The sequence below is a fragment of the Leuciscus leuciscus genome (assembly GCF_965113295.1).
Source record: "Leuciscus leuciscus genome assembly, chromosome: 18".
In the NCBI taxonomy this organism is placed as follows: Eukaryota; Metazoa; Chordata; class Actinopteri; order Cypriniformes; family Leuciscidae; genus Leuciscus; species Leuciscus leuciscus.
Window position 1 is genome coordinate 9,334,881 of NC_138742.1, and position 120,859 is coordinate 9,455,739.

At 37.8% G+C, this 120,859-nt stretch overlaps 5 protein-coding genes and 1 long non-coding RNA gene across 12 annotated transcripts; 3 read left to right on the forward strand and 3 right to left on the reverse strand.

Moving 5' to 3' along the window:
* Nucleotides 1-6,106: 6,106 nt before the first annotated feature.
* On the reverse strand, nucleotides 6,107-12,987 carry copz1 (COPI coat complex subunit zeta 1). 2 transcript variants are annotated; one of them, XM_082146290.1, is made up of 9 exons: nucleotides 12,884-12,987; nucleotides 12,457-12,525; nucleotides 11,210-11,291; nucleotides 11,036-11,127; nucleotides 10,900-10,955; nucleotides 10,717-10,794; nucleotides 8,654-8,705; nucleotides 8,379-8,417; nucleotides 6,107-6,614 (listed from the first exon to the last, which is right to left on the reverse strand). In XM_082146290.1, exons 1-9 carry the CDS (start codon nucleotides 12,899-12,901, stop codon nucleotides 6,567-6,569), a joined length of 534 nt encoding a protein of 177 aa, XP_082002416.1. In that variant the 5' UTR covers nucleotides 12,902-12,987; the 3' UTR covers nucleotides 6,107-6,566. The 2 variants fall into 2 exon arrangements, with proteins under 2 accessions (XP_082002416.1, XP_082002415.1); XM_082146289.1 differs by having other exon boundaries at nucleotides 8,379-8,477.
* Nucleotides 12,988-23,880: 10,893 nt separating this feature from the next.
* Nucleotides 23,881-29,225, forward strand: nfe2 (nuclear factor, erythroid 2). Of its 3 annotated transcripts, none has more exons than XM_082146232.1 (4): nucleotides 23,881-24,070; nucleotides 25,808-25,886; nucleotides 26,600-26,765; nucleotides 27,307-29,225. In XM_082146232.1, exons 3-4 carry the CDS (start codon nucleotides 26,667-26,669, stop codon nucleotides 28,510-28,512), a joined length of 1,305 nt encoding a protein of 434 aa, XP_082002358.1. In that variant the 5' UTR covers nucleotides 23,881-24,070; nucleotides 25,808-25,886; nucleotides 26,600-26,666; the 3' UTR covers nucleotides 28,513-29,225. The 3 variants fall into 3 exon arrangements, with proteins under 3 accessions (XP_082002358.1, XP_082002357.1, XP_082002359.1); XM_082146231.1 differs by having other exon boundaries at nucleotides 26,628-26,765; XM_082146233.1 differs by lacking the exons at nucleotides 23,881-24,070; nucleotides 25,808-25,886; nucleotides 26,600-26,765 and adding an exon at nucleotides 26,772-27,230.
* On the reverse strand, nucleotides 28,827-33,203 carry hnrnpa1b (heterogeneous nuclear ribonucleoprotein A1b). 4 transcript variants are annotated; one of them, XR_014199988.1, is made up of 12 exons: nucleotides 33,076-33,203; nucleotides 32,435-32,554; nucleotides 32,153-32,299; nucleotides 31,866-32,076; nucleotides 31,686-31,778; nucleotides 31,468-31,608; nucleotides 31,299-31,370; nucleotides 30,614-30,793; nucleotides 30,354-30,527; nucleotides 30,187-30,258; nucleotides 29,049-29,118; nucleotides 28,827-28,968 (listed from the first exon to the last, which is right to left on the reverse strand). XR_014199988.1 is itself a non-coding variant. In XM_082146244.1 (11 exons), the coding sequence occupies exons 1-10, from the start codon at nucleotides 33,085-33,087 to the stop codon at nucleotides 30,197-30,199; spliced, it is 1,212 nt and encodes a 403-aa protein (XP_082002370.1). In that variant the 5' UTR covers nucleotides 33,088-33,203; the 3' UTR covers nucleotides 28,827-29,118; nucleotides 30,187-30,196. The 4 variants fall into 4 exon arrangements, 3 of the variants coding, with proteins under 3 accessions (XP_082002370.1, XP_082002371.1, XP_082002369.1); XM_082146244.1 differs by having other exon boundaries at nucleotides 28,827-29,118; XM_082146245.1 differs by lacking the exons at nucleotides 28,827-28,968; nucleotides 29,049-29,118 and adding an exon at nucleotides 29,699-29,997 and having other exon boundaries at nucleotides 30,617-30,793.
* A 438-nt stretch (nucleotides 33,204-33,641) lies between these two features.
* cbx5 (chromobox homolog 5 (HP1 alpha homolog, Drosophila)) lies at nucleotides 33,642-41,549 on the forward strand. The gene is made up of 6 exons (XM_082146288.1): nucleotides 33,642-33,782; nucleotides 34,875-34,947; nucleotides 35,529-35,742; nucleotides 36,737-36,968; nucleotides 37,216-37,316; nucleotides 39,897-41,549. The coding sequence occupies exons 3-6, from the start codon at nucleotides 35,603-35,605 to the stop codon at nucleotides 40,036-40,038; spliced, it is 615 nt and encodes a 204-aa protein (XP_082002414.1). The 5' UTR covers nucleotides 33,642-33,782; nucleotides 34,875-34,947; nucleotides 35,529-35,602; the 3' UTR covers nucleotides 40,039-41,549.
* Nucleotides 41,550-55,549: 14,000 nt separating this feature from the next.
* On the forward strand, nucleotides 55,550-95,721 carry LOC309481396. Its single transcript, XR_014199996.1, has 3 exons — nucleotides 55,550-55,631; nucleotides 59,239-59,340; nucleotides 94,073-95,721. It is a non-coding gene; the product is annotated as an uncharacterized lncRNA (long non-coding RNA).
* Nucleotides 95,722-96,184: 463 nt separating this feature from the next.
* Nucleotides 96,185-105,377, reverse strand: hoxc1a (homeobox C1a). The gene is made up of 2 exons (XM_082146260.1): nucleotides 104,778-105,377; nucleotides 96,185-99,876 (listed from the first exon to the last, which is right to left on the reverse strand). The coding sequence occupies exons 1-2, from the start codon at nucleotides 105,346-105,348 to the stop codon at nucleotides 99,530-99,532; spliced, it is 918 nt and encodes a 305-aa protein (XP_082002386.1). The 5' UTR covers nucleotides 105,349-105,377; the 3' UTR covers nucleotides 96,185-99,529.
* Between the last annotated feature and the right edge of the window lie 15,482 nt (nucleotides 105,378-120,859).

A 120,859-nucleotide genomic window follows, 5' to 3' on the forward strand; every position in this document is an offset into this window, starting at 1 on the left:
CTAGCTGGGTTAATGTGATGAATGCTTAGTTCTTTAAATTAACAATATACTTTTGTCTTATTAACTTTTTTTACATAAATTTTTTTTATAAATGCCACTTGGTTTAATATTCTGTTATGCAATGCAATGCATTTTTAAGTGTGGCTTAGGTGTTCAAGTTTTTGCTAGTAGATGCTGGTAAATAAACAAAAATAATGCTTCTGCGCTGACAGCCAATGAAACGTATAGCTGTCCATTCTGATTATTTTTTCCGAAGGCAACATATAAATAGAGTGCAACACTCGTGAAGTGAAAGCTCGATTCATTTTCTCCATAGGGAAATTGATTTTTAACGATAGCTTGTAAACCTTTAAAGACAGACCTATTGTGATCTACAAGGTTGTTAAACAATGGTATTTGCTCCTGCTGAAGCTGTCAGCCAGCATTATTTCAACTTATTTTTTAAATAGTCGTGTTTAACAACCGAATTTGTTGTGAAAAACTACATTACCATGATAGTGTACAGAAATTTCCACCAATCAGAGAGTCAAAAAAACAAGCAAAGCGTGCCAAAAGAGCTGCTCCCATGTGTCTCTGCAAATGACGTAATTAAGTCAGCCTCTCAAAATACTTAAATATTTGTGTGTGTATATATATATTTTTTAAGTTTATTGCAAAATATGCATATATATATATATATATATATAAATATGCATATTTTGCAATAAACTAAATAATAATATATAGGCTATATAATCAGCATTTTTAATGAGTAGTAGGCCTATTATATTTCTCCATTGTTCTTAACTCGATTATGTCAGCTACCCCATAGCCAATTCGTAGAGTGAGTACGAGGTGGCTAATTCATACGATCTCATTCACACGAATTCGTACAATTTGTCTAAACCCCAGTGACGGTTAGGTTTAGGGGCGGGGTCAGGGGTAGGTCATTTGTAAAAATTCATACAAATTGTGCAACTCGTAAAATATGTACGATTTAGCAAACATCGTACGAATTCGCCACTCGTAAAATGCGTACGAATTGCCGTGAGATCGGGTTGTTTATGCTGTTAGCAATGCTTCATTGTAGCCTACGCCTTTGTATTTTTGACCGATTTTCAAATACTTTTTTGCTTCAAAACAAAGTTTGTAATGTTATGATTCACCTCGGTCATGGCTTTAACAAATACCTTTTTAAATCCCTAATGGAGAAATTAATGGGAAAAAAAAATACTTCCGGAATCAACGTCGCCGAAAAAGGGTTCGGGTTGCACAAACAGTTCGGAAAACTTTCATTTTCTGCAGATGATGGCGACATAACGTTGAAAACCCCTTGCAAGGGTTAATTTACTACCCATTCACCGTCTCAACCAGTGTAGTGCGACTCCCGAATGAATGAATCTTATGTGCCGATTCTTTTCAATTAATCAGAAACATACAGCACGACTAATGTAGTCTGATTGCCAATCGATTGACTCTTTTGTGTCGGTTCTTTTAGTGAATCAAAACATACCGTGCAACCAGTGTAGTCCGATTCCCAAATGAATGATTCTTATGAGCCGTTTGTTTTGTTGAATCAGAAACATATACAGCGCTACCACTGTAGTGAAATTACAGAACGAATGACTCTTATGAGCCGGATATTTTTTTGTGAACCATGAGACCTAAATCAGTGTGTGGTCACTGACTATAGTTTTTCATATGATGTATGGTTAAAGATACACATTGTTTTTTTCCAATAGGCCTAGAATTATGTTAACACATTGTTTGTCACTTATGTGATCTATGAAAAGACTGAAAAAAAAAGTAAGAAATTATTTGTAAACACACCTTTTGCAAGAATTGTTTTAAATATATTCATTATTGAACTTATCTGCTAAATGGAATTGCAGTTGCCATTGAAATGCATGCATGCTAACAGATAACTTTGGAGACTTTCTTCAGCTTAAACAAACAGAGCAGTGTTTTTATAGCACCACAGAGTTGCAGCGTTTCCACTTTCCAGGAGAATCAATGGCTTACTTATAGTTGTCTCGGCATAATTACCTCAAAATAATGGTAGAGTCATCATTAATCACCCCATCAAGATCGGTCAGAAATCTTGGAGTAACGTTTGATGACCAGCTGACCTTCACAGATCACATTTCAAAGACAGCTCGATCATGCAGGTTTGCACTGCACAACATCAGGAAGATCAGGCCTTTCCTAACTGAGCATGCAACACAACTTATCGTCCAGGCCCTGGTCATCTCTAGGCTTGACTACTGCAATGCCCTTCTGGCTGGACTTCCAGCATGTGCAACTAAACCCCTACAGATGATCCAGAATGCTGCAGCTCGTCTTGTCTTCAACGAGCCCAAGAGGGCCCACGTCACTCCTCTGTTCATCTCTCTGCACTGGCTACCTCTAGCTGCTCGCATCAAGTTCAAGGCACTGACGCTTGCTTACAGAACTATCACAGGCTCAGCTCCCTCCTACTTTCACTCACTCCTACGAGTCTACATCCCTACCAGACACCTACGATCGGTCAACGAGCGACGTCTCGTGGTTCCATCACAGAAAGCCACAAAATCACTTTCCAGAACATTCTCATTCACAGTTCCATGCTGGTGGAACGCTCTCCCCACCCTCATCCGGAATGCAGAATCCCTGACAACATTCAAAAAACAGCTGAAAACCAATCTCTTCCGCGAGCACTTAACCTTATAGAAAAAAAATAAATAAATAAAAAAATAATCCTTTCCCTTTGAAACATCACTTATCAGGCTTATGCTACTCTGAATAATACCTGAACTTCGTATTTTGAGCACTTCCTGCGTTGTTGTTGCTTTTGCCTCTTTATGATGACTCGCTGAACTTAGTCCTAATTTGTAAGTCGCTTTGGATAAGGGCGTCTGCTAAATGACTAAATGTAAATGTAATGTAAATGTAAAATGGCACACTTTACCTTTAAAGTTAGATTACTATTAACACAAAGACCATTGTACATATCCTTTCAGGTGTTACCCGCTGACTCTTGATTACCCTTTCCCCATTTTCCTTTATTGCAGATGATAATATCTAAAAAAAAAAAAAAAAAACTTGTTCCACAGCACTTTGCTTTATTCAATGGGAGCATGTTGTACACTTCATAACACACAGATGAGCGAGACGTCTTGAGCTTTTATCTGTGACTCTTACCCATCCACTAATGAATCATAATGAATGACCTCATAATGAAAGAGCTACTTAGCTCAATTGGTCAAATAAATTTCGAGCTGAAGGCTCTCATGCTTTGGAGATAAGACGCCACCGCTCGCGCGCCTCTCTGAAACAGGGTTAGGGAACTCCCTCTGGGAGGGTGGAGCGCTCAGGGGCCAACGTCATGTTTCATTCCTCAAAACAGCCCGCTTTAGGATATCAGCCGAGACAAAGGAAACTTTCCCAGCTACTTTCATATGGATGCCAAAGCTTCATTAGAGAGGAATAGAAGGTTGTGGAGGTGTGCTGAACCAGTGCCAAGAAAGTTCTCCATCTGAAGCTGTGTGTTACAGACCCAAACTGGCCTAAACAAGCCCTGTCCTAAACCTGTCTCTCATTACAACTCCATATCCCACATGGCGGTGAACTTTTGTAACCTTCAGTCAAAGCTGCTGAAGATCGTGTTCCCATTCCAGCTTCTGCAGTACAAATCAGGAGAATGGATGCTAGTCAGGATGGAAGCCATATTTAATTTTTCATGAATGAAAAGTAGGGTGTGAGGAATATAAAAACATTCAAATACGACTTTCCCCCCAAAAAACGAAAAAAAATCCTGATGGAAAAAGTGTTCTTTTTAAAAACCTTATAAAATAAAGTTAAGATGTGTTGCTTAAAGGTACATTTATGCTTTTTTTTTTTTTTTATCTTATGATACCATTTCTATCGCAAACCTCATTTGAATTTGTTGGTGGAAAAATAAATTGGGTGTGTAATAAAGAAGTTTAAAGTAGGGTTATTATTTTTTACTAAAATTAAAACCATTTTCACTATTTCACTATATAAAATAAACATTAACTGAATTTAAATAAAATATAACAATTTTAACATTTTATTTCAGCTACTACCCAAATAATTGTCTGATTTTCGCTTAATTTAAGTTGAAGTACTAATTGACCTACAACTAAATAAACTAAAATTAAAAACTAAAACTTAATAAAAACTAACTAGACATTAAAAAACTTAAAACTAATAAAAATGACAAATAGGCTACAACAAAACCACAGAAACTTTCATGAAAATGAAAATATATTACAATAATAAGTATATCAATGATACTAAAATAACACCGGTTTAAATAACTAAAGTCATTCGTTACTAATGTCTTTTTTTTTTTTCAACTTATGATTCCATTTCTACAGGGAAACAGGCATTGAAGTCATAAAATATTTATGTAGTTATATTAAATTTGCTCTGTATGGTTTGGTGGTTGATGGAAAGAATAAAAATGGCGTCTGATAAAGCAGAAAGAAGTCTAAAAATGTGCTTGGTTATGTCTAAAGCTCTCTTTAATTTGCTGTAGATCGTTAGACGAGCCATTATGTTGCTGAATACAGTAACTGGTACAAAATAACAATATGCTTTCTAAGTCATTAACTGACTGGGCGGCTCCCTTCGGTTTCAGACACAGCCATGGGCTCTTTTCATGTACCCTGATAAAATCTTAGTGAACTCTTTCAAAGCATTGGTCACAGTGACCCCTGATATTGCAGATGTCTGGTCTCCGCCCCCAGTGCGATAACGGTGTCCTAGGTATGATTCTGAGGCATGTATGTGATATACTACTATTTTTACAACCATTTCTCCAGGGGGAACCTTTCATTTGCATTAAAATGAGAGACGGGAGGAATCCACCAGAGAAAAAGCAGGCATGCAAAGCTGTCAAACCTCCTCGCAACATTTTGTCTCACACACACACTCACACCGGTTGTGTTTTTTTTCATGACTTTCCATTAAAAAAGTCCATATATATTACATATATCCCATTCCCTTACACTAACCAAACCTAGCCATCTCAGAAAACTTAAAAATTTTTACATTCTCAAAACACATCACTTATGTATAGTGTGATTTATAAGACGTTTTCCTCATGCGGAACAAAAGATGTCCCCACAAGGTCAAGGATTATGGATAATGTCATCTTCGTGGGGACATTTTGTGTTAGTGGGGACATTATGGTTTACCTGAACCACACACACACACACTAAGCCATGGATGTTTAGCGACAACCAGTTTTTATTCCCGAATATTTAGTGGAATAAACACTTTCCTCATGCAGTGTAAGAGGGCTTGTGGCCAAAACAGCTTTTCTGGGTTTTTAAATAACAGCCTGTTTTAGGACCTCTTAAAAACGTGCCATTTGCTGCACATAATTTACAACCAATTCAAAATTGACCATAAATTTTGAGGGGGAAAACATTTTTGATGTATTGTATTGTGGATGTATTAAAAACACTTGTAATTTTACATGCATGATGTAGTGCCTAGCAAGCATAAAGGGGCAACAAAAACAAAGTTAAAACGGTGTAGTAAATGTTAAGTGCAGTTCAACCTCAGGATTGTGTCTCATTTACAACCAGGAGAGGGCGCTATTGCATTGACTTTGAGTCATTGATAAGAGTAGCGAGGGAAACAGGCACTTCAATTGGAATTTATACAGTAATATCCATCTATCTATCTATCTATCTATCTATCTATCTATCTATCTATCTATCTATCTATCTATCTATCTATCTATCTATCTATCTATCTATCTATCTATCTATCTATCAAGAGGTCTAAATTATGAGTGTAATAAATGTTGTAGCATCTCTAATGTTCTCAAAGTCATAACAGTTCCTATTTTTTTATTTTTTTATAAATCTGTTTAGTAACTCAAATGCTATTTTAAACATTTCTGTTTTGTTGCTGGGGAGGTAACATGTTTACTAGCTCACCAAGAGTCCCTAATCCTATGTATGAGCAGTAGTAATAGTGATGATTGACTTAAAACTCACAAAACAGTAAACAAAATGACCTCAAAATATTGGCAAAAAAAAAAAAAAAGTCACAACCCGGCCCTGCAAACCCAATAGTGCCCAAAAAGAGGAGAAAACACACCACAGCAGAATGAGGGTGAAACGGTTTGTTTACTTCAATCTAAACAAGGGTCAGAGGGAAGAACAGAGAACAAGATCAACCACTGGAATGTACATGAATCGTAATGAAAATCTCACAGTACAACAGTGATATCATTCACAAAACCAGCCATATATTCAAGCGCTTACTGGAATGGGATGAAAAAAACAAAAAAACAAAAACACGCCCCGGTACTTTTCCCTAAAAAGAAAGTCCCGCCAGGACAATATTCCAGCTTTTTCCTCTTGCCATGACAGTCTTTAGAAATGTCATGTTCTCGGTCTTATATTTGAGATAGAGAGAGAAACACTAGAAGTCGGTTTCAGTGGATGTGCACTTTAAAAGTCAAGAAAATACTTGAGGAAAAGGGCAGATAGGACAGTAGTGATGAAAAGTGGTTTGAGTCTCATTCATTCCCCTCATCTCAGTTCAGGAACGGGACCAAAAGCGTCCTATCGGAGTAGAGACCATTTGATCTGTTCCTTAGCTGACTGTAGCACCTAGAAATAAAAAATAAATAATCCAATAAAGTTAGAACCTTCATTTAAAATATAATGTAAAACATTAGTATTATATTACTTAAACAACAAAAATTTTTTTTTATATTAATATATAAATTAATATAATTTTTTTATATTAATATATAAATTAATATAATTTTTTATATATATATATTTTATATATATAGATATATTTTATTCTCCAAAATGTATTAAATATACTATATATTAAAAAATATATAAAATTTATTATGTATTAATATAATATAATAATTTTATTCCACAATCAATCTGATAATATGAGGGTTACCGAGATAAAGTGAGACGTTTTTTAGATGTCAATCTTTAAATGGAAGAAATATTACTTGGTTATCCTTTAAATCCACTTATAATGGTTGTTATAATTAATCTGAGGCGTCATTAGGAGCTTTAAGAATATGTGAAAGTGGCTTCTGCCAATTTATTATAACCTGAAGTTTTAAATTAGGCAATGCAAAATAATTAGTCACATATAATTAGAATGAATTACCATCTTCAGAATCATTTATTTGAAATATTTTGTGTTCCTCTTCAGTAAATCCAATCACTCAGTGAGGACGGATAGACCAAACCACTCCCAAAAAACCTCACTTGTCTCCAAAGCTACAAAAGGTAATTGAATTTTAACGTGTTTGTGTTCTTGACTTATTAACGCCATCATTTTTCTTAAAAGACACACATCCATCAGGGCGCTGCTTTATGGTTTTCAATACTTAAGAGGCAAAATATTAGCACCTCCTCCTTAAGATACAGTGAGGTCCAAAAAGCCTGAAACTATGAGTGAAATTACTATATTTTTCTAATATACCCCAATTTTTTCAAAATCCTAAAACCTGTGTTTGGGGTCCAAAGGTTTAGGGTCGTAAGAACTTGCTAACCAAGGCTACATTTATTTGATTAAAAATACTAAAACAGTAATATTGTGAAATATATTCAAATAGAAAACGGTTATATTGCAATAATATATTAACATGTAATTAATTCCTGTGATTCAAAGCTGAATTACTTCAGAAATCATTCTAATATGCTCTAATATGATACATTTTTGTAGGATTTTTAGACAAATATAAAGTTTTTAAATCTTTTGTAATATTCAAAATAGCTTAACAGCCACTTTTGATCAATTTAAAGCATCCTCGCTGAATAAAAGCATTAATTTCATTCTTTCTTTCTTTCTTTAAAAAACTAAATCTTACTGATCCCAAACTTTTGAAGAATAGCGTCTCTAAAATGAAAAAAAACTGCCGAAGTGAAAAAGCAAAACTTTTACATGTAAAGGTGCGAACGTTGAGGGGAACCTTATAATCGAGTAATGCAGGCGCAGCAAAACATCCAGGAATTAATTCATCATCTTAATTTGCACAAGACGAGGCAAAGCATAACCGTATAGCAGGGAAGACGAGGAGACAGCCATTAATCACGGACACCAAAGGGATACCGTCAGCCTGTCTCAGCGCCTCTTAAACGAGAACATTAATCAGTCCACACTCACGATTACGCCAGCCGCGGGGAGCCATCGCTGGCAGACAGCCGCCAATAATTAGCCATCATGTTTACATGCGCCAGACACACGCGAGTGAAAAGTTCTTAATGTGGGAGCTGTGAAACCAGACCACCACAGACTCGTTTTCCAAATGAATCACGGATCAATTCGCAGAGCCGCTATTAAACATGAGCGGTGATCGCGACAGGTGTCGCTGAAGGAAGCGCGTGGACTTCTCTCACCTGAGTGACTGTCTGTTCTGTCAGAGGCACGTCATCGCCCTGGAACGAGATGAGAGAGGGAGATGCTGATGACTTTAGGACTGCTGGCTTGCTTGCTTCCTGTCTCGTACATGCAAGATTATTGGAAATCAAACTTAATAGCTGCCTAGCAAGTACCATAATGCTCATCAGTGGCGTCAGAGCACGAGAGATGAAGCAGAGGCAACAAATACTAATCAGATTAACATTCACATCAGTGTAATGGAAGTCAATAGAGGAGAACAAGAAGTAGTTACCCTCAAAGCAACACGGTGAACCACCTGCTGTGGGTCGCTCTCCAGGATCACACTGCAAAACAGACAATTAATCAGCGCTGCCACCGAAACAATGAGAATTTTAGGCTCAATTACGATTGTTTTCAAAAATGCATGCTTCCTTTTTTTTGGTCCTCCTTTATAGAGAAAATAGAGAAAACAGGAAAGGATGTGGACAGGATCAGGAAACAACGCTCGCCAGAATCAATCTTATGTCGGCCGCACGAGCACTAGTGGTCGCAGTGGAGTTTTCAGTGGCCGATGTCTAGACCCAGAAGGAATCTATAGACTTTTTCTGCAATGATTTTTTGGGTTTTGGTTTTATTCTATCTGTTTTATTAGTTTATGCATTCCCTGGGAAACGAACCTAAAATCTGGGCATTGCACCATTGTTTGAGCTACAGGATTGACATTTATTCATAATAAAAAGTGTTAAACAGAGCTGAAAGAGTATGACATGGTAGCTGAAAGCATAATTTAATCAAAACAGCCAGAATATCCAATAAATTCATATAAGGAGCGACTGATTTATACTATAGTATTTTATGAATGATTTGCATGTCTGCAATTCTTTAGCCGTTGATTCTGCGTGGGCCTGCTGTTTCCTAATTATTTTTTTTAAATACAGTATAAATATAATTATATAAATATGAATGACACAAATTGATTGGTTAGAATACTTAAAATATGAATTGTAATAAATTACAATAACATTTCTGTAGGTCAGAATGCACATACTGCTTTGGATAAGAGCATCTGACAAATATATGAAGGTAATTATAATGTACACTATAGGTTTGGGTTCAAGAAGATTTTTTTGGAAGAACTTAATACTTTTATTCTGATGCATCAAATTGATCAAAAGTAAAGACATTTATATTGTCAGAGAAGATTTCTATTTCACATAAATTGCTGTTCTTTTCAACTTTATACTCGTCAAATAATCGCTCAATTGAGGACGATACATTTTTTTTTATCAGATAAGAGGACGTGCGCATAAACTATGATGGAAACTCGTTTACTGAATAAATCCCTCGATGCGCAACAAAAGAACTCACGTGACTTTGCCTCAACAGTGGATGTGATTGGATAACTGGACTAACCAGTGGACCGACTTCATCACACTGCATCTCAAATTTTGGTTTGATTATTCTGAAATGCCTGAGCCAAATTGATTTGGTTTAATTCCCTCCCAGAAGCATCTCACATGATTGCGTTCCCAACACCAGGCATCAGAACGCAAGATAACATGACATCGTTTATGGCGTTTTGTCTGAGAGACACAAGTCACAAGTCAAGATATATGATGTAGGACAGAAGAGCCACAGTGGCTTTTTTACGATTGCAGCAACTTCAATTTTTATCACAGATATTTTGCGCCAATTTCCCAGAAAGTGGCGATTTTTTTCGCTTGAACACATGGGTTGAAAACGGTGCTTTATTTGCAGACGTTTTATGCAATATTCCTATTTTGTACACAAGTTAAATTCAAATAAATTCACAACTCTGGATGTGACCATACTAGTATTTCTCTCTAGCATTTTGAGCGCTGTCGAAAGGATTCTTAAACACTTCTGATTGGCCACTGCGCTCACGCACTCAAAATGCTAGAGGGAAATGCTGGTATAGTCACATTTTTTAAATTTCACAACACTAATGGAAACATAGCTATTGATCAGAAGAAATGATTCCTGAGTAACAAATCAGCATATTGGACTAATTTTCTGAAGGATCATGTGACACTGAAGACTGGAGTAATGATGCTGAATATTCAGCTTTGCCATTACAGGAATAAATTACATTTTAAAATAAATAAATTTAAATTGTAATTCACAGTATTACTGGTTTTACTGTATTTTTTGTGAAATAAATGCAGAATTGGTGAGACGCATTTCAGAAACATTCAAAAATCTTACCAAACCCAAACCTTTGAACGATAGTGTACGTACAGCAATATCTCTATGAAACTAAATTGTTTGCTTCTGTTTTTCTCTTTTTTTTTCTTTAAATGTAATACAAGTTTGAATACATTCATAATGGCTTACCCTCCATCAACAATCTCATCAACGGCCAGGAACAGACCCTCCATATTTTCAAGCAGGGCTCGCTTTTCCACATTTTTCCTAAAAAAAAAAAGAGGAAGAAAACAATCAAAGTCAAACTTTTTTGGGGGAGGGTTTCTGACAGAGACCATATAACTCATAATGAAAAAGTCTTTCCCACAGTACCTCAACATTTGGCTCAAGGAATCAAAGAGACAATTCAACACTGACATAAGCATCAGCTGTGTGAAGAAAGACAATGACTCTTATGAGATTCACACGGTTATGATAAGACAATACTGGATGAAATATAAAGCATTACCTCATTTTCATGGGAGCTGCCGATTACGTAGAAATACAGATCAATATTGCTCTTGTACACAACCGTTAGACCCTCCAGCAATGCTATTTCACCTGTGTGGAAGAGAGGAAGAATGACTCCAAGATATGACTTTATGTTGGCGAACACAAGATTTACAGTAACATAATCACTTACTGTCTGTCCTGTGTGTCTTGTTGAAGATGTTCTTCTCAAAGGCTTTCTGCTCTTTCACTGTGGGGTACGTGTCATCATAATACTGAAACAAACACAACCACTCAGTCGCAAACTAATATATGAAGCTTATAATACAGACAGAGCACTTCTATATTACTGAATTAAGTGTTAATAAACACTCTTTCATACACCTTACGCAAACAAAAAGCTTATGTTTCTAAAGGGTGTGAGTTTGAAAATGACAGACTGTTATATGGTTTTGAATAACATGAGGGTGAGTAAATGATGACAGAATCCTAAAACTGTGTTTACTTTCAGGTTTAACCCTATAAAGCCTGCTATTTGATGAATTTCAAAGGCCTCCAAATTATCAACATGATCACAACTTTGCTGAAAACCTGTTGCACACAATCTTCTACGTGGCGTCTGACTGATAGTTCATACTTTTTAGCAAGTGGAAGGCCTTTTAGTGTAATCTTAAAAATGTCCCTCTTCAGGTGTTTTTTTCAGTAAATGTAAGAATTTTAATATCGCTATTAATATTTCAAAATGAACACTTACTGGACTGAAGCAACTTAGGTTTGCTTGATTATCCATACATCATTTTCACATGTCAGGCTTTACAGGGTTAAAGGGATAGTTCACCCAAATTCTGTCATTAATTACTCACCCTCATGTCGTTCCAAACTTCATCTTCGGAACACAAATGAATATATATTTTTGATTAAATCTGAGAGCTTTCTGTCCCTCCATTGACAGCTATGCAACTGACATCATAAAGAGATCGTAAAACTAATCGAATTTCTGCGTAACACACGAGAATAAACCAAATTGGTTCTCGCACGTCAAGCGAACATGCTAAAGTTTCCGATGTGTGCGCTGATGAATTTATATGTGAAAGCCTGTTCATCATATAAAGCATTCGTGTCTCTACAAAAAAAAAATTTACTAAACCGCTCAATTCATATGGATTAGTTTTACCATCTCTTTATGAACTTTTTGAAGTGTCAGAGTGGTAGTTGCGTAGACTGTCAATGGAGGGACAGAAAGCTCTCAGATTTCATTAGAAATATCTTCATTTGTGTTTCCGAAGATGAACGAAAGTCTTACGGTTTGGAATGACATGAGGGCGAGTAATTAATGACAGAATTTTCATTTGTGAGTGAACTATCCCTTTAAATAAAACGTCACTGTATATCAACTCAAATCTGATCCTGATCCTGATGTTCATCATCTGATGATCTCACCTTAGCATAAAGTCTCTCTCCGTCATTGTCCATGATCAGAACAGCTTTTACAGTGTAGAGAGAGGGCTCCTGTCACAGCACAGACACAAACATGACAGATGACCAATGAATTACAGTCAAATTAATCAGTTGATCAGGGCAAAGGTTGAACAGACGTAAAACTGTAGCTCAGATGCCCATCAGCAACTGCTGAGGTTATAAAGTCAATATTATAATGTAATATTTCAGTATAATTTTTAACATTTTAATATAATAAGTATCCTATACACGCTGTTGCTACACTCGTATGATTGATTAGTGATTTATTGTTTAGCGGAAGTAGCGGAAGGGCTAATTGAACAGGCAATAGAGCAGATTTAACTGCCAGCGGATGATTACACTTATATTGCTATATATATATTGGGATATAGAGATAAAATCTTATTACCAGTATTAGCGTATCCATCTTGTACTGTGCAGAAGGCGCTCACTCTAGCTCCGTGTATTGAATTCCTGCGTATGTGTACTTCCGCTTACGACATGAGGTAAAAGGGCAAAACTAAGCGGAAGTACTTTGCAACGTCATTGAAAATATTGCGGGACATAAATAAATAAGAGTGTTTTAAATCGGCCTACCGAAAGCAGTTATTATTATATTATTATCTTTGTTATTATTATTATTAGAATAAAACAATAAAAAACATTAATATACACTTAATATTACTTACTAAAAACACTTAACATTAATATAACATTAACAATGACGTGAACATTACAATACAATCTATTCTACACACTACAATACACAGTCTAGAAGCACACAAATTGTAAGAATCCAGCTGTGTAAAATGTGTGTGTCAATAGCCTGTTTGGCTACTTGTGAGAGCCAAATGTTGGAAAATGTCCTCACAAATTCCATGACATTTTCTTTTTAATATTATATTTATATAATATTATATAAGCCTATATTTTATTCACTTTACACCAGTGAACTAATGCAAACAGGGCTTTAAGAGAGAAACTGGAGAGTAGCCTAAGGGATATTCTACTAGAAACGTACATTATCTGTCCTTGAATTGTTACAGTGAATAAAAAGTATTTCATCCAAAAAATTATAAAACAGGCTGATGGCTGATTTCTGTGAGTTGTTCTGTAAAGGACTGTCATTCATTAGGTTCTCAGATATTTTTTTCTTTATTAAAAACCCTTTTGAAAATTACAAATCCTGTCCTCAGCCAAATTGGAGCTACAGCTTTCATAGTTTTGTTATGCTAAAAACTGTTATTTAGAAAGAAAAAAGAAAAGAAAAAAAGTTTAAGCTGTTATCATTCACATAAATTGGTCAAAAACATGAAATTATATATAAATTCTACAATAAATACTATTTTACAACTGTCCCCATGTTTTCGGTCAGTCCTGTCATGTTTACATAAAACTACATAAAATGTGTGAAATACGCCTTTAAGGGTATGACTCAGAGGAAGTGACATCATTTGACCCAGGTGAAGCTGACATTGATCAAGGCTGAATTCTGTCATTGAATTGTTTGATTTTAAGCTTGTTTTTGTATGTTTTGTTTTTTGTGTGTGGAAGACGAGCTAAAGGGTCAAGCCCTGTCACGGTAAAACATCCCAGAAAATAATGAAAATGTTTTAAATCCAAAACATGTCTAAAAAGGTTACTGAAATTCCTTGCTTGCATGTTAACAGTTTTTTTGTTAAATGCTATGCTATGTGTGACAGGGCCTGACAGTCCTGTGACACGGCCTTACAAATGAAAGGCATTGTTCTTTTTAAAAAAAAACTTTATTGCATATAATATGCATTTACGCATGCCATAGTAAAATTTTTTTTGAATAAATAGATAACACTGTAAATATATTCTAATGAATTAGGTCCTTATTAGGTCAATATACGCTATATTGCCAAAAGTTTTGGGATGACAAAGTTTAAAGATGACTTTAATGACATCCCATTCTTAATCCGTCGGGATTTAATATGGAGTTGGCCCATCCTTTGCAGCTATAACAGCTCCAACTCTTCTGGGAAGGCTTTCCACAAGGTTTAGGAGTGTGTTTATGGGAATTTTTGACCATTCCTCTTGAAGCGCATTTGTGAGGTCAGGCACTGATGTTAGGTGAGAAGGCCTGGCTCATAGTCTCCGCTCTAATTCATCCCAAAGGTGTTCTATGGGGATGAGGTCAGGACTCTGTGCAGGCCAGTCAAGTTCCTCCACACCAAACTCGCTCATCCATGTCTTTATGGACCTTGCTTTGTGCCCTGGTGCGCAGTCATGCTGGAACAGGAACATTCCCAAACTGTTCCCACAAAGTTGGGAGCATGAAATTATCCAAAATGTCTTGGTATTCTGAAGCATTAGGAGTCCTTTCACTGGAACTAAGGGGCCAAGCCCAACCCCTGAAAAACAACCCCACACCACAATCCCCCCTCCACCAAACTTTACACTTTACACAATGCAGTCAGGCAAGTACCGTTCTCCTGGCAGCCGCCAAACCCAGACTCGTCCACCGGATTGCCAGACAGAGAAGTGTGATTCGTCACTCCAGAGAATACGTCTCCACTGCTCTATAGAGTCCAGTATCGCCGTGCTTTACACCACTGCATCTGACGCTTTGCATTGCACTTGGTGATGTAAGGCTTGGATGCAGCTGCTCGGCCAAGGAAACCCATTCCATGAAGCTCTATGCACTGTTCTTGAGCTAATCTGAAGGCCACACAGAGTTTGGAGGTCTGAAGCTGTTGACTCTGTAGAAAGTTGGCGACTTCTGCGCACTGTTGCCTCAGCATGCGCTGACCCGTTCTATGATTTTACAGACCACTTCATGGCTGAGTTGCTGTTGTTCCCAATTGCTCCACTTTGTTATAATACCACTAACAGTTGATCGCGGCATATTTAGTGGTGAGGACATTTCACGAATGGACTTATTGCACAGGTGGCAGCCTATCACGGTACCACGCTTGAATACACTGAGCTCCTGAGAGCGACCCATTCTTTCACAAATGTTTGTAGAAGCAGTCTGGAGGCCTAGTGCTTGATTTTATACAACTGTGGCCATAGAAGTGATCAGAACACCTCAATTCAATGATTTGGAGGGGTGTCCCAATACTTTTGGCAATATAGTGTATGTCCTTGGCTGAACTTTACCATAGTCTAATATTACATTAACATTAAAATTGCAATATTATTTTAAAATAGGAATGCTTATAAAAACTTAAATAAAAAACACAAAACATAACTTTTTCTGCATCAAAATCAATAAAGTCAGTCCGGTCACGCCACGTTCAGTCCTGTCACACAGGAAATGATGACATAAAAGTGTACTATTTGAGGAAATACTGATGAATTAATCTCTTTAACTGTGTAGATGAAGGTGGAGGTATATATCCACTACTATGTTTTTGTAAAAATCTCCTACGTAAAGGTAGTTATTTTACAACTATATGAGTGCGATTGAGATGAGATACGATTCTGTGATTTTGTGTAGCCTACTACAGTTGACCGAAAAGTTGCTAAAATTTCTTATGAGAATTACAAAACCAAGTTAGATACAATCAGGGACATGTGACCAATAAGAAAATGCTATTTGTATCAAAGAAATTCATTAGAAAACCATTCTAACAAATACAAATTTGTCTGTGACAGGGCCTCACATTTTAGGGGTGAAATACGTATAAAAAATTATTTTATTCAATGGCATGATATGTGTTTCTCATGGTTTAACATGTCCTCCTATGACTCAACGTTCAGATTTAAGAATAAGATATTTTTTAAGTGGAAATGTACGTTTCTGGTAGAATGTCCCCTAAATGTACTAGCCTAATTGAAAAAAACAAAGTAAAGAAACTATTCTCCTACAATGCACAATATTTAGGCCTAGCTTATGTCTATTTACAGTTTTTCTCGATTGTTTACACACATTTTCTGGTACTTGAGACACAATGACCACAACATGTAACTCATTCACCAACCACCTGAACCAATTCTGCTAAACTACAAGCACAATTCCTGCTTTACACTCAAATTGCAGTTCTAAAACACACTTTTTTCAAAACACTACACACAATTCTCTGCTTTTGGCACAATTTTCATGCAGAAAATCTCTTGTTTTCACAAGGAACACACTGCCATTCAAATATGCACACTGACTCATCACATGGGCAAACGCCCGTCACACAGTTTTACAATTAGCAATCAGAGCTTTAGCATAAAAGGGCAATAGGTTAGCTCTTCAATGGTGCAATGGATGCCAACATTGGATTTTAATTTTTTTTACTGTAACTGTATACAGTAAATTCTTCTGTTGTTTTGTATGTAGACCACTGTATGTACAACTTTGTGTTGGTTGGGATGTACAAATTGTGGGAATGTACAAATGTACATTGTTTTTGTGGGAAAAATAAAATATATTTGTTACCATGTATTTGTGTGTTCTGAGTATAAAAACAATATTCTCAAATATTTTACATCACACTTATGTATGTACTGTCTGTAGTAAGTGTAACACTGAACAAAAAAAGGCCTAAGTCATTATGATAAATGGAGAAGAAGTGTTTTCCATTCATCATAGTGTTTTACACTGAGCACATCAGTGTTCAACTATAAATGTCTATTCATTTGATGGTTTGTGTGTGTCATTTGAAAACAAAATACCATTTTGAGAAGAAATAACATTGTTTTGAATGTAAAGTTTCATTTTGCAGGAGAATTGAGGGGTTTTGCCCATTGTGTGTGTGTTTTTGGATTTGTGTGTAGAGTTCTGAGAATATGAGGCATGCTTTCAGAAAATGTGTGTAAACAATCGAGAAAAACTGTAATACCTTTACTATTGAAGCAATATTGATGTTGATAGTTTAGCCTGTGTGTCTGACCACACAGTCTGGTGAACCATGACAGTTTTTTATTTATTAAACAACGGCAGGTTTGGGTTAAAAACATAGTTAAATAGGACTAGCCAACTATATACTGTGTGTGCGTGCGCGTGCGTGCGTGCGTGCGTGTGTGTGTGTGTGTGTGTGTGTGTGTGTGTGTGCGCGTGCGTGCGTGTGTGTGTGTGTGTGTGTGTGTGTGTGTGTGTGTGTGTGTGTGTGCGTGCTTGCGTGTGTGTGTGTGTGTGTGTGTGTGTGTGTGTGTGTGTGTGTGTGTGTGTGTGTGTATGTTGTAGTATTACAGGGTAGAGAAGACCCATGCTAACAGGGAATGTTCTCAGAACTTTAGCTAACATTATATCAAGGTTCTCTCAAAGTTCTGAACAAACATTCTTCCAGTATTGTCAGTAGAATGTTAATTCAAAGTTATCTGGTCTTTAATAACGTTCTCAAAACGTTGGCATAAAAACGTTATTTATACATTGTTCATGGAGAGTTTTTTTTTTTCTGAAATGTTTTAGTTGGACGTTCATCTAACGTTTTTTTTACTTGTTTTAGAATGTTCAGAGAACATTCAAAAGTAACATTCCCATTATGTTTGAAGAATGATTAAAAACGGAATGTTTCCTTAATGTTCACATATGCTTTTAAAAAAACAGGACATTTTGAACAGCCAGAAATAATGTGTTCATAACTTAATGGGAACGTTAGCAAAAAGTTCTTGGCTGGGAACCAATCATGATCCCGGAAAACTCTTAAACAATCACAGCAACCTATGGAACTCATTTTAGCCATGCATGTTTTTCCTGTATAATCAATTTTAGATCCAACATTTTGTCTGAAATGAAAGTTTTACCAACTGAATTTACCAGCTGAACTAACTAATTAATAGCTACTAATAAGGCCTGTTCACTTGAAATTTAATCTAACTGATAAAAAGGTATAGGTGTCGAGAAAAAAACTAATGGTAGGCCTACAAATTAAAGTAAAATTCCCATTTACAAACTTTTCATACTTCATTATGTATGTGTCCCATTACTCATGTGTGTGTTTAAGGATAATACAACCTCAAAAAATATTTTTATTTCAGAATTTCAAAACAAACATTGCTCCTATTTACATAGTGTTATACAGAATATTACTAAAGGTGATTCACAGTCTACCTGGGTATAATGACTTCATCATGCTTCCAGCAATGGGAAAAAAGCCGAGCTGTAGTTCTAACTGTAAACCTCTGGCTCTCGGGACCAGACGCTTAGTCAAAGATAATGAGTGATTCGGATCTTGATTCTGAACTGATTGGGTTTGGAATCTGTTTGCTCTCCGTGAATGACACACACTGGCCTCAATGACACAAGTCCTCCTCAAAATTGCATATGCTTCCAGCCTGTCCGGAGATAATTTAAGAGATCCTCCTACAACTGGGGATCATAATTACATTGGTCACTTTTTCTGGGAAGCACCACTGTGAAAACGAATCCGTACAGGGGTTTTCCCTGCGCGGCTCACGGCTCTTTACTACAGCGACTACACTGACATCAGAGGTCACTTGTTTTGTTCTTAGACTTAGAAAACGGTTTAATCTAGAGATTTGTGGTGGGATAACCTGCAAGTAAAACTCACCATACTATTCCGAGGATTTTGGCTACATTTCATTTTGCCTCTAAAACGAGTGTTGAAGCACAATGTACAAAAATTAGTTTCTATTCTGAATAAAGATGCTCTTTATGTGCTTGTTCAGTAAGGTGGCTCACCAGCGAGTTTCGCAATGAAACACTGGGTTTTCACAACTTTACCACGAAGAACATTTCGAAATTACCCTATTTTATATCAGAGAGGATACAGTATGTGTTTCCTTGGTGTCAATTATTTTTTTTAGGTATGGTTATGTCACCCAGATATGAGAATCATAGCTTCACGGTGCTGTTCATAGATCAAGAATTATTTTTTCAGTTTTTATCCATATATATTATATTATTTATATATTATTTGCCATGTTCATTATATACAGCCATTTAAAAGTTTGGTGTCAGTTTTATTATTTATTTATTTATTGATAGAAATGAATACTTTTATTCAGAAAGGGTGCATTAAATTGATCCAAAGTGACAGTAAAGACAAGTGCTGTTCTTTGTTCTTTATTCACCAAAGAAAAAAAAAATGATTATGGTTTCCACAAAATAAAAGTTAAATTAAGCAATGTTTTCAACATTGATAATAATACAAAATGTTTATTGAGCAGCAAATCATTAGAATGATTAATGAAGGATCATGTGACACTGAAGAGTAATGATGCTGACAATTCAGCTTTGCATCATAATATATTTTAAATGGTAATATTTTGCAATATTACTGACTTTTTAATATATATATATATATATAATAAATGATGCATTTTTGATCATAGCTCAACGGTGCTGTTCCCAGAACAATAATTTTTATTTTCTATATTCAGCGTAGCATTCGTGTCTTTGTTTTGTGGTGGATTCATATATACTAACATTTGAAAATTTGGGGTCAATAGGATTTAAAAAAAAAACATATTAATACTTATTTCAGCAAATATAGGTGTGTTTATAGTAAATCTCTGTGTGTTTATAGTTGCAGCCATTTAGAGCTTGTTGTACTTGTTGCAATTCATTTTGTCTTCATAAGGCCTACAATGTTCGGCAGTAGATTATTATGGAATAATTTCTGAATCATCACTTAAGTCTTATGAGTGTCCCCATCTAGTCAAATGTACAGTAGAAATATTTGCAATAGAGATGATCTTCTTAGAATCCTATTTGTCACCAAACAATCGTTACACCTGACGGACTGCGAATGAGGAACCTGCGCCCACAATCTCATTGCGCATAGTAACTGTGTCTCAATAGTGCTTGAGATAAAACCCCTCAGATAATCGGACGTCTTTCACAATAAGATCTTTATCTGTGCGGTCACGGTATAGTATGTGTCCGCTCATCTTTTCCACACCGTATCAGATGGACATCATCATCATCATCATCATCATCACACTGGCCTGTGATGAGTGTCTGACATGAAGGTGGCTCTGTATCCCACCGGCTCCCAGTGTGGGCTTGGGTGTGGTGAGAGTTGTGGTTGCAGAAGGAGAGGAGACCAGGGGGAAAGGGGATGTTGGGTGGCGGAAGCTCTGCTGAGCGCTGATAAAGGCTTGTCTAGGTGCTCATGCTAACTGTTGTGGTTTCTGGCATGAGACGGGGGTAGAGGGGAGCTGCGCACACGATCGTTGTATTCTTTAATTCACCCGGCCAGCGCAATTGCACAATACAGCATGGGGTTCAAAAATGCATCTTGTTATCCAGTGAAAGCAGGAGTTCACATGGTGCATGTCCTAATTTTGGTGTGCATAAGTGACCTATAGTGTGGATTCTTAAATATTTCTGCAGGTGACATTATAGTCTTAAATATTTCAAAATCCTAAAACATTTCTGCTTATTCTCAGGTTTAAATGATAAAATCCCTCATTTAATGTAGTAACACATGTTTTGAACCTGACTATTTGCAGGCATGCATATGGATCTGTGTTTGGTAAACAGATTGATATATATTGAGTTGAGTTGAATTAAAACATATACTTTATTTGAGGTTGAAAGGGAATGCTATTTATTTAGAGCTGTTAGAGTATATATATTGTGCATCGGATGAAATTACGTTACTCTTGATTACTCATACACATATTTTCCACTTTTCCCAGCAGCAGGGTGAATTTTCCCAATGGACCACAAACCAAAGACACGAATGCTCTCATCATAAGTAGCTCGGGAGAATTTTCCTTGTAATTGAAAACGTGTTCTCATGTTTACTTGTGGCTACTGACAATCTGATAGTAATGTTATATTTTTTTGGACAGGAAAAATTAGTTGTTACAAGTATAAATACTTTTTAAAAGTTTGGGGTCGGTGAGATTTTTAATGTTTTTGAAAGAAGTCTCTTATGATCACCATAACTCTAATTATTTGATTAAAAATACAGTAAAAACTGTAATATTGTGAAATATTATTACAAATAAAAATACCTGTTTTCTATGTTAATATATTTTAAAATGTAATTTAATTCTTTATATTTAAAATATATAATTGTAACATTATGAATGTCTTTACTGTCACTTATGATCAACTTAATGTCCTTGCTAAAATAAAAGTTGAATTTATTTCTTTAAAAAATTTAATCTTACTGAACCCAAACTTTTGCACAGTAGTTCAAATTTAATAGATATACTAAATATTATTATATTACATAAAAAAATATAAAGGGTGAAAAAAGGAAATTATATATATATATATATATATATATATATATATATATACACTTATATATATTATATTATATATATATTTATATTATATATTATAATTTATTTATATTTACTTGTATAGAATATCTTATATTTTTACTTGTATAGAATATCTTTCTAAACCATTCAGTTTTCGTCTTTCTTTTTTTCGTCTTTCTTTTTTCTTTTTTAAGTAAAAAAATAAATATTCTGAAACTTTAAAACAAAACAAAAAAATCCTATGAGTTTCCTCTTACCTATGGGAAGCAGGAAGAATAGAAATAGTTGGATGGGTCAGGATGGTGTCATGGGGCTGTTTCACTTCCTGTGGTCAAACCAAAGAGGGTCAAGAGCATCACGAGGCCACAACCTAACAGAGGGTCAAATGAATACCAAAAATACAATAAAACACATTAAAATGTACAACGAACAGCAAGAATAAATAGATGAAAAGGACAACAAGGTCACACAGCAGTGAGATATAGAACTGTGCGAGCCACTCGATGACCTGAACTGTGTGTGGAGAGAGTCAGAACGGCTGTTTAGGTTGGAACACGCCAAATCCCAAACCACTGTGGTGGATGTAATAGCAGGCTGTTTTCATGTGTGTGTTTGTAGGTGGTGGAGTCGGGTGGGTGGGTGGGTGCTAGGAATCAAGGCTTGGGAAGTCCCGTCTCTCTGGTTCCTGGCAGGCGCCCACCTCTTTGGACGATGTCAGCCACCTACGTCCATCATTATGGTGCATTTACATACAAACATATTAACGCGTGGGAATGAAAACACCGCATTGTAAAAGACGAGCTTGAACAAGTATCATGAAACCACGGGCACAACGCTGTAACAAGCCTTGATAAAAAGTTTTTAGTCATAGCTTTCTATTTCGTAGTACTCAACCACACTATCGAGCTTTTAATATGTTGAAATTTTTTATAGGAAATTCTCTACACTGGCAGTCTTTGGTTTCTAATGATTGTGGACCCCGTGCACCAGAACGCTCTTTACTGGTGGAATATTGAGAACTTTAAGAACTAAGCACACATTAAATGTAAAGCGTATGAAAAAAAAAAGAAAAGTCAATACATAAGTTGACTGAAGTGTCATTATATTGTAAATATATTCTATGCAATTTGACAGATATAATTTTTTTCCCTTAATTTTTTGTTGATTATGGGGTTATTTTATTGAGATAATGTAATTTTTAAAAAACGAAATAAAAATAATTTTAAAAAGAGTTGCTTTGTTGAAGACATTTAAATATGTGCATGGTTATTTAGGTCTAAACTTTTCTTTATTTTTCATTAGACACTACCCACTTTTTTGATTATCACAAAACTTGCAATGCACAGTTTTAAAAGAGAGAGAGAGAGACCAATGTATTAAATAAAAGTAAATATTGTTTATTGTTTTATGTTTCTCGAATCTCCAATGGCAGTCCTTGGTTTCTCGTGGACCATCATGCACCTGAACGCTCTTAAAGTGGTGTATTATCGAGGGTGGGTGTAACACGATAAGGCATTGGTCAAATAAAATTAAGCACTTCAAATGAACAAGGAAAACACATCCTTTCACCTCGCCTGCCGATTGTGCCTGAACAATCCTGCCGATTGTCCCCCGTGTGTGTGATTTCGGAAGGACTTCATCAAGGACTCGAATGGTCACTTGCAATGTAAGACACGCTCTTCCACCCTCCCGTCCCCCCCGCTTCCACTGGCTGTTTGTGGTTGTGCGGCAGATACAGGAACAATGTGGCCTTTCTTACCTGTTGAAGGTGTACATTCCATCCCTACTAAATCAAGTCAGAAAACAGCCCCTCCTCCGCACAGCAATCCCAGATTTAACTCCAGGTGCGCCTGTTCATAGTGTCTGTGTTCAAACCACATCCCTCATGGGTGTACATGATCACCTCAGGTCATTTTTGCACCCCGTGAAACCCATGGTTCTTACTGAGGACGTGATAGACTTTAGGACACGTACACACCTAGGCTGTGGATGGGAATCACTTGTCCATAAACCACAATCTGAAAGGTCTAAATCTATATTTGGTCTGGGAAGTCCACAAGTGCGAGCTTATATATATATATATATCCGTGGCTTAACCGTTTTTTGGTCTTTTTTTGTGGGCAACTTATTTTAAACATATTAAAATGCAAATGTTGCATTTAGGAGGGCAAAAAGTGTGGGTGCTTTACAGGAAACCTGCTTGCATCGCCCATAGACCCATCCCATTTGTGTGAGTGACAGCCAAAAGCAGACAGGGTGAGTGGGAGAAAGAGTGAATGAGAGAGAAAGACAGGTTGAGCGCATGCACACTTGTAGTTCAAAACTAAGAGCATGCAGCGAACTCTTTCACTCTGCAGTTTAACACAGGGGTCACTGGTTTCTGCTCACAGGATAATATGATATTTTGAAGACTTTTTCATCTGAGCTCAGTGCTCAAGGAAATGCTAATAAGGTACAGTTTGTCATTTCATCTTTTTTGAGGGCTTGTTGGGAAGTTTTTTTTTTAGTAAATATGGCAGTAGTTGACAGATATTGTACAATTCTAGTTCACTTTTGAATCTTCAAGATTCTAAATGACTTTTTTTGAGTCATAATTGTAGTCATAAAAACTACGGACACATTAAATGTAAAGAGTGTTAACTTTTTTGCTTCAAAAATTGAATAGTGTTAACTTTCTTTGCTTCAAAATCTGAATATAAGTTGACTTGATTATTACGAACTTGATTAAAGTGTCAAAGTTGTTATGTGTGTGTGAGTGTATATATCGTTTTAAATTGAAGTATTAACTTTTTAAAAGTTAATTTTAAAAAAGTGTTGCTTCGTTGAAGACTTGAAAATATATGCGCATGGTTATATCTTGCTCTAAACTTTTCTTTATTATTCATTAAACGTGAACCACTGCAGTCACTTTTGGATGATCACAAATGTTGCAATGCATGGTTTAGAGTAATGTTTAAAAAATGAGAGAGATTTTTTTTATTAAGAAAAATATTGTTTTATTTGTCATCTTTCTTGCTTACTGTTGGCTCATGTACACTACAGTGGTTAGTACCACAGCTGATGTTGAAACATGGGAGGCCTGTCCCACAGCCCTGTACCCTTCAAAATTTCAGAAACTAGTCAAAGGAAATAAGCTAGACACCGCGGTAAAGGCAGGATATATGTCTTTTACCCTCAAAATGTCAAAAGGAAAGAAGTGTTTTGTTAAATATCTCACCACACGTGAAATACAAAACCATTAGATGTTATAGCATTATTGCCGTCACGTCCTGTCCAACTTGTACCTGACAGTGGATTTGCTTTTTTACTATTAGCTAGATTAAACGGCTTTCAAAATTGATTCAAATTTGTATTGTTTCTGGTAAAAATAACCAGCATTCATAAAAAAATTTCATTCTTGTAAAATTGTTCAATTGAATTAGAAAGATAACAGTTTTTCTCATTGGTACAGTTAAAACTTATGTGCGAACAGTAGCAGAATGACATCTGAATGCAAAGTTGCATTGTTTTTATCGCACCAAAATAAACGCCCAATTTAACAGGAACCCGCCATTAAAATTTCAAGCAGTTGTTGTGTATAAAAAGGCTTCACCAATAAAAGCAAACCACCAGATAATGAGGCATCTGTTTCTCACAATCATAAAAACAGGATAAAAACACAGTGGTAACCGGAATGAATGCTAATGCATATTAAATAGCACTATACATCAGCTCATTTATTATCAACATGAAGGAGTGTACTGAGAAAGTCTTCCTGACATTCTGATGTCTGTGGTTAGGCCCCTGCCTTCGTTTACTGGAGAACAGGCTGGCTCCCGAAAGATTGTCTTATCAAGGGTTGACATTACTGTTCGAAAAGCCAGCTGATAGGACAAATCCAGCACAACGAAACATCATGTCCAATGACACAACATGACATTTGGAGCACATGGGAAGGGAAATAAAAAAAATAAAAATATATATTCTTAAGATTCATTTTTTGAAGTTTCAGAGTGACATCCTTGGTTTACGGGTGTGTAGATGGAAATGTACTCAAGTCAGTTTAAATTTGTTCTTAAGATTGTTGGCATGTGGTCACAACTGACCTATATTACCTGTTATGTGAACGCTAGCATGGTTTGTGTGTCTGTTATCTCTTTCATGTTCGACAAATACAAAAAAAAAATCTAAATTTATTTTAATGTTTTAGATTGATTCACTGCATCAGGGGTCTGTCCTGAATGTGTTCAGCAATCAACGGTGTATTTCCCCTGAGGATCAGCTGTGAGGTGAGTATCTATATGAGGAAAATTATACTATAAATCGGCTGTTTTCCCAACGAGAAAAGGCGGGAAAAATTAAATAAAAATCTGCTTATACATTGCTAAAAATGACTTGTCTTTTCAGTAAAGAAAAATCCTTTAAAATAAAACTCATGAGAATGTGTATTTCATATCTATTTTACAAGTATATTTTGTCTTACTGCAGTAGCAGATTTTTACTTTAAACTTAAAAAAAAGTGAACAAAAAAAAGTAAAAATACAGACCTATAAAATGTAATTTTGAATAATGTAAAAAATTTACTTTTGAAAAGTTAATTCAAAAGGAAAGCGTTGCTTCATTGAAGACATTGCACATGGTTATTTTTCATTAGACACTGCGGTCACCTTTTGATTATCACAAATATTGCAATGCATGGCTTAGAGTAATGTAAAAAAAAAAATGAGAGAGAAAAATTTATTAAAGTAAATATTGTTTAATTTTTTTTTATCTTTCTTGTTTACTATTGACTCGTTTACATATATATATATATGCATGCATATAAATGCATGTATACACACACTGGATGAAAAAAGTTGTCTTATGCAGTGTAAATTGATCTTGCAAGGATTTTTAGATATTTTAAGTGAGAAATACATATTTAAATACATTTAAAAGACAAAAATACAAGTTGAATTTTATTTATTTATTTATTTTGCATGGTGCAACAATCCATATCAAGATTTCCAAAAACTGCATTTAATTTCAAGGGACCGGCAAACCCAGGAAGACTGCATGGGGAGGTGTCGATGTCCACCAATGTCACTGGATTCCGGGCACATCGTTCCCCCCAGCATTTGGAGATGGACTTGGCCTGGCAGGAACTGATGGCCATCACAGATCTTCAGGTCAGTACACTGGAACGCCCCACCAGGTTCCTCTTTTACAAACACCAAAACTCAAGAAAACATCAGATTCTTTTGTGGTAGGGTACAGCCAATCATTTTAGAGTGAGTGCAAGCTGCCTTAGTGAAACGGTGGCCTTATTACATTTTTCTAATGCTGAATCCTCTATAAACACACATTGAGTTTAGCTACGATCTGCAACAATGGGCCAATTGAGTGATGCGAGGATAAAGGCAGACAGAGAAAGAGGGTGACTGCTGTATATTGCCGACGGCCCCCTGCATTGCACAATGACCATCTGTTTCGACATGAAACCCGAGCGCTCCTAAGTAAGACCTGCATAAGCTACGGGTGGCACATTCACCCAGGTGGGCCGGTCCTGTAGAGAGCAGCTGACTGAATACAACCCTCCTCTGCAGCACAATTCAACTGTTACTGAGATCAGAACTTCGCTTTAGGTTCCCAAGGTGTTTTCTTTTATAAGAGTTTGATTTGAATCACCAACTGGAAGTTCTTGTTACTAAACCATTATTTTTGTCACAGGAGTTTGAGGTACCCAATGAGAATCCCTTTGAAGCAATCCCATACCTCTCCATGGAGCCCATGGTTTCTCAAGCGGGGTTCGGGATGAGTCAACCTCAGCCGGAAACCATTCCAGCTGCTTGCGATTCCCATCATGCTGGTGTTTATGAAAACGCATACCCAGAAATGATGCCACCCTATCAGCGTTTGAACCCACACATGGATATGCACTACGGCCACGGTTCCCCCAGAATGCTTGCGAATACGCAAGCTCTTCATCCACCGCTCATGAGTCTTTTGGAGCACATGAACATGGCAACACGCAGTCATGGGGTTGCGAAAGATGGCGTTATCAACCTTCATGGCACAGGACAAATCAAACAAGTTTGCACGGATGATCTGGAGTCAGATTCTGGTTTGTCGCTTGGTTCAAGCCCGCCGCTCGCTTCTCCTGAGAACGGGGTGCATGGAGTACCTACGTACTTACCTACAGATGGTACGATGGGCTATGCTGAAAGTCAATTCGAAAGCATTGGGGAACAGTGTCGCATGCGGCCTACTCTGCTCGGGTCTGCTGACTACCAGCAGCCCTACAGCTCATACCCCGGAGCATCTTTTCCCACAGCTGCAAATATGCAAGCTATCAACCAGCAGACTTACCAACCACTGGCAGTTTTACCCACAGCACTGCATGATCAACTAAATAGCTCAGGTTTAACAAGACTAGGTTCATATCAGGCTCCGTACCCGAAGCCAAAAGGTGTTCCTGTACCCCTGAGCAGAGATGAGCGGCGAGCCCTCGCTCTAAAAATCCCATTCCCCCTGGAGAAGATTGTGAACCTACCAGTGGATGACTTCAACGAGCTTTTGACCCAGTTCACACTGAGTGACAATCAAATGGCACTCGTGAGGGACATTCGCAGACGAGGGAAGAACAAAGTTGCAGCTCAGAACTGCCGCAAACGGAAGTTGGAGAATATTGTACATTTAGAACATGAGTTGGGACAACTTAAAGCTCAAAGAGAACATTTAACCAGAGAAAGACTGGAGTTTCAGCAAAACCTAGCCATTATCAAATGTCGGCTCTCAGATCTTTACACCCAAGTGTTTTCACAGCTACGTGACGAGGAGGGACACCCATATTCAGTTGACGAGTACTCACTACAACAAACTAATGACGGCAACGTTTACTTGGTGCCACGGAATACAGTAATGGAGGGTGAATGAACTTTTGTTGAAGGGTTTAAGTCACCACTTGGCTGGACAAACCTAAATGTATGGCCAATGAATTTCAATTGCTTCAAATAATTTGTGATGAATGGATACTTAAACTATTTCTAAAAAGAAATCATTCACAGTAATTTAGAACAGAGCATAACTACACCGTATACATTCATGTCTACAGAACTTCAAAGAAATGTAAGATTTTATTTTAGGGGGGGACTACTTTCACTTGGTATACTTTATAAACCAAACTGCAAGAATTTTGGTAAAGACACTTTTGTACATTACAACATTGGTCAAACTTTGAAGAAACAGTATTACATGTCCAAAACAAACTTTTATTAAATGTGTTCAACAAGACAAAAAAAATCACATTTGTTGTAAAAAGTTTTATTTGTAAAAAAGGTAAAAACCCCCCCACAGGTATAAAAAATAAATCTATTCAGCTGCATCTTTATCCTAGAAAGAGAGAGAGAAAAAAAAGTCAGATTCAGAGAGACTGTAAACGCATGAAAATATTACATTACAAAAGCAACTACCTTTCATTATAGCACCAGTTTAAAAGGACAAACATGTGTCTTCATTTCAAGATGATTCACTCATCAGATCCTGAAAAAGCAAGAGTATCATGGTCAGCAAGTTAAATATGGAACATGGGGGAAAAAAAACTGGGCATGCATTAAAAAGGCTTCAATTTTATAAAATCGTCACCAGACTATGCTGACTGCAGTTACTTCCTCTGTAATACACAACACTGAATGGGAAGATCACATTAACTGTACAGCTTCATCTAATAAAATTCGTAGTTACCAGCGGTAGTGGAGAAGTCTGTTCTTACCTACAGGAGTTTTAAAAGCGCTGCCTGCTAGTCTTTGAGTAGCGCCCTGTACTCCCTGCTCTCTGCTTCTTCACAGGGCGATGATCTTGCTACTCCTTTCTCAGCTTGCTCCCATGGCTAGACTGATATGCAACCAAGTGTACACTACTCTAAGCATTTGCATTTAACAGCCAATGCTTTTTTGAATCAGTTCAATTTACAATTTAACAAGAATGGATTTCCATTTTTTAAGAGCCAGAAGACAGTCTTTAAAATTGAATTACTAATAAAAAGGCTCATAGAAGCTCCCATTAAGTTCAAGGGTACTACACTAAAACCCCCAGAAACCAAAAACGACTAATACAGCACATCTTTTAAAAAAAAACAAAAATTGTTTTATTTCACCTTGATTGGTTACATAAAATAAAAACCATAACGACTGAAAGTAATTCTACATAAAACCTCATTGGAATGCTTTTTCCTCGATAGACAATATAAAATAAGTTTGCATGATGACAAATTCATGATGTCCCACACACGATAGCGCTACTGTACACTTCTTCTGGTGGCAGCTGTAAATCTGCCAAACCTGTTTGGCTGAGCAGATCTAGGATGTAAACCTGCATCTGCCCTGTCACTTCTCTTGCTGTCCTCTCCTAAAGCACTCAGTCCTGTTGAACAATATGAACAACAATTGTTAAGCTGCACACTAACTGAGGGTTGTTTCTACACCAGATGTACAGCAAGGTTACAGTTTAATGAAGAGCATTCAGTCCAAGACTAACATTTAGGCATTGTTACCCTGTAAATAAAGTAATCTGAAAGTCTATTTCAGGTACACAACAGAATTTGAAACCAACCTTTCTGAGCTTAAAACCGTCTTCCACCAGAGCCACCACCATATCCACCACTGGATCCACCTCCATAGCCACCTAGAACAGACATCATGCAATTTACGATTCAAGTTGTTTATATAAGGAGATTTGAACCTAAAGGGACGTGTATAAGGCCATTATGAAGAGCTCACCACCATATGGGCCACTGTTCCTCCCTCCTCCACTGCTGCTGCTGCCACCACCACCTCCAAAGTTCCCTTTCATGGGACCATAGTTGGACTGCTGGTTGTTATAGCTGCCGAAGTCACTGTAGTTACCACCTCCCCCACCACTGCTGCCACTGCCGCCGCCACCACCAAAGTTACCTATGAACATTTAAGTCATTCAATGTTACTGCTAACAATTTAGGCACTTGCTAATAGGTTTACAGTGAAGATTGAAATGTACTCACCACCTCCAAAGTTTCCATTGCCATTGTTGTAATTGTCATTATATCCACCACTGCTGTTTCCGCCGCCACCATAACCTCCGCCCTGGTTGCCATAACCTTGTCCTCCACCACCACCTCCATATCCACGATTTCCACCATAGTTACCAGGACCGCTGCCGCCACCTCCACCACCATAACCACCTGGAGAAAGTCACAGGAATTACTTGACATTAGGTTGGGAATTGAAAAATCTAAATACTTGCTAAATCAAAATTGATTCCTGTGTAATTTTAAACCATTCAGTCTTGCGCACTTTTTCACATCCATAGCACATGCACAGAAAGTTGCCTCTCAGGGCGTTTAATACTGAAGCTAAAATCTTAACGGGGGGGTTGATTAGGATTTCACTTTTATAACTAGTTAGTGTAAAATGCTGCCATTTCAGCATAAATCTGCAAAGTTACAATGCTCAAAGTTCAAAGCAAAGGGACATTTTCTTTTAAAGAAATCGTTTAAGGACTACAAAAAACTGCTGATAGGGACTAGACGACATTCCTCCTGAGTGACATACTAACCCTAAAATAAATGTACATGTTTTTTAACGTTTTAAGAATGGATATGAATAAATTCAAAATGATATCCAACCCTATTTAACATTTACAATCAGTTACATTTTCAAACAACTAAAGAGAAACCAAACACATACCATCTCCACCAAATCCATTGTTGTAGCAGTCCCCTCCATAACCACCACCTCCACCATTACCTCCTCTACCTCCTGCAACAGGATTGTGAAAAAAAAAAAAGCTGTTAAGTCACTACAAAACTCAAATACATAATTCAAAACACTTCAAAATGTCCTCTTTGGCATGTACCTCTTCCGAAGTATCCATCACGGTTGCCACCGCCGCCACCACCACCACCTCCAAAGTCATTGTTGTATCCACCATTATTGCCATATCTGTTGAAGTTTCCACCTCCACCACCGCTGCCGCCTCCTCCACCACCACCGCGGCCTGCAGATTTATTTGAAATAAATTAATACAGCCAAGTGTATAAAGAGATACCAGGGGAAAACAATGAACAAACTTACCTCTCATGTTCATGCCAGTGTTCTGCATTTCTTGTTTAGAAAGAGCTTTTCTGACTTCACAGTTGTGCCCATTCACAGTGTGGTATTTTTGAACTAATGGGGGAACATACAAGGGTTATTTTTTTTAACCGATACAATATTAAGATATTAAAAGATTGATACCGGAATGAAAGCACTTACTGACAATACGATCAACAGAATCATGGTCATCAAACGTAACAAAGGCAAAGCCCCTTTTGTTTCCGGTCTTGTGATCAACCATTATCTCAACGACTTCAATCTTTCCAAACACATCGAAGTAGTCGCGAAGATGGTTCTCCTCAGTGTCATCCTTAATGCCACCCACAAAGATCTTTTTCACGGTTGTGTGAGCAAATGGCTTGTTGGAGTCCTGAAACAGACATGCATTTAGGCATTTGCATCCACACATCTCTTTCGGAAAGTTTTTACATTACTTAATTTCTCACCTCTCGAGACACGGCTCGTTTGGGCTCCACGAGCCTACCGTCGACCTTGTGGGGGCGTGCATCCATAGCAGCATCGACTTCAGTCACACCAGCATAGGTGACAAACCCAAAACCCCTGGAGCGTTTGGTGTTTGGGTCTTTCATCACCTAAGAAAAACACATAAGCATAAGGGTTAAACACTGGTCCTCATCATACTCTTAAAAAAGTAAAATAAAAATACTCAATGTTCGAAAATAAAAAGATGAATATAGTAAACACTAAATAGGGTGAGATGCACTTACCACACAATCCGTTAAGGTTCCCCATTGTTCAAAATGCGCCCGCAAACTATCATCTGTGGTTTCAAAGCTGAGCCCTCCAATGAAGAGCTTCCGCAGCTGCTCTGGCTCACGTGGTTGGCCCTGAAAATAACAATCCATATAATAGCTTAGTAAAGCTAAAGCCAGACACTAAAACTGTGCATCGAGTCTATTTTTTGCAGCATATTAAACTAACAATATATTCGAGCTCGAAGCGTCATGATGACTCTTGAGACCTTGAGGTAACATACTCTTTATAAGAGGGAGGTGAACGAAGACCTCCGCCATGTTGGTGCCGGACCATGCGGCCTATTTGTAGTAATATCTCGGTTTCAGCTAAACAGTGGTGGTAGCAAATAAATGTAGACCATTATAGACACGGCGACTGAATAGTTAAAACAAAGAAATAGTTGTTTTCAGGAACAAAACCTTCGATGTAATCATGCGGCCTAATGTCTGCATTCTACAAGAGTTAAAATGGCGGCTCGAACACGCTCATTGCAAATAACAAAGAGCAACGAATAAAGTCAAAGTTCAATTCGAAAAAGACGCAGACGACCGAAACTGTATTGCTTAAAATAAGCTGTTGTAACTCCTAAATAACGACATTAAAGTCAACCTACCTCTTTAGACATTCTATCAACTGATTCTGTTTGTGCTGCGCCACACGCCTGTCCGTGAGACACACACTGAGAAGTGGGGGAGATACCATAAATAGCTTGGGTGAAAACAGTCCCCTCCTACTTTAGTCGATGATTGGTTTACTGTTCCCGCTAATGCTTTTGTTTTGCGTTTTGGGGATGTCTGATTGGCTGAGACTCAAGTCAATCCCGAGAGCAGAGGTAAACCTATTTGTACGTTTGATCGGGAATCTTTCTAAAAATTCGAAAAACAAAACCGGTACACTTTTTCATTTATTTAAATAAACTTGTTATTTAATATAAGAGGGGCTTCATAATTAATTAATTAATACGGTTTAATTCATTAATATTGCTTCGATATCACGTATTATGTAAAGGCACTCATGCCTCACATTGAAAATATGTTTTTTTCTAAAAAAGTTTTAATTAAATATAATTTAGAAAAGCTCAGAAATATTTAGCAAAACCTATGGTTTTAGTAGCCATGTGGCGCGTGCGCATCCCATTGTATGCGAGCGAGGCTGTTTTTGGCGCGAGAGCGGCTCGCTCAGCCGCATGCTGATTGGCTAGACTCGCCACTGGACGGATGCATGCGCGAGAGGCAGCAAACTCCTGTGTGCAGGGAAAAAGCCGCCGCCGCCTCAGCCTCATTATCCAACACGAATAGAAAAACGTCGAAAAATACCTCAGTAAGTATAAAATAATTATCTACATTAACGGTATAATATGTCATTGTAGATTCTCATTGCACTGTAAAAGATATGCGCCGTCGTTGTTACCTTTAAACATGATAATATCAGGTGAAATCTGTTCAGTTCGGCCCGCGCTGTTGCTAAGCAAATGCTCACACAGTGTAGCGCGCACGACGATAACATTCAAATAAATGCGAAAAAGCTCGTAAATGCTTTGCTTGCATCGGTTAGACGACGAGAGTCAAATAAAGAATTAGAGAGTGTATGCTAATTGAGCTAAATTAGCCTGCTATCATGTGCGCATGGGCATCGGTGAACCTTGTTTTTTGTTATTGCAGGCATTGGTTCGTTGAACTAGCTTATAGTAATTTGTACACAAACACCACGGAATTATTTATCAAGCATATTGTCTTCTATCTTTGTTTTGTTGCTCCTGTAGAATGAGCTTTTAGTGAGGCAAACAGTAGTAATCAATGAGACTTCTGTAGCCAAATGTTAGCAGTGCAGCTAGCACTGCATTTAAATCCGTCGTTGTTTATGTTATGTATTTTGGAATAAATGCTTTGGAAATTGGCATATGATAAGAGATATGGACGTATGAAAACGTGGGAGCTGTGTATGTAGGGCTGCTCAGTGTTTCACATTGTTTGGCCTTGCTCGCTAAGATCCTTCATAACATGAAGATAAGAACACATGGCTGATTTATCGCAAGTCTAGTCCAAGGTTGGTTAAAATACGTGTCTTGGTAAATTAATATGGGAACTGCATCCCAATCCACCAATATAATTGCTTAGTCTAATATAGAGTGTTCATACAGTGTGCACCAGTATTTTCTTTTGCCTTTGAATTGCTTTATCATTGTTTACTAAACATCTTTTGCAGTTTATTTATTTAGCTATTATTATTATGCATTTAAGCCTGAAACGATTTTGTAGCTCCTCAAATGAAATGCATTTGTAATGTATGTTTATTTCTAAAAGGTCTGTAGAGTAAATAAAAATAAAAAAAAAGCAGTGGGTGTGTTTCACTTTAAGATTAAAGTTTTATATTTAAATGCAAATATGTTTCAATGAACTTTATTTGCTTAAGGGATACCTGAGCGCTGTGATCAAGAATCATCTCTGCATTTTAAGAGGTCACGCCCTACAATAGAGGACTGTAGGTGAGTACAGAAAAACAAATACTGATTTTTGTCATTGCTGATAAGTTGACAAAAGTTTAACCTTAACTTTTAAGATTTTGAGAATTCTGCCGCCCTCTGTTATTATCATGTTATGAGCAATTTTAGTTCATGATAGTTATTTTTGCTGGGAAAAGAATTTCACAATATAGACACTAGTCAGTACTAATACCCTATAATGTAGTCGATACTTGAACCTATGAAATCTTACGATTCTCAATACCACGGCAGAAACCATTGCTAACTGATTTCTTAAGTAAACATTTTTCTGTGTTCTTTGGCAATTTTTAAAATAAACAGTGTGTAATAAAATATTAAACGCAAATGACAAGCAATAGTACAATTAAAGATAACAAAACAAAGGTGGAATAGAAATAAACTTTTTCTAGAGTCTTAATAGCACTATCAAGTGTTTGTTTTGATCAGAATTTGCAGTGGATATGCACCTAAACAGTCAAATATGAGCACCCTGCAGAGTTTATTCTTCGTAATTTTATATGGTAAATAGCATATCTACTCATAATCTTGCTAATGTTTTTATTTTCTTCTTCTTCTTTTTTCAGTTGACCACTTTCCTCCCCAGACCAGGGAGCCACAGAGGTCACATTAGCTCAGAGGAAGACACTTAGAATCAGCCATGGGAAAGAAGAACCAGAACCGTGAAGATGATGAGGCTGCTTCCTCAGATGAGGAAGAGTACATAGTGGAGAAGGTCTTGGACAGGAGAGTTGTGAAGGGCCGTGTAGAATATTTCCTTAAGTGGAAAGGCTTTACAGAGTAAGTCAGCATTGCCCTTTACAATAATCTAAAAGCCCAGATATGCTCGAAGTCAAGTTCTTTTTTTATTAATCTTCACCTAGGGGTTCGAAATACGTGAGCAGCGATATACTGTTAGCGAGCATTCTGACGCCGCACACACTGCTGAGAATGCCATTTAGATGAATATGTAAATATGTGCTGCGCGCCTTCCTCTCAGTAACAAAATAAATACAACAAGTGACAGTGCTGAGAAACAGCAGTCAAAGGGATAGTTCTACCAAAAAAGACAATTCTGTAATTTACTTGTTCCAAACCTGTATGAATTTCTTTCTTCTGTTGAACACAAAAGAAGGTATTTTGAAGAATGTCAGTAAACAAACAGTTAATGGGCCCTATTGACTTCCATAGTATGTTTTTGTTCCAATACTGTGGAAGTCAATGGGGCCCATCAACTGTTTGGTTGACATTCTTCAAAATACCTTCTTTTGTGTTCAGCAGAAGAGGGAAATTCATACAGGTTTGGATATGTTTGGACCAGCTCTGCAATTTACTACTCTAGTCATGTCACGTTTAGTTATTTAGCACTTTACTCAATAGATTGCTTATAGGAAAGCAGCTCTACAGTATCACACATGAAAAATGGCTGATTTTGTTTTAAATTATGTCACACCAGTTCTTTCTTTGATTTTGCTTTAAGTATCTTGGGGCCTTAAGGGTGTCTCTACACAATAGAATAGGCTGTTTTCACATCTTAGGAACATGTAGGGTGTTGCTGCATGTGAAAGTCTTAAAATGCATGAAATGACAAGGAAACACGTCAGCAGTTTTTACATTGAGATGCAATTGGCCTGTCTAAATTCTAAACCAAACCATGTAAGAAATTAGTTTGAAGATCACTCAATTCTTGGCAATTTTAGTAGTGTGCAAACTTCCTGTTAGTATATCTCATGCACACATGATATGAGGAAATACAGTCCTTTTAATTCATCATTGATTGTGCATTGTCTTGCAGCAAACACAACACCTGGGAACCGGAGAAGAATCTGGACTGTCCAGAGCTTATCTCAGAGTTCATGAAAACCTATAAAAAGGGAGGCAGTGGAAGCCCACCCAGCAGCAAGCCCTCCAGCACAGGCTCTTCTTTGGCCCGTCCCAAAGACAGTAGCGGCAGCAGCAGCACAAGCAAGAGGAAAAACTCAGAGGAAGAGAACGGGAGTGGCAGTAAACCCAAAAAGAAAAAGGAGGTACAGGCTTAACAAAAGTTTAAGAGCCCATACTCAAGCTTCATTTGCATGTGATTACCATGTGTATCCATCTCGATAATGCAAATATATCCAGTGGGCTGAAATTAATTCTAAAATATGTTTCCTAAATCATTTCTTACTTAAGTGATATTGTTGTGGTGGCCAGTGTATTTAATGTGGTGGTGTTAATGGTATTTCTAGTTTGAGTAATTTTAGGGATTTTGATCTAAGTCTTTGTTCTTCTTAGGATGAGATTCTTGTAGCAAGAGGGTTTGAGCGAGGTCTGGAGCCTGAGAAGATTATCGGAGCAACAGACTCTTGTGGAGACCTTATGTTCCTTATGAAGTGGTGAGAAATTTATTTCAATGAAAATTCTGACAATATTCTCTGTCAAAAATTGTCTTCTATGGTGGCTGTCGAACATGGTCAACCACACACATTTTAAAGTAGCCTACCCATGTGAACTGTGAGGCCAGTACTGAATAATAAATAAATAAAAAATGCTAAGAAACAGTTTGTAACATCAACTTATTATTTATTTAATATTACAAACTGTTCTATTAACTTAATATTACTAAAGGGATAATATTAATATGAACCTGTTTATTCATGAAATAAGTAATCACTGTCAGGACAGATCATCAAACAAAGTGCTTAGAACTATTTTATGTTTTAAAAAATCTGTAAATTTTTATGTAAAAAGTCACAGAGTGACTGCTTTGAAAAGTTAGTAATAAAATGAACAACAAAGTTTACATAGAAACAGTGGCAGGTCCATTGCTGTGGTTATCACTGTCATTAAATCACGCATTTAAATATGGTTGCCAGTCCAGAAACATTGCAATGTGTTGTTAGCAGCATGAAAAATATGTATATATTATATACAGAATGCAAACAAAGATCGCTACCATCATAATCACTGAAGCTTAAATTCAACGCAAGGTACACAAACTTGCACTCTTGCGAAAACTTCATTCAGGCGGCCACCAAATATTTTCAATGCAGGAAAAACCCTGTTAAAATGTGAATTCAGAACTGCTATGTATTTGGCATTTAAATTTGATTTAAATGTAATCATAAGTGGTCTCGATATGCATGTTAATGACAAGGATGTCTCTCGACTGACCAATTGTGATTGGATCACCCGACATGGATGTCAGGACAATAGTTTCAATGGCCACATTTACACCTGGGATTATGTCTGATTTCATGCAACTGCCCCGTTATTGTTTCATTGTCTGAACTTTGCTCACATTCACACTCCTGCCCTGTGTGAGACTGAAGAACCAATATTCTTTGTCTCAGTTTTACACCTATTTACACCTGTACATTTGAAACCCATCATTGTAGTCTCCACTCAGCATTTATTTATATTTGACTTGTTTACAAATATAATTGGAGTTCCTGACTGGTACACTAACTGTAAAGGCTATATTAAACTTATCATACATGACAAATTATCTCACTTTAATGGACTACAGAAGTTACACAAACAATAGCCGCTTTTCCAAGCTCAAGTAGAAATATAACTGGAACCGTTCCTTACCAATCTTTGAACCGTTTGGCCCTACTGGGTCCAAATGCGTATTCCCTTTATGATCTTGTGTTGGTATTCTTCATAGATTGAGGCAGAAAATAGTGTTTATTACAGATGTAGCCTTTTGCATCATATTGCATGCATTAAAACCAAATGTTATCCTACTTGTCTATTGCCTAAATGTTCCATTGGTCAAATGTTACTAGCTGTACACTGGCATAATACAATAAATCATAATTAAACTGCATAGTTGCATATTAAATGACTAAAATTCGGATTTTTGCATATTTCGGTGTTCACTGCTTTCACAAATTTGTAAATGACTAGGCCTATCTCTGTAACATTTCTAATATAAAGCTGTGGTCAAATATGATGCATAGCTTCATATATAACCCTGCATATATTTTCAGGGTTTCTTTGGGTCCTTAATTCAATTTGATTGAATTTAAGGCCATAAAGTGTCTAAAATATCTTAAGTGGGTTAACAGGAGTCTTAAATTTTGGGACAGAGAAACTGGAATCGTGATGCAGCCTAATGTGATTATTAAACTTCAAAAGGGCTATGATTTTATGAGCGCTTCACTTTCAAAGTAAAAATGTTCTACAGGGTCTGTTTCAGAGGAGTTCACTATCAATGAATACCACACATCTGTGCCAATCGAACTCTTATGATCCACTGTTGATGAATTGATATTAATATCTTTACTGTAGGGTTTTAATTGAATCTAAACTCTTGCAGCTTCTCTCTGGGCCTCCCAAAGACCAATAACATAATTTAACACATTCAATATACAGATTTGACTAGTATCTGCACAATAATATTTTTATTTTCTTTCTTTAAACATATTACACCAGAAATTTGTCTGTATTGATATATTAGCACATAAACTAAGTTCAATACTGACTAAAACGTCTTGTGTATTTTAAAGTTGCAGTTACCCTGTTGAAGTTGGTTGATTGTGCCCCAGCCTGTTTAAGTAAAAGATCCTGAGTGACGTGATTTGAGATTGTAATTGAGCATATTTGCTCTGTTTTGACTTAATCGACATAATTTTATTTGCACAGAAACACTGATTTTTATGGCAGTAAAATATGTAGTGAATGAAAAACAAAATCAGTATCTGCTCTAGTATCTGGAAGTTAGTCAATCATGAGGTCTTTACTTCCAGATATCTTTATAAATGGGTGTTTAATTCTGTTAAAGCTCTTCTAAATGAACTTGGTGTAAGAAGCTTTATCAAACAAGTGTATTTAAGGATTTTAATGTCACACTAAGTGATTTTTATTAAATTTTTTTTTTTTATTAGAACTGGAGCTTATTCAGTGCAGGATGATGTATAACCTTGTGCAATTGACCAATTCATGCAAATTTTACTGATGTCCCACCACAGGAAGGACTCTGATGAGGCAGACCTTGTGCTCGCAAAGGAAGCCAATCACAAGTGCCCACAGATCGTCATTGCCTTCTATGAGGAGCGTCTGACCTGGCATGAAGACGGCGATAAGAAGGAAAAGAGTGCCACGGCTGTTTAGATGGCATAAGGGAGAGGAAAGACACGGTCCTCCAAACCTTGTGTTCTTCGTCGCACCGGTGACACTCTCATAGCCAACTTTTAACGGACCATTTAGAAAAAGAAACAGCCAGCGAGTAATGGAGGTTACTGCCCACCTTGAAAACCTCTGCCCACCCTTCATGAAACAACATCACTCACCAGACAAACCGAAAGGCCATGGCGGAGAGCGGTGGAATGTGATCTCTTTTCTCTTACTCTTTCTGATCTTCCTTCTTTTTTGTCATTTATTTGTGTATTTGTGCCCCTACAACTATGTTCTTATGATGTATTGTGTGCTAGTGTAGTTGTGAAACCATGAAAACCCGTACATGCCAACCTTTTAACTTTATTCTCAGTTGATTTCGTAGTATTGCTGACATGACTGAAGAAAAAAAAAAAACGGTTGAGGTTCAGTGTTCATCTATAACGCTGGATAAAGGGTTTTTCCAATCAGGTAGAAATAATTTTGCTGTATCACAATTTTTAACTGTAATAATGACCCATGTGGGCCAGAATCCTGTGATTGATTTGTTTTTGTTTTGCTTCTAATTGTCAGTAAAGCCACATAACAGAACTTTACCTTATGATAACCTGCCCTGATTAAAATTAGGAAAAATATTGGCATCCATTTATTTTTTTACTTTATCCCTCTAACATGTAAAAATTATATAACTTTTCTAGCGTCAAAATTGGCCCTTTTTAACCATTCTTAATCTTTAAACTCGTCACTCTTGCTTGTAGGAGGGCAGACAATCGTCATCACCTCAGTGTGAAATGGGACATTTTTAATCGTTTCCACAATTTTTCCTTGATATTCATTCATAAGTCTAACTGACATACTCCCTCTTGTGGCAGATTTTGGTGAACACATTCCCTGTTTGACCTCATGAACTCGTTCACGTGGTAGTTTAAGCATATGTCGGGTTCTTATTACTTTTTTAACCTAGAGTTGACTCAATAAAACTGTTTATCAAGGTCACGTGACTACACTGGAGTTTTGTGCTCTGTAGAGCTTTTTTTGTTTTTACAGAGCATAATTGAACAAAGCTACTTTGAGATCATTTACAACAGGAAAAGTATTTTATTTTAAACCTATAGACATAGTCCACTGGCAGTAGAATAGTGGGAAAGGTTTAATTTGAGATGGAATTGTTTGTAATGGGGGAACAGTTTTTAAATGGTTGAACATGGTTACAATAATAATAAATAAAAAAAATTTGGGTATGGTTTTGGTTGTATTGCAAAAGGACCATCCTTGACATGATCATTTCCACAGATGACTCAGTTTTAGCAGTTGATTTAAAAATGTGCAACAATAGATGTCTTGCTATGTTATGTGCACAGCCTTTTTTTTTTTTTTTTTTTTTTTAAATGTCCTGTACCAAATTGTAGTAAATCAAGTTTTCAACACTAACAGTTGAATGTTTTTGGAAACCCTCAACCCTGGCTTTTTGGCTCCGGTCATACTAAATAAATTCATTGTAGTGCTGAGATTATGCCAGTTTCACTCTATGCAATGTTGGAAAAACCAAATTTGAAACAATCTTTTAACCAATTAGATATGCAAAATCCTATTTAGTACAGTTGTAATTGCAGTGCAGTGATAAGTTTAACCTGATGCTGTGCTGATGTGTACCAGCAGATGTCATAATGGAGCAACTCTTGCCTTTTGTTTCTACCTCAGAATACTTAACAGTAATTAATAATAGCAGGTTACAACCTAGAAGAATAAGAATTCATGGGCATATTTGAACTTCAAATGCTTTTTATCCTAATTCAAAGTGAAATATTTGGCTTATAAATGCATATTCATAATGCATACTTGAGAGCTCATATATCTACTTTTCTCTATTTTGACCAAGTCTTGAAGCAGTTTAAAGCCAATCTCAGTATTATTCACTCAGTTTCATGCAACTTCCCCATGTTTGAATGCCTTAGTCTACATTTGTCCATATCTTTCAGATGACGGTATGCTGTTGCACAGGCACTAGCCCTGGCCTGCAGATTTGAGCCTCAACACACTTCCAGTTCAGCCTCTTCCTTTTGTATTCCGTCTCTGAGACATTTGGACTACTGTGAATGTGACTTGTAGCTCCTTCATGGCCTCAGCTCCACACAGTCCAGCGTCTGAGCCGGAACCCCTCCCTTTAATACCGCTTTCTCGACTACCTCAGTGGCAGTGGAATTTTCCAAAGGGGAAAAGGGGAAGCGGTTCAGCTCTGAAAAGGAATGCAGAGGTCACTAGTAAATTTTGAGCCCCGGGGAGCAGAAGTCTCATCAGATAACTGAGAGGCTGCATTTATGCTTTATGAAACACTGGAGACTGAGCCTGTCACACGCGCACTGCTCCACCAGGACTCAAGGAATGTTAGATCAGGAAAGGAGAAGTATAGAATATATAAAGTCACACGGACAAAAATACACTTAAAAAACGTTCACAACTACAACGACATTTATATTATCGTCCACACCAAACGCACGATAAAGTAATGTTTATTACAAGCGCGTGCTGCAGTTTAGTCGTCAGCTTTAAATGCTCGGGCTCTTTACAGCAGAATGGATTCTGATTGGCTGTCAATGTTTTTATCGTTCATCAGCTAAAAAAAAAAAAAAAAAAAAATCGTTCTGAAAGTGATTCCAACGATATAGTTCATCATTATATTTGTGATGTAGGTATAATCATTATATCGTATCATTATAGTTGTGATGTGGACTCACTCTGCAATTCTTTAAAATTTAAAATGTTTTTTTGAACGTCATCGATATGATAGCCTACTGTGAACGGGCCTTAATTCTGGAACAAAATACGGTTGAAATTGAACATTTTGTGAATGAGTTTAAATGAATAGTTAACCAAAAAAAAAAAAAAAAATGTATAGGCCTACTCTCTTTAAAACAAAGGCTTCAAAAGGGAGTTTTCGCAATGATGCAATAGAATAACCATTTTGGGCTCCCCAAAGAACCTTTCAGTGAACAGTTCTTAAAAGAACAGTTCTTAAAAAATCTAAAGAACCGTTTGCAAAATGGAAAGGTTCCATAGATTTGAAAGGTTCTTAATGGAACCATAGATGCCATAAAGAGCCTTTATATTTAGAGTGATCAAACCTGAATGACATTCTTTTGTGAAACAAAGCTATTTTTGAAGAAAGTAAATCATACATGACTTTGGAACAACATGAGGGTGAGCAAATTTTTCATTTTTGGTGAACTATCCCATTAAAGTCATAATCCCCATGGTGAAACCCACAATGCTGAACTACGTGCAGGACGTTGAGGCTTGCCTGAGCGACGTTTTTCCCCATAAGGAAAGAGTGCACGCTTTGAATATGTTTGCTGAAGCAAAAAAAGTCTGCAAGCAGCGAATAGAGTCAGTGTGCAAGATTTCTGGGATGCATGTGGTCCGATGGGTTTTCGGTGCACATAAGCTCAAATAAATGGCTGTCAAGGGGACCACTGAACAGCTGTGGGCGAGGGCTGGAGTTTGGGAGGGGAAGACTGCAGCAGTGTGTTCGATCCACACTGCACCACCATCCAAACAGCCTAAACGCACACACAAAGCGCGCTCGAGCGCCGTCGCTTTCGTTTGGACCGGCGAGCAGAGTCCTGTAGGCCTCAGAAGTACGATATGAGACCTTTTTCGAATCCCTTTCCAAACCTAAACGCACACAAAAGCGCCATTACGCCATGATCCTGCTGAATTGTAGTGCAGTATTATGTGCGGCGTCATTAAGAACGCAAGGTCACGCCATTAGCCGTGACCTTTCGAGACACTTATCGCCCCTCTATTGGGTTGTTGTTCGAGCCGTGCATCGTGATGGCGCAGCAATGCTCTTTGGGCCTCAGTTGCGTTTAAAGCACAGCAAAGCTTGGAGAAACAAAGCCCAGCCTCTCCCCAGCAGCCCCCACCCTGGAGCGAGAGATCCTTCCCACCCCCATCTCTTCCCCGAGCCAGGGGAGTGAGAGAATTATGGCCGCCATAAAAGGCAGATAATGCATTGTTAACTAATTCTGTCTGCTCAGAGCTGATGTATCCACTGCTCTAAATCTCCATGCCTCCAATAAAATGCAAATGCTAATGCTCGCCCTCCACGAGCTGATATCATTTTTAACAGGCCGGAGGTAAAAGCTGAGATAGGGTGGGGCAGGGGACGACATAGACAGCGTGAGGTTTGCTATCCGGTAGGAAGAAGAAGATACAGCGAGGCGAGAAAGCCTATTAGAGCTGCGTTTAATAGCAAAGCTCTCTATGAACGCCCGGTTCTGGTGCTCTAGCTTTTGGAGGCAGGGAGCTGAATGAGCACAGAGTAAATGTCAGTGTGTATTGCTCTATGAACTGATTCATGGGCTTTTTTAAATTAGCTTTGAGCAAATCATTACATTACTTTGTATGTATTATTTACAGCGCACTGCACGACGAGTTTCGGTATTGAAATATTACTTCCCTTAAGGACATTCTAATTATAAAAATCTGGGCATCTAAATCATAAATATTCATTTGAATATTTTCATTAAGATTTGTGGTACATTTGGCTATGATCTGGTTGTGACCAATATTTGATATTTTCTAAATTGCAATATATCAACTTGGCTATATATATATATATATATATATATACACACAATGAAATCATGTTTACAGTCCTGCAGTTTCATTTCTTTGAGATTATGTTCTGTAATAGTACTCGTCCCAGTAGTTCCTGCGTCGCTCTGTAACCTGCTGGGACTTCTAAATATTGATTCAGATCTATACTTCAATTACAAAATGGCAGTTTTCTGTCATTTGTTAATGATGGCTGATTTGTGTCCCTTCTACGCTCGCCGTGTTCTGTAATTAGACTGTAAATTCATTTTCACTGGGGGTGTTAAAGATGAGAGAGAAAGAATAAAAGAGATAACGTCAAGCCGTTATTAGCTGAAAATGTTTATTTCAAGCTTTTAAACTTCATGGAATTATTCTTACACCAGAATTAAACCAGCCTTGCAATTACACATCCACATTTATACATTTATTTATATGATTTATGTAACGTCCATCTGCAAATGTGTTGCGGCTGACCTCCTCTGGCATAAAAATTGACCACTCTGCTGATATAGCCTCATCATAGTAGGCCAAATTCACTTCGATATGTTGGTTTCAATTGCTTTTCGTTTAGTAGTATTGCCCTGGTTTTCTCTGATGACTGTTATTTAATGCTTATAAGCCTAAACGGATCACAGTGCACTTGGAACTAACGGCACAGTTAATCTCAGTAACCGTCTCAGTTCTGCTCTGAAATTACACACTTGTGTGTATTCATCGTGTTGGAGGGAAGCAATTAAACACCTTTGAGTTGGCACACTGCTATCTGAATCGATTCTGAGCATGTAGATCAGTATAACTATACAAGTTACTATCAAAATTCATTAACATTTTGATTTAAAAAATATATTTTTTATATACTAGCGGTCAAAGGTTTGGAGTAATTGAGATTTTTTTTATGTTTCTGAAAGAAGTGTCTAAGCTGTTTTTATTTGATCAAAATACTGTGAAATATTATTAGATTTCAATATATATATATATATCATTACTATTCAGCATCATTACTCCATTCTTCAGTGTCACATGATCCTTCATAAATCATTATGATGATTTGATACTCAAGAAACATTTATTATTATCAATGCTGAAAACAGTTGTGCTGCTACAGAAATGTATAATGTTAGAAAATATTTCTATTTCTAATAAATTCTGTTCATTGAACTTTCTATTCATCAAAGAATCCTAAAAAAATGTGTCACAGTTTCCACAAAAATATTAGGCAGCCCAAACTGTTTTCAACATTAATAATCCATAATAAAATCAACCATTATTACTAACTGAGCAGCAAACCAGCATATTACAATGATTTATGGAGGACACTGAAGACTGGAGTAATGATGCTGAAAATTCAGCTTGGCATCACAGGAATAAACTGTAATAATATTTCACAATATTACTCCTTTTTCTATTTGTGATCAAATAAATGCACTATTGGAGAGCATAAGACACTTCTTTCACAAGCAAAAAATTTCAAATAAATTAAAAAAACAACAACCAAAATAAACCTTTTTACAATTTGAATGTACTAGTGTATATTCATTTTTGGTGCCAGCCACATTCTTCACTTGAGAGGCAAATTTACAGAATGAAAGGTCAGCCAAAAGTGCCCACCTGCTGGCCTCTCTAACATCCCATCATGCCCCTGGGCTAGGAAGACCACGTTGCATTACTTGGGGTTGTTTTTGGTCAGCATGTGTCCTCTAATTTATGATGGCGACTTATCGGCGCCTATTTTGCTTTAAAAGTCTTCTTGAGTTTCCTGGCTGAGCTGGATGTGTGGAGAGTGCTAATCCACTCACATTCAGGACAGACACGTTCAGACGCTGGCCCGCGGCCACTCATTTTAACTGACAGCTCGCTGTTCTGCACAGACTGGAGCACAGGCGGCTTGACATGGCACAATGGAGCCTCTAGAGTTACGGCATCCCCGGAGGACCCTGTGTTATCAGGCGGCGTTGGAAAACAGAGGGCCCTGTGATCTAACGGCGAGCACGACCCAGCCATGTGCAGGACGACCCAGCTGGGGCTGCGGCGGGCACATCTGTCTGATGGAAAAGCCGGCTCATCACATGCATCTCAATCGTAAAGTGTCAGAGAATGACTGAAAGGAATGACCTTTGAGACAGGGATTCCTCTATTGAATCTCTGTGAAATCCCCTGGCTTTCATGCAGGACAGGCATTCATGCACTCTAACTCAAAATAATTTCATAAACAACATGATCTGGTTTAACGCATAAATCTGATGGAGAAAGTTAGAGTTCATTATCCAATTTGGCCTTAGATTTATTGGTATTTCAAAATTGAGGTCAGTGGCATTTTTTTTTAAAGGAATGAATACTTTTTTTTATTCAGAAAAGGCGCATTAGATTGATCAAAAGTGATGGTAGAGATATTTATAGCGTTTTAACGAACGATTTCTGTTTAAAATAAATGCTGTTCTTTTGAACTTTCATCAAAGAATCCTGAAACAAATGGGTCACGGATTCCACAAAACTATTAAGCTGTTTTCAACTTTAAAAATAATAAGTAATGTTTCTTGAGCAGCAAATCAGCATATTAGAATGATTTCTGAAGAATCATGTGACACTAAAGACGGGAGTAATGATGCTGTAAATTTTGCTTTGTATATCACAAGAATAAATGATATCCTAAGATATATTCAATTAGAAAACACTTATTACTGTTTTAATGTATTTTTTATCAAATAAATGCAGCCTTGGTGAGAATAAGAGACTGCTTTCAAAAACCTAAAAAAATTATACCCAATTTTTTTATGCTCAATAACTATATTAAGAAACAAGGGGATGCAAACATTTGTTGATGATTGGAGTCTTGTGACGCCCCTCCAAATCATTGAGTTGAGGTGTTCCGATCACTTCTATGGCCACAGTTGTATAAAATCAAGCACTAGGCCTCCAGACTGCTTCTACAAACATTTGTGAAAGAATGGGTCGCTCTCAGGAGCTCAGTGTATTCAAGCGTGGTACCGTGATAGGCTGACACCTGTGCACTAAGTCCATTCGTGAAGTTTCCTTACGACTAAATATTCCACGGTCAACTGTTAGTGGTATTATAACAAAGTGGAGCAATTGGGAACAACAGCAACTCAGCCATGAAGTGGTAGGCCACGTAAAATCACAGAACGATGATTCAGAATCACAGAATCTCACACACGCTGAGGCGACACTGTGCAGAAGTCTGGGATTGGCGGCTGCCAGGATAACGGTACTTGCGTACCGAGTGTAAAGTGTAAAGTTTGGTGGAGGGGGGATTGTGGTGTGGGGTTGTTTTTCAGGAGTTGGGCTTGGCCCCTTAGTTCCAGTGAAATTAACTCTTAATGCTTCAGCACACCAAGACATTTTGGACAATTTCATGCTTCTAACTTTGTGGGAATAGTTTGGGGATGTTCCTGTTCCAGCATGACTGCGCACCAGGGCACAAAGCAAGGTCCATAAAGACAGTTTGGTGTGGAGGAACTTGACTGGCCTGCACAGAGTCCTGACCTCATCCCCATAGAACACCTTTGGGATGAATTAGAGCGGAGACTATGAGCCAGGCCTTCTCACCTAACATCAGTGCCTGACCTCACAAATGCGCTTCTAGAAGAATGGTCAAAAATTCCCATAAACACACTCCTAAACCTTGTGGAAAGCCTTCCCAGAAGAGTTGGAGCTGTCATAGCTGCAAAGGACGGGCCAACTCTGAAACCCTACGGATTTGAAAAGGCAGATGTCCCAAAACTTTTGGCAAAATAGTGTATATATATAATTATAATTTTACAAATATTTAAAGTATTTTTTTATATCTGATATTTGTACAAATAAATTAGGAGATAAAAGGGGCATTATGTATTCAATTGTACAGTATATATGTATATATATATATATATATATATATATATATAAACATTCTGAATTGTTTTATAAATAGAAAAACCTTCATCAGACCTGTCTTTCCCCCATTTGTTCTACAATACAACCAGAACGGCCTTGCAGAAATCCAGGAATTATGAGAGGATTGAGCAAATGGTCTCCCCACCAGATGACATCTCTGTCTGGCTCTTCCTCAAATCACACTCTTACTCCCGTCCTGTCTGTCTTGACAGCCAGAGCTTTTCCACAAAGGATTTATCTTCCACAAAGGTTTCTATTTGTTTGTTGGGAGCATTGCTGGTTCTTCGAAGTGTTATGGACCAGTTCAACATGCTGCATTTGATTAGCAATCCTTAGAAGACTGTGAGTAAAAACAGTGCATAAAAATTTGTGTTGCATGTTTCCACTCCTGACCTCTCGAGTTCAGCTTGTCCGCACCTGGTTTCCTTTAGCCTTCTCATCATATGGAGAGGGAACAGGGTCCAAATGTTTAACAAACACATGGAGAAAAAAACATAGGCAGAATGGAATCTGTTCCTCTGTTGAGGATTCTGTCTGTAACATTGACGTTTAGCTTCTCATGGAAAGAAAAATGTCTTTGTTAAAGACCAATAGTATGTGTGTGAGAAAGAGCCATACTCAATTATACTAATACTCATTTATATGCTCTGTGGATTTGACTAAATTAGATATTTTTATATCTATTTTGCATTTACAATAAAAATGTTGTCTGCACAAACATTGAGTCTCATCATAAACAACTCAAAATGAACTCCAAAAGATGCTTTTAAATGGAATGCCGAACTAGGTGAAAATGCAAGGCAGATGTGTTACCTTGGCAACATCCAGGTCACCAGAAGCTTGTCTTTCCTGTGCTGGCCAGTGGAGAGCAGAGAAACAACAGTGGCACTGCTGGGTTCACTTACTGCCCTGCTGGAGCCTCCGACGGCCACTAGACTACTGCTTCTGAAGCCTCCTGCTGTTTTGGGTTCCTCATCATAAATCCAGGTAAGCAGTTTGAGTCCTTGTGTGCAGGACAAGGCATAGGCCTATATAAGATTTTGTCTTTGAGGGGAAAAAAACACAACTTAAACCTGGAAATAAACAAAGTTTAAGGATTATGCACTCCAAAATAAACTATTTCATCCAAAAGTTTAAACTGCGTCAAGCTTAGAATTTTCACAAATGTCAGGGTGGGGCAAGTTGGCACATGGCATTTTAAATATTTACACAAGGATTTTAAATACATTTGTTCAATACATAATAGCCTACTTATCATAGTTGCCAAGACTTTAGGTTGTGTCTTTATAAACGTTTAAAAATAAACGCACCCTGAAAAAAATATTGTATGCACGCACATTTTAACAAATGCCAGTAAGACTCGTTTCGATCGACTCTGTCTAATGACTCGTTTGAGTAAATTACTCAATGACTCACTCACTTATAACACAAAAAAGATCTTGCTTTAAACGGTGTAACCTATTTATTTTATTTACCTATGCGTGTAACATATACGGAGCCACTGAAAAAATCAGTAAACGAAAAAACATATATTATTTTTAGCGATCAGATTCAAAAAGTCGAGTCACTGAAACGAATCTAAAGCCCCACGCTAGTTGTCACCTCATCATGTGACTCAACATGGCGCTTTCAGGAGGAATACTTTTGAGTCTCCATGGCTTTATGTGAGTGAGTATCATTTAAAACATTTCTTAAACGTGCTGTAATGGTGGGAACGAATTTACTTGAGCAGATTTTTAAATTGTTTGGTTTGTACAGGGGTCCAATAAGTTTGCGAACTTTTTGTTTGACAAAAGCCCCCCTAATGCGATTATCCTTTTTCTAAAATATGATATCTAGGCCTATTGTTATATATCAACATGTAACGTTAGGCTTATAAAGACCGACTTCTACCGTGTAAGAACAACAGCAAGGGTGATCATTTAAGGACGAGTTGTTTTAATAATCAGCGTTATTGTCACTAATTGTACTCAAGTCAAATAATTGAAAGGAAAACATGCTTTTTCGTCTGATTTCTTTTTCCTTACTTTTGCAAAAACACGACTGTCAGCAGCCTCTAGCTATAGGCCTACTTAAAAGGTTAGTTCACCCACATTTTCTGAGGTGACTATCGCTTTATATGATGACGGATTTAATTTAAGATTTAATACAACCAGTTCAACATGCTGCATTTGATTAGTCAAATATAAATATTGAACAACGCACACATCAGTTATGGTAAAGGGAAGCTCAAGCATGTTTGCTCAGGTTCGTTGTCATGCAGCAGGTTTGAGCTTCAGCAAGAACCGATGAGGTTCATTCCGGTGTTACACAGCACGTTTTAGCTTCCGCAAGACCAAATGAGGTTCATTCTCGTGTTACGCAGCATGTTTGAGCTTCAGCAAGAACCAATGAGGTTCATTCTCGTGTTACGCAGCACGTTTGAGCTTCGCAAGAACCAATGAGGTTCATTCTCGTTACGCAGCACGTTTGAGCTTCAGCAAGAACCAATGAGGTTCATTCTCGTGTTACGCAGCACGTTTGAGCTTTGCAAGAACCAATGAGGTTCATTCTCGTGTTAGGCATCACGTTTGAGCTTCAGCAAGAACCAATGAGGTTCATTCTCGTGTTACGCAGCACGTTTGAGCTTCGTAAGAACCAATGAGGTTCATTCTTGCGTGTCAAGCACGTACGGTTGAGCTTCTTTTTATGTTCGCTGATCAATGCTTAGGCTATATGTGAATACAAGCCTATAAATCTATTCATCATAAAGCGATCAAGTCTCTTCAGAAAATTTGGACTAAACCGCTTCTATTCGCTAGATTTGTTTTATGATCTTTACGAACTGTTTGAGTGGCAAAGTGGTGGTTGCGTAGCTGTCAATGGAGCAGATTGATGACAGATTGATCTGAAAGCTCTGATTTCATAAAAAAAAATCTTCATTTGTGTTCCGAAGATGAACGAAAGTTTTACGGGTTTGGAATGACAGGTAAGGGTGAGTAGGCTAAATTATGGCAGAATTTTCATTTTTGGGCGAACTAACCCTTTAATCGTGATCAGTCATGATTCTTGTAATTTATGACCAAAACGAACATTAATAATCCTAAATTTTATATTTTTCTTTCTTTAAAATAAATTCTACTTAGTTTGTAATTTGATAGTTTTCCATGACTTTCAGAAATGTTAATATGTGCATTAAGTGTCTAAAACTATAGGACTGTATGTTTTTTAAACCGTATGTTTTTCCCCACCTGAAATCTCCCAAACCTTCTTGTTTCCTGGTGTGTCTGCTGCCCTCTGGCCTTCTGAGCAGGACTTGCATTCAAGATAATGTCTAGTGTTCACGATCAGATTAAACTTGTAGAAGAGTGGTTTCAACAAACTGTTAAAATGTTATGTGAAAGACTAGTAAGATTTTTTTCTTCTCTGGCAGTGTGATTGGAGCTCTGACAAACGTCTGTTACTATATCAGAGTTGGCACCGGTGGGACAGAGGCCAAACGGCGCTCTATACAGAGTTATGAGCTTGTGAATGAAGACAGATTGGGTACTTAAGGGCATGTTCACTCCTGTAAATAGCCACAGTGGATGTAATGTGCCTTTATTTTCATTTGATGTTAGTAATTCTGGCATCTATTCAACATTTATTCACAATAACTCAAGTATTTATTTGAATCTATAATGTAAGTAAAAATAATCATTGACTTGTCATGTAATACAATTAGGCCTATAGAAAATCCATTTATTAAATAAGAATTCATATTTGTAAAATAGAATTTCTAAAAGTTAAAATTAAATGAACCATGTACTATTTTACAAATAAAAAAAGAATGAAGGTAATTTTATTGTCATTAAATAGGCTATACAATTGAAACTTTTAATGATCTTTCGCCCCCATTTTGTTCCATTTGTATAGTGCATCTGTGATCAGGCTTTGTTTCAGTTAGAAGAAAAATATTTTTGAGTACACTAGAAAAATGTATTCTCTGCTGCATGGGAAGAAAAATGGTAAAATGTTATAAATGTGGATTAGATCATCCACCATGACGGCCACTAGAGGACGCTGTCAAGCTTCTTTTTTTTTTCTTTTTTTTTTCTTTTTTTTTATAATAAATTGTGCATTTGCCTCATTTTGAGGAATGGAAAAATGACCAGGACCAGCTCTGTATTCCAGTATAATATAGATAGATTGTTTTTAGTGTCAACAGCTTGGTGTATTAAAATAATATAACAGACGTTCATTAAGTCTCCCTTAAAAATATGATAATGCTAACAAAGTAACAATAGTTTCCAACAAAGTAGTCTGCTGTTGTGGCTACAAATATTGATTGATTGATTGATTGATTGATTAATTAATTAGTTTTGCCTTAAAAACGAAATTACAATTGACGTTTTATTTGTTATTTTTGCTAAATGTCTCTTCAGCAGTTACCATAACTGTAGAAACGAAGGTTATGCATTTTTGAAATGGTAAATAATTAAAGTTTGTTAGGTAAATGTTATGCCATAGGACTTCTTCCATTCCATGCTTCTATAATAGAGAAAAGTGTAGCCTAAATGCATCAGAAAACAGAGGAGATTTCTTGCTTCTGTCTTTCGACAAATCTCTCTTTAATGGCAGATTCATTATTGCAGATTTTTCATGGAAAAAAACGAAATATATTGTTAGGCTTTAGTAAATTGTCAGAGCAAAAAAATTGTGACTGGCGATAGTCAGTTCTTCTGTTGTGGTTGAAACGGCCAGCAGAGGGCACTTTATGATCAGTGTGAAGTGCATCTGAAGCTGATTAAAAGGTGCAAAATGATTATTCCATTAACTTTGTGATTCCCCCCACCCCCCCCCCCCCCCCACCCACACACAACTTATAAAAATGACACACAAAAAAAAAAAAAAAATTACTAAAACTTTAACTAAAATTAAAAGGAAAACAGAAATCTGAAAATAAACTCAAAATATTAATAAAACCGTAATAGTATCTCAATCATACTAAAATAACACTGTGCTGGATTCAAGTTTGCAAAAGGCAATGGTTTGCCATTTAGTATGTGGGTAAACTCCTGGTTTCAAAAGTAAAAATTCAAAGATTTCCATTCATATATTTCAACTATAATAGTTGATAAACATAAATAAATAATGTTTTAGTCATTCCAGATAAAAGGTGCAGAACATCAAAATTAATTTCAGGCATTATTAATGTAAGCCTACTAAGTGCAAAAAAATTAGAGCCTTTAATTTTCTTGAACAAATAATTATTTGACCTTTGTCTGGCCGAAACAATATTCAGTGACATAAACAGTCATTTTAATCTCTTACTTCCATATCTCTTTCCTGCTGGAGTGTATCGGATCAAAACGCTATTCCTCTTAAAATTTGCAGAGGCTTAGGTGAGTCTAATAAATCATGGATTTTGAAGCCGAAACAGCAAAGTCATCTTTTCTTTGGCTGTGGCGTCTATGTTTTCAGGACTTGTGTGTTTTCGAATGTCCCATAGTTTAAAAAAACGTCTCTTTCTGTTCCAACCAAGTAGCATAGCTCACCTACTCTCAAAATGTTGCAAGCCACAGGTTTGTTTGGCTTTGTGAGGAAGATGCTGAACATTTCCACCAGAGGTGGGGGTCTGCTCTGAAGGTCCGCAGTCAGCCAGATGCTCTGTCTGGGAATTACGTGCGTTGTCTTGGCATCCCGAGATGATGACTTTAATCAATCTACATGATAGCACTGGCAAAGTAGGACCCAATTTGTGACTTTTGAATCTCGTTCAAACCCGAATTTCAGGCCCTGTTTTTGATGGACCCTCTCCAAATGTTCTCACTCTTAACCGGCTGACATCCAGCTGTTACAGATGGTGGACATTCTGGATCTAACTGGACAATATGTGGTCCAAGTCTCTGCTTCTCAGAACTGAGACCCCAGTGATCCGGCCTGTTGTTTTCCTTTGTGCTGCAGAGAGTTTTACTCTAGACATTCAAGATGATCGTGTGGTTTGAGCTTGCTGGAGTCTATCCAGCCGTGGTGTTTCTCATCTTCTCTCTTTCTTTTTTTTTTGTGAGTGGGGGAATAGAGGAAGTGGAATGTGTTATGAGAAACTGGAACTTAAAGTGGTTTATTTACAGGAGAATAAGGTGTGATTTGGTACATTTGTAAAAAAAAAAAAAAAAAAAAAAAAGTAAATTGATTAATGCATTATTAAGTTGACAGGAAGCTTCATATATTTGGAGTGAGATCCCATATTATTTTTTCTTCAGTAAATACCATTACTATATAATGGTAATTTTTATATATATTTATATAAAAAATCTTGCATTTCTGTCAAAAAAATAAATAAATATATATAGGCTATATATCATTATTTTTATTTTTTTTGACAGAAATGCAAGATTATTATTTTTTTTTCAGTGATTAGCATTATTATAACTATAATACAGTGGCAGGTATTATAATGAAATGCACAAGTTGTCCCACAAAAGTAATCAAATAAATAATTTAAAAAAATTTTTTACAAAGCTTCTTAAACTTTGAAGGACATCCCACATTATTATTATTATTATTATTATTATTATTATTATTATAATTATTATTATTACTATTAGTTTTCTTAAGTAATTACCATTACTATCAAATATTTAATATTTTGCCAGATATGTTGGTATTGTAAGTTATTTTTTGGTGTATTTAATTTGTATACACACAGGTTGTCCCACAACCTTCATCACAAAAAGATGTATATAATAATAATTATAATATTTAAAAAAAATGCTACTATGACATTTTGTCAGAGACTCTTGTATTATTTGTTGTAAGTATATGCACAAATTTTTTTTATATATAAATTGACAAATTTAAAGCGTCTTATACTTTAAAGGAGATCCCATTTTTATATTTACATTTTTGAAAACTGTTACTAGGTATTTTTGGTGTATTTAGTGCATGTACGCACAGGTTACCCCTGAACTTACCTGTCTGCAATACAGTTTTCACATTTATCCAAACCAGGCAGGTCGAACCAGTCTTCATGCGGTAGATTTCTGACAGATAGTATGCAGAATGTTCACAGACAGGTCTGGATTTCATTGCTTCATACACGAACAGCTGCATCAAACCCCACCAGATATACACAGACTGTAAGTAACAGAAAATTTATAGCTAAACATTAATTACCAGGTAATCTCTCGCTTCGTATTGAATGAATAATTTACCGTTCAGAATGTGTGCTTGGTTACCTGGCAACCACCGCCATTCATTTACATTTTAGCATTGGCATTTGCGCTTATTTTTCATGGTGCTAAAATTCCAATTGGCAATAAAACACTGCAAATGAACATCCTCTGTGCAAACCATAGGTGTGTGTAGGGCCGTCGTGCTGCTTCAGGGTCTGGTGGGCTTGGAGGTGACCGTCAGAGCATGTTATGAGGATCTGAGATTGGTCTGGTCTAGAAAACACCAGCTTACTCTGAAAAAATAAATAATAATGCAAGGTGTTCTTTGACAGTGTAACAGTCCCACAGCTGAGGGAAATATAATCTTGTATAGCCTATAAAAATGTTTAAAAGTCTCTCAGGTCCCCTCCTCGAGTATTTCCACAGAAAATATTTGGTCCAGAATCAATTTTCACACTGTAAAAAATTAAGTACAATCAACTCGGATGTTTAAGTCATTTCAACTGAAATTACATTAATCTGACTTAATATAATATTCCTAATCTAAATATAGATGAATTTTTTTATTATATTATATTTAGGCTCTGAATCTATATTTGAATTATGAAAAAAAGTTGAAAATTGCTTAACTTATTTTGATGAGTTAAAGCAATGTAAAAACATGTTATAACCTATTGATCATCTAATTTTTTACTGTGAAATTGCTAGTAAATGTCAATTAATTACAAAGAGACAGCAAGTAACGCATTGAATTAAACATGTAATTTTGAAGTAGAAAGACTGTAAGTGTTCTTGTTAAACCTATACTACAGTAATCTTTGTTTTATCTACAACTTTGAATAATCAGTGTCCCGCAGTGTTAAACTCGGCCTGTAGGTGGCACAAGTGTCAATTTGAGCATGTTCACTTCATTTTTATTACAGTCAACTTCCTTTTTATTACAGTCAGAGGTAGTTTGTCACACGCTGTGCAGTTGTTTTGAAATTCATATGCTTTTTATTCTGAGAGATGGATCGTATGAATTATATCATAACTAGGTTTGCTTGTAGAAATTGCACGCAGGCTTTGCCGTGTCAAGGCAAGATTTGGGGGTTTCGGGTTTTCTCCCCTTCCCCTTGTACGCAGAGCCCCGACTGGTGCACCTTATAGATTTCTCCCGAATAAATCATCCTTATGGGACAAAGATGCATCTCACCGCATGAGAGAAGAAGAATGAGGGCAGGAGGATTTATGATGGGAGAGGTGAGGCCTTGATGTTACTATCAGACGTTATTGCGGCTGCGCCTCAGGCCTGGAGCGCTTTCACAGGAACGCAAGCGAAGGCCCGAACGCAGCCAGCGTGGCCTCCACACACCCAAAAACAGATCCGCTGTAGGCTTTTGAAGTTCACTCGCCCCAACCCCTCGCAACTGTGTTCGCTCTCTCTCTCTCTCTCTCTTAATGCCCATCCAACTCATTCATCTTTCCCAGGCGGGTTCTCAGCCTGTGGTGCTGAAATATGGCAGATGAACCTGTTACATGTTAGTTTAAGAGATAGTGTAGGTGTAAATTACACAGGAGGCTCTGGCTAACCTTATTTATGAGAGGGCTGTCAGGTGTTTAGGTGTTAGAGCGAGACGTGCTGCTTAAATCGTTTACTCCGCTGTAAATCAGAGCGTGCGTGCCACATTCGTGCACGGCAGTTTGCACACGTGCTTACATGTGCGCTCCTCTCTGTTTTTGTGTACCGAAGGTTCTGGTAAACTCCGGAATAGCTAGTGGAGACTCAGACGGGGGCCACCAGCATGGACGGAGCTTGCTGTTATTTCTTTTATGAGTTTAATATCATTTTATTGAAATATGCTGCTCATAAACCCTCTCGGAGTAACAGTTACCTCTGTTTTATTCCAAGCGAGCTGAAACGGATTGTATCTGTTATCAATTTTTGTTCTTCAAGCAGTTAGGTTTTTATTCTTAGCTCTGTTGGACAACATTGATGGATGTACTTTTCAATTTTTTTTCTTCTGTTATATACACTATTGTTCAAAATTTTGTGGTCAGTGAACAATGGAATAATTTAAAGAAGTTAATACTTTTGTTCAACATGATGCATTCAATTGACTAAAGGTGTCAGTAAAGACATTTATAATGTTTAAAATGTTCAAATAAAAGCTGTTCTTTTGAACTTTCTGTCCATCAAAGAATCCTGAGGATATGCATCACTGTTTCCACATAAATATTAAGCAGCATAACAGTTTTTTTGTGTGTGTGTGTTTCTTGAGAAGCAAATCGGCATATTAGAATGATTTCTGAATGATTTTGTGAAATGATGCTGAAAATTTAGCTTTGCATCACAAGAATAAATTACATTTTAAAATATTTTAAAATTGAAAATAGTTATTTAAAAATTGTACTACTAATGTTTCACAATATTACTGGTTGTACTGTATTTTTGATCAAATAAATGCAGCCTTGGTGAGTAAGAGACTTTCAAAAGCATAAAAAAATATTTAATTGTTTAATTGCTTAGTTATAATTGTAATGGTAGTGTAAGTGAAAGTTATTGCACTGATTCTTGAGTACTAGAAATAAAACGGGATATAGAGCTGAAAACAAGTTTGTGACAAGTAATTATTTTGATCGATTTATGTGTTATCAGCCGAAATGTAAGGTTTTATTTTTATTTATTTTTATTTTTATTTAACTGATATTTAATTATGGGTGCTCATTTCCCGTATTTTTACGTTTAGATGACCTTTGCCATCATTTGGCGCTAACTTAAAGGCACAGTATGTAAGTTTCACCACTAGAGGGCGCTTATTCAAAACAATAACAAAGACGTAGCTTGAAGGCGTGGTCTTCTCCTCCACAGCCGATGGAAAGCAATCTCAGGCAGAAATCATGTTCATGGTTGAGCTAATGTATTCAGTGTTTCTTAACATTTACTGCGGTATGAAGCGTAACGGAACGAGGGCGGTGGAGTGAGACTGTCGGCCGCTCCCGATCCTTTCGGTGTTTTTTTTTTTTTTTTTTTTTTTTTTTTACAATCAAAATTAAGTAAAAAATGTACAGTTCCGTTTTATTAAATTCACATTATTTTATTTCATTCTAATAAAACAGCTGCAAGTGCTGAATAACTACTCATACTGCCACTTTATTAATTAAAATTGTTGGGTAACACAGCACTGTTTTACCTGGTCAAACACAGTCAAACTAAAAATACATTTGAGTGTGTTGAAAGTTATGTTATAACGATACTCGTGTTGCATCTTGCAGTAAGCTAGACTTAGCTGACTTGTGTTGCTAAATGTCATGCAATTCATTTTAAAACATATTGTACATACAGTAACAAAATTACTGTTCCTACAAATAAAGCTCTTTCTGATACACTATGTGAGCCACTTGACAAAATAGTGTTATCTCTGAGGTAGGGTACAAACATATTTTTCACGGTAAATTAAGAAAACAAGAGCTTCAAACAATAAGAATAAGCGTGTTGAGCTATATAACCATTAGTTTTCTGTTTTCTGTCACCTGTCTAATAAAACATAATATATTAAAGCGTTTTTTGGTGTTTCCATTGCTTCTACAGATATGACGTCACTGACAGGCGACGCGATGACATGGGACGTTTCACTGGTTAAAATTGCGGATTTCTCTGGATTTAAACTTTGTTGGAAACATTTGGAATAATGTAAGTACACAAGTCAACAAAATATGTGGTTTTGGGATATTTTAATCCCAAAATCTTACATATTATGCCTTTAAAGTGACTTTAAAAACCCCGTTAAATTTAATCTTTAGCAAATCATAAAAACAATGTCCAAAAACAATTTCATGATGTACACTATATTGTATTGTGATGCAAACTTCACTTGACGCATATAAAATTCCAGATTTTATTTATTTTTCTTATTTAATTCGCCAAAATAGTATATAATTTTAATTTGGTTATCGGCCATAATCATGAAAATAAGGATCAGCCAGAATTTTTACATTAGTGCATCCTTACTTTTAAAGTTGTTTAAATTCATGTTAGATAGATAGATAGATTTTAATTCATATAAAGTATTTTGTTTTGCATTTGCCATTCTAACAAGCTTCACTCATCAATTAAAAGTTAGAAATGTTGCTATTTTTGAAACTGATGGCAGGTCGAGTTGTGGCCATGTTTTATCTGATGTCCCAAGAGTGAATACTCTCCACAGTCTCAATAGAAGTGCACCTGCATTTGACCCACTGAATGGAGCTGAGCTGATGAATCGGTCTGTGATACCAAAGAGGACGTTCGAACACATTGAGAATGAGTCATTGAAACACTAAACCAACTCGGAGCACTTAAGAGAGTCTGGATGTGAGCGCTGCTGGGAGAAGTGTTGATTTTATACCTGTGGGCGTTTACGATCCACCCTCCATTCATTCTTTGAGTAGCCCAGAAGTGGGACAAGCATGTTAGTGAGAAGTAATCTTTCACCATGTGCTAACACGAGATGTTAGCAATGTCCTTCTCATAAGAGAGAACGTAGTATTCGGGGTAACCGTATTTATTACCATTGTTAGCGTGAGGCTAACGTGTTGCAGTGGGAGTCATTGTGGGTCGCTTGTCATTGTCACCGTCCTGCCTGGAGGTACGGCGTGTCTCGTGTGTCAGGGACAGCTCGGAGGAATTGTCCCGTAAGTGGTTAAGTGTCCGGCTCTTTGGAGGGCGAGGGAGGAGACAGGCGGGGTGAGGTACATCTGGACCCAGTCTAAACATGGCACAGGTCTGTCTCATGTGTCTCTGCCGATCTCACACCCTCAGGTTTATGATTCCCATGTGTGTTTTCATTTCACAAAATCACATATACACATACGCTTGGAGGCAGTGTTTGTCTGAAACGAGAGACACACAGAGCTCAACAGGATTTTTCTCTGCTCGCTCGCATAGGCCAATAGTACAGACTTTTATATGCCCTGCCAATGGTTTCACTGGACTCAACACAAAATGATTGATTAAAGACGTAAATTTAGAATTTTATATTTACATTTCTAAGTTTAATAATGTACAGTACTATCAGAAGTTTGGGGTCGGTAACATTTTTCATGTATTTTAAACTCTATTGCTCACCAAGCAAAAATACTTTATTTAATCAAAAATACAGTAAATTGTGTATTATTATTATTATTATTATTATTTTAATTTTATTTTTTTAATAACTGTTTCTATTTCATAGCCAGTACTCCTGTCTTCAGTGTCACTTAATCCTTAAAAATAAATGATCATAGTTTCCACAAAAAACATTTCAGGATTCTTTGAATGTATAATTCAAAAGAACAGCATTTATTTGAAATTAAATAATAAATAATAATCTTCTTACATGATAAATGTCTTTTACTGTCAATTTTGATTTATTTAATGTATCCTTCCTGAATTTCTTTAAAAACATTTGAACAGTAGTGTATGCATATTTTTACATTTACATTTGTTTACATGTATAACTTTACTTTTTATTTTATTTTAAATTGTTTAATTTTTACAATTGACATGTTATTTGAAATTTATTTTAATTATTTAAAAAATACAAATGTTACACAAATGCTATACGTTTTCTTTTCATAGAAATTTTTCAAGAAAAGCTGGAAACTATACAGCTAAATGCCATGGCTTCATAAATTAATAGACACTTTTGCTGGAAAAGGATGGTGTGTGTGACAAAAACATGACGGATTGGTTCATCACTTTTATCCCATTCTTATCCCAAGCCTTTCTTACAATTTGGACAACCTCACCTGTTAACCTAAAGGGATGGTTCACCCAAAAATTAAAATTCTGTCATTTACTCACTCACAAGTTTTTTTTTAAACCTATATGAATTTCTTTGTTCTGTTGAACACCAAGGAAGATATTTTGAAGAATGTGGGAAACTGAACAGTTCTCTGGCATTAAAAATTTATGTAAATTGCATGTTCAGTACTTTCCAATTCACCCGAAACGAGGTCCTAAAGCATAGTGTGCCTTCAAGTCAATGTGATTGACTTTTTACTCAATAATGAGTTAATTACTCACTCACTACATTCAATTCTGGATAAAATGTATGTTTATTACATGTATAGGATTTATTGATTAATGGTCTGAAAATGATTAATTATTTATAATATCCTAAACAACAGTTAGTAGCAACAAATAGAAGCTACATTTAATAGTTGATCATCTTATTGTAGTTAAGCAATGTAAAATAAATCAATAAAAACACACACACACACACAAAAAAAGACATTGTGACATTGTTTTGATGAATAGTATGTTAATATATTCTCACACTTGCTTTTTCTTTCTGTTTCAGTAGCTCATCCTCATGCTTCCCTTTGTCTTATTTGGCATGGGCTATAAAGCACTTTTTTTTTTAGGGTAGGGGACATAAATAACAGCTCACTCTCCTATTGGAGGCGTTTTCCTGAGGCCCAAACCTCTATAGGCCCGATAGAGAGAGACGTGTGAGAGGCCGTATTGGACTATAAAGTTTATGTGCAACATGAGCAAGCGTGTGTGTGGAAAACACAGATCTGTGCTCTTCTTAGCCACTCCTGTGAAAACAAACAGCAAACCTCCAAAGGCTGTGGTGTGAGACTTTTGCTCTGAGGTTTGTGTGAATGTGTGTGGCATTCTCTCCTCACTGTTTGGGTGAAAAACCGAGGGCAGTGACCCGCTCCCCCTTCTTTCCCCCTAAATGGTCGTCCAGACGGACTAGCTCTCTTTAGTTTCCTCATTCTGTTCCTCTCCCCCTCCTCTTCCAGTCTGCTTTATTGCACTTGATTCGGAGCGTGGTCATTCCTGAGATGGCGCAGATAGCAGCTGCTGCTGAATTGCCCACCATAAAGCATCCGCAAACCCGCCGGAGCGCTGGCAGTGGGGGCTGGGACACCCCGTACATTCATTTCTCTGCAAATTTCTACACTTAAAATTTAATGGTTGTAATCTCTCGGAGTTGGGACTTGCTTTTGAATTAGATTGGATTTGCGGAAGGTGGTTGTGGTGGCGTGGAAGACTTTAAGATTAATGTTCTGATATATTGGATCACATGTAGTTGTGGCATTTTAGGGCAACGAATTACAAATGCAGCAACTAATATTGGTGGTGGCCGGAGATATGTGAGAGCTGTCAGTCACTGTTCACCTGCAGGGGGCGATATATAGTTACAAGACTAATTGCCTGAGAGTGTGTGTGTGTGTGTGTGTGTGTGTGGCTGTTCAGAATGGGATACTAGCTTACTTACTGAATACTGTACAGAATGCATTGTATACTACACTGTGCACTAATTTAAAATAATTGAGTGAATCCGTAGGCAAATAATATAAAAGTTATAAATGTTTCAAACTGTAACATTATCACATGATCACACTGTTTGTCACATGACCAACATATTGCATATTTAATTGATTTTTATTATTTTATTTAGTTTATTATTCTGTAAATTTTTATTTATTTAAATATGTATTTATACACTACATGTTTAATTCAATTTGGTTTATTTCAGTTTTTGTCTGTCTGTCTGTCTGTCTATCTATATGTCTGTCTGTCTGTCTGTCTGTCTGTCTGTCTATCTATCTGTCTATCTGTCTGTCTATCTGTCTGTCTACATATGTCTATCTGTCTGTCTACATATCTATATGTCTGTCTCTGTCTATATATCTATATGTATGTCTGTCTATGTATCTATATGTATGTCTGTCTGTCTGTCTGTCTGTCTGTCTGTCTATATATCTATCTATATGTATGTCTGTCTGTCTGTCTATATATCTATATGTATGTCTGTCTGTCTATGTATCTATATGTATGTCTGTCTATATGTATGTCTGTCTGTCTATATATCTATATATATGTATGTCTGTCTGTCTGTCTATATATCTATATGTATGTCTGTCTGTCTATGTATCTATATGTATGTCTGTCTATATGTATGTCTGTCTGTCTATATATCTATATGTATGTCTGTCTGTCTATATATCTATATGTATGTCTGTCTGTCTGTCTGTCTATATATCTATATGTCTGTCTGTCTATATATCTATATGTATGTCTGTCTGTCTATGTATCTATATGTATGTCTGTCTGTCTGTCTATATGTATGTCTGTCTGTCTGTCTATATGTATGTCTGTCTGTCTATATATCTATATGTATGTCTGTCTGTCTATGTATCTATATGTATGTCTGTCTGTCTATGTATCTATATGTATGTCTGTCTGTCTGTCTATATGTATGTCTGTCTGTCTGTCTGTCTGTCTATATGTATGTCTGTCTGTCTATATATCTATATGTATGTCTGTCTGTCTATATATCTATATGTATGTCTGTCTGTCTGTCTATATATCTATATGTCTGTCTGTCTATATATCTATATGTATGTCTGTCTGTCTGTCTATATATCTATATGTCTGTCTATCTATATGTCTGTCTATATATCTATGTCTGTCTGTCTATATATCTATATGTATGTCTGTCTGTCTATATATCTATGTATGTCTGTCTGTCTATATATCTATGTATGTCTGTCTGTCTGTCTTATTTAATTCAGTTTATTTAGTTTATTATATGGAAATATGATGAATGAATTTCAAGTACTTACGTTTTTATCTCTTGACTCAATTGATTGTAATGCCTAGAGTTTTACCCAAAAATCAAGTAATTTTTAATTTGACTGAAGTACTGCACATTATACAGTTAACACTATTCATGTATCCTCACTGTCTTTCAAGGCCAACGCTGACGTTTCTGCAGCCAATTTCACGTTTGTTGCAACTCGCATGTTGACCTCACACATAGCTGAGAAATACCTGATAAATAGTTTCTGCGGCTTCTCCCCGCTTCATCACGGCCGCGTGACTATAATGACTCAAAATCACAGGGAGCAGATGAGCAAGACCGGGCGGCTTCATCTGGCAGCCGTTCCCGTGTGATCCCTCAGCAGGAGGAGGAGCGCGCAGTCCCTCGCAGGTACGGACACCTCCCAGACAGATGAGCCTGGTGACAGCGGGACGCAACAACCTGCAATTCTGCTGTCTGACATGATCCGTCAATGTCCCCGCACTCACGCAAACAGAACTCCCCTGTACAAGCACGCAGAGATTGTTTTCTAAAAGTAGGCCTACAGGAATCATCGGTAATGAGCACGTTCACTCACACCTGTGATGGCAGGCACAAATGAAAACAAACAGTTTCCTTCATTTGCACTCGCTGATGACTCACAGGGCATGCACTGAGAATAGATTCAAGAAATGAGAGGATTGCATTTGCAACAAAGGGCCTTGTTTTTAGATTCCTCTTCAGGGCGCTTATCTGGTTTGTGCGATTTTTGTCTCTTGATAAAACGCATCTGTTTGTTTTATCTTTTTCCCGAGGGGCTCTTTGAACTGCAGACAATGACAGGCTGTCTTGTGCTCGCTGCGGTCCAGATGCCGACTGGCCACAAGGTGGCACTCACCCTCAGCAAGCAACTACCAAGTTCACTAGACACTTTTTTTTTTTCCTCCACACTGCTATGAGCATGCTGATGTATCATGGCGCAATGAAAAGGAGGAAATGAGAGGGGGGACACAAATGTGTTTGGTGCATGCAAGGACTAATGGAGTCTACCTTTGCCAGTACATTAGGAACAAAACAAGAGAGGTGAGAGGGAGAACGCCACCCGTCCGAGACAGAGCGGTCGTGCCCTAATGGAGAAGGGAAATAGAAGTTGGTGTCAGTGAAATGCCAGGCCTCTGGCTGTGTTGTTGATGCATTTGTTTCCTGTTAGTCCACTTATTTATGGTCAAGGGTTTCTTCATTGTCATATAGTGATTTATTACGTGCAAGAATGAGGTCAGGAGAAAGGTTGTGGCAATTAGTTACATTTAAGGGGCATTTTATGCCCTCAAACTGATGTGGTCACGTTCTGCTTCGGCTTTGAAAATGTGCCACTTTTTTCTAGGGCTTGCAATAAGGATGGCCTGTAGGTTCAGGGTTTCGGGACAGTGCTGTGTTCTCAAAATATGTTGGTCTCACGTAACCTCACCACCAGTTATCATCTTGGAAATAAAAACAGGTAATTATCATTTTTAGTCAAATTTTTTTGTCTTCATTTCTGATCAAATGATTAAAAAATCACAGCTCAGCCCATCCATCCATCCATCCACCCATCCATCCAGTATAGTGAGTAGTGTGTTCACACTGAAAATTCCAAACAGAAAAAGTACACTATTAATACCCGGATGATGCCCTTAATTTTGTAGAGGAGGGACTACCAGACTCCGATGTTGAATGAAAAAATAACTTTATAAAATTCATACACGTACGTACATAGTTCATAAGTGCATGGTGTATAGTGTGTCATCTGGGATGCAGTTTTGCTGTTCCTAGAGTATGCAGTGTGTATACTGTGCACAGTATGTGAATATTCTGTATGCATGGAATACCAGATGACCTACTACATTTGCCTTGACTTGACCTTCTATTTCCAGTGTGATGAATGAACTGCAATTAACATCAATTTTTAACATCTTTTTCTTGACTCATTTGTTCGTAATGTCAGTAGTTTTGCACAAAACTGGATTAAAAGGGCAAATTATATTTTGTTTCCAAGGTGAAATCTGGATGCTCCTCGCTGCATTCAAAAATGAAATGTAATATTTTGTTGCAAATTCTGCTGATTTAAATGGTGCCAAGATAACGTTATTTACAGAACTGCCAGATTGACTGATAGTCTTGGAAACATCTTTAAGAATGGGTTGAAAGTTACTAAACGATCAGTGATTTTTGTTGTTTTGTTTTTGTTTTTTTGTTGCACCATATGCCATCGTTTTCCAGCAATAGTGTGTTTATGAATGTAGCTGTCAGAGCAGTATAATTTCCAGCTGTTATTTCCAATTAAAACTAAATCTATTTAATAATGTAAATCTAAATAAATACTTATATTATTATAAACTTATATATTGTAAAATAATACTTTTTTGTGAAAATATTGGTGGGCCAAGTAAATATCTACTGGTCCAACCGGTCCAACCAGTCCTGCAGAAAGAAAATCCTTACTGTTGACCCCTTGCTTTCAAAACTCAGAGACTGTGCCTTTTATGCCTTTACAAAAGGGTTTTGTCACTTCTGCCTGCGTTACTGATTGATCATTCCAATGCGAATTAAAATGATGATCATTGCATGTGTTTTGCAAGTGCCAGCAATTCAGCCATGTGCCTTTTCCCCCTGTTCTACATTTTATAGGCCAAAAGTATGTGAACTGATTTATGATTCCCTTATGTGCTGAATGCACGTATTCTGCACATGTGGACACGAACGTGCACCTCTTCTTCCGTGTACCGGTGCACGGATAGGAACGGACTAGTCATGTAATGACGCAACTATTTGCATACGACATGTAAATCACATACTGGGCCCAAAGAGATTTGCGACCTTTCGTATTCCCCTGCGCCTGGTAAAAACACACATTCATGAGTGAATCTGTGCGTAGAAACGCACAAGTGCGTGTGTGTGTGTGTGTGCATTAGTGCACAGCCAGGAGTGCGGTTTGTTGTTTCCGTGTCTGTCTGCTGTGGCTTGCGGGGCTGATCGATGCTACTTTACTGCTTCCCTCGGATTCAGTCGAGTTCAACGGGAGGGGAAGGTGATTCATCAGCGGGGAAAGAGAAGGTGGAAGAGAGAGGAAGAGATAGAGTGAGGGAATTAGAAATGGAGACGGAGAGCATGTTGGAGAGAGAGCCACAAACACATTAAGAATGAGGGGGAGGCAAGAGATGCGATGCACAGATTCAGCGCAGGGGGAAGTGAAGCGTTATATCACAGTGATAAAGAGATGAAGAGGCGCTGAAAACTGAGGTAGTGGCAGGGCAACCCAAGTATGACCCAAACTATTCTCACATGCCATGCATACCGAAGATTGCAGTATGTTTCCCATCTCTGCTATGCTGCATGAATCATGGGTAAGAGTCGAGGGAGTGGAGAGAACACACCTGTTTTAACTTGGTGCCATCCATCAAATCGCCCCTACCCGCTGCCCGCCAGACGAGGCTGCTGTCCTTCAGGTCCTCTCCTGGTCTGTGCGTCTGCTTTGCAACAGGTGTTGACTCAAACACGACCTGTGAGTGAAACCACAAGCCTAGATGGCAGAGCTGAGTACAGATCAGAATTTAGGAGTTTGCTCACTTCAGGCTCACGAGTGTGAATTGGAATTGACTTGGCCAAACCCCACAGGAAGCTGAATTTTAATAACAGGAAGTACAATTTACTAAATTTTAATTCAAAGAAATTCAATACAGATCTATCTGTCTATCTATCTATCTGTCTATCTATCTATCTGTCTGTCTGTCTGTCTGTCTGTCTGTCTGTCTGTCTGTCTGTCTGTCTGTCTGTCATTTGTCTGTCGTCTGTCTATCTTTCTGTCTGTCATCTGTCTGTCTGTTTATCTATCTATGATCTGTCTGTCTGTCTGTCTCTCTGACTCTTTCTGTCTGTCTGTCATCTATCTATCTTTCTTTCTTTCTGTCTGTCTGTCTGTCTATCTGTCTGTCTGACTATCTTTCTGTCTGTCTGTCTGTCTGTCATCTATCTTTCTGTCATCTATCTGTCTGTCTGTCATCTGTCTGTCTGACTATCTTTCTTTCTGTCTGTCTGTCTCTTTCTGTCTGTCTGTCATCTGTCTTTGTCATCTATCTGTCTGTCTATCTATGGTCTGTCTGTCTGTCTGTCTGTCTGTCTGTCTGTCTGTCTGACTATCTTTCTGTCTGTCTGTCATCTATCTTTCTGTCTGTCTATCTATCTATGGTCTGACTATCTGTCTGTCTATCTTTCTGTCTGTCATCTGTCTGTCTGTTTATCTATCTATGATCTGTCTGTCTGTCTGACTATCTGACTATCTGTCTGTCTGACTCTTTCTGTCTGTCTGTCATCTATCTATCTTTCTGTCTGTCTGTTTGTCTGTCTGTCTGTCTGTCATCTGTCTGTCTGACTATCTTTCTGTCTGTCATCTATCTTTCTGTCATCTATCTACATTTACATTTAGTCATTTAGCAGACGCCTTTATCCAAAGCGACTTACAAATTAGGACAAAAATTCAGCGAGTCATCATAAAGAGGCAAAAACAACAACAACGCAAGAAGTGCTCAAAATACGAAGTTCAGGTATTATTCAGAGTAGCATAAGCCTGATAAGTGATGTTTCAAAGGGAAAGGAATTTTTTTTTTTTTTTTTTTTTTTTTGTGTGTCTATCTGTCTGTCTGTCATCTGTCTGTCTGACTATCTTTCTGTCTGTCTGTCTCTATCTGTCTGTCTGTCTGTCTATCTATGGTCTGTCTGTCATCTGTCTGTCTGTCTGTCTGTCTGTCTGACTATCTTTCTGTCTGTCATCTATCTTTCTGTCTGTCTGTCTGTCATCTGACTATCTGTCTGTCTGTCAGTCATCTATCTGTCTGTCTGTCCGTCTACCTGTCTGTCTGTCATCTGTCTGTCAGTCTGTCTGTCATCTATCTATCTATCTATCTATCTATCTGTCTGTCTGTCTGTCTGTCTGTCATCTATCTGTCTGGCCGATAAACCTTTAAACTTAAAATGGTGCACAACCCTGATAGATGGCTCAAGTTTTTCTCAGTCACTTTGGCACAGTCTTAACGTTCTCTAAACTGTAAGCACTACTGTTTGCTGTAACAATCACAAACAATAACTCTAACTCAATAACTCAACCAAAACATTTAATTAATGCTTTAAAACCTAGTTATTGTGTCAATAAATTGGCCAATGACACCAAAATAAAAAGTGTTTTTGTCAGCGGGTGAGCCACACTGGTCAAAATATTAGGAAATATTTGTTATATACAAATTGACTCTAACTGCTTTCTATCCTGTCAGTTTTATCTGTGCGAATACAGATTCAGAGAGTAGGTAAACATTGACTGTGGAAAGTCAACACTGTTGTACACAAAAGGAAAACAAACATTTGTGTTTACACAGTACATTAAGCTTTGCAGCAATGTGTTACATGTAAACTGAAACTTCTTAGTTACTTGTTCATTGTTTATACACTCTATTATGTATTTCTCTAACACATGTAACTAAGATGATATGTACGGTATATCTTCCTATTGCTCTTCCATAACAATAATATTTCGTTTACATGTAACACATTTCGAGAAAAAACTACTGTAAAAATGCAAATGTATTTATACAGTACTGATAAAGCTGCTGCTGTTCAGAGCTGTGATGTTCCTTAACACACACACACACACACACACACACACACACACACACACACACACACACACACACTATATAATTGTTCAAAATTCATGTATAACTTTGATGAAAGGTTTTGATCCTCTTCAAATGTTGACTACTGTATATATACACTCGATGAACGAATGTTTAGAAGTTGTGAAGAATTTCACAATTTAGCTGAAGATCAACAAGCCATGTGCATTTAGTCATTGTGCAAATTGTAGACAATTGTATACTTGCCCTTTTGCACACGTGCCAAAGCATGCAATGCAATTTGCTTAAATCAATAAGAAATTCAAATTCTGAAGTGAACCAGAAACCAATTGTTCAGAGATCTGAACTTATTGTCTCATTTGAGATTTGAGCCAAAGCGTTCTGTAATATCAAGCATGTCTTGACATAGCAAAAACAATCGAGTTGTTTGCACAGATATTGGTTGTGATTGTTGGCCCAGAGTTCTTGCTTTGAATGTTCATTGTCTATTGTACTTCAGAGCTTAGAATGCTTTAGTTAAGTCAGACCGCTGATGATGTCACCACATCGCACAGATGTTGCCATAACAACAGTCTCACAGCAGGTCTGCATTGTTGTTTAACCCTGGTTTATTGGCTAAGTAAGGAATAATGCAAAGAGAAGAGGTCTAGACATGTTAGACGCGCTGTGCTAATAATCTGTGGTTTAGCTGAAATCCCTCCGATTATCTCTCTCTTTCACTTCCTCTCCTGCTTTCTCTCTCTCTCTCTCATGCCCCCGCCTTTCCTTCCTTCCCAGCTCTCTCACTCTCACTCACTCTCTCTCTCTCTCTCTCTCTCTCTCTCTTTTGATGGATGGATCGCTCTTGTACTTCCAATCTGCTATCTCGGCTGATGCGGTTAGGGCCTGTGACGCTGCTGCAGGCAGGAGAGAGAGCGAGAGAGAGGGAGAGAGGGATGGAGGGAGGGGTAGCCGAGCAGGACGAGGACGGGGTGATGTGGAGGACACGACATCTGGAAAACAAGCAAATGAAAACGAATGCTCGGGCACCACGCTATACAGCAGACGGCACGTGCCACAGAAACAAACAATCTCGGCTCGCTTAGCATCAGCTACTGCGTTAAAGACACCAGGCTACATCAGCGCAAGCCTTTTGTGTTTCAAAAAAGATCTTGTTTTGATCAGGATGAAACTGAAGGCATTGAATTCAAGATCACTCTCAGGTTGTCAGTGTTCAAGGTGAAGTGCAAGGAAATGTCCAGCAGAGGGAGCTGTTTGCCTCAGTCAGGCGCTCCAGGACTGTCCTGTACCTGAATGCTAATGAGCTCCGGGATAATTGAATAATCTGCAGATACAAGTTTATAATTCAAATTAATAGATGCAATAAATGATCCTATCCAGACAAGTGTGTCATTAATGCACACAATGTGGTGATCTGTGAAATGTCACCGTTTCAGGAAATGATCAGTCTAGTTGTACTCTACCTGTACACTGAGGTATTGAGCTTTTTTTTGTTTCTTGAAATGAAAATAAAGGACCTTAGATAAATAGCAATTTGACACAAAATGGTGTTCAATGGGTTGTTTGGTATGTTTTCCAAAGAAATTCCAGTGGACAAAAATGATGGACATACATTTGTTTGGCATAAGGAATTACTCCTCCTTAATACGATCAAGTTACCACAACTTTCCAAAAGAGAAATGAGTTAGAAAGAGATGCCAAATTTACTGTAACTCTCTTTTAGCAAAATTGGATTTCTCACACAATATAATAAAAATAAGGGTTGCATTTTATTTTACAGTGCCTGCCTGCACTTACATGTACTGTACTTGCGTAAGAATACTGGTTAATATAAGGTAACTACCTGGGTTAAGGTTAGGTTTAAGGGAAGGTTCTGGGTTAGTACTAGTTATTACCCAGTTATTGTAATTACTATAATGTGTATAAAGTATGTTTAGGGGAACAGGACTGTAAAATAAAGTGATACCAAAATAAGACTATTCATCAATTCATTAAGCAATCTAGCTACCTATTTAACATATTAAACGAGTTAATATCTTATTCTTAATTTAACATATATCCTTAATAAAAATGGTAACTTTTCAACTTTAGATTGAAATGTTGTTATCATTAATCTTGGGGATGTCGCTGAAGCCTTTTCGGGGGAAAGTGCAACATCGCAGAAATGTTGACTAGTTTTATAATATATATATATATATATATATATATATATATATATATATATATATATATATATATATATATATATATATATATATATATACACATGAGAATATTAAAATTGTAAATTAGTAGAATTATGAAAACATGAAATTACAAATATTGAAAATATTTAAATTATAAAAATGTAAAAATATCAAATATTAGAAAATATTACATTTAAAAAATAAAATTATTTTCATCTTAATATTATTTAAATAAAATCTGAAAATATAAAAAATACTGTAGAAAATAATTAAAAATATATATATTTACATAAAATAATTGACATTCATAGATGAAGGAAATGCGTCATCAAACTTTGTGAATTGGGCTAATTGAACAGAACTGTACTTTTATACATCCTTGTCAAATTTCACATTTGTGTCCAATTAAATATGATTAAAGGTCCATTAATACACATTTCTGAATTCAAATTTAAATGGATAATTAGCTTTAAACCATAAACAATCTACTTGGGTTTTGCAGTTTTATTAGTCCTGTTCTGTTTATTCAGTCTTATATAGCGTGTATTTTATTTCACCGCACCTTCACATTTTATGTTTCTCGTTGCCTTTGTTGCAAATCACTCCGATTCCTAGAAAGTGCAACAGTGAATAATTAACACAGTAAACTCAATTTAAATTCTATTTCTGGACCGGTTTGTCTTGTGTATGTTGGCACATTTATAAGTAACTTAATCTGTCAATGCCAATGTTCTCAGACGTTTCTTTGATTTTCCAGGTGAGAAGAACATGTAATGCTATATGTAGGACACTGACCTAAACTGCTTGACCTCTGGCAAGGCCGCTCAAAGGTCAACTCACTTGACATCTCTGGCCATATCTTACTGATGAACACGCCCGGACCGAGTCAGATGCACATCTGTGCTTGTGAGACAAACAGTATCAAGTGCGGCCGTAAAATGACACATGGATGTAATCTGTTCATCTCTGCTCTGGGCAAGAGGTATTTTTAATTTCACTGGAGGATAAAAAGCCAGCGGCAGAACTCCATCCATTTTGTATGGTGCCTTAATTTCACACAGCCCACGGAAAATTGGCAGTCGATTTATTTTTTGAAGATCCCTCCATTGATAGTAATTAAATTTGCTCTTGTCTCTGTTTTTTTTTTCTCTCTCTCTCTTTTCTCCATATCTCCTCTTCTCATCCCCATCTGTATGCCTGTACTCCCTCTTCTCATTCTCATTGGCTGTCATCCCTCACTGTCATACGGCCGCTCCGAGCCATCGACCTCTGCTCTCAGCCCGGTTCAGCAGCGGGTCACCAGAGGGAGGGGGGCTCGTGTTATTGGGGGGTGCCAGCTTCCTTCCCTCGCCACGGTTACAGCTGCTGCTGCCATGGCAACTGGATAGCAGAGCGGACCCGCGTGCAGATACTTGCAGAGAAAGACGCTCTAATGGTGTGTTACTGGGCCCTGATGTGCTTTAAAACAGGTTTAGCTGCATAAGTGAAAATGACGTGAGAAAACCTCAAATTTTTACTTTCATGTTTTGTTTGTTGCTCAGTACAATCTATTCAAGTAGTATCCAACAGGTTTTTTTTTTTGGGGGGGGTTTGGAACTTTCCTTCACATTTGTAGAAACTGGGTTGGGCTGGTAATTGATGTTGACCAGGAGCATGTCCTAGTAGACCTAATTATGTCATGTGATTTTTGGTTTGAATTTATGGATATTTAAATTCTGGCCTATACCAAAGCTGATAATTATTTTTTGTTATGGTGATAACTGGTATATGACTAATAGTTATGTATGTATGTATGTATGTATGTATGTATAATGTATATATATATATATATATATATAATATTAAAATGGTGCAATTATTAAAATATTTTGTAATATTATTTTCAACTTAATATTATTTAAATATTTAAATAACAAAGATATGAAAAATATAAAATATTTTAATTATAAAAGTAGTAAAATTATCAAACATTAAATATTACAAATATTAATATTACAAATATTTAAATTCTAAAAAATATAAATTATTTAAAATTATAAAAACAAAAAAAAAAACAAGATTTTCAACCTATTTAAATAACATTAAAATAAAAATGTGAAAATATAAAATATTAAATGATAAAGTAACATTCAAAACATTAATGTTTCAAATATTGAATGTTAAAATTATTAAAAAATTTAATGTAAAAAATATTAAATATTAAAAATAAAAATATATTTTCAGCATATTATTAAATAGTATATTAAAATATAATAAATATTGAATAGGCTATTAAAATTATAATGTAAAAAAATCTAAATATATAAAAAATTAAACGATATTTAATTAATTAAAAAATATTAACTATTAAAATTATGTAAAAAAATTATTATCAAAACAAAATATTGCAAATATTGAATGTTAAAATAAAACAAATGCTAAAATGTAAAATTTGTTAAGTATTAAAAATAAAACACTGATACTACTACTAAAAAAATTGGACATGACATCATTAAAATATACAGTATTAAAAAATGGATATTAATTTACTTAAGATTATATTTAACACTGTCAATTATTTGTGTTTTTAAAGAATAACTTGAAGTGTGTTTTAGAGGAAACAAGGCAGAAATAAGGCAAACAAACATGCACACTTAAATATCCAATATTGGTCAATACATATCCAATATGGACTGATGCAGTATCTATATGTTGTACATCCCCATTTAATCAATAAGTCACATGGCTAACATTGTCATTTGTAGTCAAAAGGGATTGGTTAGAAATAGAAACTGTCTTTCCTCTGCTGAGATTTGGCTCCACATTGTTTTTCTCCTTCTGTTATCATATCAGGGAGTTATTTTTGTCACCCTTGTCTTGCACATCGTGGCTAGTGATCTCTGTAAAGCTATTGGAATGACATGAGATGTGAAAAGCGCTACAGAAGTAGAATTTGATTCAAGCATCATGCTTGTCGCATGTTGCCAAACGTTCTAATGAAGAGCAGCGCTGCATGTGCGTAACAGACAGCACTCGTATGCTACAGCTCATCACGCCTGCAGTCAGCTCCACTTGAAAATCTACAGTACACGCCAGAGGAATGTTTAATAAATCAAAAACTGATTAACGACATGATGTTGGCATCTTGGTGCAGATGATAAAGAGTCACCTGCGAATTGTGAGGTCAAATGAAGGAGAGAAAGTGAGTGGGAATGAGGATGAGAATAGAAGAAATAGCCACAAGCCTAGTTCCAGATCTCTCCAGGTGTTTCGGCACTGAACGGACTTGCTTCACTCAGAGCCCCGGGCCACGAGGTTCAGACCAGGTGGAGCTACTACAAAAGAGACTATTAATTATTCCTTTCACCCCTCCTTCTTTTCCTCTCTTTCCCTCTTTCTTTCTCTCTTGCCAAACAAATATGATGGATGGGGTTATCAGTGTCTCACAGAAGCATGAACGTTGTCAGGTGTGCTTTGATGTCCGACAGCTTGAATCTCCTGCCTTGTGCTTTGATGATGTGCTTGAAATCCAGATGAATTGACATACTGTAGTTCACACTCCATACAACACGGCGGGCCATTAAACACACTCCACATAAGATTTAATACACTTGTCTTTGCTTTGATAGCGAGCTCTACTTTGCACTTTTTAAACGCGATTCCCCGCAGAGCAATGGCAAAAGCTATTGCCCTTATCACAAAAAATAACTTTATCTATTTCACTTCACTTCGTAATGCAGCCTAAAAGCGTTTGTTACATGTGCCACCTGTCTTTACTATTTTTTTGGAGTTTATTGCTCTCTTGGAGGTCTTGGGGGGATTGTGTGTTGTGCTTTGGGCAGCAACTTGTGAGAGGATTTAGTTTTTGTGCTGTACCATTGCCATCCAATAGGTGGCGCTCCTTACATAAAACACACTGGCTTTGGTCCATTGAATGCAGAAGGACAGTTTCCACAGGGTGTTTTTTTAGGGTTGTGCGCCTTTCAGAATTGAACTGAGAATACTTTGAATTTGAATTGAATCTGAATAGGTTGCAAACAGGATGCAGAATTGCTTTGTTGTTTAAATGATAGGAAGTAAAATGAATTGGAAATAAATTGGAATTCATAAAACTGTAATTTTTAAATGCAAAATTGGACTAGACATACTATTAATGTCTTTGAAAATTTGGCAAAAATGTTTAAAATATGAAGGTTGATGGGCCTCACAGGATGCAGAATTGGAATTCAAATTTGAATGTAAGGAAGTAGAATTAAAATTAACAGTAATTTAAAGTAGTTCAAATAACTTTAATTTTGAATTAGAACATTTTGAAAAATAGCAACCTAAACAAAAAGTTGCTTTAAGTTGAATGTTTTGAAAATAAGTTAAAAATGTCTTAAGTTTAAAGGTTTCTTTTCTAGATAGATAGATGGATGGATGGATGGATGGATGGATGGATGGGTGGATGGATGGATGGGTGGATGGATGGGTGGGTGGGTGGGTGGGTGGATAGAATGATAGACAGAAAGAAAGAATGATAGACAGACAAAAAGAAAGAACAATAGACAGACAGAACGATATACTGTAATATGGATGGATGGATGGATGGATGGAAAGAAAAAAAGAAGGAACGATAGACTAAGATGAAGACAAAGAACGATAGACATACAGAACAATAGACTAAGATGGATGGATGGATGGATAGATGAAAGAATGATAGACAGACATTCTGTTAGACAAAGACTGTAAGATAGACAGACAGACAGACAGACAGACAGACAGACAGACAGAACGATGGATGGATGGATGGATAGATAGATATATGTGAAGATGGATGGATGATAGATAGATAGATAGATAGATAGATAGATAGATAGATAGATCTGATTTAATAAATTAGTTTGTGTGGACCAGAGTGGAAGAACACTTAATTTCCCAGAATGCATCAGAAATTCCTCTTTCTGTCACTCTGAATCAAATTCTTAAGTGGTGTGTGGCAATTGAATTCAAATTTAAACTGAATTGAAAGGAATCCAATTTTATCAGTCATGAATTTTGCGCAACCCTGTTAATGGTGTGATTCATTTGATCAAAGATAGAATAAAAAGATCATTAGAAATATTATATGTGAAAGGATTTTTGTATATTTGCCAAAAGTATATCAAATATTTTAACGTAAAAGCGAAATCTTTTTAGGTCACATTAAGAAGTCAACCAGTTCCAGCAAAGCTAACATATACCATTCCATAGCAGCACTGAAACATGTTAAATGACTATATAACACCTCTTATACAATATAAATTGTGGTGCTAAATTTTTGATGTTGATTTAACAACGTCGTCCCCGCATCCGGTGAGTTGGACTGAGGCTGTGCTGTTAATGATAGCCCTTCTGTTCAACTCCGCGTGTCCCTGGAAGTCAGGTCGCCAATGAATCATTTACATTGTTTTAATCAGGCGAGTGAGACTGGCATGCATAAATGAGCACTGGAACCTATTTGCACTTGGTTTGCGGGGGAGAGCGGCCGGTTCCTCCATCTGAAGCGGCGGGGAAATGAGGGGCAGTGCTCTGGAACGCCAAATGACCAGCCACCGTTTGGAGTCGCCCTTCAAAGAGGCAACGACTCAAGGCGCCTCGAGTTTGTCTCTGTTCCTGATTAGCTCTCCAACCGAATGGATCGTGCAGATGCGGAGGTGTCAGTGACAGAATCAGGACAGGCTTTTTTATTTTAGCTCAGGTGGGTAGACAAGTTGGCACGAGGAAGGAGCGACTGGCCAAAAGGTGTGCGTGCAAAAGGCTGGGGAATCATTAGCGAGATACAAATGTTAGTTTGGACAGGGTCACGGATCAAAGGGGCTGAAATGCTCCCATGTACAGGCAGTGAAATGACTGCGCTGCTCTGCCACCGAGGTGTTTCTCCGCTGTTCCCGCTGCCAGAGACTTCCAGTAAATGGGAGTTTTTGCGTAACGTTACTGCAACTGCTTTTTCCCTCCACTTAAACTGAAAAGAGCCATTACAGAGCTCTCTCTCTCTCGTCCTGCAGTATTCCAGCACACTGCATAATTGCATACTTGTATTCTGTCCCCACCTCCACAGGAAAACTGTAAAAAATTACTGTAATTTTAAAGGTTTAGTTCATCCAAAAATGAATATTCTGTCATAATTTACTCACCCTCATGTTGCCCCAAACCTGTATGTTGGTAACCAGACAGTTGACGGTAGCCATTGAGGTTTTTCTTCAAAATATCTTCTTTTTTGTTCAGCAGAAGAAAGAAACTCGCACAGGGTGTTGCAACAACACGAGGATGAGTAAATGATGACAAAATGTTTGGGTGAAGTATCCCTTTAACGGTAATAGACTGTAAAATGCTACTGTAACAACTTGATTGGTTAGCAGATCAAATCGGACATTTCATGTAATTCTACAGTAAAATACTGTTTAGTTTACAGTTTTTGAAAGTGAAAAACTCTCCTTTGAAACAATTTTCGCTAGAAATTCCTGGTAAATTTCACAAATAATGACAAAAATAAAACTGCAACATATTGAATTAAACATGAAATTTTCAAGTATAAACACTGAAATAGTATTTTTTTTAACATTTTATTTATCAAAACATACAAAAAGACCTGAACCGGAAGCGGTGTGACTTGTTTTACGGAAAACAAGTAACCCCCATTTAAAAAACGTAAGCTGACATACCCAGAACATTATCAGTTAATGAAATATACCATTTTACTGTAAATTTAGGTAAACTGTAAAACCCAAAATTTTGCTACTAACTTTTTTTGCTACTAACTAGGTCATTTTTTTTTTTTTTTTTTTTTTTTTTTTTTTACAGTGAATAACAGCATGCAAATAAGCTCACAAACAAGTCCACCCTTCACCTTTGATACAAAATCACGGTTTGTTTGATCAGCAAAACAAATAAGTCAATAGTCGAGGCTGGGGAGTCCTCCCAGGAGTGGCATCCATCTTGGCGGTGACTGGCAGCTCTGTCAATGAGCGGGAAGGCAGTAATGTGTTGGCATTTGGAGGGCAGCAGGAGGAGGAGGAGGTGCTGGTAGAGCTGATAAGGAGGAGAGAAGAGGGGGAAGGCCCATTCTAATCAACACTTTGCTCTATTAATAACGCATGAGATAGAGGAACAGCAGAACTCCCACTGATGAGCTTGGCACTCACTCGCTTTATAGAGTGGCTTGTAGTGTTGATGTGGTTATATGCTGTTTATTTTCTCTTTGATTAGAAAGAGTTAGCCAAGTCTTCTTACAATTCACCTCATGAGTAGAAGCTAAAAATGACAACAACAACAGTGTTTACCCAATGCATAACTCACTATCTGGTTCTTCTGGATAGTCATTCAGTGACAGTAAAAACATTTATAATGTTACAAAAGATTTCTATTTCAAATAAATGCTCTATTTCAACTAATTTGATTGATTTATTTTGCATGAGAACAATTGAAATGCTAAATATTACTGAACTGGTTTGTAGTTCTCAACACCTTACTGATGCTTCCAAAACTATCACAAGTCATTTTTGACAACCTTGTCTATGTTAGCCAGCTAGATAACATTATCGTGGTGACAGATTAGCAGAATGCGCAAAAACAATGTAGAATACATCAATTCAGAACATTTAAGTTTGCAAGGCATAAAAATGGGTGAACAAGTAAGAATCAGCTGGGAAGAATTCCCCCCAAAATGGGAAGTCAGCTCCCTAGTTCAGGGCACTAATCAGGGAGTCGGCCATTTTAAGGGCTGTCTCAATCGCAGAATCCTTCTAGGGCACTGAAACGTTCGCTCCCTAAAAAGTTCCACAATTCACCGTGAAAACCAGGGAGCATCGATTCGCGATAGATGTTTTTAAAAATACAAACCAATGTTTTATTATATGTCAGCAAAAACATACATATACAGGTAATGAATATAATCTAGCTAACATTTATCTATCATTTATTTACCGCTGAACTGTTGTACGTATACGTAACAAGCCAAATATTTATCATAAGATGTATATACTTTAAAAAAAATAAAAAAAAAAGATCAGAAAGATATTAGCGGTTGTTCATAAATACAAGTAGTGATGTTGTACAATGAGGATGTTGTCACGTCGCCGGAAATAGTCATCAGTGTCCCAATGTGAAGTGAGCCAGCATCTTTAACTGTCCTTACCAGTGTCCGAATTCGTGAACACGATACTGATTCACGAGCTAGGGAGTTGATTGAGAAATGGCAAGTGACCCTAAGAAAGGGCAAGTGATGGTTTTGTCATATGATCTAAAACTTTTTGTTAAGCCCCACTTGTTCCACATCCCTGTTATGTAATCATAATCCAAACTTTTGTTCCACACCTTTTGGGTTGTGTAGCCTAGTGGTTGAAGAACTGGTAACTGAAAGGATGTAGGTTCCAACCCAGCAGGAGGCGACCCATGATCTCTCTCCATTGTGCACTTGAGCAAGACACTTAACCTCATGTTTCTTCAGGGGGATTGTCCCTGTAATAAGTATACTGAGAGTTGCTTAGGATAAAAGCATTAACTACATGATAAATTAGCAAAGTCTTGCTCAGAGTTTTTTTTCCTCTCATTAACCGTATTCCACAGTCCTGTTCCATAATCCTTTCCCGCAATCCTATTTCACAGTCCTGTTCATGAGTCTCTGTCCTGTTCTGCAGTCCTGGTATATAGTCCTGCATCATGTTCCTGGCAATCTTTGAGTCCCCAGAGTGATGGTGTGAACCGGTGAGTAATCTCCCTGCTAGTATGCCTGAGTTTCCATTGATTTTGTCTCAACTTCCAGCTCCCCCAATTACCTCCATTCAAGCCTGTTAGTGACCATGACGTCAGGGGAGTGATAGTGGATCCTGGTCTTTGCTCTCTGATCTGTTTGTTTGCACAACTAATTATTCCTGCTGCTTCCTTTCATTAGGAGGAGCTGAGCTATTGGGTTGTCTGGAACACTAAGTGCTTATTTTGTTTGGTGTGCAGGGACTGGATAAAGAGAGATCTGGCTGTAGAGGGTTCAGACTGTTTTGTTCTGTACTGCAGGTCTTGGTAATGGAAATGTCTAAACCTATACTTATAATATAGCCTAGAGAATTTGCAACTCAAAATGGCCGCAAATGCAACTTGATTTTACCTTGTATCTCAGTTTCAAGGGATCAGTGCTTGTGCCATCATAGCGAAGTCATTGCTATTTTGTTTTTGCCACTTTTGTTGACTTGATAGTTGGAAGAGGACAGAAAATAGTGGGGAGGATAAGGATTGGGAACCTAAACTTGCCTTGTCCACATGAGCATCTTTGTCCAGTGTGAGATGCTCTTGCTAAATGGTTAACAGTAATGTAAATTTTATTTCCACAATGTGTAATCTCGTTTTGCCTCAGAGGGTAAGTAAATAAATAAATAAAGGTAATCGTGACTTTTCTTACATCACATTATATCTGGTATTACCACTTTATGTCTTGCTTTATTTCTCATAATAGCGACTTATCTAACAGTGCAACTTCATACTGTATCTCGCAATGTGACTTTTTAACTTTCAATGTAAATATATATCTTGCAGTTGTGATATGAAATATCACTCTATATTTTACAATATGACTTTGATTCTTATTTTAATCTCCCAATTGCATGCCTGCAGCTCAAACAGTAGATCATAGAGCTAGCAACCCCAAGGTCATGGGTTTGATTCCCATCGAAAACTGATATAAATATAGAACTTGAGTGCAATGTAATTCGCTTATCATATATTTATATGCATAAATTTAAACCATTACCTTCTTTATTTTTTAGTCCAGGTGGAAACATGTTTCTATATTAGTGCGACATATTTATGAGCAAGACAGGATATTAAACGGGAATAAATGGGGGCGAGAATTGATGAAAAGTGAGCGTCCATGCCATAATGAATCCCAAATGTGAGCTTGCTAAAGTAATGCCTAATTAACTATTTGGATATTAGTTACCATTATCGTTTCAGAAGACGAGCGAGTTACATTTTGATCAAATATTTTTTGGAATTACACGCTACTGCACAATAAAACAAGAGACAATTTTGATTTTAAAGTGGACATAAAGGCTTTTGCAAGGGGTTAACATTTCTTCTACTTAATGAGACCACTCCGAACAAATCCTTACAGCCTGCTAATGAGGACAGGAAGTCAAGAAGACTTACTCTCATTTCCTCAGCCTCGGCCCACTCTTATTTAGTCTGGCTCTCGCCTCTCTCCGAGTGCTTGCTTGCATCTTGTGTTTGTGTGTTAGGTTTTTTCCCCCCTGTTAAACTTCATTGTAGTGAATTATGTCTGGGAGGGTTGTGCGAGCAAGCAAGACCCTGCATCTGCAGTCCCCCTCCCCCTTTCCCAGCAACCCCAGCGCATTCAGCAGTGAGAGGAGAGTGCCAAAGAGAGCACAGCCGTGGCTCCTTAATGACTCCCATCCCTCTCCGTGCCACGTTATTAATTAGCTCAATGATCCTTGCCGATGGGACCTGGGCGGCGGATTAGAGCCCCCCAGCACACGCCCGCGGATGCCACTGTCGGAAAGGTGAAGAGGGACAGGGCCGTGCACTGCGTGTCTCTGGAGGACCTGGGCACTGCAGCCAGTATCACTCTCAGAGCCCATGGGAACCAGGTGTGTGTAACAGAGAGCTAGTGAGAAAGCAGAATGCAGTGTGTGTACATGTATCTATAAGAGATCATATGTGAGCATATTACAAGCGTATATATGCTGTGCTTACTTTCCTAGTAATGTCTTTCCCTGTGGACATGTGACAAAGGAGAGTCCTGTCGCCCACCTGATTGTGATTGAAATCTCTCCTCTACATGTGACTGCAGGAGACAGTGTCTCCTTGCCCTCCCATCGAATCAATCTGTTTATCTAAGGCCCGGTGCTCATGGCACATACATTTGCGTTGGTCAAAATGAAAAGAAAGTGTGAAAGAGAGTGGGACTGGCCTCTCCAGATGCCTGGCAGTGGCATGGAACAAATTAACATAAATGTCATTGTCAGAATGGAATGAAGACAAAATCTGGGCTTGAAAGCAATCTGTGCCGCCAGCTGATGACAAGGAGACTCGTTTTAGCACACAAAACGAGTCTGTGTGCTCGTTTGCACACAGAGTCCAACTGAATTGGACCAACAGAACCAGACAGACAGTCTGGTTGGAGATAAAGGTGTTTTTATAATATTTAAACTCTACTTGCATTCTTTAAATGTGACGTAAAAAGAGACAAAGAAATTACCTTCGTCTCTCAAAGACATCTTTGTCGACCAATATGGGTTTTTCAGGGGCTGATATCATGCTGATTTTGAATCGAGGTAACAAACATTCTCCTTTGTTACATTTACATCTACATTGCAATTCTGCGTCAAATTTGAATATAAGGAAGTATAATTAAAATTAATTGAAATTCAAAGACATCAGATAAGAGACTTAACTTGAAAAGTACTATTGGATGAGATCTGAACTGTGCCGGATGATGACATTGTTTCCTGCAGAACTGCTTATAGATCAAATTAATTTAACAATTGATGACATTAACTGAACTGCCTTCAGCTGAACAATGACACTATTTTCTTTTAGAGCTGCTGTATTTTTCTGTATCATTGAATCATTTTCCTGTTATCACTGTAAAAGCTGTTTTGAAACAATCTATATTGTATAAAGCGAAGTATAAATAAAGGTGAATTGGCTTCAAAAATTGTCAAGACTGTTGGCATGAAAAAGCCTTGAAATTGACTAAAAACCCTTGAAACCTTGAAGCATAGATGGAGAGATAGGTATTTGAAATTACACTTTTTATTTAGTTTATATATTTTATCATATTTAATCATTTTTTTGTGGCTCATTTTTATAATGCATTACCTGTGTTTAATTTATTTGAATTTCAATTCACTAAAAATCCTCTTCTGGTTATTCCGATTGAAATTGGTGTTGGGTCTGGAAATTAGGGCGGGACTGTCTGTTTCAAAAGGCAAGGGACAGTCGGGTGTTTGGAAAGTTAATTTGTTTTTTGCAATCCCATCTAGTGCCGCTAGTGACACCAGTTAAGTCAAGCCAGGCGAGCTCAAAATGAGAGAACCGCTTCCCTGGGGTTGGATCAGAGTACATTTCTAGATTTGGAAGCCTAGCTGCATCTTTATTGGTCCAACATCAGAGCGTCAACACATGTGGTGGGCCATTTGGGTCTTGTCTGGGTAAATTGGCATTCAAGTCGCATCCTGCTTTGCAGTCTGATCCTGGCGGCTGCGATAATGCTAATGGCAGCGTGTTGGCGTGGCGTTGAGACACTCGCTCTCTCGCATCATACGTCTCTATATGGCTCTCGGCATCACCAAGGTGACAGCTGCGCGCTGCCTGTGTGATTATTGACTGGGTGAACTCGGCACGACCCCGCTGGTGTGCGAGTAAAGGGCAGGGAGTTAGTGTATGCCGCACTGTCTGTCAGACATGTCAATACTGTGATGAATGGAGGAGCTGGTTATTAAAGCAGAATTAGAGCGGGGGGCACGGGGAGGGGGGCGGATTTGGAGGAAGGCGATAAATGATGGTGCAAATGGCTCTGCAGTCGAGGGCTGTAGTGCCGGATGGCACAGCATCAGTGTCATCCGTCTTTATTATCCTCCAGGGAGAGGAAAGAGAGAGAGCGATAGAACGAGAGAAGGTTGGGGAGCGGTCAGGGATACAAGAGCCCATCAAAGAGCCTTGCCTTGCACTGAAAATCCCCCTGCTGGCCACTTTCTCTCCTCCTCTCACCTTTAAGTCGTCCCCTTCTCCTTCTTTGACTTCTCTGCGCTCTTTCGTTCTCCTTCTTTCCCCTCCATTTTCTCCAGCACAGAGGGAGGGGAAGACCCCCTACTGCTATTAATCATGGTGAAGTCTCAAAGCCCAGCGGCTGTGCATACTCATGCAGGCAGACACACCAACATCCACGCACACGGGCGATGTGTGGACGGGCCAGCCGGTGGGTTCACTGCACAGTCACAGAGTGCGAGGAAAGAGGATGATTGGAGGAGCTGGTGTTTGGCCGGCCCCTTCGTGACATGCCACCCTGACTACAGATGAGGATGCTGCTCGCTATTCGTATTCTCCCCTCACGCGCAACCGAGCCCACAGAGAGGCTGTTGGTTTTTTCTAATTAGTGCTTTATTTATTGATACCCCAGTTAACATCTCTCCTAATTTTGAGAAGACTCTGTCTCTATTACTGGAGGATTCATCTGCTTCAGTTTCTTTATTTTGCTCCAGAGAACATGGAGATGTTTAGCTCACGTTCCTCTCTTTACCAACCAGTTCTATTTTTCCTTAATTATAAGAATATTTGCGCATTTATACAAACTGCCTTGTCTTGATGAATACTCAAATTTATATTCGTACCTTCAGGGATCCATACTGCAATAAAAGGGTCAACAATGGTGACAAACAAATAAATATGTGCGACAGTCATTTAAAATCTATTCATCATTATACGTTGAATAAGACTAAGGCTGCATCCGAAATCGCATACTTCCCTTCTGTATAGTAGCGAAAAACAGTATGTGACAAAAGTAATATGTCTGAATTCACAGTATGTTGGCAAAACGGACGCGTATGACCTACTACTTCCAGCGAGATTCTGAAGTGTGCATACGATGGACATTTTACAATCTCATAAGGCCATAAGAGTGGATTTGTGAATGGTAGTGAACTTAACTGACGCAGGTATAGGTCATGCGGTAATGTCAGTGTACGTCTGTATTACATTCATATTGCGCACACTCATACTATATAGAGCAAACTGTTTTAGTGAAAATGAAGTCATTACTTATTCAAAATAAGTACCTACTCTAGAGAGTATGTGATTTCAGACACAGTCCAACTGCCTTGTCTTAATGAATGCTCACACTTGTACTTTCAGGGTTCTGTACAGTGATAAAATGGTCGAAAACGGTGTCAAAAAACACCTGCAATCTTTCTAAAGATGTAAATAACAGCATTTTACGAATCATGAGATTGCCAGTGATGACTAGATTTTTAATGATTGTCACCAATTTAGTTTTTTTTGACAACGAGCCATGATTTCCGATTCACACAAAAATTACTCATTTGAACCAGATCATTTAAACGAGTCAGTCAAATGCTGCGTCCAAAATCGAATACTTCTAGCCTGGGAAAACCCAGACTACTTCCGGCAAATTTAGATTTGCTCTGCAAGTAGTCTGGCAAAGAGCTCATTCAAGACCATTTCTAATCCGTCGAAATCGCAGCACCAATCAGAAACGTTGGGGCGGGCTTTACACGATGACGATCGCTCTGATTGGTTTTAGGTCTATCCAATTCCACCCAGAGGCATTTGAGCGACGTCCGTTGGTTAAGCGCAGCAACTTTTAAATGCATTATTATATTAAAATTGCAAACACATGAGGACAGTCTCCAAAAGACCCACTGGCAGATGAACGTACGTGCTACTACATTTCTCTCCGAAACGGTAGGAAATGAAATTAGATTTAATAGAGGATTTTAACTGTGACAAGATGATTGACAGGGCAGTTTACGTGACAGGATGCACGCGACAGATCCGTCCGATAAAGATGACGAAGTAGTATGTCCTAAAGCTTGCCTACTTTTTTGCTACACATTCAAAAGTAAATACCTTTTCTTCACTAAAAGAGTACATTCTTTTATGGCGTAGTGTAACTTAGGCGAATTGGAACGCAGCATATGGCTTTACACGATGACGATCGCTCTGATTGGTTTTAGGTCTATCCAATTGTGCCCAGAGGCATTTGAGCGACATCCGTTGGTGACGCCCCTTTGGAAATGAGTTATTAATGAAGCTTGGTCTGGTTGGTCTATTGAGAATGGTCTGGTTTTAACCAGGCTAGAATACTTCCCTATTATGCGTAAAACAGTATGCCAAAAGAGTATGTCTGACTCATAGGTCTGACTACATAGTATTTGTAAAACAGTAGGCGAAAAGTCCCAGGATGACCTACTACTTCCGCTGAGATGTGTGCATTCATGGACATTTTACAATCCCATGAGGCCACAGGAGAGGATTTATGAATGGCAGTGAAGTTACTCAACAGTGAAGTTACTCTCATGTGACAGTAACATATTCATACTAACTACAACGGTCGCAAAGTAAATTCGAATTCAAATGTTGTATCTATTCAGACAGTATGTAATTTCAGATGCAGTGAAAATTATTTGCCAGAATATGATATTTGAATCTTATTCGTTCAGCAAGTGAGTCATTGCAGAGTTTACAACTGTGAACACTGAACTATGGCACATTCAGAATGAACCAAGAACTGATTTGTTTGTGTGTGTGTGATACTTATTTACAGTACAGACTGATTGCTCATTTAACATGTAATTAAAGATACATTTTTGCAACAGTGTGGTATTTAAGTTAATTAGAAATAAAATAAAATAAAAAATACACAGTTTATATTTGCTTATTGTTTAGTATGAGGAAACTTTTGTTTGGGGAAAAATACATTTTATTCAGTCTGGAGCCCTGACTATTCTCACATTTCAGCTGCAGAGTGCTTGTTGCTTTAACTTGTCCTGTTTTGGCAAGTGATCCCACACCATCTGCGTTCTGTCGTTCCGCCACTTAAATGAAAGTCTGGATCATTGTTGCGGTAGACAAAACATTTACTCGAGGTCTTCAGGAAGAGAGCCAGAACACTTAGAAGGATAACTGTGTTTGAGATTAATATGATCAAGTTGTTGTCTCATGGTCACTCCCATAATGTAAGAGAGACTCTTAACCTCAAAATCTCTTACTCAACCCTCTTAACATCTGAAAGACAAACACAACTAATTTTAGGAAAAACGCCAAACACGGTCCTTAATTACCAGCCACTCCCTTTGACCAGCATGTTATTCACTCTCATTTATCCGTGTCATCTCAGTGTGCGGCCACTGTAAGGCTGACGGTCATAAAATGGGATCTTAACCCCAGAGTTCAGTCATTCACAGCTCATGTCCTTTTTTTCCACACCGTTTTTATCTTCCGCTTAGATAAAACTTGGCTTGCAGCTAATATTCATGAAATAAATCCCTTCGGCCTTTTTTCTCTCCGGTCGTTTTATTTTTGACAGTCAAGTGAGTGTGGCTCTCTGTTCTGCATTAAAGGAATATTAGGAGTTCAGTGCATATTAAGCTCAATCGTCAGCATTTGTGGCATAATGTTGATTTACTTCAAAAATAATTGTGACTTTTTTTCTAAAGGGAAAAAAATTATGCACTTACAATGGAAGTGAATGGAGCAAGTTTTTTTTTTAAATTAGAAATGTGAAGCTTATAATTAATACATTACCCCCCCCCCCCACACCCCCCCAGTCCCAGACTAAAATGCATATCTTAAAATGTGTCAGTGTCATTTTTTTGTTTCAAGATGCACACCAGTAATGTTTTGTTGTAAGGAACGTTTATAAAAGCTATTTAAATGTCCTAATTGAACTAAGGCCTAATTTTGGATTAATCTAAGCCCTGTCTGTGAAACCAGGCATAATTCTTCTGTTAAAACGTGCATTATTTGAGCAGTAGCAGTACATGTTTATATCATAATTTTACAGTCATTTTAGAATTACCAATATGTTGCCATGGAAAGATGTTGTAAAACTGATTTAACGCAATTTTTTTTTTAAATCAATTTAGCTATACTATTGAAACTGAGTATTTTAGCGTTTTCGGATTGACCCCATTGACCTGGCTTGACTTCCTTTGTAAGTGCCTCTCTGTAACCAAGGTTTTTGCTTTTTTAAAGAAAAGGGACAAACGGAAACAATTTTTTTGTGGTAATCAACAATATGCCACAAATTCTGTCGATTGAGCTTAACTTGTACTTAACCTGGAACATAATCCAAATGGGCCAAATAATCCCCGCCGTTTGAACGGAAGAAAGCAATAAGTTAATTAATTATTACATTAGCAGGCGCTTCTCTCAGGTGATCAGTCAGTGCCCATCCCGCCATTCCGGCCGCTATCTCATCCCAACACCTGCAGTTCTCTCTTCCTCTCCTCCATCGCTCCTCTCCGGGCCCTTCGGGCTTCTCCTCTCTGCCCAGATGGAGCGAGACCCGAGTGCCACATCAATCGGAGTGTACTATTTATATTTATGTACGAAAGAGAGAGGGGAGAAACCATGGCACTGTGGGGTTTATTGACTAAGCATTAAGTGGGCATTATCAGACGATAGGGATGTTATTTATGAGGCAGAGGGAGAGACACTGTGGCTGAGTTATGTGAGAACCAGCCTGAGGATGAAAGCTGCTCACACTGAGAGGGCTGATAGCAGCCTGCCTCTGTTCCCTCGTTTTGGCGCAGGAAACGGGGTGTGACGTACCCGGCTGAAAAGAGCTGCAAATTTATGGACAGTCGGTCTGTGCCAGCCTATAGGTCAACCATGGCCTGTTTATCTGGGTCTCACTGTCGTCGCTATGGTCAGGGATCAATGGCGCTATGCAGAGCAGATGCGAAAGTTCAATGACAAATATGACACTGTGTGCTAGAAGAATGCAGATGTGCATATAATGCAGGACCTGTAGGAGAGAGAATTGACACATAGTTGTGATTTATTTGTATAAATTCATGTTTTAAATATTAGTTGCTAATATTTTGAAAAGGTGAGATAAAAGGGGTCACGGACCTAGTTGTTTTCAACCATATTGTTTGTATACCTGTGTGGAAAAGCATTATTTATTTGCTTTGTTTTCCTTCAGTTCATTTACTCTTATCGCCACTCGCTCATTAATAATAAGGACTGTGGATCAATGTGAAATATGAGCTGTAAATCCCAATGCCAGCTCTGCAGAAGCCAAATTGACCCTATTTACTTTCCTCATTCACTTTCCTGGTGTTGTTGAGCTCGATTTTAGAAGTACATGTTATTCCAAAGAAACATTTTTCCCCCCAAGGGTACTTGCAAAGATTTAAAGGCAGGGTAGGTGATTTGTTCCAGAATTTTTTTTTGCTATGCTTGTTGAAAGTGTCTTCACATCTTGATAGCAATCGCAAAAGCCGGGTTCACACTGTACGATTTTGCACACGATTTGGCCGTCTGAGACAAATTGAGCAAATCCTAAAAGATTTCTCTGATCCTATCTGAAGTCTTTGATCGTTAGTTTGACATTTGACAGCCGATTAATTACCGTTGTGATCAAATTTGACCTTAGACGAAATTCTGGCAGTGTCAGAAGGTTTGACGAGATGGTCCTCACTGCAGAACACGAAATCCAGGGGGAGGAGTTGGATCCAGATCCAACTCCTCCCACCTTACATATACCTAAACCTACCCATCTCCACCCCCTGATCCCTAAACCCACCCCTAAACCTACTAATCTCCACCCCTTAGATCTGGATCCAACTCCGCCCCTTGGATCTCGTGTACTGCAGTGAGGTGCTACTGGGTTTGACTCTCAGTCTGCAGTGTGACTTCTACGACAACTGTCAAATTGTCTTTGTTTTTCAAGACAAGCCATGACCAAAATTAACGTTAGAGATTTCTTTGTAGCCACCATTTCAACCCTGCGTGTAATGCAGCTCACGGTCACCGAACGTGTCATTGATTGATGTAAAACTCCAGACGATATTTCTAATGTGCGTTCGTTTTTAACGTGTCTTGACTGTCATACAGTCTGACATTAAGGACAACTGAGATCCTACCGTGTGACATGGCTTACAGTGAGAATAATGTTCGTACAGTCTGAAAAAGGAACAATGGTAAAGGACTATTATAAATCGTACAGTGTGCACTCGGCTTAAGTTAAGTTGTCTAAATTAATTTATATGTAAATCTATCGTCTGTGGAAGGCGTAGGACCATACAATGTTCATCCAATCATTGCATTCGGTCCGAATACCATGTCCTACATGCCTCTCAATGTACTGTATGTATTCCAAACCTCCGCACACCTGCTCACGCAGACATCACGTCATCAGTGCGTTTCATGCTATGCAGAGTTAGACATACGTCAGTCATGAGCACTGCAACCTAAACAGCAGCCACCTGTTAGTTCCTCCTGAACCAAAACAACCAGCTTATGCTGAATTCACGCCATAACTACCGTAATTTGGAAGAGATTGAAACCCGCGCCTGCGCACATATATTCAAACGCGCATCCCTATAGACTAAACTCGTAATACGCATGTGCACACCATCAGCGTTCTCACAGGTTCGCGTTTTTAAAGTTTGCGTAGAGAGAACTTAAGAGTTTTCTGTTAAAACGGTGTTATGTAAGCAGCCCCTAAGTTAATAACTAATGATCGTTGCGACAGAAGTGAATCAGTCAAAACTAAATTTAGCTGGACAATAACTTTATTCTAGAGCTGCTATAAAGCCAAACAGTCTCTGTTGCTTTGATTTCCTTTTGTCACTGTGAAGCCGCTGCATTGTTAAAAGCGTTGTATAAATGAAGATGACTTGACTTGACTCGAATTTATGCATTTCAATGGCAACACTGTCAACACTTCTAGCCTGCTGTGTGCGTTCATGTGTTTTGAAGGAGGCGTGGCTTTGGAGACGCTCTGAAGGAAGGGTGGGATCTCATGCTTTCAAAGCTAACTTGCTATTGTTAGCCTCTCTGAAAATTGCCCACTCTACCTTTTAATGCATTTTATAGGTTTGAAAAGTCATTAAATATTAAATATTTAATGAAAACCATTTATTTATTTATCAGTTTAACAGTTACTATTTAGAATGTGAGTGTTTTGAAAGACACTATAGACACACCTATTCTGCTGCTGCAAGTGTCTGCCTGCCTTGGGTTGCCATGTTTTATGTGGACTTTCCATAGACATAATGATTTTTATACTGTACAAACTGTATATTATATCCCCTAATCCTACCCCTAAACACAACCCTCACAGAAAACATTCTGCATTTTAACATTTCCAGAAAACATCATTTAATATGATTTATAAGCCTGTTTTTCCTTATGGGGACCAAATATTTCTGGTATTACTGGTATTACTATCACAACCAGGGAATGTATCACAACCAGGGAACACACACAGACAGTGCGCATACATTTATATTTATATATATTTAGTACTGTGCAAAAGTACTAAATAAGTACCCCAAAGTACATTTCCAAACATTCTTTTTGCCATTAATTGTAATAATCCAATGAGATTTGTGTATGCACAAGGAGTCTGACAACAGCCGGTATGATCTGATCTCACCATCATCGAGTCCGTCTGTGATTACATGAAGAAACAGAAAAAACTGAGAGAGACTAAATCCAGAAGAACTGTGGGAACGTCTCCGAGACGCTTGAAGAAACCTTCCTGCAAAGCTACCTGAAAAACAAATGCGCAAGTGTACCTGGACAAAAGCCGTTTTAAACGCAAAGGGTCGTTACACCATATATTGATTTGAATTAGTTCATAGAAGTTAAATCATAAATAAATTCAATTTGTGATTTTATTTTTGAAAGCATTCTCACTTTACAGCATTTTAACACAAGTGCCAGTACTTTTCACAGTACTGTTGTTCTTACTTTAAAAGTAAATCCTTGTAATAATGACTATCTTAATAATATAGTTGAGAATGCTATACTGTGTGGCATATGTCTGCTTTGGTGTCATTGAAGGGGTAATTGAGCCTAAATGATGGCTGTGGGGCTTTCTGGAGCAAATTTAAAGTTGGGAAACACTCAAACTCTATATTCCCAACTCAGACTCTCAAATCAGCCCATCGCGATTCCGGTTTAATACTGTCGCTGAGAATATGAACATTCTTTGAAGCTCTTTGGAGACCATCATTTGATTCATGTGTGACCAAATGCAAGTAGTGTTTATAGCTGTATAACAGTTTAAGTGCTTTCTTCTGAAATATTGGTTGGTTTTAAGACGTATGCACAGAAATTAGAGGAAGGAGCGTTTCATTCACCAATGTCTTAGTTTATTTCGAATTACTTATTACAATCACAGCTGTTGATTATGAAACTTTATTGCAGATTTACACATCTCATGTTTACCTCTCAGTGGCCAGAGTGCCTCATAAAAATGAGGAATTATCAAATGCACTTTCAAAAATAAAACAAAATTCCTTTCTGCCTGAAACAGAAAAAAAAAAAAAAATCACATGGTTCAGCCGAGCCTTTTAAGGATGGAGCTAAATCTGACATCACGTATGATCACGCACCTTTCTCGCTTCTATAAAATGCCAACATGCACAAACGCTCACACTTCACCTACCTAAAGCCATCTTTCTCTCTGGTAAACCAGGTCAACAAACAAAAAGCAATTATGTTAGGCAGCTGCCGCCTGGGAGTGGGTAATTACAGTGCAGTGTGGACAGCTTCATTCTAAACAGGTACTAAAAGCATCATTAATCATTTCCATCATGATGCTTCAGTCCGTTAAGGATCACGTGACGCGCCGCCGAGGGCCCGCCAGGGATAGAGGCAGGCTGCTGTGGGAGACGCCGGCGTGTGATTGGCTGCTGGCAGAAGTCCTTGCGGAGGTCAGCCAGTCAGCAGGCCTGACCCGCCAATGACCTTGTATCACTTGACCTTTGAAGGGCTCAGGATCACGCCTTGATATCGGCTGGGCAGCGAGCGATGCAGAGGGAGGGAAAGATAAATGGCCCAGTGGAGGAGAGGAATGGTGGAGGGATGGATGAATAGGAGAGAGGGGGAAGACGGTTAAGATGAAAAATAAAACAGTGGGTTGATTGAGCACCAGGGCTTTTCCCCTATGCACTGACTGACCAATATAAATGTATAATTATTATGCAGTATAGGTATACAGCATTGTATCACATTGAATTTGGATGATTTTAAATGATTTTATTAGCATATATATGCGTGTTTGTGTATATATGTACATATAGGGGGTTTCCCCATGCACTGATTGGCCAATGTAAATGCACATCATTATCATGCAGTATAGCTCTTCTGCTGATGCATTTTTAGGTCACGAAACTTTTCTTCCTTTAATTTGTCTGTATTTCTATACAATGGGCACATGAATATTCATGCAAAAATGGTGCAAAATTGATTATCATTGTGCAATTGTTTTATTCATTTACCATATTAACCCAATTCATGACTTTCAGGTGCGTCGCTGTGATAATGGGACGGTTGCATCCGTTGGAAGGTTCTGTTCCTGTTGGACATGGATCGGTAGATTGGGCACAATGTCTTATTGGAAGACAGACAGAAAGACGGCGTCCTCTGCTCTTCTCATCTCCCCCTCCACCTCCTCGTGTGTCTGTGAGGCTATCACTATGGCAACCTCACCGAAGGCAGAAGGGAAGTGTGTGTGTGTGTGTTTGGGGGGTTGGCGTACTTCAGACAAATAAGCATTGCAGGGCTCATTTATTCATTTTTGGTTAGCTGAAAATGTGAACATGAAAGGTCAAATATGCTTGTGTTTGCATATTTGTTTTGCACTTTTGTTTACAGCAGGCGTTCAATATGGAAGGTATGAAATAAAAGGTTTGTTTTGGTGAATGATGAAATGGAACAAAACATATGGCATTGAAATTGCTCCTTGTTTCTTTTAAGAGAAAGCCTTGAAATATTGCTATTAATTTTTTCCACATTGCTCTTTGTTTTGTGAAGAATATGCCTCTTGCTTTTGTGCAATAAATGTAGTGTTTTTTTCCTTTTATGTTTTTGTAGCCCAAATATCTGCATCAGCAAAAATATACATGCTCTCTTGTTGTCTTGCTTTTAGATCCCAGTAGTGCTAGTCTGCAACTTTTCAAAGGGCAATCCAAACTTTGAGAGTCCGCAGTGCTACACCATAGAGGTCAGCGCTTGTTTCCCAGGATCCACACATAAAGGCCTCCTTTATATATGCCAGTGACACTTACAGAGGAAGAGCTTGTAGGACCATATGAGTTGCACTGTCACATTTACATCACCTACATTCTTTAAAATAAAGGTTCCAAGAGGGTGTTTTCACAGCAACGCTATGGAAGAACCTTTCATCAGTTCTTAAAAGATTCTTTTTTTCTTAGCGTGAGTAACATGAAGAGCCCATTTCCACTGTAAAGAACCTTTTGTGCAATGGAAAGGTTCCATGGATGTTTAAGGTTCTTTATAGAACCATAGATGCCAAGAACACACATTTTTAATAGTGTAGTGCACTGATTTGAATGCAAAACCCCCCTGAACGTAACCTTGACACAGTTTCACCTCGGTAAGCGTCTCCCATTCTCCTCCTCATTCGGATTCCTAGACCCTGGGCTCCTTTCTCTCCGTTCTCCCCCTCCCCCCTTCTCAGAGAGCGCAATTTCTTAGCCAGCTAGAAGTGCTGAGTGCTGCTGTTTGCTTTGTACACAGAAATTCGCTGAGGCTGTAAGCTGTCCCCAAACATCTGTTCTCTGGAGTCGTAAATGGTAGGAGAAACGAGGGCTAGAAAATGGTCTGCGTGCGCACGCCCCTGAGCGTTATATATATGCAAGGTGCCTTAAGACCTTCCCTCTAACTTCCGCCTTTTATGTGTGCCGTTGACAAGCAAACAAACGAGCATCAGTTCTTCATTTTACTGCTTGCGATGCATAAGAACTGATACAATGCGTGTTTGTACTGGAGACTGTGTGTGGGATGTGAAGAGGAGTTGGAAGCTGTGTGCCTCCTTTTGTTAGTGTACAACAGTAACCAGCCATTTTAAGGACCACCCATCAGAATCAGCCATTATCAAAGGCCGCCACATTAATGGACAGTATAAGGATGACTATATTTTTAAATAATCAATTGATATTGAGTATTTTGAAAGATTTTTCTGAATTAAAAGAAAAATATTTTCCCCATATTTCAATAATTTCATATTAAATTGTGATGGCTATAATTAGGTGAAACTGTATGTGATGATTTTTCTATGTTGTTATACAGTAGTCAACATTTGAAATGGATTAAAAAAAAGTTCATCAAAGTTATGTCCTATGACAAGAATGGGTATTGTTCAAAATTCATGTATAACTTTGGTGAAAGGTTTTGATCCACTTCAAATGTTGACTACTGTGTGTGTGTGTGTATGCATGTATATATGTATATATACTATTAAAATCATCTCAGATAGTTTCCCCTAAATAAATATATATATATATACACACACACACACACACACACACACACACACACACACACACACACACACACACACACACAATGTATATGTGTGTGTATTGCTTATTAAAAGGCATAAGCACAGTGTTTTTAAATATGTTCACATTTAAATCTAATCATCACTATTTTCATATATTACATTGTTTTATAGTATAGGAATGTGGGAAATGAATGAAGCTGAATGTTCTGAACTTTTGACGTACACTTTTGCATGAATGTGATGCCAGTCAACAGAACATTTTGCTATAAAATAATTATTATTATTACTTCTTATTATTTACTTAGCCTATTTTTATTAGCTGATTAACACGTCTGTTAGTTTAAAATAAAATCTTCCTTTAAGTAAATAGTATCAGTGTTTTAATTGTATTAACTTTTTTAACACAGTTACTAGTTGTAAAGGTAAATTAAATATTACCTTTAAACTTTTCTCAGTTTGTGTGGCTGACACTAGCAGAACACTACAAATTTTTCTCTCGGTGTATTTGCATCTAGAGTCATTTAACTGATATTAGGCCTGGCTTTAATACATAAAATAATGTATGGCTTTGGTCATCGTCCTAAGAGCATCTCTATAAGCGAGGTAAAATCGTTTCCTCTCAATTACTGAGTAAAATGCAACAGTGCAGTGAGGATTAGACTTGATTCTATCACTTTATGCGCCCACGTGCCATAACGTGGGCATTAAGCTCCTGCACGCGGGTGTAACTGAGCTAAAACGCACATCAGATTGTGAAGGTGAAATCTAATGAGCTATAGCCTACTAGAGAAAAAACCTTCTTCCTGAACGCTGTACATATTCATGCGTCAAACGTTTCGAGAAAGAATCTACAGTATCATAAACAAGCCTATGCTTTTATCTCTCCTAAACCTGGGAACATTAAGTCCGCATTCACGCTCTCAAGCGCACAAAAATAATTCAGATAGTTAATAAGATTTTTTTTTTTTTTTTTTTATGAAAAAAGTTATTTGGAGGGTTTAGAATTTCCATTATTCATAAAAAAAAAGGTGATTATCTAATCTTCTTTGTTTTAATGCCAACTTTTTTCTATCTTCAAAAAACTTGACCAGAAAAGATTATGGATCAAATCATATAAAGAAAACGTATAGATGAATAAACAATAATTGTTATTTTATTATTATTATATATTATATTCAATTGAAACGATACGTTAATAAATGGTCTCATTATATAATTTTGCACAACTTTAATTAACTAGAAGCCTACACTGTAACATAAACTTTTTAAAATTGAAAGAAGTGTGAAAGACGCCGCAACACATATTAATAATGCAGCCTTTTCTCTGTGAGTCACTGACCGGGTCACTGCTGTCTCGAGGCAGAACAGAGGTCAAGAGGTGAAAGGTGAACTCTGGAGTAACTGCATATATTAGCAGGCTCAGGCATGCGAGTCGTGCTTCGTGCATATAGGGTTCCTAACATGGCGAGAATACATGTTTTCAGTAGACCGACGTAAAAGCGTCTCGAGGAACGCTTATTTCAATTCATTTTAGTCGCCGGTATATTGTTTGATTAACTCATCTCCATTTTAATGCTGCTAGACAATTGTAAGGGCATTTAATATAATTTAAGAAGACTCATTTCCACTGTTCAGATAATTAATCTCTTCCCTGGACTGTAGTTCTTTTGTTAGAGAATTTGCTTTTATTTAGAGGGGGGTAATATGCAAAATCCTTCAAATTAAAATTGAATTAAAAAAATATGGAATTCATGCAGTGAAAAAAACGTTCATTTTAAAGGAACAGTATATTGTCTTTCAGTTTGATGTTGTGACGAATCTGACATCTTAATTTTAGTGATTTCACTGAAAACAATAAATGAGTGGAAAAAAAATAGCTTGCATTTAAATGCTGCAATTATTCAACCCATCACGAAAAATCAATTAAAATTCAATCAGTTTAAATCCACCCAACATCGATAAATCGATCGTTTAGAAATGACGATAATGCCCTCTCTCATTCCAGATCAAATATTGTGTCCATCCACGGATAGAATAGTGACAAAAGGGGAGAAACTGCAGGGCAAATGTTTATCCATATAACATTTTAAAATGATAAAGTATATCTGAAAGATGCCACATGAATAAAAAACACTTTGAGGATATGCATTCGAAATGTAAGCGGTGCCAAAAAATAAAATAAATCACAAGTATCACTTTATTCGTCACCGTTTTTCTAGCTCTCAATGCACTGCTTTGATGCTATATCAAAGTGAGGAGTTGGTATCAGAAGGTTCAACCCGTGGCACTCGATTTAACCTCTTCCAGCAATAAATTGGTGAAAATACACGGCTAAGTGGAGGCACTTTGTACGTTGACAGGTTTTCGCCATTATTTAGAAAGACGAGTATCACCGATCATCGTGCGGCGCTCTTTATTTGCAGATAAAAGCACAAGCAGCATGAATATGACAGACACAGTATGTCTGCGAAACGGCAGCAAACCTGTTGAGTGTTTCTGAATGTGTGCAGCCTGCGCTCGTGCGCGCGACTCAATCTGTCCGCATCAGAGATAGGCTACTGTATGATGCAAGTTAAAGAGGTTTTATTCAATAAATAATTACATTTTTAATTACATTAAATAAATTACATCAAATGGTAGGTCAAAAATAATTAAGCCTACCTTTTCTCAGATATTCAGTTCGCTGCTTGTTAAAAATAAAATGATTGTTATAGGCTAGATGCCTTTTAACCAATCAACACGGTTTTTGTTTTAGAGCCTGGAAGCATAACCAGATGAGCAGTGTCAGAAATAATAATCTAATTTATTTATTTTTAATTAAGAGGTAATAATTGACCCCTGGGCATTTTTTTCTTATCATATAGAAAACATACAGTAGGCCTATACACTGTACGTTATTGTTAACTATTTTAAACACACACTTAGGCATAGAATGTAACGCAATAATAGTTTATATAAAATATAAAAAACCGAGGAGTCTTTTTTTTTCTTGCATTTCCCCCCACTTTTATTTTATTTTAAATAAATATCAATTTTGTCACTTTTCTTGGCACTTTTACCCTGATTAATTTATGACCCTGATTAGATCTATAAATTCGAACGATTCATTTTCTGATCTTTAATAACAGAAGCAGATTCATAATGACAAAACAGGTAGAAAATAAAACACTTAAGATATTAAAAGGAAGACTATTAAGTGCGTTTTTATTTCTCCGCTTGACTCAACAGGTGAGCAAACAATTTTTTTTTATCATAGAGAGTTACTGCTATAATTTCTTAAACAATACAGTTGAATAGATGAATAAATATGTATGTTTAGGGGCAAACTTAATTTTGTGTGTGTAAATATTTTTTTTTGTCAACAGAATCACTCTCTTGCTCTCGCGCACGATATTCACGTGATTGTTAACATTTTATAGCCTATAGCAGCAGTGCTCAAAATCTTACCCTACTGAAATTATCTTTTGTCAGGAGATGAGCAAGTGTGTGTGTTTTTCGAGTCCTCATCACAGCCAGTAATCAGCATTAATCCAGGAACGAGGCCTTCCCGCAGCATTTTCTTCTGTTTCATGCGTCTGTTCTGAAACCAGATCTTCACTTGAGTCTCGCTCAGTTGGAGAGTGTTCGCGATCTCTATCCGTCTAGCTCGAGTCAGGTATTTGTTGAAATGAAACTCCTTTTCCAGTTCTGTGAGTTGTTTGGTGGTAAAATTAGCTCGCGGGGCTCCACTCGAGGGGTCCTCGTCAGCATCTCGTCCGAGGTCCGTGTTCAGCTCCGCGTCCGAGCATCTCCCCAGATGTATAGCTGTTAAAGAAATGCAATAGGCCTACATATTAATACATAAAAAAATAAAAAAACAGGTTTAATTCATTGCTTAACATCCTTGAATGAAAAGAAAAACAACGATTTCATAATTATTTTATATTCATATTAATCTCGTACGAGTCGTATGGAATGTCACCTGCAATTTTGTTGACAAACACGGAAAACAAAACACGGAAACTTTTTTACTGTTAGTATTACTGTTAATACGTTTGCTGTTAATATATTCAGTTATACATTTGTTATCTAAAATATTATTGGCATTTATTAATGATGCTTTAAATTTTAAGCCGCGAACAATTGGAAACGAATTTTTCGGTTCTGATTTATAAAAACAGAGCACCATATAAATGTAATACTACTTTATTATATCTTAGTTATGCAATATGATTTTATATTCATAACACACCATACGTTATGAATATAAAAACAGTGCATATAGGGTACAATATAATATTATTATATTCATATTGTGCTCATGTTGTCTTATAATTTGAGATTGATAAATAACTACACTGTAAAAAAAAGTTGCTGCCTTACATTAAGTACAGTCAAGTTGGATGTGTAAATAATTTCAACTTAAATTGCATTAACCTGACTTAAATGTATCTTGTATAACATAAAAAGTTGAAAATTGCTTAACTTTTGATGAGTTAAAGCAATCTTGATCATTATATATAATGTGTGTGTGTGTGTGTATAATATATATACATATTATATATATATATATATATATATATATAATTATATATATATATATATATATATATATATATATATATATGATCATCATTTAACAATGATAACTTTACACATCTGCCTTTTGGTTGAGACGGGAATATGTTTTTTGAGAAAGTAAGAGAAATACATTTTCAAGTTTGATTAGCTATTTGCAAAATCTCTAAACTGTAATATGACACTGAAAAGCCGTTATTTTTTTCCACATAGACAACTTACCAAGTACAGTGAATTTTTTCTTTTTCTACAGCAGAAATGATTTTTGCTAGGCGTCCTGTAATGGTCACTCATTTGTAATTTTTTTTAGTGAAGGTATTTTTCATTGAGGACGAGTTTTTGATTGCTTGACCTTCATCTGTATGCAAACCCTGTCTCAGTAAGCTAAATAGAGGACTGTCTGTTTGCTCCTCTCAGATGACTATAGGTCAGGGGTCACATGCACTGTCCATCACAGCCTGTCATAAAAATATTCCAAAGTTGCTGCTTTCCAGTTTTTCCATTTTGCCCAACATTGAGTTTCCTGTAAATTAATAAAATAAAGTGCATCTAAATGTGCCTTTCTCTACAGTGTTAATTTTAGAATAGCGTTAAATCTGCAGTTTAACAGCGCTAGTCAACTAACAGCTGTCTTGATGGAAATCAAACTCATGTTTTGTTGTTTGCTTGTGTTGTTTGCTTTTGGAAGCTCACAGGAAGTTGCACATTCCTTTACGACACACACACACACACACACACACACACACACACACACACACACACACACACACACACACACACACACACACACACACACACACACACACAGGGGTCGGATGGGAAAATCCCCAGGGGTGTTACAGACGCATTGAGCCCTCCCTCACATACTGCTACAGTTGCAAGTGTCTCTCTAACCTCCATGCCATCTGCGCACCATGTGTATGTTTCTGTGTGTGTGTGTTTAGTCATGTCATTGCAGTCATGGACGTACAGTCTGACCCGACGCAGGATATACAAAGACAAAAGACAAATAAATGCTCAATGCTTTGGTTGCAAATGCAATAACAAAATACTAATATCTTCCTAAAATACTTCCTTTTGTTATTGCAACTAAAACGTATATTTATTTGACATTTCTTTGTATTTACCTGCATGAGGTCCATGAGAATTTTCAATTAAAACACTTCCCAATGAGCTGAATAAACTCTAACATGTCACTAATAGCAATCCCTCACCCTTTCTCTTAGGCTTAGAGCACAAACAGTTGGTCTTTATCTCGCTCTCGCTGTGCAACTGAAAGTAAACAAACAGATGAAAAAAAAAGCAATTGTAGGGTCACCTCTAATATTCACAAGGGATATTCTAACAATCAGTGCATTCACTGACAAATATGAAGTAATTAAGCAATTTCCTTAGGAAATAAAAAAGTGTGCATGAAAACACTGATGAATGAGTTGCTGGATAATAGAATTGGCAGTCACCAGAAGGCATAAAGGAATCAAACGAAACATTTGAGGAATGACTTGCAAACTTGGAAATGGCCAACCAGTCAGAGGGATGACGTGCCCCACTAAGCCTAAAAGAGAGCAGGGGAATGGGGGGGTGGGGGATCGATACAGATTGCCTCGGTCATCTTGGCATCCAGCCCACAGTAATTCAGGTGCTGTCAGGGTATAATTGAAGAATGACACACCGGGACTGTGTGCACTGTACTGGGGGATCCAGTCAGACACTCTGTGTAAGCTTTTATTCATGTTGCGTATAGGAAACATTTGATGTTGCCCAGTAAGAACAATAACCCTCACAATGCATGGAATCTCTGACTTAACGGGATCGTTCACACAAAAATGAAAATTCTCCCATCATTTACTCAGCCGCATGTCGTTCCAAACCCATTTGACTTGCAAAGAGGAATACTGTGAAAAATGTCTCATCAGTCGAATTCAATGGGGTCCAATGTTCTTCATAATATCTTCTTTTATGAGGAAAAATAGAAAGTCATACAGGTGAACTATCCCTTTAATGTTTTTTCCCTTTAATAATAATCTTTTTTTTCTTTTTTTCATTAGGTTATAATGAACTTGAGTAAAGGAGCTGGCAATAAACATTCGCCCTACCATTTAACATTTGACTTTGGCTGCTGTGTGGATGTGAGTATTATCTTAAGCACTTGTTGACAGACCTCTCATATATCATCATACAACGCTTTCTCCATAAGGCTTGCCATAAAACCAAGACATTAAGCACAGAGGGAGAGCCACAACTTATAGTGACCATTTTATTTTATGCTCCTCTTCAAAGGGAAAATTCACCCCAAAATTAAATCATTTACTCACCCTCATGTCATTCCAAACCTGTATGCATGTCTCCATGCAATCCAAAAGTCAATGGGATCCAATGTTGTTTGGAACACACCATTCTTGTAAATATCTTGTTTTGGGTTCCGCACAAGAAAGAAATGCTTACAATGACAGAGGGTGAGTAAATTATGTTAGATTTTTGGGTGAACTATCCCTTTAAGCCTTATGTGCTTAAAGGGACAGTGAAGTTCAAATCTAGGTAAGAATGAGTGCAAAAAGATGTAGGCTTTTCTATATATTATATTATATATATTATATATGTGGGTGGACAGGCAGGAGCAAAACAAACAGCAGACAAAACAGTACACAAATTGTGAATGCCTGGCCTTGCCACCATTCAAGCATTTGGAATTTGATATAGCAGGCCTTTCTATCCTATTTCATGACCACAGCTGTTGTTCATACGCTGGGCGATATAGCCCGAAATGACCTTTTCGCTGACATATTTGCCTGTGAGTTATTTTAGATCATCAGTGTGGCCTGGCCAGACATTCCTCTCCCTGACAGTCTGGAAACCATATGAATGCTGTATTACTGATTCGTAGGAAATGACAACTCAAACAGGGCTCATCTTGGTTTTACCATCAACCTATTACATATATTGTGATTTATTGAGGGGGACGAGCGATTCACAATTTAACGCACGGCTCTCACAACAAACATGAAATACTTTGACATAATACAGGTCAAATGTCATTGAGCGTGACATTTTATGAGCACATGTCAAGTAACTCACATTTGAACTGCATTAAACGCAGACCTATCCAATCATTACTCTGGTTAAGGATTACGCTGAGATTCTGACAGACATTTTCCGACATTCAATATAGAAAATTAATTGCAGCATATAAACATTGGACTCTATTAAGATTTAGGGCTCTGTCGAGGAAAAGTGTTCCTCCGAAGTTTATTTGGCTCTGAATGGAGAGCTAGGGGGTGCTGGACTCCTTTAAATATAGCCTGGGCTGCTTCTTGTCAATGAGAGAATTTTTAAAGGGATGAACATAGAGAATAGAATGAAATGGAAAGTGCTATTTATAAAAATGGAGGAATTCTGCCTGGCATGTTGTTGCTTGACCCATTTATGCACCAGAGCGGATCTTATATATTACACTATCCTTAATTTGTAAAGGTTTCTCCATAAAACAAGCAGCCTGATTTGTGAAGCAAGAACTATCTGTCCCTGATATGTGCCACATCATAATCTGCTTCAAACTTTTGCTTACCACACTCACATATATAATATATATAATTATAATAATATATATACACACAGGCCCATACATATATGGCTCAGATTATTTTACCTTAGCATTTAACTTTTTATTTAAGTACATGATGGTTTCACTATATTATTTTTAGGTGATTACATGATGTAGGGAGGTTTTGAGGTGGTGATATTAGCTAAACCCTATATGCATATAAGCCTACAAACCTGTTGATATGGATACATTAAAAGTGAGGATTGATTTATAGTGAGGACCACTTTAAAGTTTCTCATAAGTCGACATGCTTCACTATATTTGTAAGTACGTTTAAAAAGTTGGCCTTCACAAGTATAGCCAAACTTACACACTCATAGCTCCTCCTCCAAGTATTAATTTCTGCTTGCTGAAAAGTTGCTGTCCAACATTGGATACACTACTTTCTTAAAATCATTTTATAATTGAAAAACACAATTAGCAATCCCATTATATTTTAAATCACATCACTAGGATTTAAAAGAAAATTAGCCGAGATTGTGGCCACTCGGGTCAATTAAGGTGCGCTGCAGAAAAGTTAGTCGAGCTAGAAAACTAGTCAACTTACCTGCACGGGACTGATTTCTCCTCACTCTCATCCAGTCGAATGTCTTTTCACTGTGCAAGGTCTCATTTAACGTGTTTAGAGCCTCGTGCCTGGTGCTATTGTCCTGAACTGGAGGGTGATGCACTGGGCCGTCGCATGTGCGCACAACGAGGTGTGTGTTGTTGACAGGGCCGAGTTCACAAAGCGCGCCGGAGAAAGTTCTTAAAGTGTCTGAGGAAGGCGAGAAGCCCGTTCTGGAGAGACCCTGCTCACGACAGCTTTGGAAGGAGGGGACTTGGGGTCGAACGGGGTGCACTGGTCTATAGAAGTCTTGGTTATGGGGGAAGGGGGGTCTGGTCGAGTTAGCAGGACCAGGGTCCTCACAGGGCTTTGAACACGCGCCTGTGGTCGTGGCACTGAGATTCGTGAAGGGATATTGAAGAAAATCCTCCTCGGTGTTGTTGACATGTCCCTCCTCTCTGCTTGGGAAGTCAGTAGTCGCTCCGTGGTCCTGATGCAGACGCATTACTCCAGTAGCATGATAGCCCTTGAAAAGTGACGTTGTGTCCCTGAACCCTTGATAAGAATTCATGGCTGCATCTCATATATTCCAGATTTTCATTCGAGGCTGGACGCGACAGAAACTCCATCCAGAGATGCCACACATAGCGCGCAAGAGGACAGAGGCTCAGATCTAGACAGGGACATGCCTTGTAGAAACATTCGATCGGTGATGGATGGGGATGACGTGCCCTCTAACTCTTGGCCAATAGCCGGACATCTCCTTCATCTGAGTGAGCGTTAATTTACCAAAGCAAGCAAGTTTGAATGACTTATTTGACCTGCTAATAAGGTCTCGTGGAGTGTGTGCGCTCGCGCGTGCGCGAAGAGGGGTCAACATCAGTACTGCATTTCATAGTGGATAATATTGAATTTAATAAAAGCGCACTACATTACGCTGGATGATTTCTATGAATTTTGCACAAAGGTCAAGGCATTTGTGAAACGTCACATTTAGGATATTAATAGATTCTTTGTTCTGTTTGTTTCAGATCCAACTCATTTAATTTCCTTAAAGGGTAGTTGTGTTTTAAATTTAAGTTAACCCATAAAAAAATATTATTTCGACACATTTCGACATCATTTTTTTTTTTCACTCTCTCGGAAGGCCCAGTCCGTTTTAGATTAGCACGCACAGAAAATCAATGACATGTTTAGTCAGTATTGCAGCCTTGGCTTACCCGAATAAGGTCTTAAGCCTGCATTGTCAATAGTTGTTAATGGGAAAGCCATGGATCTTGTGGTTCATGCCTATTAATTCATGTTAACTTTGAAAAGAATCTCATAAACGTATATCTCCCAGGTAACCCACGTTAACACAATTGCATTCCTCCTTGTGCTATTTTATACTCCGATCTATTTATCTTTAAAACAGATTTGTTCAACGCAAAGAGTCTCCATACTTCGCAAAAAAACTGAAACTCTGTGTAGAATTCTATGGCCACGGGTAATCTAACATAACAGCTGAAATGATGTAAAAAGGGAATCATAAAGTAATTGTATGAGATTTCTGAGTGATTATCTGTGCTCTAAACAGCTGTCGTCGCAGGTCATTCGTCGGTCAGATGATAATTAGCAGCTGCCTCCCTTGCAGTAATCAACCGCTTCATACCAAAAGTATTTAACCTTTTATTTTTTGGAAATACTTATTTTTCAAAACAAAGGGCAAGCTAAACTGACAATATTTTTTTTAAGTGTTCAGTTCGTTAAATATAGTCGTTTCATAAAAATAAAAAAAGTAGCCTACAAAGAGTTTTATTTTAGGGTAAGTTTAATATGCTAAACTTTATAATCCTTTTACATATTGCATAAAAGAAAGAAAAAAAAAGAAAACCATATAAATGCATTTAAAACTTTTCACTGTTCTCATTCTAAGAGGAATTTCTCTTGTAATTTCAAATAAACGCCAAAATTAATACTGAATAGTAATAAGTAGCGTACACATCCTTAATAGGAGTTTTTGACCAGCCTTTGTTACTTTTGTCGAGAAATAAGAAATAACTATTACGGGGTTTCTTTCATTCTCTTCTTGTTTTCTTTTCTTCTTTTTTCCCATCAGATTTGAATTTTTGTAACGTCAAGCAATAATTGGATGAGCCTATTACACTTGAGGATGGTGAAATATACACTGTAAAATGTATACGATCAATAAGTTATGACAACAAAAGTTTTTACAGTGCTTAAACTCATCAAAATAAGTTTTACAAGATTCAACTATTTTTTTTAAACAGTATATATGTATGGAATATAATAATTGATGTAATTTTTTTTCTTTTTTTTTTTTTTTTTTTTCAGTTAACCTATTATGTGATTCATGTGGTATTGAAACGTCTTAATTTACTGGATAAATTCAAGCTAAAATATTATGAAATGTCCTTATAAGATACCCTTTGAACTTTTAAAGCCTTGCTTTGTTAATCTTGACTGTTTGCATCTAAATATGAGAATTTTTTTACTATTTCACATGTGCATTCCATTATGTTTTATGTGACATTTCAAAAAGTTTCTCCAAACTCATAGAGCATTAGACAGAGAACACTAGAGATATTAGCTTCAGAGGTTACAACACTCTCACATCTGTTCAGAAGTGGCAGCCCCGGGTTCCCTTGTAACAGATGTGGCCTTTACTTTTAGACTTGAATGGTCTTTCCTTCCAGTAAGTAGCTTAGTCATTAAAAAGTCAAATGATTTCAACGTTAAAATATAATACGGAAAATATAAAAACGTAGAAAATGCAGAAATGCACATTTGCATCACACATTTACGTTTTGGGAGACAAAAATATATACATTGAATGTACGGTAAGTCACTTTGGATAAAAGTGTCTGTCTGTGTTCCCTAGGTCTGAGAATCGGAAGCACTTTGGCGTTGCTTATTAAATCAGATTCAAATCAGTTTCTGGCAAAACGAGGTGAGTTTATGATCATTTTACTTGTTTTTTAACATGCATAAAATGTATTTTATTAAAATAAAACGGCAAATGTTAATTAGAAAAGTGAATAAAAAATAACAAGATGATTATATATCTAATAGTTATGATATTGTTTGCATTAAAACATTTGAACTACTACACAGGACAGGAGGAGGAATTTCTGCTTATATGACCAATAAAGAGTTTTACTAGGGCTCTGCAGTGATTAAAAAACCATCTCAAATAATCAGCAATGTATAACGGTGCACTCACAACCCCAGAGATCTGGTCCCAGCTGGAAGAATAAATGGAATTCTACGGGCAGCAATGCACTGAATGACGGAGTGCAATATATCCTTTCCCTCTGTACATTTGCATGGTACACTTATCCATCTTCATGTCAGCTGTGGGGTTACCCAGGGTTCACGCGCTAGCTTGTTTCTCTCCTCTCCGCTCAATAAATAAATCTCTGCTGCTCTCTGTTTACGGGCTGAATATAAATTTGTTTGCAGTCGATCGCGGGCCTGTGTGAAGGCATTAGAAATTGTATTTCTGTAATGGGTTTCAGCATGAGGAGGTGGGGATGGGGGGAGGGGGGTATGAGGCAGGAGTTGCAGAAGTGTTTGACTGCAGGGTAGAGAAAAAAAAAAAAACAGGTGTGTGTGTGTGTGTACTTCTCCACCTCAATAAGATTATACACACTTTTTTATAGTCCAGATAAGATAAATTGGCTCAAGGCTGAATTTACAATGGATTTAAACTGAATTTTAATGTTATTTACTCTCATTTTATAGAGATCAAATATTAAGGGTTTATTCGTTTCTCCTCGTGCCATATGTTTGGTTAGTATAAATCGTGAGGGAAAGCGGTGTTCAACATGCCTCCATGTGTTTTCTACAGACATTTGACCTCAGTTGAACAGCTCTGGGTAAACAAGTCATCACAAACGTCCCCCCCACCACACACACACACCAGTTCGAAACAGCTTGCTTCCCATCAGCATGCGTGTTTTGCCAGGACAGATGACAGGGAAATCAGTCTCGGTTCATGTTCGTAATAAGGTGAGGGAACATTCATTTTCCTATTGACTGGAGAGAGACCAAATAATACCAGCTTGCCACATCCGAGCTGTTTCCGAACGTATCCTGTCTTCTACTGTTATAATGTGCATATTCAAAGTGAATGACATGCACCGGCCAAGCCTCTCTCTGTGAAGGAATTGCATGCATGTTCACCTCTTCGTGACTTTATAACTGGAGGCTGGTGAAAACTCCAGTGTGGTACATGTTAGCTTTCATTATGATTTGAATGCATCACTCTTCTCAGAGGGGATGCTCGCTCTGATAACCTGATCTCTCTTTGGTGACCCTCCCACCAAGCTGTGGGATCTTGGCTATGGGAGATCATATCATTGGCTGATTTTGACCTCTGACAGAGCCCTGGCATGGTGACTTGTGGCCCGGGTTTAACCCTAGAGGACCGTCGGGCCTAATTATTTCTCATCTCTGAGCCCTGAAAATGCCAGGAGTGAGACGTTGCTGACAGGTGACTGTCACCACTGGCGGGAAGGTCATTGCTGTTAATGCAGAGCGGGCCTGTCTCAGATGATTGGTTAAGGCCTGGTAATCTATGCACTTGCGTACACCTCTTACTTTATCACAGGGGAACACACCAGAGAGGAGGCCAAATGAAAAGCACTCTGGCCTAGAAAGTATAGGCTTGTGCGACATTCAGAATTGAATTAGGAATGGATTTTAAATGAGGTAGCAAAAAATATGCTAATTAGAATTCGAAGTTGAAAGTAAGGACGTAGAATTAAAATGAATGAAGATATTAAAGCAGAACTCGGCAACTCTAGCGAACTCTAGTCACTTCTTCGCTGATTTTCCCTTTTGTTGTCGCATGTTTTCCCCACGAGCTCCCCCTACAGCTGTGGGGGGGCGTATATTTCACAACAAGGTCGTAAAAACTCACTTGCGGCGGCCTCCTCCCCCTCTCTACCGCTTCTCATGTGCGTTTGTTTTGATCGGAGCAAGCCAACTGTATCGCGTGGAGCTATGTCTACCGAGGTGGGTAATCTGGTGATACATCATACGTGCGTGTGTGTTTATGTCGAATTGCCGTAAAGCAATTCGTGTTTCGCGCTCGTTCTCGTTCTAGTTCTCGCTTCTCACGAGACTTCCAATTTCTATCTTGCCGGGACGGTAGTCCCCAAGTTGCAAGGTTGGTTTTCCGCCTGGGAACGCTGGGGGGAGCTGGGAAAGTCACCAATATCACCAGAACAGGTTGTTTAACCATCCAAATGATTTCTAGACAGTTTTATTAAGTTAAAAAAGTTACCAAGTTCTCCTTTAACATGATTCTAATTTTATCTAAAAAAGCAAAGTTTGTCAAGACAAATCTGAATATTGAAATGACCGTGTTTTGAAAAAAGTTGAAAAGTCCATTTTGAAGTTTGAAGGTTTATAGGCCTAAGATAGACTGGATAAACCCAGCCTGATCTGCCGGCAATTTGATTTCGCCCTGTACATTTATCTTGAATCCTGTACATTTATCTCTGCTGCTTCCTTTACAAATTTGCGGGAACCAATCACAAACTGGCTTATCCACCTGGCGCACTATTGGCGGGTTTAATCCAATCCAATTCCAGAGCCATTATGGCTCTGTCCAATTCCTCTCGACGATGCTCAATGGCTCCTTTAGTTTAGCAAACAGATCGCTCGAGTGGGTGTAAATACCACTAACTTTCATGTTTTTTTTGCATAACCTGCAAAAATCGCTTGCTTCCATTGCTGCTTCTTTAAATTGCTGATCAACACGTTTGGTTACACGTTTCCTGCCTGGAGTTTTCGCGTCGCTCTGCAAAGTACGTCACCCGGATCAATGGTCTGATTGGTTGAAGGACTATCCAATTGCGTACAGAGTCATTTGAGCTATGCCCGTAGATCACGCCTCTTGTGCAGTAGAAAATACATAGCAGACTCCCCAGACCAATGTTCAATCTTAAAAGATTGAGCTTGGTCTGGTGATGGCCAGACTAGGCCGTAGACTGACAGACAGATAGATAGACAGACAGATAGATAGACATGGATAGATAGATAGATAGATAGATAGATAGATAGATAGATAGATAGATAGATAGATAGAGATTGATTGATTGATTGATTGATCCATACATAGATTGATGGATTGATACAGATTGATGGATGGATGGATGGATAGATGGATAGATAGATTGATAAATACATTGAAAGATTGATACATAGATTGATTAATTGATACATGACTGGATGGATGGCTAATGATATAGGCTGGATTAGCATCTTCAAGGTCATGGGTTTGATCCCAAGGTTGGCATGAACTGAAAAACGTGAATGCAGTGTCATATGGATTACAGCATCTGCCAAATGCAACAAAAAAAGAAGTATATTTATAGACAGACAGATAGATAGACATGGATAGATAGATAGATAGATAGATAGATAGATAGATAGATAGATAGATAGATAGATAGATAGATAGATAGAGATTGATTGATTGATTGATTGATTGATTGATTGATTGACTGATTGATCCATACATAGATTGATGGATTGATACAGATTGATGGATGGATGGATAGATGGATAGATGGATAGATGGATAGATAGATTGATAAATACATTGAAAGATTGATACATAGATTGATTAATTGATACATGACTGGATGGATGGCTAATGATATAGGCTGGATTAGCATCTTCAAGGTCATGGGTTTGATTCCCAGGGTTGGCATGAACTGAAAAACGTGAATGCAGTGTCATATGGATTACAGCATCTGCCAAATGCAACAAAAAAAGAAGTATATTTATAGACAGACAGACAAAAAGAAAGGCTGACAGGGAAATACAAACAGAGTAAGAAAGAGCAATACAGAAAAAATGAGTGATAGAGGGAGACCGACAGGGAAGATGAAGCCATTGATAACATCAACAGCAGTAATTGATTGAGCACATTGCTGACAGGGTGATTGTTTAAACTTGCAGTGGTGCATTTTACTCAAGCGGCAGCAAGATGACTCTGATAACAAAGCACGCCAAGCACTTTCAGAGAGTTTTTAGACTTGGTCACTTCATGTGTTTTTACTAATAGCTATCTAATCATGAAAACACCAATTGCTCTCCAAGATGCATTTGAGACAGATGCGAGAGGTGGAGGCGGTTAGAGACGGGTACAAGATGCAGTCAAGTGTAAATGCTTCTGTTTGTTAATTAATCCAAACAGAAGTCCCGAATGGTTTAGGTTCAGTCCATACAGTCCGCACGTGAGCGAGCAATCATGGATGAGACACATGGATTGAGCAACTGCAAATCTCAAACATCATTTGCCATATGGGATTTTTTTTTATTAATTTTTTTAGCCCACAATTTGCATTACCACTGAAATTAACTGTTGTATTTGCATATAGCGTAATTTGATAGATAGATTGATTGATTGATTGATTGATTGATTTATTGATACATGGATGCATGGATGGATGGATGGATGGATGGATGGATGGATAGATTTATTTGATCAAAATACAGTAAAAACAGTAATACTGTGAAATTTTTTACAATTTAAAATATATTTTAAAATATAATATATTCCTGTGATGCAAAGCTGTATTTTCAGCACTATTACTCCAGTCTTCAGTGTCACATAATCCTCAGAGATCATTCTAATATGCTGATTTGTTGAAAAAATTCTTACCATCATCAAAGTTGTGCTGGTTAATATTTTCAGTATTCTTTAATGAATAGAAAATTCAAAAGAACATTAGAACATTTGAAATGGAAATGTTTAATAATAAATGCATTATACTGTCACTGTTGATCAGTTTAATGTGTTCCTGCTTAAACAAACAAACAAAACAAATTTTAAGGACCCCAAAACTTTTGAACTATAATTTTCCTTTTTCCTTATTTTTTTTATTTTAAGTTTAAGTTTAAGTTAAAGAAAAGCTTCAGGGTTTTTTGGAAATATGAGTTTTAGGGGTACAACAGTGGATACTTTTGTCACTGGGGCAGTAGCCTTTAAAGGACATCTTTGTACCTTTTTCTTTTTTACCTCTAAAAGGTGCCATACCTTAATGGCCGTTTACACAACACTGACAATGTAAAAACGGAAAACTTTTTATGCTATTTGGCCATTCATTTACACGACAATGGTGTTTTGGGGACCTCAAAATGCAACCTTTTGAAAACGATACCGTTATCGTCTGCATGTGTAAACTATAAAAACATGAATGTGTGAAAACGGTGATGTTATGCACATGCATGCTACATGTTCAGTCTATAGGCGTAATGTTTCTTTATGAAGTGACATCACCAACTACTGGCCTGGCATGAATAATACAGCGTTTTTATGGTTTTTGTGGATCCGTTTGAAGGGGATCGTTTTGACAACGTTGTCGTCTGTACGCAAAAAAAGAAAAAAAAAATCTGTTTTTAGTAAGTCATTATCATGTAAACGTACTCTTAGAGTAACAATACATATCTTGAGGTACTACTATGAACCTTTAAATAAGATACAAAGATGTCCTTTTAAGGGTAGCCTACTGCCCCAGTGAAAAAACTGTAAAATTTGAGTAAATTGTTTCTAAGAGTATATCAGAATCATTGTAAGAAGCTGAACTCATACCTTTCACTTTTTCTCTTCAGGCGTTTTTAAAAAATGCATTGATCATGAATATCTGTCATTGTATTATTCCAAGTATTTCATGTTGAATTGAAACTTGCATTACATTCTTTCAATGACAGTTTCAGTGTTCTCTAATGAACTACTCATTTTATTATCTTCAAGTAGACAACAATATGGAGTGTCGCCACTTCTAACAAAACTGTTGTTTTTTGGCACAAAAACAGAGTACATAGTGACCAGGTGTGTGTTAATGGGATGCACTGCTGATTCTTACAATCACACAGAGATCCCAGCAGGCATGTGCAGAAACCGCTCTGTCGCATTTACCCCGTGTACTTCGTTTAGTGTAGTGTATGGCTGTAAGAATACGAATGCTTCCGGTCTTCACTTCCTTCTTGAGCCCAGCAGGCAGCAGCCCAAACAAAGTGACAATAAGCCATCTGTCATACGAGCGTAGACGGCTGCACTGTCTCCAGTGCCTCCAGAGCTCCTTACTGGGAGACATTAGCAGGGTTAAACAGTCGGTAGGAAGGAAAACTCGTCACTGCACAGCCATATGCCTCTTCTCCTCAATTGCACAGTGAAAGAAAGCTTGTCGGAAATCCTTGAAGATGTTTTGGTTTTGGTGTCAAGACCCGAGAACCGCTTTTCTGAAAATCATCAGGTGTCGATTCCTGTGGAAACCTGCAATTGGATTAATCCTAAACATCAGAGCGTATGTTATGGTAATTGTTTTGTAGGAACCCTCATCAAGTTTGTGAGGCTTCTCATCTGTGTGACAGTCATCAGCCTTTTTTTTTTTCTCCATTTAATGTCACCAATCACCTTTAGCTAGAGCGTATTTAAAAAGCCATTGATCTTTATAATGCAGTGCTTTAATATGACAGTAACAGTTGTACGTGATGCAGGAAGTCAAATTGTGGAGATTGATGAGGGCTGGCAGGTGAATTATAATCCATCTACCTGAGTGATGCCTGCGCTGTGTTCCATACCAGCAGGCCAACAAATAAATAAAACCCACAAAGGTGACACTAGGAATTGATACTTAACAATCCCTCTGAGCAACAAGCACTAGGAGCAGCTTTGACTGAGAGGAAAACTCCCCTGGAGAGACAGAGAGCGAGAGAGAAATGGCAAAGCTGGGAAGGTTAATGGAAAAGAATGAACTGGATTTGCCAAAGGTCACACATACAGAGTCAGCACCTTGTTTATGATTAGAAGAGGTCTGAACTCAGCTTGTGTTTGAGCCGCTTAATAAAACGCTTTAAATGACTATTGATTCATGCTTCGGAAGAGGACTATGAATCTCTATGTAGTGATTACCTATGTAAGCATAAGGTCCAGCGTTTTTAAATCCTTAATGAGAGTCATACGGTAAAAGTGTGGTCACAGAGGTTGATCTTCTCCTTTTTAATTGGTAAGAGGGCCTATATTTCATTATAATAAATAATGTTGTATCTTCTAATTTCTAAAATTGTAGTCGGCCAAGAGATGTTTGAAGACAAATTGAGAATTTTAATGGCCAGTGGACCATCTCTTATGCAAATTGACTGTAGAATTAATTGATTCGATCCAATTTCCAGATCCTTAACTAGATTGTGGGATTACTAACTAAATCTGGAATGTGATGTATGTGTGGTGTCCTGTGGGCCGCGTTGTGCAGGGCCTTTCTGATGATTTTTCAAAAATTCCCAGGATGAACTTATTTGGAGCGTATGCCGTAATCTCATTCGGGATGTGAATATGATGAACAACTGATGGGAGTCTGTTAGTGCACTCAGTCTAGGTTAGTTCTGTGGATCAATGCGTGACCCTATTGGAGGGAAAAAATGGGAATTTGGAAGAACTGACCTTTAGATGAAAAGAAATGGACTGAGATACTAATGAAAAGAAAGCAATATCCAGTTAGACTGGTAAAATTGCAAGGTGTATAAGTGTAATTAGTTGATGTCAATAATGAGGTTGCATAGTTGTAATGATGATTTCCTCGTGGGGATATTGATGCTGAGAGCTTGCTCAGAAACTGTGGCATGGTGTGCTTTTGTTTAGATCTGTGCACCTCAGTATTCACCACACTAACCTCAGTTTTTTGTTGTATTTCTTAATTAAACTCACATTTTTGGTTGATACGCCATTATACATTAAAACAGAAACTTGTTTTCATTATAAATGTACAGTAGTAATGTGAACTATTTACACAAAGGAAATTAAAGTTGTAGTATTATTGATGGATGATATATTGGTGCCATATCAATTGGTTACGAGTCGATTTTTCAGAATTTGTTCATATTGGCTGATATTGAATACTTTAATGTGCATGCTTGTTTTTATGCATGCCACATTGGCCACCCATTTTTAATAGCACTAACAATTAATAATCTTTATTATCTAAGATCTCAAAATAAATGTCTATTTCATGTTTCAGCTATAATTTTGCGATTCCTGGTCATATTCATATATATATATATATATATATATATATATATATATATATATATATATATATAGGCCTATATATTGGTTTTTTTACCACAATTTTGCCCCCAATGTTCCCCAAATACTTTTTTAGCCATTTATTAGTTGTCTTCACAATAATTATTGGTATCGAGCATGCACTTAATGCAGTAAGCAGTATCACTGTAGGAAACAGGTGACATGATCTCATAGCTTTATTTCTCTCTCTCTCTCTATGTTGAATAGCAATGCATCAGCAATGGATATCTGTCATTGTTCGCCCATATATATCATGTTGAAGAGGAACTTGAATTATATCAAAGACAGCTTTGGATCAATTCAGTCATGTGGAGAGTTTGCGATGTGCAGCCTGTGTGGTTTTAAATGCTTAAAAATAGGTCTTTTTATTGTGTGAGTGGCCAGAGCAAGCTCTCTCATCCTCTGTGATCTTTGCCAGGGGTCGTGTAATGCTCCTTAATGTGCTCGTAAATCATGGCTGCTCAGCCCATACACACAAGAATGTAAAGAATCCAACGCAGCCTCCATCTATCTCTCTCTTCTTCTGTCTTCAAGTCAGTCCAGTAAATCTTTTTTTTCCCTCTGAACACTCAAAGAGGAATTTCTCTGCAGCTGATTTTCTGCAAATTAATTACATACTGAGCTCAATGATGGAATGATTTAGGAATGTAGTGGACCCGTTGTGCTGTTCTCTTTACCATGAAATAAAGCTCATACAGTGCAACATTTAAATTAGATCTTGATCCTTCTTAGTTTACAGGCAGATTTGTCTTCTGCAGCTACACTGCAGGATGTCTATTTTAAAAATTGGGGCTGATGATGTTCAATGGTCAGTCTGTCATGCCCCTTTTAACTCCAATTACTGAATTTCTCTCTTGTTATTTTCATTAATATTATATTAAAGTGTTAGTTCACCCAAAAATGAAAATTCTGTCATAATTACTAAACCATCAGATCGTTCCAAACCCATAAGACTTTCGTTCATCTTTGAAACACAAATCAAGATCTTTTTGAGGAAATCTGAGAGCTTTCTGTCCTTTCATTGACTGCTGCGCAACTACCACTTTTCAAGGCCCAGAAAGAAAGTCATAATTTAAGTAATCCATGTGACTCCAGTGGTTTAACCTCAATTTTATGAAGTGATGTGAGTGCTTTTGAGTGTGAGTTTGCTCAAAAAAACATAAATTACAACTTTTATACCACTCCAACGCTGTGTTCAAGAGAGCACCACGACGCATGCGTGTTGTGATGACTCCAGAGCAGACTCGAGCGTCAATACAACACACATTCGTGCGTTCACGACAGCATCACGAGTCATGAAGCATGCATGTTGTGTTGACACAAGAGCCGTTTTGCGTTACGCTTGTTGGAGATAATATAATAATTGTTTTTTGTTGTTTTTTTTTTGTGCAAAGCACTGGGACTTCATAAAATTGAGGTTTAAGCCTTGTTTATACTTTCGTCTGGCTCTGCAGCGCGAGTCTCCGCAGACTGCGCGCGCACTCGCTGTTGTACTACTCTGTGAAACGACAGGGGGCGACTCAAGTAATTGTCCTCTTAACCATCAGGAATCAACGGTGAGAAGAAGAAAGGTCCACACGTGACAGTGTTTATTATGACCGCCGCTAGCGTAGCTAGCCGGTCATATAGGGATTGTCAAAGTTTTTTTTTTTTTTTTTTTCGTCACCTTACTGAATTTTTCGTCAACGATACCAGGGACACCGAAGCACCGGGGAACATGAAATTTGGTGGGCATGTAGCCCCACTAGACTTCTAAGGAAAAATTTCGTTTGGTCCCCGGGGGCCACTCCCCCCCCGCGCTGGGCCCCCCCAAACCCCCAAAAATGCAGTTTTTCCTAAATAACTACCTGAACCGTGGCACCGAGGATGAAGAAATTTTTATGGTATGTTGGTCTACTAGACTTTTACGGAAAAATTTCGTTTGGTCCCTGGGGGCCACTTCCCCCCCCGCGCTGGGGCCCCCTTAAATTTTTCGTCAACGATACCAGGGACACCAAAACACCGGGGAACATGAAATTTGGTGGGCATGTAGCCCCACTAGACTTCTAAGGAAAAATTTCGTTTGGTCCCCGGGGGCCACTCCCCCCCCGCGCTGGGCCCCCCCAAACCCCCAAAAATGCAGTTTTTCCTAAATAACTACCTGAACCGTGGCACCGAGGATGAAGAAATTTTTATGGTATGTTGGTCTACTAGACTTTTACGGAAAAATTTCGTTTGGTCCCTGGGGGCCACTTCCCCCCCCGCGCTGGGGCCCCCTTAAATTTTTCGTCAACGATACCAGGGACACCAAAACACCGGGGAACATGAAATTTGGTGGGCATGTAGCCCCACTAGACTTCTAAGGAAAAATTTCGTTTGGTCCCCGGGGGCCACTCCCCCCCCGCGCTGGGCCCCCCCAAACCCAAAAAAATGCAGTTTTTCCTAAATAACTACCTGAACCGTGGCACCGAGGATGAAGAAATTTTTGTGGTATGTTGGTCTACTAGACTTTTACGGAAAAATTTCGTTTGGTCCGCGGGGGCCACTTCCCCCCCCGCGCTGGGGCCCCCGTAAATTTTTCGTCAACGATACCAGGGACACCGAAACACCGGGGAACATGAAATTTGTTGGGCATGTAGCCCCACTAGACTTCTAAGGAAAAATTTCGTTTGGTCCCCGGGGGCCACTCCACCCCCGCGCTGGGCCCCCCCAAACCCAAAAAAATGCAATTTTTCCTAAATAACTACCTGAACCGTGGCACCGAGGATGAAGAAATTTTTATGGTATGTTCGTCTACTAGACTTTTACGGAAAAATTTCGTTTGGTCCCCGGGGGCCACTCCCCCCTCCCCGCGCTGGGGCCCCCGTAAATTTTTCGTCAACGATACCAGGGACACCGAAGCACCGGGGAACATGAAATTTGGTGGGCATGTAGCCCCACTACACTTCTACGGAAAAATTTCGTTTGGTCCCCGGGGGCCACTCCCCCCCCGCGCTGGGCCCCCCCAAACCCCAAAAAATGCAGTTTTTCCTAAATAACTACCTGAACCGTGGCACCGAGGATGAAGAAATTTTTATGGCACATCAACCTAGCCCATAATCACTCATTTGTGATTTGCGCCCCTCCCATAAAAAATGAAAATGCAATATTATTCTGCTTTAATCGCCCCTATCTTCAGTGGAGATGTTCAGAACTGCACCATATTTCATGTGTATGATTAACTTGACAACCTCTGGGGGTATCCTCTGCTAAGTTTTGTAGAATTTCATCCATGGGGGGGTATAAAATAAATTCATTTATGTGCACATTTAGTGACTGTACACTCATCGGCCTGTAGATGGTGCTGTTGAGCGAAGGGTTGCTGGTTTAGGATGATACTGTCACACACACATGCAGGAATACAAACAAACGCAAGCATGCACACACACTGACATCCACACGCACAGACACACACCCATACACAAACATACAAATCCACATGCACAGACACACACACACACAAACACACACGCGCACACATGTACGCACACATACATACACGCACAGACACACACACACACACACACACAGACACACACATACACAAATACACACACATACACACACACACACACACACACACACACACACACACACACACACACACACACACACACACAGACATGCACATACTATTACTTTTTTTAGGTATATACATAAACACGCAATACAGCCAAATTACTCCACGTCATTTATTTTTGTGGAAAGCCAGTGCAGGCCTGAGCGGCGGTCATATTTTGTACCGCGATGCGGTACATCTAGTTTTAGTACATCACCACCAATACCACACTACAAAAAGAATCGTGTAAAATCCAATAAACCCTGAGATTATTACTTGTGACATTAGAACAAAATATATGGATAGAAAAACATGTATGTAGGCTATACAACTAAATTAACGATCTCTTAAATATTTTCCAATTTCACTATACATTTCATTAAGTTTCGTGGACATTTTATAAAACATGGACCTTTATTTTTTATTAAAATGGCTAATGTCTGCTATCGGCTCATTTTGTAAATGTAAGCAACTAATTTAAGATGCACAAACTGGGTGCCGGTGCAGTGAGACGTGCTCAGCCAGATTCGGCTTGAAGTCGTGCATCTTCATGCAGAGCCGGCGCTGTTACAAAAAAAGTGTGCACACCACCAAGCAAAATGGTGTCTTGCGCACCCAACCCGCACGACCGCCCACACCGCAATGACGTCATTTTTGCCGCGTGCACCTTCGCACACGCGGCGAGTATAAACCTAGCTTAAACCGCTGGAGTCACTTGAGCCCCTTTCACACAGATATTCCGGAAAATACACGGATAATTTGACCCGGGTTCGTTTGATTTTGGTTCATTCACACTGCCAGTTCACACACAACCCGTAAAAATCCCGTAAAGACACGTGACATCGATGTGACTTGTAATGTCTCAGCAGCGTCTTAAGTTTGCTTATGAGCGTCTAAACCACGCTTGCGCATTTTTTTCTCTGATTAGATCATAAACTTGCGCATCACGTAGCCTACCGTTTCACAGCTGGCGGCGCTTCAGCGTCATCACTACGACACGGCATTATTACGGCTTTTGTTCACACAGCGTGCGTTCCGGGACTGAACACAGCAATGTTACTAGGTCCCTAAGCCGGCATCGATCCCGGCATCAATCCCGGGTTGTGTTTGCGTTCACAGAGAAGGCACTCTGGCAATATGCCGGCTATTTCCCGGGTTCAAAGCGCTGTGTGAAAGGGGCTATTACTTTAATGATGTCTTTATTACCTTTCGGGGCCTTGAAAGTGGTAGTTGCATATGCTGTCAATGGAGAAAAAAGTTTTTAGCTTTCATTAAAAAGATATTTATTTGTATTCTGAATTGGGCTGCATGATATATCGAAATTATAGGAAAAACGCAAATGTACATATCGCAATGACTTGCGATAACTGAATTATTTTAATACTTCAAAAGATTATGAAA

Excerpts from the sequence above, each read along its gene's own strand:
- hoxc1a (XM_082146260.1), bottom strand. The coding sequence starts at position 105,348 with ATGAATTCTTATCAAGGGTTCAGGGACACAACGTCACTTTTCAAGGGC. Across the intron at positions 99,877-104,777 it reads GAGAAATCAGTCCCGTGCAG|CTATACATCTGGGGAGATGC; the intron begins GTAAGTTGACTA and ends TTTCTTTAACAG.
- copz1 (XM_082146289.1), bottom strand. Across the intron at positions 8,478-8,653 it reads TTCACCGTGTTGCTTTGAGG|GAAGCAAGCAAGCCAGCAGT; the intron begins GTAACTACTTCT and ends TGTACGAGACAG. Across the intron at positions 6,615-8,378 it reads CAGAACAGACAGTCACTCAG|GTGCTACAGTCAGCTAAGGA; the intron begins GTGAGAGAAGTC and ends TTTTATTTCTAG.
- hnrnpa1b (XM_082146244.1), bottom strand. Across the intron at positions 32,300-32,434 it reads GAACCTTAACGGATTGTGTG|GTGATGAAAGACCCAAACAC; the intron begins GTAAGTGCATCT and ends TGTTTTTCTTAG. Across the intron at positions 31,609-31,685 it reads CACTGGCATGAACATGAGAG|GCCGCGGTGGTGGTGGAGGA; the intron begins GTAAGTTTGTTC and ends ATAAATCTGCAG.
- nfe2 (XM_082146231.1), top strand. The coding sequence starts at position 25,839 with ATGTGTTCAGCAATCAACGGTGTATTTCCCCTGAGGATCAGCTGTGAG. Across the intron at positions 25,887-26,627 it reads CCCTGAGGATCAGCTGTGAG|GGACCGGCAAACCCAGGAAG; the intron begins GTGAGTATCTAT and ends TTTAATTTCAAG. Across the intron at positions 26,766-27,306 it reads TGGCCATCACAGATCTTCAG|GAGTTTGAGGTACCCAATGA; the intron begins GTCAGTACACTG and ends TTTTTGTCACAG.
- cbx5 (XM_082146288.1), top strand. The coding sequence starts at position 35,603 with ATGGGAAAGAAGAACCAGAACCGTGAAGATGATGAGGCTGCTTCCTCA. Across the intron at positions 35,743-36,736 it reads AAGTGGAAAGGCTTTACAGA|CAAACACAACACCTGGGAAC; the intron begins GTAAGTCAGCAT and ends ATTGTCTTGCAG. Across the intron at positions 37,317-39,896 it reads CTTATGTTCCTTATGAAGTG|GAAGGACTCTGATGAGGCAG; the intron begins GTGAGAAATTTA and ends GTCCCACCACAG.